This window comes from Crinia signifera, chromosome 3 (assembly GCF_055691185.1).
Source record: "Crinia signifera chromosome 3, ASM5569118v1, whole genome shotgun sequence".
Lineage (NCBI taxonomy): Eukaryota > Metazoa > Chordata > Amphibia > Anura > Myobatrachidae > Crinia > Crinia signifera.
Genome location: NC_139219.1, coordinates 277,620,142 through 277,764,320, shown reverse-complemented (window position 1 = coordinate 277,764,320; position 144,179 = coordinate 277,620,142). Strand labels below are relative to the sequence as shown.

Here is a 144,179-nt window from a genome sequence, read left to right as displayed (position 1 = left end):
CTGCGACTGCCACAGCTCTGCAACTGCCACTGACAAGGAAGTCCAGGAACAGAGCATGTTGTCTCTCCTGGAATGGGACATGTTGGGAGGTATGATCTCTGGGAATCTGCAGGTAAATAAAATATACCATAAGACTGGACTGTAGCATATATGGAAGTGTGACACCCCAATCTTTAATGTTGTTATGTTAATGATTACTTAATAACTTGTATATGTATTTGCGTGCAATACTCAGGCATCATGGAAAGATTAGGGGTTTGGGTACTTGTTTCCTAGCAGGGCGCCCAGTGCACATTTAGCGTACTCGGATATTCTCCATAGTAAAATCTCATCGCATTGCATGCCGCGTTATTTTAGCATGTGATGCGTGCGATGCGATGTCCATATAAAGTGCACAGGAGTCTCAGTGCACCAAATGCGATGCGATATTTCATTGTACAAGCACCCATGCCATGAGATGTGATGGGTGCTTACAATGATATGTGATGTGTGCATAGTATGAGATGTGATTGGTGCTTACAATTGTAATCACCTATGCCATCGTTTAGCGTCACCCCCAGTATCAACGCAGCGAGCCACCGAGCTCGAAGTGTGGCGAGAACAATACATGTAAAGTATTCCATGTCCGCTCGCCATGCTTCAGGCTTGGTGGCTCGCTGCGCTCGCCACACTACATAAAATCAACTCCATGCCGACGTGAATAGTGGGGGTATGAAAAGGTCGGAGGATGCGTTCTGCCGCCGCTCGCCACGCTTCCAGCTGGCGTGGATAGTGCTGGTGTTTTAGGAACACATTCACACCTGCAAATTCATACAGCTGACACAGTAATGACGACGTGTTAACTTATAACTAATTTACTTAAATAATTTGATTAATGTAGCATAAATAATTAAGAACATTCATTAATAATTAAAATATAACAACTTTAAAATCAGAAACAGTAATGATTAAAGAACAAGAAGAATAAAAAGAACAAGAATAATAAATTCATTCATGATTAATTCATGATTAATCGTCCTTTGGGAGGAGCTTCAGGGCCTCAATTATACAGAGGAAAGGACTCCTGGGCCCACGAATAAATGAACCGCAGCATGGTTACAAACAACAAGCGGCAGCCTGGAAAGCAGTGTGCCGCTCTCAGGCTCACTTTCAGCCGACACACTTTAACATGGCAGTGCCACATCGACTCCTTTAAAGAAAGGCACATGGTGTGCCCATTTGCGCAATTCTGCGCCACCGGAAGCAGATCATGAGCTTGGAAAAAGGCGGCAGCCTCCTCCTCCGTCTGCGGCAGCGAGAACACATTAATAAATCCAGCCATCTCGATAATATCAATGAAACAGCAAATAATCTCCAAAAATCACCACCAGCTCTAAGGTATGCTTCTTCTCATGACAGAATATCACCTCAGAGTGATTTCTGAGAGGATCTGACAGGGAGCGGGAACGGGAAAATCACATTGCATCGCATGCTACTACTATATGTGATGTGATGCGATTTCACGACGTTCGCATACGTAATAAATCTGGGCACCCTGCTAGGAAACAAGTACCGGGTTTTGGATGGGCCCTGGCATTCTAAAACGCATGCATGAAAAGGGGCATGGTCACCACTCACATGGTCGTTGCCTAGCTGCACGCACCCATCTTTATGACTGGTAGCCAAGCAGAGCACTGGAAGGGCTTTATGCCCAGGGCCGTTGCAAGGCACCGGAGCACCCCAGGCGAGTCGGGGTGGGGGCGCCCCGGTGCCGGGGGGAGGAAGGGGGGTGGGGTGGTACCTGTATAAAAAAATTGCTGCCCCGGCGTCCCTGCAGTGCTGGGGCGGTCAGGGATGTCCGTGCCGTAGGGGTACCTGCGGCGCCGTCATGTGTATAAAGCTGGCTGCGGCCGGCGGGGTCCCTGTAGTGAATAGCAAATAACTACCGCTCTGTGCGCGGGAAGCGCTAGTTATTTGCTATTCACTACAGGGACCCCGCCGGCCGCAGCCAGCTTTATACACATGACGGCGCCGCAGGTACCCCTACGGCACGGACACCCCTGACCACCCCAGCACTGCAGGGACGCCAGGGCAGCAATTTTTTTACACAGTTCGCTGGGGGTGAGGGGCGAACTGCCACCCTCCAGGTGCCGGCGCCCTAGGCAAATGCCTAGAGCTGCCTAGTGGTGGCGCCGGCCCTGTTTATGCCAGACCAAAACATCAGGCAATGTGTCCTTCTGACATTTGCCAGAAGTTCCAGATTGCCAGTCCAGCCATGTCAGGCATCATCGAGATCACAGCCCAGTGTTTAGAAGTAGCAATTATTTAACAAGCAAACTAACCTGGTTGTGCCTTTTAAATGATGGTCACTCTACACCATTGGCCATACTCTCCAGGATCTTGCCCATATTTACCACTTGGGGCATATTCAAATATGAGAGAGAATAGCAAAATTATTTCACCTATGGAATTTTGCTATTCATTTGGGTGTGGGCTGTGTGGGGGGGCTAATTCAGACATGGGGGGTATTCAATCTGTCCAGCTATTTCCGCCAGCGGAAATAGCAGCACTTGCCTATTCAATGATGCCATTTCTGACAGCATTGAAGGCTTTCAGATCTGTCTTTTTTTTAAAGTAGAATCTGACTTGTGGAAAAAGGATGCTAATTGTCGAATCCGCAGATGTTTCTGACAAAATGCGGCCATTCTGACACTCGACAGCAGTGCTTAAAGTGGTCCAAGGGAGGTGGTGGAACTCACCCCCTTACACCCACCCTTGGGAGTCACACCCCTAGCACTTCCCACCTTGCAGAATCCACACCCCTAACTCTGCCCTTTTAAGTATTTTAATTGTTTTGCGGTTGCTGTCCCCCGCCGAGCTTATCAAGTTCTGCCGGCTTCGCCTGTGCGGCTCCAGCTCTCCCTCACCACTATTGGGCAGTGCTGCCCAAGCAATGCCACTGCATATGCTCTCTCTCTCTCCCTCCAGCCCCAGCTGACAAGTTGATGTCAGAGTCCAGTTGCTAGGGTCAACTAAATAATATTTATTAAACCCCAAATATATATTATATAATATAAATGAAACCCTATAAAAAGATTACAGTAATAAAAAGAGTACACATGATATACTGTCATAAGTACTGTCATAATATACTGTAGGAAGTATAATTTTATGAAGAGAAGTTTCTGCGAAAATGTGTGGGAATTATAAATAAATTAATAATTAATGGTTAATATAAAAATATATATAAAAAGTAAATGTGTTCAAATGTGTCCATTTGATAGTGGGGCAGCAGGGACATATTAAATGGAAGCGCACTGCCGCCAATGCAGTCAAATCATACAGTGCAGCCAAATTCTTTTTCCAGGTCACAGCACAAAATGTAAACAAATTGCTGTGACCTGGAAAAAGAATTTGGCTGCACTGTATGATTTGACTGCATTGGCGGCAGTGCGCTTCCATTTAATATGTCCCTGCTGCCCCACTATCTTAAGAGCTGGCTGCTGTACACAGAGGCAGCGGAAGGACAGTTAGAAAGGAGAAACAGTGAGGACAGCCCCTTCCATCCTAAGCCCTGCACTGTCTGACCGGATGGAGCGGCACATCCACTGAGAGAACGCACTGCCTGACACATACCAGTGCATGTTGGTGACTCAGTACCCAGAGTGGCTGAACTGCTACTCACCCTTGCTGCCCACCGCGAGAAGGGAGGAGCCACCTGCTGATAAAGCTGCCACTGGCACATATACTGGCGCCACCCAGCCGAAGCTGTCATCCAGCCAGGATCCACAGACTGAGCGAACAGGAAGGCCATGTGTCCAGGGCCGGACTGGGACCAGAAATAGGCCCTGGCATTTTTGAGCACACAGGCCCACCAGCAGTAAGCGGGAACCTTGCGCTGCGAAAAGGGGGGGTGGTGGCACAGAAAGGAGGCGTGGCATCCCAAAAAGTAGCATTGCACATTATGGAGCACACCGTTATGCCCATTACACCTTGTGACACACACCGTTATGCCCATTACACCTTGTGGCACACACCGTTATGCCCATTACACCTTGTGACACACACCGTTATGCCCATTACACCTTGTGGCACACACCGTTATGCCCATTACAGAATGTGACACACACCGTTATGCCTATTACGCCTTGTGGCACACACCGTTATGCCCATTACAGAATGTGACACACACCGTTATGCCCATTACACAATGTGGCACACACCGTTATGCCCATTACACCTTGTGGCACACACCGTAATGCCCATTACACATTGTGGCACACACCGTAATGCCGATTACACAATGTGGCACACACCGTTATGCCCATTACACCTTGTGGCACACACCATAATGCCCATTACACATTGTGGCACATACCGTTATGCTCATTACACAATGTGGCGCACACCGTTATGCCCATTACACATTAAATAACAGCACTAAATAACCTGAATCACAATGCACACAATTATCCTAAATAATTCTGCACACAGGGACTAATTCAGACTTGCCCGCTAATCAACGACTTTGCAATTCAGTCGAATATCAAAGAATGGGCTGCAGTTTTTCCCTCTGTCTACTGCAAAGTCGCTGATTAGTCTGAATTAGCCCAACAGATGCTAAATCACCATGTGTCCTCACAACGAAAAATGCATAGATACCTTAACAAAGGTTCGGCACTCGGTTGTATAAGTAAAGGAAGAGAAAATAGACACTGAGTGCTACGCATGTGCTAAGGTACTATATATATCAGGGCTGGGCAATTGCGGCCCTCCAGATGTTGAGGAACTACACATCCCAGGATGCCTTGCATCAGTTTCAGCATGGCCACATAGCAAAACTAATGCAAAGCATCCTGGGTTGTGTAGTTCCTCAACATCTGGAATGCCGCAATTGCCCAGCCCTGATATAGATAGATAGATAGATAGATAGATAGATAGATAGATAGAGATATATATCTATATGCACATAAAACTAGGAATATACACAAACACACATAAATTAAAATACTGTATAAAATGATCAAGGGCACATTGTGTTTACCTGCTTTTAGATAAATGATGTTGCCCTGCACATGGTCTTTGTCACTGATGGTGGGGTGGCAGAGGCATGCAGAGGAGTTAGCAGAGGCACAAATAGGGAAAGGGCAGAGGCACATTTGGATGAGGGAGGGGGGGGGGGGGGCAAGTGGAGATCATGGCAGGATGACAAAAGGCAATATGAGGGGGGGCAGCTACCAGGGGATGTGGGGGGAAAGCAGTGAGGGATAAGGCACGATCTTTCAGAGACATGGGGGCGTGGCTACATGAGGAGCTACTGTCAGCTGTACTAGTCCAAGAGACTGCAGTTGCTAAGGGAGGGGGGGGGGGGGGTGGTACCGTACACCATCCCCATACCCCTTGGATCTAATGAGGAAAGGCTAGCAAATGCTCCCTCTGATGCTGCTGCCTGCTGACCGAGCCCCGAGCTGCTTCTTGCAGTCACACTGTCACAGGGAAGGAGGCTTCGATCAGCAGCATCAGTCAGTGGACCCCTCGTCAGTGTTACAGCCAGTTACTATTGCTGCCCCTGCTGTAATATGATCTGACTTTTACCTTTTGCAGCTGCTGCCCACCTCGTTATCTGTCAGCATACTGGAGGCTGCCGCTGCAGTAATGACTGTCACTGAGCACTGTGAGGCTGGAGGAGCTCACAGGATCCGACCACTAAAACTTCACAAGCCCGCTCAGCTGCTCCTCCCGCCCACGCAGATTGGTAGGTTGAAGGGAAAAGACGCTGTCACTCCGACCTCACGTAGCTCCCCCCATTCGCGCCGCGTCATGATGTCAATATGTAAATTACATGGGTGCACGGACAGCACAGTGTGGCTGCGGCTATGGACAAAATCGGCCCACATGGCCATCGGCCCTTCTGGCATTTGCCAGAAGTGCCAGATGGCCAGTCCGGCCCTGCATGTGTCGGACGCACAGTACTCTGGGCAGACTGCTGAGGCAGTAGGTTGGCTGCAGCTGCAGTGCTCAATACAGCCTAAAGTGGTGCACCAATGGAGAGATTTTGGCTAATGGACAATTTGACTAAAGGTGGCCATACATCAGAAAGATATTGTACCCAATCATACAATCTCAACTGATTGTAAGATGGATTGTATGCAGATTGTGTGCACATCTTAAGGTGGCCATACATCAGAAAGATATTGTACCCAATCATACAATCTCAATTGATTGTTAAGGTGGCCATACATCAGAAAGATATTGTACCCAATCATACAATCTCAACTGATTGTAAGATGGATTGTATGCAGATTGTGTGCACATCTTATGTACATAATCATACAATCAATCAGCAGATGGATTGTATGACTGATTGTAAGATGGATTGTATGCAGATTGTGTGCACATCTTGTGTACACAATCATGCAGTAGATGGATTGTATGATTGATTGTATGATCGATTGTGTGTAGATTGTGTGTCCAAAAACCACCAAGGACTGCCAGGGATTTCAAGGGAAATTGTACACAATCATGAGCGCAATCGATCTTAAGATCGATCTTTCTGATGTATGGCCAGCTTAAGATGGATTGTATGCAGATTGTGTGCACATCTTGTGTACACAATCATACAATCAATCATAAGATGGATTGTATGACTGATTGTATGATGGATTGTGTGCAGATTGTGTGCACATCTTGTGTACACAATCATGCAGCAGATGGATTGTATGACTGATTGTATGATGGATTGTGTGTAGATTGTGTGTCCAAAAACCACCAAGGACTGCCAGGGATTTCAAGGGAAATTGTACACAATCATGAGCGCAATCGATCTTAAGATCGATCTTTCTGATGTATGGCCAGCTTTATGTACATAATCATACAATCAATCAGCAGATGGATTGTATGACTGATTGTAAGATGGATTGTATGCAGATTGTGTGCACATCTTGTGTACACAATCATGCAGTAGATGGATTGTATGACTGATTGTATGATCGATTGTGTGTAGATTGTGTGTCCAAAAACCACCAAGGACTGCCGGGGATTTCAAGGGAAATTGTACACAATCATGAGCGCAATCGATCTTAAGATCGATCTTTCTGATGTATGGCCAGCTTAAGCAATTTTGCCTAAGCAATTTTGGGAGAGATTTTGGCTAGATGCACTGGAGATTTTGGGCAGTATTCAATGAGGCCAATTCGCCATGTTTCACGGCCAATTTGTGCTATTTTCGTGTTGGAAGGTGATTTTTTGTGTCAGAAAGCAAATCACCCTATTCAACGTGCACTTTTCACCGTCTGCGAACAGTGAATGATGGACAATTCGCTGTCTGATAGTCTCCTCAATTCGCTGTGGTTTTTCAATGGGTTTTTCAATGGGATTCGCCGTGAGTGTATTCAATGAGAAGATGGCGAATTGCTTTCTAAGTGATTTTCGCTGTGTCATCGTGTAGCAATCATCATCTTTTTGTGGTGAACTGGAATGTGAACTTTTAAAATAAAGGTTTTTTTTTTTTTTTTTTAATCGGTGTAAAAAAATCAGGAATTTTATTATTTGAAGGGGCATGCTATTTTTATTCATGTGCTTACAGCACATGAATATATATTTTATTTAAAAAAAAAAAAAAATTTAAATTTTTACTTACAGCACATGAATATATATTTAATTAAAAAAAAAATATATATATATTTTTTCACATAACAGCCAGCAGGGGGCCGGGAGCCGCTCAATAGATATTCATATATTCACTGCTCCCGATCATTACATATGCAAGATCGGGAGCAGTGCATACCCGGTCCCCTTCTAGCTCTCCCGGGGAGCAGCTTGTGCTGCCTGGGTCTTGAGGAGCCCTTCTCCCCCCCCCCACATACATTCTGGGGCAGGCAGGGAGATTTCCATCTCCCTGCCTGCTACCGTCCACGCCGCAGGGGTTAATATTCGCCGTCAGGGGCAGCGAGCCCCTGCGGCATTGAATACTGGGACAGCGAGGGCTGGCAGTGAAGGCTCCCACCCTCCGGAACACGGCGACAGTGCAGCAAATCCCAAACAGGATTCACTGCACATGCCGAATTTTGTTATTGAATACTACCCTTTGACTAAGCGATATTGTCTAAGCAATGATAGTCTATGATCTAGTAAAAATTGCCTTGCCTGCACAGTCAATCTATGCTAAGCAATCTCTGCTAGACAATATTGACTAAAGGTCCATACACACTGGGCGACTATGCCCAGCTTGTATGGACAGCGATGATCACTATCATCGCTGCGGGGAAAGCCACTCAGTACATACACACTGAGCGTCTTTCCCCCTGCCCGGCGCCGACGGAGGGGGGGGGGGGGGGCGACGTTGCATAGCGGAGCGCTTTGCAAAGCCGTCCTGAAAGCCGCTCATCTGCTGGTATAACCAGCAGATGAACGGCTTTCCCGGCGATGTTGTTGGAGCACGCAGCAGCACTTACCGCTCATCGCTCATTAACACACTGGGCGGCTTTCAGCTGAAAGCCGCTCAACCCTGCTGTTTTGAGCAACTTTCAGCTCTAAGTCGCCCAGTGTGTATGGGCCTTAAGGAGAAAAATAGGGAGATTTTGGCTAACCTTCTAGGAGATTTTGACTATCTAGTCAAAATCTCCTGTTAAAATGTTCTCCGTGTGTACACCCCTTAAGACAGCCTGCCTGTGGGGGGAGTGGGAATGTGATTGTGACAGGCCAGCCAGGGGAAATGCGATTGTGAGTGATAGGCATCAGTGCCAGATTAAGGTATAAATGGGCCTGGAGCTGAAAATTATCGAGGGCCTATTATGCGCAATAATAGGGGTTGTGGCCAGCACCTAATAATGTGGGGCCATGACCAGTGTTCTGTTTGGGTGGTCTGCTCCTGGGTGTGTCTCTATTAGTGTAAATACTTTCAATTAATTATATATGTCTGGAAAAGGCAGGGGGCCAGGACTGGCGCCACCACTAGGCAGGTCTAGGCATTTGCCTAGGGCGCCGGCCACTGGAGGGCGGTACTGAGCCGCCCAGGAGGAGAGGTACCATAGAGGTAACCGTACCATAGAAACCAGGATGCGCCGTAGGGACTGGTAGCAGGTGAGAAAGGAAGCGTAGCATCCCTCCCCCCCCCCCCCGGAGGACACAGTGGTTGCGGGCGCACGCTGCAGTGTCGCCCGCACCCCCACCCTGTGGTGCAGTATCGACCGCACCGCCCGCCCACCTTTTATGTGGTCACCTAAATTTACCACACCATATACCCCTTATACAAATTATGCAACACAATAGTAACCCCCTTATACTGTACTTGCCTCTTACACATTATGCCACATGGAGTGACCAAAATTCACACTATGGCACATGGATTGAGTCAAAATTCATGTTATGCCACACAGATTAAGGCAAAATTCACATTTTGCCACATGGATTGAGCCAAAATACACACTATATTAAATGGATTGAGCAATAATGCACAATATGCTTCACAAACAGGGACATTGCGTGCCTAGGGCGCGCATTAAAAATGTACACCCAATGCCCATTACATGTTAAGCCACACACCATAATGTCCATTATGTATTATGCCAAACACCATAATGCCTATTAAAAATTATGCTACATAAGTGCTGCTGACCTACATGCTCATTGCCAGGAGTTCCATGCTCATTGGATTCATGCTCGTTGCCATGTGGGATTACATGCTCATTGCCAAGGGGGAATACATGCTCGTGGTAACTAGGGGACAGCTGCCGGGCAGAAATGACAGCCATTGACAGCCGGCAGAGAGAGGGAGGCTGCCTGGCTGTATTCAGAGCACTGCAGATCCCGGCTATTTGAAATATTACCCCTTTCGCACCAGAAAATGCAGGGACTTACCCGGAAATATGGACCCAGGATCATGCAGGGACATTCCCGGGTTGGCCCCTTTTACACCAGCCTAGTCCCTGCATTTTCTGGTGTGAGGGGAAGAGAAAACCACCCTCCCCCCTCCCTTTAACCAGCCAGCTATATCTTTAGAACCATTGACCCATTTCCACGAGACCAGTATCATATTGAAGAACTTTTGAGTGAGCTTCGAATGATTTTGGACTCATGAAACTGGGCCATTTGGTTCCAGAGAAATCTGCCCTCAAACAACAACATGAACAGCCATGAAATTACATTTCAGAAATGAAAAAATCGGTTTACCCGCAATATCTCTGGAACCAATTAACCCATATGGACCAGCCTAGTATTAGAAGGCCCAGTGACTTTAGTTCGACTGAGATCAACCTCGAGCTTCTGTGATGCCAAGGGGGAACTGCTAGCTGTTGGAACTGGGTGGGGGTTGGAATTAGCGGGACCCATGTTATCCTATGGTGAAAACATTCCAGCTTTGCCTTATGGTATATCCGGTTCCTGGGGGGCTAGTGACGCGGGGCCAGGCTCGTTGGAAAGCCCCAGACCTCAGCTACAAAATGGGCCTATTTGGAGAGTGGGCCTGGAGCTGTAGTTCCATCAGGCCCATTGTTAATCCGGCCCTGATAGGGAGGCATTGTGGGCGGCTGTGAAAGGAGGTGGAACTGAGTTCCGCCTTCAATTACAACTGCTGTAACTCAGTTCCGCCCTTTAACGGCCCACTTTAACCCCTGCTCGACAGTTGGAACATTTGTAATTAGTACCTGAGGGATTCTGATTAAACCATCTGTGCTGAAGCCTGGATATCACTAAAACCTGCACTGTTGGTGTGCCTTGAGGACCTTATGCTTGTGTCAACCTAAAGCCATGTCGACCTAGACCCATGTCGACCTACTGTATCTAAAATATGTGGGACAAAAGATGTAAAGCTCCCCCATTTTTTTAAAACCAGCACCGAGCTCACCAGAAGCCGAGATGGGCAGATATGCCGCCTCTCCCCGACGTTTTGCTGATGGGGACACACAAGCAAGTGAGACTCTCGCACATCCCAGTCAGCCAGTCCGCCGACAGCGGTTCCATTTGTATGGGGGGCACACAATTTCTAGTTACATCACTGTCGAGAGGGTAATGGTACGACCACAGGGACTCATATAAACGTGTCCTCAGTCTGTGGCATTACTTACCTGGCTAGTGGAGCTGGTGTTGCTTTAAAAAATACAGGGGACCCTACATCTTTTCCCACAATATTTTTGGAACCAGGAGCCTGGCGCTGGTTGTTAAAATGCAGGGGGTCCTTAGACATTTTTTCAGGACTGGCTGAAAGTGCCCAGGCTGGCTATGCTTTAGGGGTGAAACCCCATGTAACTTTTTTTAACCTTTTTGTTAACTTGCTGGTTACCGCCGCGTTCCCCCACCTCCCCGCTCCACCCCCTAACCCTGCCCATCTCCCTGAAGTGGAGACGGGCAGGGTTTCCATCCTCCCACCAACGGGAAGCTGGGATGCAAATCCCAGTCAGATGTAGCGCCGCTCGCTAGTGGGAGTGGTCTGGTGAGCCCAGGTGCTGGATGAGCGCCGCTACATCTGTATCATAGTCAGTGAAACTTGCTTGTGTGTGGCTGTTGTGCTCCGCTGAGCGAGTGACAGCTGAGCTCATCTATGGTATAATCAACTCCAGGCCTAATCTTTTTTTATTAAAACATATTTTTAAACAAAAAACCTCCATTTAACGATGCACTGTTACTTATGAGCTATTGCTCTGGACTTGTCCCCCAGGCTAAAAGTTGCCAGCCAGCCCCTTGTTATGCTTGTGTTATGGATGTTAGTTAATATAAATACTAAAGATCTGTTAAAACATGTACTTTACTTGCAAATTTAGGGTTTGAGTGGCCATGTGCTCCGAACAGAAGGTGTACCAATTACCCATGCTTATCCAGGGGTCCCAGGCAGGTCAGTGATATAAAACTTCATAGAAGAAATTAGACTAAACGTTAAATAATTTAATGTACATTAAAATTAAGAGTTTATCTGATTATGTATGTACTGTACAATTAGATTGCTTATTGCAGATACTAAAAAAACATACATTTTACTGAAACACGATGCCTGAGCATTTCTGGATTGCTTTTATTGCTGTACTCTTACTTTCCTGTATGCCATGACTTCTCGTAAGCATATGTGAATAGGGCTTTTCCATAAAAGCGCTGGGTGTACAATGCGTTTGTGACGCACGTGCGGGGGGCGGGCAGCTGACATAACTGGATGTCAGCTGCCCGCCCTATTCCCTGGAATTCTACAAGCATATGTACGAGTGGTCTGGACCACCCTTACATATACATGCGCCTTCACCATCATTCAATGGTTGCAACCATCGAAAGATGGGGGAGGTTCCGACTGGCATGTGAATGGATGTTTACTGAAAACATCCGTTCGCATGCCGTGCGAATGTACCCGGCTTGTGAAGGGGGACGGGCGTACCACCATTCGCAGGGCGGGTTCTGGATGACTCGCAAGGGTGCAAATTTGCGCCCAAGTGAGTCAACCAGAATAAGGGCAATAGTGTGTACACATTAGAAAATATGCACGAAAATTACATATTGACTGGACGTCCTATTTTGCTCTTGAATCTGGAACTTTAACTAAACTTATGGCATACCGCCTGCAGAAATGCCTACCTCAGCTGATCTCACCTGCCCAATTAGGCTTTTTTAAGAGTCCACAATATGTGGTGTGTATTTGTGCAGCTATTGCCACAGTTACATATACTCGCCTACATGACACTCATGACAATATTTTAATTAATTTAAGGACAAGGATCGGCAAGGATGGCAGGTAATGTGAAAGAAGGGTAAGGGCAAGGAAGGGCAAGAATAAGGATGGGTAAGGGCAAGGGCAAGTAAGGGAATGGGCAAGGAAGGACAAGGATGGGTAATGGCAAGGATTGGCAATGGCACTGGTTTTACCATGGCAAGTAAGGGCAATGGAAAGAAAGGCCAGGTAACGGAAAGGTCAAGTAAGGGAAAGGGCAAGGAAGGGCTAGTAAGGGAATGGCAAGTATGGGCAATGGCAAGTAAGGGCAAGGATGGAATGGCAAGTAAGGGCAATGGCAAGTAAGGGCAATGACAGGAAATGGAAAGGATGAGCTAGGGCAAGGAAGGACAATGGCAGGCAATGACAGATAAGCTCAAGGAAGGGGAATGGCAAGGATGGGGAAGGAAGGAAGGGCAAGGGCATGGACAAAAAAGGGCAATGGCAAGGAAAGGCAAGGGCAAATAAGGGATAGGGCAAGAAAGGGCAATGGCAAGAAAGGTAAAGTAACTGAAAGGCCAAGGAAGGACAAGGGCAAGGAAGGGCAATGGCAATGATTTTGCAATGGCATGTAAGGAGAATGGAAAGAAAGGCCAAGTAAGGGAAAGGGCAGGGAAGGGCAAGGAAGAGCAATGACAAGGAAGGGCAAGTGAGAGAAATGGCAAGTAAGGGCAAGAAAGGGAAAGGTCAATGAAGGTAAAGGGCAAGGAAGGACAATGGTAAGGAAGGGCAAGGACAATGAAGGGCAATGGCAAGGAAGGGCATGGACAAGGAAGGGTTATGGCATGTAAGAGCAATGGCAGGCAATGGGCAACTAAGGGCAAGGATGGGACAAGGCAAGGATGGGCCAGGGCAAGTAAGGGCAATGGAAAGTAAGGGAAAAGGCAAGGAAAGGAAAGAGCAAGGAAGGGCAAAGGCAAGGATAAGGAAGGGCAATGGTAAGGAAGGGAAAGGGCAAGGAAGGACTAGGCAAGTAAGAACAAGGATTGGCAATGGCAATGATTTTGCAATGGCAAGTAAGGGCAATGGAAAGAAAGGTCAAATAAGGGGAAGGACAAGCAAGGGCAAGGGAATGGACAAGGAAGGGCAATGACAAGGAAGAGCAATGAAAAGAAAGGGAAAGGGCAAGTGAGGGCAATGGCAAGTGAGGGCAAGGAAGGGAAAGGTCAAGGAAAGACAAGGGCAAGGAAGGACAAGGATGGGCAATGATTTTGCAATGGAAAGTAAGGGCAATGGCAAGAATGGGCAAGTAAGGACAAGGATGGGCAAAGGCAAGGAAGGGCATGGACAAAGAAGGGGAATGGCAAGGGCAAGTCAGGGCAATGTCAAGTAAGGACAATGAAGGGAAAGGTCAAGGAAGGTGAAGGGCAAGGGCAAATACAAGTAAGGACAATGGCAAGAAAGGGCAAGGAAGGGAAAGGGCAAGGAAGGGAAAGGGCAAGGAAGGGAAAAGGGCAAGAAGGGAAAAGGGCAAGGAAGGGAAAAGGGCAAGGAAGGGAAAAGGGCAAGGAAGGGAAAAGGGCAAGGAAGGGAAAAGGGCAAGGAAGGGAAAGGGCAAGGAAGGGAAAGGGCAAGGCCTGGGCCATTAGCATATGTGAATGGGGCGTTCCCATGGAAGAGCTGGGTTTACACATGCTAATGCATTCATGACACACGTGCGGGCGGCGGGCAGCTGACATAACCAGATGTCAGCTGCCCACCCTGTTCCCTGGAATTTTACACCATTCTAAGAGTAGTCTGGACCACCGTTACATATACATGCGCCTTCACCATCATTCGATGGTCGCAACCATCGAAAAATGGGGGAGGTTCCCACTGGCATTTGAATGGACGTTTATGCAAGACATCCATTCGCATGCCGGGCGAACATACACAAGCTAATGCGTTTGTGACACACGTGTGGGGGGCATGCAGCTTACTCATACATATGCGGAATTCTATACGCATATGTACAAGTGGTCTGGACCACCCTTACATATGCATGCGCCTTCACCATCATTCGATGGTTGCAACCATCGAAAGATGGGGGAGGTTCCCACTGGCATGTGAATTCAAAACATCCATTCGCATGCTGGGCGAATGTACCCGGCTTGTGGAGCGGGGCGGGCGTACCACCATTCGCAGGGCGGGTTCTGGATGACTCGCAATGGTGCAAAATTGCGCCCGAGCAAGTCAACCAGAATAAGGTCCATAGTGTGTACATATTAGAAAATATGCCCGATAATGACACGTTAACTGAACATTATCGTAAATATTGTTTAGAACATTGGTCGGATTCTATCTACCTATTTTTCTCTTGAATCAGGAATTTTAAATAAACTTATGGAATACCGCCTGCAGAAATGCCTACCTCAGCTGATCTCACCTGCCCAGTTAGGCTTTGTTAAGAGTCGACAACCTGTGGTGGGTATTTGTGCACCTGTTGCCGCAGTTACATATACTCGCCTACATGACACTCATGACAATATTTTAATTAATTTAAGGGCAAGGATGGCCAAGGATGGCCAAGGGAAAGGAAGGGCAAGAGCAAGTAAGGGCAATGCATGGGCAGGTAATGTGAAGGAAGGGTAAGGGCAAGGAAGGACAAGGAAGGGCAAGGGCATGGACAAGGAAGGGCAATGGCAAGGAAAGCCAAGAATAAGGATGGGAAAGGGCAAGGGCAAGAAATGGCAAGGAAGGACAAGGATGGGCAATGGCACTGATTTTGCAATGGCAAGTAAGGGCAATGACAGGTAAGGTCAAGGTATGGGAAGGGCAGGGAAGGGCAAAAGCATGGACAAGAAAGGGCAATGGCAAGGATGGGCAAGTAAGGGCAAGAAAGGTAAAGTAACTGAAAGGGCAAGGAAGGACAATGGCAATGATTTTGCAATGGCATGTAAGAGCAATGGCATGTAAGGGCAATGGAAAGAAAGGCCAAGTGAGGGAAAGGGTAAGGAAGGGCAATAGCAAGTAAGGGCAAGGGAGATAAATGGCAAGTAAGGGCAAGGGCAAGGGCAAGTGAGATAAATGGCAAGTAAGGGCAAGAAAGGGAAAGGTCAAGGAAGGAGATGGGCAAGGATGGGCAATGATAAGGAAGGGAAAGGAATGGCAAGAGCAAGCAAGGGCAAGGAAGTTCAAGGCCAAGGACAATTAAGGGCATGGACAAGGAATGTAAGGAAGGGCAAGGGCATGGACATGGTAATGGTAAGAAAGGGGAATGGCAAGGGCAAGTGTGGGCAATGGCAAGTAAGGGCAAGGAAGGGAAAGGTCAAGGAAGGAAAAGGAAGGACAAGGGTAAGTAAGAAAAAGGGCAATGATGAGCAAGGGCAAGTAAGGGCAATCGCAAGAAAGGGTTATGGCACGTAAGGACAATGAAATGTAAGGGCAATGGCATTTATTGGCAATGGCAACTAAGGGGGGCCAGGACAAGGATGGACAAGGGCAAGTAAGGACAATGGCAAGAAAGGACAAGTAACAGAAAGGGCAAGGAAGGGCAAATAAGGGATAGGGCAAGGAATGGCAAGGGCAAGGAATGGCAAGGGCAAGGAAGAGCAAGCAAGGAAGAGCAAGGAAGGATGGGAAAGGAAGGGCAAGGAATGGCAAGGAAGAAAGGGCAAGAAAAGAAGGGCAATGTTAAGTAAGGGAAATAGCAAGGAAGGACAATGGCAATGGCAAGAAAGAGCAATGGAAGGCAATGGCAAGTAAGGGAAAGGAGGCGCAAGGAGGCGTAAGGAAGGGCAAGGGCATGGAAGAGCAAGGACAATGGCAAGTAAGGGATATGGCAGGAAATATCACGTAGGCCAAGGATGGGCAAGAAAGGGTAAGGGCAAGTAAGGGAAAGGAAGGAAGGGTGATGGCACGTAAGGGAAATTGCAATGATGGGCAAGGAGAAGAAAGGGCAAGTAAGGGCAAGGACAAGGAAGGGCAAGTAAGGGAAAGGGCAAGGATGGGCAATGGCAATGATTTTGCAATGGCAAGTAATGGCAATTGAAAGAAAGGCCAAATAAGGAGAAGGGCAATGGCAAGGAAGGGCAAGGGCATGGACAAGTAAGGGCAATGGCAAGGAAGGTTAAGGGCGGAATTGCTAGGAAGGAACGGCAAGGAAAGGCAATGGCAAGGAAGGGCAATGCAAGGAAGGGCAAAGCATGGAAAGGCAAGGGCAAGGATGGGTATGGGTGGTCAATGGCAAGTAAAGTTAATGGCAGGCAATGGCAAGTAAGGTCGTGGATGGGCAAGTAAGGGCAAGTAAGAGTAAAGGTGGACAATGGCAAGATATGGCAAGGACAAGGAAGGGCAATGGCAAGTAAGGTCAAGGAAGGGCAAGGAAGGGCAAGGGAAAGGAAGGACAAGGAAGGGTTAGTAGAGGCAATGGCAAGTACGGTCAAGGAAGGGTAAGGGCAAGGAAGGTTAAGGATGAGCAAGGGCAAGAAGGGTAAATAAGGGCAAGGAAGGGAAAGGGCAAGGGTAGGAAAGGAAGGACAAGGGCAAGGATGGGCAATGGCAAGTATGGGCAATGGCAAGTATGGGCAATGGCAGGCAATGGCAAGTTAAGTCAAGGAAGGGTAAGGGCAAGGGTAGGGCAAGGAAGAGAAAGGGCAAGGAAGGGCACAGGCAAGAGCAAGGAAGGGCAAGGGAGGGCAATGGCAAGGGTGGGCAGTGGCAAGTAAGGGCAATGGCAGGCAATTGCAAGTAAGGTCAAGGAAGGGCAAGGAAGGCCTAATCATAGGCTAATCATACTTAGCGATCTTAAAGATAGAGTAGCTGCAATTGCAAATAAGATAGAGGACCAACCACCAGGAAGTGGTACCCCCCTGTTTTAATATACTAAAATTCATTCTGCCCACACTCAACACTGCACTATGCAGCAATACCCGATACCTTATTCTGACAGGTGGGCGGGATGATGGATGCCAAGATGGAGCTCATTGGGGGATTTGAAAAATCATCAGCCATTTAAACCTACCCAGAACATCAGCTCCGGTTGCCCTGAGGAAGATCTGCAAAGCATACGCCGGTATCACTAGCCGTGTGTTGCCTCACCTATTTAATATCTGTGTTGATATACTAGTCCTTTTAAGGACTCTAATGTTTAATTGTACTTAAGTCTTTCCTTCTGAAGAAACCGTTGCTACTAATAAAGGAGAAACGCGTTAAGGGTGGGGGAATACTGAGTCCCTGTATCCACTCCGACTAAGATCTGCTGCCACCTGCTAGCTTCTTGCACGGAGCATCCATTACTAATTCATCTGACACAGCGGCACCTGTAACTACCTGCTAATACCGGCTTCCATCTGGCTGAGGGTAATACACAGCGGCACCTGTAATTACCAGCTTCCATCCGGCTGAGGGTAATACACAGCGGCACCTGTAACTACCTGTAATTACCGGCTTCCATCCGGCTGAGGGTAATACACAGCGGCACCTGTAACTACCTGTAATTACCGGCTTCCATCCGGCTGAGGGTAATACACAGCGGCACTTGTAACTACTGGATGTCACACACAGCCGCGGCGGTGCGCGGCGGGCTTACTACTCACCCGTTCGCGCCCGCCGTCGGCTAGCGTGTAGTGGTCTCCAGGTCAGCGGCAGCAGGCAGCGGCAGTCTGGTGGGCAGCAGGCAGCGTGGGACGCCAGCAAGTGTAGCGGTATGTGCTGTAGGGGCGCCGGGAGGCCGGCGCCGCCATCTTGATTAAGGGCAAATAGCAGATTGGTCCTTGTCTGAGGTTTCCGCCCATACTGACCTGACAGCCAATGGCAGCCGCCCTCTAGGGATATAGGGGATCTGCCTAGGCCTGTTCAGTGTCAGTACAAAGAGTCTCCAGAGGCGTTCACAGCTCCCAGCTGACTCCGGCTCTCTGACTCACCTCTCCTGACTTGGTGCCTTGCTTCAGTGCTCTGTGTTGGTCTCGATTCAGCTTAACCCCATCGCTGCCAGATCTCTCCACAGTCTGGTCTCTGCCTGCATCCCTGAGCTTCCTGGCCTAAGTTCTTCAAGTCGTCTGCTTCCAAGCAACTTCCCATTCTTCTGTCATCATCCATCTTCTTTCAGTCTTCAAGGATCCCTCATTACCATCAAGTACATTCTCTTTCCGGATTTCTTCATTTCCCAAGACCCCAGCCTGCAGTCCGCAGTGCTTGAACTGTCATTGTTTAAATGAACTTTTTCTTCTTTACAAAGTGCCGTGCCGGCTCAATTCTTATTACTGCTAAACTGCCACTTAAAGTATTCAAGCGTGTATTGTTCTATTTATGAATTCTATTATTAAACCTGCACGATTTAATCCTTCCTCCTCTGGTCCGTCTCCGGTTGCTACACACCACACGACTTCATCCAGCCCTTCAGTTGTGACACTGGACCTGCAAATACCGGCTTCCACCTGGCTGAGGGTAACACAAATAATGCCTGCTTTTTGATCATACGGCTTGATCCCCCTCACAAACTCTGATAGCTGTCTGCCATCAGACAACAGCACAGGACGGGTAAAGCGACAGCCGACGGAGCACCCCACACCTGCAATTTAGTGGGCACGCAAATTCACCCTGCATCTAAACCAGCTCTCTCCCTGCCGAGTTCTACTAAAAGTCGCCTGTCAAACAGCAGCGGGTGAGATTGAGCGGTGGGAGCGCTACCTGTTTCTGCAATTACCGGACCGCTGCCGGGGACACCTCTAACTTAAAGGTCGTATAAATTATTACCTTCAACACAGGGCTCTGTGCATTGCATAACTGCTGCCTGAATGACTGCAGCTAAAATATTTACTGTACAATCTAGTCCGTTTATACGTTCGGACATTGAATTTCAGCAAATAATCTTGACATAAAAAATTTAAAGTGGCAGTGTAATATACACTACTATTTGGAGTTGGATATCATTGCACAATTTTATGCAATAATCTGTTGATTAGAATGTACTTTTTATCTTAAAAATATGTATGTAATTGTGTATTTTTTATTGAATGTTTTTTATTTTTTCTTATCATTAAAAATCAATAATTGGTAGTTCTAATTGTGTGGCGCTCTCTTAATATACCTTTTACTCGTTATATTTGAAGTGTATAGTTAGACCTTCCATTTAGTCACCTGGCAATCTCCATATTGCAGATGGGAGCAGCCTTAAGCTTAATAGTGCACTGATATAATTATCAGTTAAAACAAGCCTATTTGACTTAATCAGTAAATTTGGTGGAATAGTGTTAATTGTTTGTTTTTTAAAAATCCCTGCGCCTGATTGTGTTTCTATATACTTAAGTCTGTGCCTGCTTAGCCACCCACATGGGTTACTAATATTCAAAGCTGTTTAAGTCTGTGTCTGCTTAGCCTCCCGCACGGCTCACCATAGCCCTGAGACCCGCAGCAGTCCACGGCAGCAGGGTTCAAATGGGGTTAGAAAGTCTGTGTCTGCCTAGCCGCCCGCACGGCACACCACAACTCTGAAACCCGCAGCAATCTACGGCAGTGGGTCATCCATCTTCTTTCAGTCTTCAAGGATCCCTCATTACCATCAAGTACATTCTCTTTCCGGATTTCTTCATTTCCCAAGACCCCAGCCTGCAGTCCGCAGTGCTTGAACTGTCATTGTTTAAATGAACTTTTTCTTCTTTACAAAGTGCCGTGCCGGCTCAATTCTTATTACTGCTAAACTGCCACTTAACAAAGTATTCAAGCGTGTATTGTTCTATTTATGAATTCTATTATTAAACCTGCACGATTTAATCCTTCCTCCTCTGGTCCGTCTCCGGTTGCTACACACCACACGACTTCATCCAGCCCTTCAGTTGTGACAGTTTGTACTGACCCGATGGAGTCGGGTGAAGAACAGGCTTCCATGGCGGACGCACTTCACAGCATCATGGCTCGTCTGGAGCAAGTGGAGGCTACCCAACGTCAAGTGGCTCAATTCCTTCAGGTCTTGGCTCCGCCCCAGGCGGCTCCCTCAGTTTCTGTGGCTCCAGCTCCAGAGGTTCCAGTCCCTGTTCCTACACCTGGACCAATAGTTCCTCATCACATGCAATTACCAACCCCCAGCAAATATGATGGTTCTCCGAAAGGATGCCGTGGGTTTCTGAACCAATGCAATGTGCATTTCACCTTACAGTCTTCTCACTTTCCTACTTCCAAGGCAAAGGTGGCTTATATTGTGTCTCTCCTAGCAGGGTCAGCTTTGGACTGGGTGTCCCCTCTCTGGGAACGTGCTGATCCCCTGCTCAATGACTATGAAGCTTTTATTACCTCTTTCCGTCACATCTTCGACGAACCTGGCAGAGTGTCGTCTGCCGCTACTGAGATCCTGAGAATTCGCCAGGGTAGTCGCTCAGTGGGACAATATGCTGTGCAGTTCCAGACTCTGGCTTCGGAACTAAAGTGGAACGAAGAGGCGCTCGTCTCCGCCTTCTGGAATGGGCTGGCAGGTCGTATCAAGGACGAATTAACTACCCATGACTCTCCTGCTACTTTGGCTGAACTCATCTCCTTGTGCAACAAAGTAGATCTACGGATGCAGGAGCGTCAACTAGAGAGAAATCGCTCCGACCGTCTCCGCCCTCGTCTCACCACCAACGCTGTTCCTGTTCCTAGACCTGGGTCCTCCACAACCACACCACCAGACGAACCCATGCAGATCAACCGCTCTCGGCTTTCCTTTGAAGAAAAATCCCGTAGACGTCGTGAGAATCTTTGCACGTACTGCGGTTCTTCCGCTCATCTGTTGTCTTCCTGCCCACTGCGTCCGGGAAACGACCGCTCCTAACCTCCCCGAGGGAGGCCAGGTTAGGAGTTCTGCTTTCATCTCCCTCTTCAACTGTGCCCACCATTCCTGTTACTCTTGTGTGCCCTAAGGGAAAAATCAAGGTCCAGGCTCTACTAGATTCCGGAGCAGCCAGGAACTTCCTTTCTACCTCTTTCGTTCTTCAACATTCCTTGACGGTGCAACCTTTGGCCCATCCGTTGGCTCTCACTGCAGTAGATGGGAGTCGCATCAGCAGCGGGCAAATCACCCTTCTAACCGATCCAGTGACAGTTCTCGTCGGTGCCTTACATCAAGAGACTCTAGAATTTTTTGTCCTTCCTCAGTCCTTACACCAGGTAGTCCTGGGCCTACCATGGCTTACTAAGCACAACCCTCATATTGATTGGACCAGTATGGAGATCACAGCCTGGGGTACGAACTGCCTAACTACTTGCATGCCTCGTGTCATTCCACTCCATCAAACTAATCCTCAAGAAGTAGGAGGTTCCAGTCTTTCGTCTTCACCAGCTCCACCCTTGTCGTTACCCACACCATATCTTTCTTTTTCTGACGTCTTCAGCAAAGGAGGTGCCGATACCCTGCCGCCTCATCGTTCCTGGGACTGTCCAATAGAGTTGATACCTGGGAAGTTTCCACCGCGGGGCCGCATCTACCCCTTGTCTCTGCCAGAGACCAAAGTCATGTCTGACTACATTCGAGAGAACTTGGATAAGGGGTTCATTCGCCCGTCCACTTCGCCAGCCGGAGCGGGGTTTTTCTTTGTGAAAAAAAAAGATGGAACCCTCCGCCCGTGTATCGACTACAGGGGCCTGAACGATATCACGATCAAGAACCGCTATCCTTTGCCTCTGATCACCGAATTATTCGACAAAATCCGAGTGGCTTCCATCTTTACTAAACTGGATTTAAGAGGGGCGTACAACTTGATCCGTATACGATCTGGAGATGAGTGGAAGACGGCGTTCAACACCCGAGACGGCCACTATGAATACCTGGTGATGCCCTTTGGTCTTTGCAACGCTCCAGCCGTCTTCCAACAATTTGTAAATGACATATTTCGAGATTTATTGTATCATTCCATTGTGGTGTATCTCGATGACATTCTCATCGAACCTCCATCTCCATCGGCAAACAGTAGCTGAGGTCTTGCGGCGCCTTCGCCAAAATAAATTATTCTGCAAGCTAGACAAGTGCGTCTTTGAGGTTACCTCCATTCCATTCCTTGGCCACATCCTCTCCAGCACTGGGATAGAGATGGATCCAGAGAAAGTAAGAGCCATCTTAGACTGGACAGCGCCCACCACGCTCAAAGGCATCCAGAGGTTCCTGGGCTTTTCAAATTACTATCGTCGTTTCATCCGGAACTTCTCCACCCTTGCTGCACCTCTTACTGCTCTAACCCGTAAGGGTTCTGATCCAAGTCAGTGGTCACCTGAAGCCTCTCAAGCCTTCCAACAACTAAAGGATGCTTTTGTCTCCACCCCAATCCTTCTCCAGCCAAACCTCGACAAACCCTTTATTCTTGAGGTGGACGCATCCTCAGAGGGGGTAGGGGCAATCTTGTCGCAGAGAGGGGAGGACCAGGTGCTTTATCCCTGTGCCTTCTTTTCCAAGAAGTTTCTTCCAGCGGAGAAGAATTACCCCATTGGAGAGCAGGAGTTACTGGCAGTCAAATCAGCGTTGGAGGAGTGGCGGTACCTCCTGGAGGGGGCACGACATAAAATTACGGTGTACTCCAACCATAAGAACCTCTCATTCCTCAAGCAGGCCCAATGTCTTACAGCTCGTCAAGCCCGCTGGGCCATGTTCTTCGAACGCTTCGATTTTCAAATCAAATTCAGACCCGGGACGATGAATGCCAAGGCCGATGCCCTTTCACGCTCTTTTGAAACTTCCGCTGATCTTGAGACTCCTCCTCGACCCATCCACCATCCTCTGGTCTAAACAAAGCTGTTTAACTCGGTGTCTGCTTAGCCTCCCGCACGGCTCACCATAGCCCTGAGACCCGCAGCAGTCCACGGCAGCAGGGTTCAAATGGGGTTAAAAAGTCTGTGTCTGCCTAGCCGCCCGCAAGGAACACCACAACTCTGAGACCCGCAGCAATCTACGGCAGTGGGTTATCTGCCCTAAGTCGGCTGCGGCCACCCGCAATATGGATGCGGTGCTTATGAATAGATAAGTGGGAATCCACCATTTACTGCCCCCCCCCCCAAACAGCCACATAGGGTGTTAATAGCAAGGGAGCTCATATGACTACATCATTTTATATGAATCTACTTTATGCATGCTGATTTAAGTATATTACATGGCCGTGCCCACACTTGAATTCAAGGCATAACAGCCAGTACAAACACAGTATCCGATGTAAAAAGTCATATTGGTATAATCAATTATCTATTACTTTGTACACTAACAAATATTGTGGTAATAAACCCTGGATGTTTGCCTAGCAGCATTAATAAAACTCTGAGGATCTGATTGCTGCAGTAACAGTATATTTAGCATACATACAGTAATTACCAACTACAGCACGCCTTACTGAATTGATATGTAAATAATGAGGTATCAGTCTGCTCACTCTGGGCCCTATTTTGGTTCATTCTTTCTGACAAAATCCTTCTTAGATGGGCAAAACCATGTGCACTGCAGGTGGGGCAGATGTAACATGTGCAGAGAGAATTAGCGGACAGAATACATTCTTCCCGGCATACTGTTTCCCAGGTGGCGGGTCCGGCTATGTGGGTGCTGCAGCCGCAAATTAGCAGGTTAATATGACGGCCCAGCAGCGGGACTCAGGCCCGTGGGTGCTCATCAATTTCCGTGGGTGCTCGGGCCCTTGAGCACCCACAGAATCGGCACCTATAGCTCAGTGTATTGGTAATATCTCAGGCCCATACACACTAGAAGATTTTCATTTCAAAAGACTTTACCAAAATCTCTGATGGATATATCTTTCACCAAAGTAGTTTGTACACACTGAGCTATTTTCCCAAAGAGAAAGAGATTTTCAGGATGTGAACGATTTACATAATGGTTTGAATCCCAAGGGTGGGAGCAGGGACCATTTTATTCAGTGCATTTCTGTTCTTGGAGCTTGATTAGAACTGATTGCTAGACTGCGTATAGTTGAAGCCAAGCAATCAGGTAAACGCCCTCCCCACACTGGAAAAATCCCACCCATGTGCACGGCTACAATTTCATTTGCAGACATGCACGTAGGGAGAAATCCATTCACCTTCGCCAGCAATGTATCTGTAACCACCATAAAAAATATACAATGGGGGGCAGTGGCGGAGGTGATAAATACATTGCTTATGTTACTGCTTGTATTGGTGGGCAGTAGTGCTTAAAGTGGTCCTGGATAGGTGGTGGAACTCACTCCCCCCCCCCCCCCCCCCCCCATATGTCACAGCCAGGGTGGGTGTTAGGGTGTTCGGCTCCCCCCTGCAAACTTTTAAATTTATGGCCTTTCCCACACACCTTTGAAAAGAATAATGTGGGCCACATAATGCCACACCTTATTAAAATTATGCCCCAAAGTCCAACACCTAATTAAAATTGAACAGTGCGTGCATGACTTTGTGGAACAGGAGATCATGCACACCGTAATGCCAATTACATATAATGCCACACACCGTATTACCCATTATACATTATGCCAACCACCGTAATGCCCATTACACAATATGCCACATAAGTGCTGCTTACCTACATGCTCATTGCTAGGGTTTTCTTGCTCTTTGCAAGGGGCTACATGCAGGGTGCCAGGGGTTACATGCACAGTGTGTGGAGCGGCTATTTCAAATGACGCACCACGTCGTAAGCTCCTGATTGGCTGCCAGGCCGCAAGCTCCGATTGGCTGCCAAGTCGCAAATCGGCGAATCATTTGAAATATCCGTGCCGCTGCTCTGAGACATCCGGGTTTCACACCGCTCTGCCTCCTTTAGGGGTGCAGGCAGGGAAAGACAGCAGGGCAAGGGGAGTGGAACAGAGGTGGAACTGTTCTGCCTCCAAAATGAAACTGACAGAAGGCAGTTCCACCCCGTTCAGACTCACTTTAACCCCTGGTGGCCAGTGGTGCCAATAATATATACATTGCTGGCCCATGCCAGCAATAATAAACAAGCAATATATTGCTCAGTGTACCGTTTTTATCAGCAACCAGCGATTTTGGCTGAAAATTGCAAGCTATTCTGTCTCATTCTGTCTCTACCTCATTTTGACAAAAAAAAAATCACTGGTTGCTGGTGTACAGTGCATTGTGCACCAGTGACCAGCGATTTTTAGCCATAATCGGAGGAGCATACTCCTGCAACCAGCGACCATGAAGGGCTGGCAGCGGGAGTGTGCTCCTGGAGATGTATCTCCCACAGCACATAAAATCACTGCCAATAAATAAAATAATGTGAAAAGGAATTTTTTACATTATTTTAGTAAAAATAAATAACGTGAGATTTAATAGGATGAGAGATTCAGAAAGTGAGAGATTTGGTAAGAAATCTCCAGTTTTTTAATCATTTACACTTCAAAATCGAACTGGTTTTGCAGTGTAAATAACTTCCTCCGGTGGCTTCCACAGCTTGGATTGGTGGATACATGGAGAGAGAGGAAGCAGGCAAACAGGGGTGGAAGCGTAGAGAATGGGGGAGAGCCTCCATGTGCTGGAAAAAGGAGGCAGCCAGCGTGAAGGAGTGCGGCAGGGAGAGATCTGGAGTGGACGGAGACCGTGACCGGGGGAGCACACAAGACGTCGCGTGCAGGAGTCGGGGAGCGCAGACACAGCGTGCTGGGAAGTGTGAGCTGAGCGCCTGGAACAGCAGGGCCCGCGACGGGGGGCAGGGGGCGGAATCCAGCTGATGGCACATGGCGCGGCACCCCTGTGGACTGACCTACCGTGATATCACTAAAGGTACTAAAAGTGCACTATAAAAACATTAATTATTGCGAAATAATAATAATTACTGGGTTATCTATGTAATAGTAATATTTGTCGGTTTACTGTGGTTTATGCAATAGTAATACTTATTTGTTTATCTTGATTTATGCAATAATCCCTAGACATGTCATTCTGATTCATGCAAATGTGAAGTTTAGACAGACTTGTAGTATAAGAAACAGGAGGTGAAGTGTATTTTCCAATTGATTGAAGTTGACAGTGAGAACCATAGAGTTTAGAGGCGCCTTGCAGTCGTAGCCAGTCAGGCACATAGTAAAATTATTCAACTGTTATTGTGCATTACTTGCTGTTTGATTTAAGGCGCAGGTTGTCAAATACTGCGCAAATAAAGGGTTAACCCTTTTAAACAATACCTGGTTTCCCGCCTTCAATTCTTCCCGAAGACTCAGCACCATCCAAGCGGCAACACCGGTAAGAGAACACAACCAATCTACACCTGTGGTTATCACAATCCTATTAAATCTCACCCCTAATGTTAATAGGCCCTATGTTTAATATCAATGTTAGTGTTGTAGCAGATGGTTCTGGGGTATTCCAAGCTAGGATGATCAGTATCTGCTGCAGTTACTGCTTTTTCCCACGGTATTTGCTTGCAGTACCACATTTCACTAGAGGTGCCGCTCTCTCAGCAGTCAAGACTTATGTCTTCTGTAACAGCAGCACCTGATGCTCATTGGTAAATACTGCACCTGCTTCACAAAACAGCTGAAAATCGTTAAGGCTTGCCTTGGTATAAGCCACAGGTTCTAGTATCTTGTTCCTGCTCAGCTGGACTGCATTTTACTTGCCTGTGCACCTGGATAATTGCAGGTACTCACTGTATAGTTTGCTTCTGTAAATCCTCAGACTGTTCCTTTTATTGTGTGCATCAGTTTCCCACAATTCTGCTATATCTTTATTATACTGCAAATGCAGAGATTATATTACTACATAAGGTACTTGTATAGTTTCATGGCGCTGTGCGTCTGATTCCCCTTGCGGGGCTCGCTTCACTCGCCCACGCTGCGGGCTCGGTGGCTCGCTACGCTCGCCACGCTATTTAAAATCAACTCCATGCCAACATGGATAGTGGAGGTATGAACTATCCATGTTGGCATGGAGTTAAGTTACTTTTTTGGACATATTTCGTGGCGAGCGTACACCCGGAAGTAGCACGGCGCCATGAAACTACACAGGTACCCTACATAATATTGCAGTTTTTTGGTTCCCTAGGAAAGTATTCATCAGGGTTGCCTACCTGACTCTCTCCTTCAGGGAGAAAATGCTCTGTTCCTGGACTTCCCTGGTAATGTATGATTGCAGGCACCTGTGGTGAAACGCCTTTCTTATCAATTACCTAGCTCTCCACAGGTGGTGGTAATCATACATTACCAGAGAAGGCCAGGAACACAACATTTTCTCCCTGAAGGAGAGGGTCAGGTAGGCAACCCTGTTGCTAATGCTTTAAATCTTGTTCTAAAAACAGTTTCTGTATAGTTAATTTTTATTGTATGCGTGACAGAGGAAATCTTTCAGATTACTACTACACCAAGTATTTGGGACTACATTGTTGCAGTTCTGCTAATTCCAACCTTTGTTCCACCGTACTGAACGGGCAGGCCCCTCTCCCACTTGGGATATTTCTTCCCTCGCTTACACCATACCATCACTGGCACCAAACATTTGGGTTCTCCTGACCCACTGCTAATTTGGGTACTGTGACTGCTGATGCAGCAACGTTGATAAACTGTATTCTTGTTTTGTAATGTAAAGGAGCCCATAGACCAGGGCTGGGCAATTGCGGCCCTCCAGATGTTGAGGAACTACACATCTCAGCATGCCTTGCATCAGTTTCAACATGGCCACATAGCAAAACTAATGCAAAGCATCCTGGGATGTGTAGTTCCTTCAACATCTGGAAGGCCGCAATTGCCCAGCCCTGCCATAGACGCTCTGTTTTTGCCGGCTCCGTTCTGTACTATGCGATGCGCGCTCCCGAGCATCACATAGTACGGTACAAAAAGTATGTGCTGCACATACTTTTTGTACTAGGTACACATCGGATCGCAGTGCATGCACAAGGGATGCGATCCGATACGTGTACTTTAAAAGTACAGAACGGACCGCAAAAACGGACTGTGTATGGGGGGCATAAGGCTGGGTACACACTATACAATATTTTGGATGATGTTGCGATCTGTCACAGCTATCCTATATTGTACTGTCAAGTCCAGTGAATGTGGTTGCATTGTCCCATCTGATGTGCCACAACTCCATGGTGATGATGCAGTGGAAAACACTTTGTAGATACATTATGCATGTAATTATACAGCAGATCGCGTAGTGTGCATGGCAATGCGATAATTATGTTACAGCTCTGGGTTACACCAGAGTGTACTCAGCTTTTCACTTTCTTGGGGGGTTTATGTTTTGTTTGTGTTCATGCTGTTCCTGTACTGTACATTGTAAAGGCTGCAGGTCACTTGTGGCACTATATAAAGGATAATAATGATAGTATGCTAGTGTATAGATTATGTATTGGAACACACACGGGATAGGTTGTGATCTGAATGCTCCTGTTGTTGGGTCTTGTGATGTGATGTTCTGTTCAGACAGATAAATATGAGGTTCAATTTACCCTTCGCATGCACTAGGTCACGGGTGGCCAAACCGGTCCTTGAGATCTACCAACGGTCTACACTTTCCAAATCACCCAATGTAGTCATTACAAACTGTCACATTGTCAAAGATGCTGCATCATTCCTTCTTTAGATTCACAGGTTCCTGAAAAGCATGAACTGTCGGTAGATCTTGAGGACCGGTTTGGCCACCCCTGCCTTAAGCTGTGTACACACGGTGCAATATATAGCTGAGCAATATATCGTTCAGTGTCTCCTTTTCATCAGTGACCAGCGATGGTCACTAATGAACAGGAGACTCTGCCAGGGGAGCTGCAGAGGAGAACCAGTGACCATTAGGAGCGTGCACCTGATGATTTATCACTGCAGCACAAACAAATTGCTTGTATTTTGGTCGCTCAGCGACCATATTGCCAGCGATATTACACCATGTGTACACAGCTTTAGGTGATAGTGTGTCATTTTTTTGGAATGCACATTCATTATGGTTCTGTGAGCAGGATATTGTAGTCCAGGTAGAAGAGTTAAATATACAGCCATTTCCTATTCCTGGCCATACAACAGGGGTGTGGGTTGTTAGGACTACACCAACTAGGTTGATATGGGTCTAGGTCGACATGGGCAATGTCAACAGTCAAAAGATCGACATGGGGTTTTTCACTTTTTTTTTTTTTTACCCGAATGTCGACAGTTTGAAGTGCACCGCATCGCTCGCTTAATTCACAATGTTTCGGGCACGGTGCCTTGCTACGCCTGGCACACTATCTTATTCTCCCACCATGTTCTAGTGGATGGTAGGGCATGACATACCACCTGTCAGCACATGTTGGCTCAAAAAACAGTGAAAAACCCCATGTCGGCCTTTTGACTGTCGACGTAGCCCATGTCAACCTAATGCTTGTGTCGACCTTGACCCATGTCGATCTAATGACCGCATCCCTACAACAGAAAGATACCATTCCAACTGTCTGTTTTTTTGGAGGATGTTCCCGCATCCCTCCCTGGGCCGGCAGGATACAGTCATTTGGTCGACATGGGGTTTTTTTGGACCCAAAAAGTGGTATTTCATGCCCTACCATCCACTAGGCTGTGGTGGAAGAATAAAATTAGTGTGCTGAGCGTAGCGAGCCACCGTGGCCGAAGCATGGCGAGCGAAGTGGTGCTATGTTTTGGTGTCCATGTCGACAGGCAGTATTTCATGCCCTACTATCCACTAGGGTGTGATGGGAGAATAAAATTGTGTGCCTAGCGCAGCGAGCCATGCAAGGGGACGCGGTGCACTTTAACCAGTGTCCATGTCAACTGTCAACATTTGGGTAAAAAAAACTGTGAAAACCCCATTTTGACCATTGACCTAGACCATGTCGACCTTCAGCCATATTGACCTAATGGTGTTGACCTTATGACTGTAGACCAAATGATCACGTTCCGGGCTGGCATTGTCCCAGTGTCATCCATGAATAGACGCTGTGCACAGCGTCTATTCCTACAGCCAGAGGGGCTGGGGGTTGGCCAGCACTGGGGCACACTGTCCCTTCTGGCAAGCTTCAAATGTTGGGAGGTATGAGAATGTTGTTCCAAGTCTCTGATAATGAGTCTTAAGCCCATACACACTAGTTGATTTAAAATGAGCAGTATCGCTCATTTTATCCCTTCTGAGCAATATCGGCCAGTGTGTATGCACCCACCAATAAGCCACAGGTAGTTGAAGACCCACTCCTCCATCTGTACCATAACTAGATGAACGCAAGCATCGGCAAGTGTGTATACATTTGCCAGTTTCAGTGGCCGTGGGGATCGCTAGGTGTGTATGCACCATTCAGTGGCGGGCTGGGCAGGGTGCCAGTTGCCCCCCAGGCCAGTACACTGTTACTGTTTGGGGCCGCAGGTGCGTGCTGTGATTGCACATTCCTGTGGCCGGGAGGCCTTGCAGCGTGTGCTCCTCGCTGCACTCTGACCTGATATCTCTGACAGCAGCCGTTCAGGGCTGGCTGGTGCAGTGTCTGTTCAGTTAAGGGACACTCACACAGCGCAGCCAGGACGGAGCCTTCACAGCTGCAAAACTTGATTACTGGGGCCAGCCCCTCTCCTAGGACCAGCCACCAATGAGCTGAGCTCCCATACGGCTGGCCCCTCCCCTCCTGTGTCCCGACCTCCTACTCTTCTCTCCTCCCGGGCAGCATGAAATGAATCCTGCTCCCTCCCTTCTCCACACCCTGTACAGAAGCAGCCCTCCTTGGTGAGTTTTTTGGTGGATAGAGTCATGTGTAGGGATAATGTGGGTGGGAGCTGTTGTTTTCTTTGTTAAATGTGTGTGTCTGACTCTGTGTGGAAAAAATTGTCTCATTGTTTCATACATGGGGGGGATGTTATCTTGTTTGGTGTGTGTGTGTGTGTGTGTGTACTATGTGTCTGCATGTGAGTGTAAAAATATATGTGTAACTTTCATACATAATGTGTGTGTGTGGGAGTTATCTTGTTTAGTGTGTGTGTGTGTGTGTGTGTGTGTAGTATGTGTCTGCATGTGAGTGTAAAAAATATATGTGCATACCCTCCAACTGTACCGAATTTGCCGGTACAGTACCGTTTTGTAACAGTCTGTACCGGCAAATTGCAATTGTAACGAATGTACCGCATTTTTAGCGGTCAGAGTCAGGCTCACATGAAGTTACATATACGCGGCGCCGCATATGTAACTTCAAGCCCTGGCTCTGTGTGCTGCCTGAGTTCTCCCCCCTCCTCCCCGTCACCCGTTCCCAAGAGTGCAATGCGCGGGCCGGTGCCGTGCGTCATGACGTCACGTGCCGGCACCACGCACCATTCATGGGAGGAGTAGAACTCCTCCAGCCTTACTCTCCCTTTCGGCACCAATCTCTGCCAGTGGCCAGCCGGGACTCGCATCGGAGGAGCCTGCCACCCGCACACACTGTAAGTGCACTGCAGAAACTTAGGTGGCTCAGGCCTGGCTGTACTGGTACTTTAAATATTAAATCTCCACACTTCTCTTGACTCTTATCCATCGTGACGCACCTGCTGCACAGCCTGCAGCCGGTGTGTCACGATGGATAAGAGTCAAGAGAAGTGTGGAGATGTAATATTTATATTATAAGCGCTCAATTTTTATTTTTAATGCCTGGAAAGTTGGTGGCCACGCCCACTTTACATATGCCCATGCCCACTTTGCTTATGACCATGCCCACTTTGCTTATGGCCACACCCACTTTCTTTGTGTACCGATTTTGGCCCTTCAGATGCTGGAGGGTATGTATGTGTAACTTGCATAAATAATGTGTGTCGGGGGGGGGGGGGGGTGGAGTTATCTTGTTTAGTGTATGTGTGTGTGTGTGTACTATGTGTTTGCATGTGAGTGTAAAAATGTATGTGTGACTTGCATATGTAATTTGTGTGGGGGGAGGGGGAGTTTGCTGGTATTTTCTTTATTATATATGTGTGTGGAAAAATACATGTGTTGTTGGTGGAAGGGGGGCTTGTTTTTTTCTGTGTTTGTAACTAATTTTGCATGTATTTAAGGGGTGGGCGGGCAGACGGGCAGGGCCGTAGCCCAGACCGCCAAACCACGGATGGTGCCATAATCCCCATATCCTTCTGTAACATGGTATTAACAGCGACCCGCTAGCCTAGCCCCAACCTCTGTTCCTCATCTCACACTGCTGCTCTGTCCCCTGCCATCCTGGGAATCCATGCTGTGGTGCAAAAATATAATTTTTGGGTCCCCCTCCTCCACTCCAACCCAGGCTCACAGTATGCCACACAGCAGTGGGTGGCAGCAGTGGCCCATTTAGTTTTCAGGGGCCCCAGTGCATTGCACCTCCTGCATCAATGGTAGTTCTGCCTCTGTACAGATGGGTATGTATGTGAGTTTAGATGGGTCAGTTGTGTACAAGGGTGTACACAGTTAATTAGTGTAGCTTATAGAGGGGGTCAGTAATGTATTAGGTATAGAGGGTTCGGTGATGTAGTGTAGGGTATAGAGGGGTCAGTAATGTAGTGTAGGGTATAGAGGAGTCAGTAATATAGTGTAGGTTATAGAGGAGTCAGTAATATAGTGTAGGGCAGTGGTTCCCAAACTGTGTGCCGTGGCTCCCTGGGGTGCCTCGGGACACTTGCAGGGGTGCCGTGGGTTGGTGGTCCAGGACCAATTCAAATTATTTATGATCAATTATTTATGGCCAAAACAGAGGGTTTAGAGGGGTCAGTACTGTAGGGTATAGAGGGGTCAGTGATATAGCGGAGGGTATAGAGGGGTCAGTACTGTAGGGTATAGAGGGGTCAGTTATATTTGAGACTTATGAATAGGACTCCTCTATTGATTCAGGTTGTTACTATAAGAGTAACAAGTGACTTTGAAAATTATTTTTAATTTATTTTGTAATACATTGTTTCCTACAGTAGATGGGTTCTGTACACTCACTGGGGCAGGGTGCACCAAAGGTAAAAATGTGGCCAAATCTCTGAAAATCCGTATTCAGCGGTCCGACCACATTTCTCGTATACACCAAGCTCCTGAATGGGATACATTCTAGAGCATAGACTTGGTGGGCATCAGGGCCGGTGCTAGGGTGTCTGGCGCCTCCCTGCAACCTAAAATTTTGCGCCTTCCATAGCCCATAAAAAAAAATGCTAATTCTGCCGCTGTCCTGACACCCGCTAGTGCTACTTCACAGCGCTACGCTACTCTGCCAGCAAACCTTTTTTTTTTTTTTTTTTAAGCATAAGCTGTCCCAGTGCCGGTGACACATTGCGTGTCAGGGAAACCGGCGCATGGGCAGAACACACAGCCGGAGAAAAGCGCACATCCGTTATGGGAGACAGCGTATCCTGGTTGAGTGGGGATAACGAAAACGTAAGGTATGATACATTCGGGCGAACTGGGGTCTGCTTCACCACCATAGGCGTGCGCACGGGGGGTGCCAGGGGTGCACAGGCACCTCCTAATGACTGGGCACCCCCCGCACGATTGCAGCCAGGCAGACCCCGCCAGCGGGGTCTGCGGTGGGTGCCGAACGCCTGCCAGGGAATAGTAGTGTGTTTAGTTAAGTTATCGCAGCATCGCGCTGCGCTGCGCTGTGCTCCGGGTCCCGGGACCTAGTTGCAGGCACATGATTGACAGCACCATATAGGGTGCCGGCGCCGTATAGGACAGGACAGCTGAGCGATGGCTCAGCTGTCCAATCATACAGTATCTGACACAGCAGCCTGCGTCTCAGTGACTGGCTGAGCACGCAGGCTGCAGAAAGAAGAAAGGAGGTGTGGAGGACCTGTCCTGCAGTGCTGTAGAAGTCACGTTGTGCACAGCCTGTCTGCTCCACCAGGCATCCACATAAGTGAAAGTAAGGCAGCACTTCCACATTTACAAGGACATTATGAGTTTGTGTGTATATATATATATATATATATATATATATATATATATATATATATATATACATATATATATATATACACGCACACACTATATATATATATATATATATATATATATATATATATATATATATATATATATATATATATATATATATATATATATATATATATATATATATATATATATATATATATATATACACACACATACTGTACTTACATATATATAATCCTCCCCTTGCTCTTCCCAGCCTTTCTTTCCTTACACTCCCCTCTCCCCCGCCCACCCCTGTCATGTCCATCCCCCCGTAATGTGTAATGGGCATCACTTGTGTCAAATAATGTGTAATAATGTGTAATGGGCAACATGATGTGTGGCTTAATGTGTAATGGGCATGACGGTCTGAGATGTAATGGGCATCACGGTGTGAGGCACAACGTTAATGGGTATCATGGTGTGAGGCGCACTTGTAATGGGTATCACGGTGTGAGGCGCACTTGTAATGGGTATCACGGTGTGAGGCGCAACATGTAATGGGCCTTATGGTGTGTGGCATAATGTGTAATGGGCATCACTTGTGTCAAATAATGTGTAATGGGCATCACTTGTGTCAAATAATGTGTAATAATGTGTAATGGGCATCACGGTGTGTGGCATAATGTTTAATGGGCATCATGGTGTGTGGCATAATGTGTAATGGGCATCATAGTCTGAGACGTAATGGGCATAACCATGTGAGGCACAACATGTAATGGGCATTATGGCATGTGTTATACTATGTAATGTCTGTGTGACGTGTAATAGGCATTACGGTGTCAATTTTAGGTGCGCACACTGTCTCTATGGTCCCTATTTTACAAAAATTTGTCAAGCCCTGGCATGTGGAATGGGCATTATGATGTGTGGCAATATGTGGAATGGGCATTACTGTGTGATGAGCATTATGGTGTGTGGCATTATGTGGAATGAGCATTATGTTGGATGGCATGTGGAATGGGCATTACTGTGCAATGCATTATATGTAATGGGCATTATGTGTAATGGGCATTACAGTGTAAATTTTTGCAGCGCACCTTCGGCGCGCACTGTCCCTGTTTTTAGTATTCTGAAGTGCATATACATAACTAAGTCACCTATTTAGTTTGTATTGATACTCATAGGCGGTGATAGACACGCCCCCCCCCCCCATGGTGCACCCCCTAAGAAAATGGTCTGCGCACGCCTATGTTCACCACGAAAAAGTGGTGAAGCGAGGCTAGCAGCATAATGAACATTAGGGACATGATAATAAATCTACCCCAGAGAGAGGGAGCGAGAGAGTCAATCAGAGACAGGTATAGACAGAGGGAAAGAGAGAGAGCGAGGCAGGAAGGCAGAGATAGATATAGACAGAGAGAAATAGAGAGGGGGAGAGAGAGTCACACAGAGACAGGTATAGACAGAGGGAGGGAGAGAGAGAGTCACACAGACAGGTATAGACAGAAAGAGAGAGAGAGAGTCAGAGACAGGTATAGACAGAAAGAGAGAGAGTCACACAGAGACAGGTATAGACAGAGAGAGAGACAGAGAGTCACACAGAGACAGGTATAGACAGAGAGAGAGACAGAGAGTCACACAGAGACAGGTATAGACAGAGAGAGAGAGACAGAGAGAGGGAGAGAGAGAGTTACACAGAGACAGGTATAGACAGAGAGAGAGAGAGTCACACAGAGACAGGTATAGACACAGAGAGAGAGAGAGAGGTATAGACAGAGAGGGAGAGAGAGAGTCACACAGAGACAGGTATAGACAGAGAGAGAGAGAGAGTCACACAGAGACAGGTATAGACAGAGAGAGAGATAGAGAGTTACACAGAGACAGGTATAGACAGAGAGAGACAGAGAGAGGGAGAGAGAGAGTTACACAGAGACAGGTATAGACAGAGAGAGAGAGTCACACAGAGACAGGTATAGACAGAGAGAGAGAGAGAGTCACACAGACAGGTATAGACAGAGAGAGAGAGACAGAGAGAGAGAGGTATAGACAGAGAGGGAGGGAGAGAGAGAGAGAGAGTCACACAGAGACAGGTATAGACAGAGAGACAGTCACACAGAGACAGGTATAGACAGAGAGAGAGAGACAGAGAGAGAGAGGTATAGACAGAGAGGGAGAGAGAGAGTCACACAGAGACAGGTATAGACAGAGAGAGAGAGAGTCACACAGAGACAGGTATAGACAGAGAGAGAGAGAGTCACACAGAGACAGGTATAGACAGAGAGAGAGACAGAGAGTCACACAGAGACAGGTATAGACAGAGAGAGGGAGAGAGAGAGTTACACACAGACAGGTATAGACAGAGAGAGAGAGTCACACAGAGACAGGTATAGACAGAGAGAGAGAGAGAGAGAGTCACACAGACAGGTATAGACAGAGAGAGAGAGAGAGAGAGAGGTATAGACAGAGAGGGAGAGAGAGAGAGTCACACAGAGACAGGTATAGACAGAGAGACAGTCACACAGAGACAGGTATAGACAGAGAGAGACAGGTATAGACAGACAGAGAGAGAGAGAGAGAGACAGAGGGAGAGAGTCACACAGAGACAGGTATAGACAGAGAGGGAGAGAGTCACACAGAGACAGGTATAGACAGAGAGAGAGTCACACAGAGACAGGTATAGACAGAGAGACAGTCACACAGAGACAGGTATAGGGAGAGAGAGTGTCACACAGAGACAGGTATAGACAGAGGGAGAGAGAGGGGGAGAGAGATTGATAGCTATAGACATACAGACATAAAAACAAACTCACTCAGTCAGTCAGTCAGGCAGGCCGCTCCTCTTCTGTAGGGTCCCGGACAGCCTCTCTCTCTCACCACTGATAAGGCCCCAGTTCCACACAGTGGGATCACATGGGGGCATCTAGTGGCTCCTAGAAGTACTGCAGAGCCTTCCTCTGCAGATCACATTCCTCTGCTCTGCCTCCCCTGAACCTCGTGCAGGACATCATCGACGCGGCTGAGAGCATAATGTTATCGGCGCCTCTGTCTGTCATGGCGTGTGACAGGCAGTGGCAGCCGGCAGGAGCAGCAGGGTGCAGAGCAGGAAAAGCGCCTCTACTGGTCGGCGCCTACCTGCTTTGCATCCCTCGCTGAGTGGGTTGCGCCGGCCCTGGTGGGCATTACCATCTGTAAATGGCATTGCCTTATAGAAGCCTATGGGCTTCTTTTTGCAATATGTACTGAATGGGATTTAATCTGTCTCCTCCCAGTGCCCCAGCAGTGCGTTTATCTGACGCATGCGCAGAAAGATGCAGTGTTTTGTGTTCTACTTGCTGGTTTCTGACAGGCGGCATTCTAATCCCATTCCTGCTGATTAAGCAAATAAGGCCTCCAACACTGTGAATCCCATTTCATGCGCTGGTAGAAAAAGCAGGGCCACTGTCTTGTGTTTGCCCCCCAGGCTGAAAGTTGCCTGCCAGCCCCTGGCACCATTACCCCAAGGTAGTACAGGCAGTTGCAGGCTACCATTCCCAAGTGAGTAGAGGTGACAGACAGATGTGCAGGGGCTGTAAGTAGGGGTGTGCGAGCGTTCCTCTACACTGAGCGTAGGGCAAGCCTGTATGGCTTTTTCACAGTTTTTAGCTTTTGTGCTATTCAATTACAGACCCTTTTTTTTTTTTCACCCATTAAATCAGGTGTTAACACACAGAGGGGGTTATTCTGGTTGTGAGTCCACCAAACCCCTCCCTGCGAATGGGCGAACACAGTGCGGCACCACCCGCACTGCGAATGGATGTTGAGCATAAACATCCATTCATATGCCTCTGGTAAACTCCCACATCTTTCGATGGTCGGCGACCATCGAAAGATGTGGAAGGTACACATATGGTTACATATGCGTGTACGCTGGCACAGACATCTGATGTCAGCTGCCAGCCCCCCGCACCTGCGTCACCACCTCATTACCTTGAGAACGCCCAGCGTTCTCATAGGAACGATGGGCATTCCCATATGGTAATGGGGCAGCCCGGCGCCCCCCCGCCCTTCTCCGCACGCCGTCTTTGGTGCGTGCACCCGGCGAACAGAAAGTTCGCTGTGGGTGCACGCACCTTACATCTGCACATGCACAGAGGACCGAATGGACTAGAATAACCCCCAGAATCTGAGATACCTTTGCAGATCTATATAATAACAATGCCTCTGCTCGCAAAAACAGGCTGTTTAACAAGGTTGTATTTTCCCAAGCCTACTCTGGTCTCAAAACAAAATCCCCATAAAGTGCAGCCTATGATCTGACTTCAGGGACAATTGAATAGCCTGATGGGTTCAGTTAGCCTGTAGTAAATGACAGAAGCTAATTGATTTCATTCTTTATTGTTTTTATTTGGTTTCATCTCTTGAATCGTCAACTTTGAAATACTGGATTATTTAAATGAAAACAAAAAGAGACTAGTGTCATCGCTACTTAGCCTCTGCCGCCATGATCGCTACACAGCCTCTGCCGCAGTTTCTCTGTTTATCTGCTCCTGTTTATACAGCCTGTGTATATTGTTTGTTATCCTGTTCCATGTTTACCTACCTGATTTTCTCTGCAGTTAATGGTTCGCTGCTGCTCTATTTGATCTTTGAGTCACTATCACAATAGAAATGGTCTCTTGAAATCTACTTGTAACGTTTCTTGATTATACCAGTAACGCGCATAAGTGGCAAAAGCATGTTCGGATTAAATTGGACCCGGACAGTAGGTAAAAGTGTTCAAAAGGTTGACCCAAGCAAAATGTCAACATAGTTATTGTAGACACAGGCAAAAGGTTGACATTTTGTGTTTTTGTTTAAAAAATGTTTTACTTTTTCATACTAATCATCCATGCGGACTCCAATTGGTAGCGGTAAAGTGTGCCAAGCACAGTGAGGCTCCTGGCCCAAATCATATCAAGCCATGTACAGTAGCACTAATTGGGGGTCCACATTCTTAAATTTTTGGCACATACACAAAAAATGTAAAAACTAATGTCTGCATTTTCTGTGTTGATCTCGACGTTGTGGACCTAATATACTACATGAGGCCCATTTATATTTGTGGCTAATACTAAAGTATCCCTAGAATGTATGTACTGTAGGAGTAGGTTCTCTGCTACCTGGTGTCATCCCTCCAATCCTCCCATATGGGAGATGCAATGCTGCCTGATGTCTCAATATGATATTGGCCCCCATAACTATGGCTACACTTTGCATTTATAGCCGACAGAGGATTCTGCTCCGGCACCGAACCGATACATTGCAAGATCGGGCTTGGTCCCTACCAATGCTGGATGATACATCTAGCTGATGTGATCACATTCTGCAATGCAATCCTGGCCACAAATATAATGCCCAGATCGCATTGCAATCCATGATTAACGAGCTTTTCAATGATTTATATATGTGGTGTGTGAGCCGGCGTCTGGCCTTTAGTAGTCCATGATAAGTGCTGGCTTGCTGTCTATATATTCAGCACTCTAATGTAGCTCACACAGCATTATACTGTGTCTTTGTGAAATAACAAATTTGGTCGTTATGAACTGGCTAAAGAAAATATTGGTGGCCGCCCTGTCATAACTTTAGTTTGCTCAGGTTATGTTATTAGTTTGTGCTCTATAAACAAAGATCTACATCAGGGTTGCCGACTTTTAGAATCTACTCTCTAGGAGAAGCCGGGAGAGGAGACTTTCAGCAGCAGCTCAGGGGGGCGGGACTTGAGTGTGGCGTCATTAAGCCCCGCCCCAGGTTGCAAAATACCCAAATTCACAGATCTTTGTGGGGAAGGTGGGGCTAAAATTAAGCGATTGTGACATTTAAGCTCCGCCCCCTCCTCTGAGACCAGCGGATTGCGGCATTTAAATGTCGGGGGAAGATGGCCACGATAGGGGGGCGCAATGGGGTCCCCCTGAATCTGGGAGGGTTGCCCACCTTTCCTGATTTTGAGACTCCTGGCATCTCTGGCTCTGATCTACTTCAGCATTTTGTCAACGGACCTTGTACCCTTTTTTTTTTTTGGGGGGGGGGTGGGGGGGGGGGTGAAATTTGTACTGTGTATTGAACTGTGGCGCTCTTTATTTGTACTCTATTTTTGTTATTTATTCAATGTTATGCCAAGTTTTGTCTTCCTGTATTGTTCCTTTTGTACGGCGCCTTATAAATAAAATTATAATAATACTGTGGTCAGATCTGAATAAGGGCCAATGACAGAGGAGTAGATGTGTAATCCTCTGTTATATGGGGGTGGAAGAGTGGCATCAGTTATGTGTCTCGTCTCAGTCTTTTGGCTAAGATCAAGTGTAGTATCTGTTCTCATGAGAACAACCCCACCCAGCCTTCTGGCTGGGGGTCTCTTTAACCCCTTACCGACGCAGCCTGTTTTTGCCTTCCTGACAGGCCTTTTTTTCAAATCTGACATGTATCACTTAAGTGGGGATAACTTTTTTTTGCTTTTACTTATCCCAGTGATTTTGAGATTGTTTTCTCGTGACACATTGTACTTTAAGTTAGTGGTAAATTTTGGTCGATACAGTCTGTTTTTTTTTTTTTGTGAAAAATACCAAAATGTCGTAAAAAAATTGAACATTTTGCAAAATGTTAAATTTTCTGCTTTTGAGACAAATAATCATACCACTCAAAATAGTTAATAACTAACATAGACCATATGTATACTTTATTATTACATCATTATTTCAACCTGCTTTTAATTTTTTTGGACACTAGGGGGCAGCAGAGTCAAAATTATACACATAACACAGTAAACGCTGCTTTTGGCTGTTCACGTTTGAACAGCCAATCGCAGCGATCGCTGAGGGGGGGGCATCGGTGCCCCCCCTGGGCAATGAGGGAAGATGTCTGCTGTCAGGGACAGCAGACATCGTCCCTCTGTCACCGCGTCTATAGATGCGGTGACAGTTTAAAGTCATGACGTACATTTACGTCATGTGTCGGGAAGTACATCCCGACCATGACGTAAATGTACGTCAAATGTCGAGAAGGGGTTAATTATTTATTTATTTCCCTTCTCACGTTTGTCACTTATTCACGTTTTCCATTTTTCGTTCGTTTTGTCACTTTTTTTTTTTGCTGTGTTAGCTACCCACTCCCCACGTACCAAAGCTCTCTCCTTCGGGGAAGAGCTGCAGTCCCTGAGGGTGACCCCCGAGCTGCAAAGTGGAGGGAAGCCTACTGAGTGTCTCTCCAAGCTTTGTCATGGAGGACCCACCCGCCTTAACCCTTACGAGGCTTGAGGGAAGAGAGTCTCCCTAAGCTTCAGCAAGGAGGACCCACCGATCCCTATTTTCCCTTCTTGGGCCTTTTGGCTGAGAGGGGTTAGGGGAGTAACGGGGCCCTCTCCAGGACCATAATTGTAGAGGCAGTAGTCAGTGAATTGTCACTTGAGTGGTCGGCATAAATAGTAGAGGGTATGTAGTCGTATAGTTGGCATTACCAGTGTTGGCACGGTTATGCTGAAATAGTCTTATATAATGACATTCTGAAGGCTGCTATTAGGGGTAGTCCGTACTGTTGACATTCCCACTATCAACATACTTTGTATGCCTACATATTGAACAAGCCAACATCAGTGTACGAAGTGTGACAAAGTAAATGTCAACATTGACACCCTGTTGACATTCTGACCATGTTGACATAATTGTATCAATATGGTGAATGCCAGCATGATGACTGTTGTATACCACACCTCTCTCTTTCTATAGAGGAAAGAGCTGTGAAATGTAATAAGCCAGATGACCACAAGATGGAGTACATACACTCAAAGAGCTGTACTGAAAAGGAAGAGGCAACACAGGAAAAATGGGTCTATTTAACGGTATGCAGTCATTAGATCTACAGTGTCTAGGTCCACAGTCCAAAGGTTGACCACTATTGGTCGACGTGTTTTTTTTTTTTTTTTTTTTTTTTTTTTTTTTAATTGAGCGGACATGCGTTGACAGGTGCTTTTTTTTTTTATACCCTACCATCCACTAAGGCATGGTGGGTGAATATAATAGTGTGCAAAGCGAGGTGCGCAGCCAGGCACCATGCCCGACACATGGCGAGCAGAGTGGTACACTTAGACTGTCCATACTGACCTATCTCGATATCCCAAGACACCCAATAAATAAAAAAAGCATGTTGACCTTTTGACCCTGTTGACCATTACTGGTCAACCTTTTGACTGTAGACCTAGACATTGTTAAATAGGGTTATGGATTATTAGATCTACAAGCAGTGATAACCTCCTGTTTCCAGAGGCGTAGTGTGGAATGTGCCGGACTTCCCATTAAGCAGGTTCCTAGGGGGCAGCACTTGGATGCTTGTGATAGTGCTGTTTGCCTGAAATGTACCAGTACCAGCAAAATATCCACTGTACTGTACCATATTCCATCTTGAATAGAATGTAAATAGATAGGATATGCAAATACTGCCCCTATAAACTGTTTTACAGTACTTATTATGGGATGCGGTCATTTGGTCTACTGCATTATGGTCGACAGTCATTAGGTCGAATCCATTAGGTCGACATGCTAAAAGGTCGACATGACTCTAGGTCGACATGGGAAAAGGTCGACATGATTCTAGTTCGACAGGTCATTAGTTCGACAGGTCATTAGTTCGACAGGTCATTAGTTCGACAAGGTCATTAGTTCGACATTGTCTATGTCGACATTCACAAGGTCGACATGAAGTTTTTCACTGTTTTTTGAGCCAACATGTGCCGACAGGCGGTATTTCATGCCCTACCATCCACTAGGGCGTGGTGGGAGAATAAAATAGTGTGCCGAGCGTAGCGAGGCACCGTGCCCGACGCATAGCGAGCGATGCGAGGGGATGCAGTGCACTTTAAACTGTGTCCATGTCAACTGTGTTGACATTCAGGTAAAAAACCAGTGAAAAACCCCATGTCGACCTTGTGAATGTCGACATAGACAATGTCGAACTAATGACCTTGTCGAACTAATGACCTGTCGAACTAATGACCTTTCGACCTAGAATCATGTCGACCTTTTCCCATGTCGACCTAGAGTCATGTCGACCTTTTAGCATGTCGACCTAATGGATTCGACCTAATGACTTTCGACCATAATGCAATAGACCAAATGATCCCAACCCCTTATTATGTGTATGTATATATGAGAGAAGGTAGCAGATGAATCGGCACTCAATATTTCCCAATTAAAGATGCCTGGGTGCCCTCAGTGAGGCAAAGGTACGTGCTGCAAAGGACTGAGTCACTTCGGGACTGCTTAAATGGTTTTAATGATGCAGAAAGTGAAACGTCGGCCATTGCCGCACATGTATGTAAATGTCACTTAGGACATTTTTCTCAAGGCTCCTAACACATGGGGCAAAAAAAGAAAATCATTTAAGCAGTCCCGAAGTGAAAATATATATATATATATCTTTTCCTTGTTCCCACGCTGTACGCCGAGCAGATGGGGCGCCACCTGATGACATCACCACCGCCGGTCAGTGGAGAGACTGGGAATTGGGGGCGGGTACACACAGTTCTGGATATAATGGAAATATAAAGACATGTATTAAAACCCTTACATACTTAATATTAGATTGTGTAGTCAACATTAATTATATACAAACGTGATAGTGCAAAAAAAACTTTGAGGGGCACATATGAACCATGTGCCGTGTGTGAACGCTGGTGAAAATAAACCAATTAATGTTACAAAAATTCATCTTATTAAAACTAATGTGAAATAAACTTAAATGCTTAGTGCATGAGCCTAAACTAAAACTAACAAGTAACCACTTGTACCATATAGCAACATTGTTGGACATATTCATTACTGATTCTATCTATGATACATGTGTATCAATAGAGACAAGGCACTTTTCCTATCTAGGGGTCCTTTACGTCAAACGATCAGCTATTCTAGCTGTCTCTTAATGTACATCAGTGCCCACAAGATAAGGCTTCAGCCGCCGATAATTGTTGCAGATGTCACAGAATATACCTGACATAACTTGTCTTGACACATTTGATAATTTAACCCGACTACCGTCGGTTATCTAACTCATTGTAAAACACTGTCATATTCCATACATGTTTAATAACACAAAAAAATGCTATACACACTATAAAAAGTAAGAATACCCCGCATGTTCGTTTAATCCCTTTGGGGATAGGGTCTCAAGTCTGTATATCCACCGGCTCTCTGCTCTGCATAATTGTAAATCCTGTCGCCTCCTCGTTTGGATTCTCCGATCTGTTCTATAATTCTATACCTAAGGGAAGCCAGTGGGTGCCTGGCTTCAGAAAAGTGGCAAGCCACCGGCTGGTCACTGGCCCCTGATGTAATGGCTCCCTTAATGGCAGATCGGTGTGCCGCAGCACGTTCCTTGAACGCCCGTACGGTCTTGCCGACATAGTGTCGACCGCACGGGCAGCGAATCAGGTAGACCACGAATTTAGAAGTGCAGGATACCCTCTGTCTGATTTTGATAGGCTTCCCTGAATAGGGATGGTAGAATGTGTCTCCCGGGGGTCATGAAATTGCAGTACACCCACTGCATTTAAAACAGCCTGGCTTAGGTACCCCTAAAAAGGTTGCTGAAACCACATAATTTTTAACCATGTAATTTTTAAGATTTTTACCCCTGGTGTAAGCACACATTATTCTTTTATGATGTAGGGCCCGTAACAAGGGGTCTGTTTTAATAATTGGCCAGTGGGTTTTGGCAATGCTATTGATGGCTTGGCTGTGAGGGTGGTATGAAATAACCCAAATAAATTTGTCCTCTCCCTGGGGTTTTGGGGGACGGTTAATTGCCTGTTCCCTGGGTAATTTTAATACCTTCTCTTTAGATTTTTCTAACTCATCCCTATTGTAACCTCTGGCAGCAAACTTGTTGACCATGGCTACTAGGAAGGTTTCTAGTTCTGCCGGCTCACTGACAATCCTGCGTACCCAGCATTTGTGAGAACAGCAGGCCTCTTTTCAGAGGGATGGGGTAGTGGCTTGAGGCTAAAAGTAAATTATTCCTGTCTGTAGCCTTGCAGAATAAAGATGTAGAAATTAAACCATCGGTGAACTTGATGCTTACATCCAAAAAATTGACATTTGTGTTACTGACAACTTAAGTCAACTTAACAGGTGACTCTGACTGATTATGCATTTTGATCAGCTCTTCCAACATCTCTTGAGGACCGTTCCAGATGATCAGCAGGTCATCTATGTACCTGGTGTATAGCACCAGATGCCTGCTGACCACTGGATCGTCCAAAAAAAGCTTGTGCTCCACCTGGAACATATAGCTTTTGCCCAGCGATGGGGCCACTGAGGACCCCATCGCACAGCCGCATTGCTGTAGGTAATATTTGTTATCTGACATGAAAAAATTCTGCTTCAATGTTCGCTCCAATAACTGAAGAAAAAACTCAACCTGGGGGCCCTTGTATAACAGGTTGTAGACTATTAGTGCCGTACTGCCGCAAGTCCCCCCCCATGTGGTATACACGTGTAGAGACTTGCGACATCCACGGTGCACAGCAAACACCCTGGTGGTAACTGGCCCAACTCCAACAATTTTGTTAGCAAGGTGTTGGTGTCCTTTAAGTAGGAGCCTTGCCCTTGTACACAGGGCTGAAGGAAATGGTCCAAGTAAATGGATATGACCTGGTACAGGGACCCCCTGGCAGAAATTATAGGTCTACCCGGTGGGTCCCTGCTGTCCTTGTGGACCTTAGGGATGGTATGTAAAAGTGGTGTAATGGGAAATGCGGTGGCTAAAGCTTCCTTGTGTGGGTATCAATGACTGCTTCACAGACTGCTGTCTATAGACAGATCTTTGGCAAGTGGACAATAGGTTGAAACGTCCGACAGCTGACGAGCAATTTCTAGGAGGTAGTCAGTGGCATCTTGTACCACTAACCCCCCTCTGCCGGGTGGAAAGTAATTGAAGTGTCCTCGCTGAGTGATTTAAGGGCCTTCCATTCAGCACTTGAAAAGTTTGAATGGTGCATCTCTTTAGTGGATAAGACTTTTGATGTCTCTTGTTGTATCCGCCGGCTGAATATTTTGATGGAGGCGTTATTGGTAGATGGATGGAATTTTGATTTCTTCCAAATCTTCGATGGTATATTGTGGGAGGGATCCGTGACGTTCTCTTTGTCTTGAAAGAATTCTGTCAGTTTGAGCTGCCGGTTCAATTTATATTGCTCAATTTTTATTTGAAAGGGATCAGCTTCGTTTGTAGGTATAAAATTTAGTCCTTTGGTTAACACCTCGATCTCAATAGGTGTCAACACTCTTGATGACAGATTAAAGATGGATTCTTTAATTTTTTCTTTGTCACCATCTTGGATCGTTTTTTTCCTCCTTTTGTTTTGCCCCCCCGCGGCGGGTGTAAGTGCATCTCCTTGGGCCAGTTGGCGACGGGTGCGTACCCCTAAAGGGGCCCGACCATGGACTTTGGGGACGCCTTCCAAATCACTTGCAGAGGACCCATCTTCCTTAGAAGATTCAGTCTCGCGAATGTTGCGATTGAATCTGCGGAAGGTCCTTTGCTTAAATGGACAAAATGAACTGTCACCCCCAGTTAACCATGGGTATACTAAATGCTTCTCGTAGTCCGTATTTACCCTATCTTTCTTATTTTTCTTATACGCAACCAGTTCTTTTTATACTTGTCAATTTGAGTTGCTAGTTTGTCCATCCATTCCACACTGGTATCTGCCCTTAATATAGGGACATGTGTTCCTTCCAATGTTGCAATCTTTGACCTAATAATGGAGAGCTCCTTGGTGACCTCCTCCACTACTGCTAGCATAAGGTCAAAGGAACACTTATTCAGGATGGATGTCCACGTTTTGCAGAAGGGTATACTGTACCTGCCCAGGGTAGGTACATTTTTAATACGGAACCCATGGGGGATTTTTTTATCTCTTATGTAATCCGATAGGGTCAGTCCATGGTAAAAATAGTCTGTTTCTTTCCGCTTAGGGTTTAGCAGCTCGTGGTATAGGTGTATGCTATCCACCTCCGCATTGCTGGAGGATACACCTCTCTGGAGGGTGGATGCCAGGTTGCTCGTCTGCTAACTGTTGTTTGTAATGCTGCACCTTATCCTGAGGATGGTCTATCTAAGACCGAAACGTAACGTCATGTCGATACGTCTGGTTGTCAGATGCCGATAAATCATTTTTGATGGTTTACTAACTTGGTGAGTGCCCTTTCTATTTTCTATATGTGTGTACCAACACACTCGCCATTCCTAAGAATAGGGTGCAAACAGCACCCACTTCCCAGGATGGGGTGCATTGGCCTGTGACCACACACTCTAGTAAATACAAACACAGGGGGCTATATATGTATGTATGTATGTGTGTGTGTAGTAGGTGGTACTAGCGCTAAGAATCAATCCCCTTTTTAGTCAAAGGGTTAGTTCTATATTAATATAGTCAGTACGTGTAATTTTCACACGAATGCACAGTTCCTCCTCTCTCCAGGAGTGGCAGCTCCTCTCCTATTGGTTCCTGTCCAAAGGAACTGTTTGGTAGAGATCTGGAAAAGAAGATGAGATGGGCGCCCCCTAGTGCAATATGTTTATGCGTCACCTTGATACCCTTCACCGTTTGTGAGATAGACACCCCATACAATGTACTGTCCTGTATATAGTTAGGGTATATATACAGGACAGAGGGCCTGTGGGGAGTCACACTCCTGAGGAAGTCCTGCCTAGGGGCCACGGACGAAACGCGTTGAGGGGACTCTATGCTTTTCCAAGGTGTTTGATGACGGACTGCATCGTGGTTACACCAGATAAGCAAATACCTTTTTTATACATTGTACGGGCAAATATATTTGTCATGTTTATTGAAGAAATAAATGTTTTAACAATACTTCACTAGTATATTTCCTGTATCTCCTTTATGTGTGGGGATTTGTTTGAGAAACGGTCTTGGATAACCGAAGAGGAGAATAAAAACTCCCTGACATCTGAAATTTATTACAAACGCTTGTCAGAGTGGTTGGAGACCACTACTAACGGTACACCTGAATTTTGTTGGGGTGTCTATCTCACAAACGGTGAAGGGTATCACTGTGACGCATAAACGTATTGCACTATGGGGCGCCCATCTCCTCTTCTTTTCTATCTATATATATATATATATATATATATATATATATATATATATATATATATATATATATATATATATATATATATATATATATATATATATATATATATATATATATATATATATTCTCTCTCTCTCTCTCTCTCTCTCTCTCTCTCTCTCTCTCTCTCTCTCTCTCTCTCTCTCTCTCTCTCTCTCTCTCTCTCTCTCTCTCTCTCTCTCTCTCTCTCTCTCTCTCTCTCTCTCTCTCTCTCTCTCTCTCTCTCTCTCTCTCTCTCTCTCTCTCTCTCTCTCTCTCTCTCTCTCTCTCTCTCTCTCTCTCGCCTCAACTTTGAAAAAGACTCACATACTCAATGTGTGCAGTTGTGCAACGTTTCGGACCAGTTTAATTCAGTCCGTCGTCCGGCAGCATAGTATCCATTTGTGACGTCCAGCATAGTGACGTCCATTTGTTGAAGTCAGGGGCTTTATTGGACATCCATGTTCTACCAATTATTACTTTCGCCAAGGAGCAAAGATTATTTATGTACGATCTTTCATTACCCAGAATTCTATCTCCACCTATGCCTAATATGCAACACTTTTTACAGTAAAAATTTCCCGTATCGGCAATAGTTTGTATGACTCTACCCAGGAATTCCGCAACTACCCAACATTTCCATTGTAGGTGTAATAGGGTACCCGGGAGGAGACCGCACTTCAAGCAAGTACTGTAGCGGATGATCTGCCAGCAAAGTTGGACCGTGTCGTAGCAGATATGTATGCTCTGTGGAGTATGTATTTGTTGTGTACGAAGTGCATTTGTGGCTTTTGCCACCGAAGACATTGCAACTATCCATTCCTCATCCCTCATTGTCCCGACATCTACAGCCCATTTCTCCCTCAACGTTCTTAACCCATCCTCCTATTTATTTTTGACAAGATACTATATAGCCTAGAGACTAGTTTATTCTTATTACTTAATTTCAGTAACAATTTAATCAGGGATTCGCCAAATGATGGATTATGACCAGGGAGGTGCTCTTCTTAGATGCTTTTTAACTGTAAGAAGCGAAAGAAGTATGTTTGCGGTAACCCAAACTCCACCTTTAGCTGTAGAAAATATTTAAGACCCATTGAGTTATACAGCTGAGAGAGGGTGGTCACCGCATAGGGGTGCCATACCTCTTTTAATCTGAAGATCTTTTTAAGTTCCTTATCTAAAAGTAGGGCGTCTATTGAATATTCCCGATCTATAAAATCAGTTTCCATCATTTGGTTTACTTCACACCATATTCTAATAGCTTGGGCCTGTAAAATCCTATGTATCAGGGTTTTGCCTGGAGAAGAGGAAGTCACTAAAGCCTTGACAATATCTCTGCCATATTCCTCATGGCGGAACCATGAGTTTAGTTGTGTTAAGTGAGTGGCTATATAGTACCTTTTTATATCTGGTAAACCCAGACCACCCTCACCTCTTGCCCTCATTAGATTGTTTAGCTGAATTTTGGGTCGCGCACTGTTCCAAATGAATGAAGAGATTATGCTGTTCAGTTTTCTAAATATTGATTTAGGGAGGTAGATTGGTGAATGATGAATCGCCTATAGAAAGTTAGGAATCTTAACCAGATGTATCCTGCCGGATACTATCAATGGTAGTCTCTTCCAAGATTTTTTTTTTTTCCCCAACCAATCAAGCAATCGTACAAAATCTTTTGGATCCCAGGACACCACTATTCCTAGGTACAGTATTTAAAGGAGATGGCCCATTGTAATGGATGAACAAGAGCTGTTAAATAGTTCGTCGGGGGACCTGCAGGGAATATAATAGATTTTGCCAAATTAATTCTGAATCTGGTGAAATCTCCGCATTCATCAATCAACTTTAGAACCAACGGCAGAAATGTCATATGGTCCGACAAATATATTAAAAGGTAATCCGCATACAATGAGACTGTATCCCTCTGTTTGCCGTAGGCGAATCCAATATCCTCTGGATGCTGCCATAGTAAACAGGTGAGGGGCTCGATCGCCAGGGAGAGCGGGCACCCCTGGTGAGTCTAAATGCGGGGGATATCCAACCATTTAACACTACTCGGGCAGACGGGTTAAAGTATAACATTGGGGCCCAACCCGAAATTGTGGAGGACTGCCCATAAGTAGGGCCATTCAACAGTGTCTAACGCTTTGATGGCATTGAGGGAGGCGATTGCTGGTTCGTTCTCGCCAGCCTTTAACAGCTGGAGATGGCTGTACAGCATGCGCAAATTTATAGATATGGACTTTCCGGGCATAAAGCCTGACTGGTCAGGGTGGGCCAATTTCATTATATGTCAGTTCAATCTTTTAGCCAAGATTTTAGCTAAAATCTTGGCTTACGCAGAAATGAGCGATATGGGGCGGTAAGAGTCCAACTCCTTTTGGATTTTTATTCTTCTTTAAAATTACAACAATTTTTTTTGCCTCAGTCATTACTTCTGGAACGGCTCCCTCCGCAAAACAGCTACCCAGTGTCTCATGAAAAAGAGGGGCGATGGTTTCTATATATTTTTTTTTATAGACTTCTGCCGGAATCCCGTCTAATCTGGGAGCTTTCCCTACTAGGCAGCTCATTAATAGCATTTTTTACCTCATCAATACTTATAGGGGCCTCCAATTCAGTCATGGCTTCATGGTTTAATATAGGCCGGTTAATACTTTCTAATATACTCCAAAATTTCCCAGGGATTGTGTTTTTAATTGGGTAGAGTAGAGGCTGGTAAAATAGGGTTTAAATGCACCCCCTATCAAAGGGGTGCTATTCACTAACCTCCCGGTCTCGTCCTTAATCATACTGATAGTGTTAGGGACTGCTCAGCCTGAGCCAAAAGTGCTAGGTATTTACCTGATTTATCCAAATTATGATTTTATACTTGCGACCTATGGGACATGATCTTGGTATTCTCTTTTTAACTGCGTCCAACCAGACATTCTGAGCGGTCTGCCACGCTTGGTAAAAGGAGGGGGTGTTGTTTGTAATATATTCTGCTTCCCTAGCTAGGGACGTGATCTCCTTCTCCTGTAGTTCTTCTCTACTCGCTCTTTTGTTCGGCAATGCCTCTTCTGAATGTGCCCCGCATGTATGCCTTAAAGGCGTCCCATAATATGGGCGCGCTAGCCGAGCCTTGGTTCAACTCCCAGTACTCTTGTCATTGGACCCCTAGGTCAGTTTTAAATTCTAAGCTTCTTAACCAATTAGAATTGAGTCTCCAGAAGCTACAGCCCCGGTCATTCTCAACCGATATTTCCAAGTACACTGGTGAATGATTCGAAATGCCACTAGGTTTATATAAAATTTTCTGAACTTGGGGGCTGAAATTCCTGGAGACCAATATGAGTTCCAGCCTAGAGAATGTAAGATAAGAGGTGGAAAAACACAAAAACTGAAGGGTTGTTGGATTACGCTCTCTCCAGGGGTCGATCCAGCCAATATCTTGTATGAAATTGGCGAAACCCATGTTATTACCCGTTTTCTGTGAAATGGTACTCTTCCACTGGTCCAACTGGGGGTCTAAGATGTTGTTGAAGTCCCCCATGCATATATTGGGGGATAGAGCAGCAAACTCTGTAGCTTTTATCAAGACCTTATAAGAAAAGGGGGGCAGAATATAAACTGACATTACTATGAACTGTCGGGCTTCGTTAGTTCAATCTAAGAATACATAGCACCCCCCCCCCACACACACACACACACACACACACACACACACACACACACACACACGTTTTAACGGGTCCAAGTGACGTCACTGAATGATATAATTTCTTCCTTTTTTTTTTTTTTTTTTTTTTTTTAACGTTCTGTTTGTGCCCACAATATCAGCCACCTCGGCTGATATTGTTAACTATATCTACTGTGGCCAGTGTCGCCAAGTGTGTAAAGGGCTTTTATACATAGCAGACCGCATGGTTAGGTTCATTACAGTATGTGTTCAGTCTCTCACTAAGCATCTTGGCAAATTCGAAACCTACAGCATAACCCTCCTTTACTTTTCAATAATCGATCTTGATATACGATGTCTGAAGAACGGTATTTATTATCCAGTAAAGGGATCATGTATATATATGCGATGATTGATTAGATGGTGTATATACAAGTGATTTGGGTAAAACTGTAAATAAAACATAAACATGCAATTACAATCTGCACATAGAAAAATGCAAGGTAAACATGCAGTACACATAACATTGTGCATACAACCTGACATTATGGGTAAAAGGTATATGCTAGAGTGTAACTGGTATTGCTAACATACATAACTGCCTAAATGAGTTAGGGGTGACATAGTTTTGAGTGATAAACTCACCATCGAATGCTGTATCAGGCTGGACCATGTGAGCTGTGTCTGCCTGCATCCATGTGAAACTTAATATGGCCCCAGATGATCATCTTTGTCCCAGAATGCATTGCTAGCTAGCTAGCTACAGAAAGCTAAGGGGGACAAACTACCTAGCATACAGTAGCTCTGTACTGACCACAGGAAGGAGTGGATTATGCAAAACAGAGAAACAATAGAACACAACAGAAACTTATGCTGAAGGCATGACACTCCCCGTCTGGTATCACTGATACCATATATTAAACTCTAAGATGATAACAGTAAGAACAGTTCGGATACTGGTCTGAGATAGAACTTAGTCTCTCCTTGTTTACAGACCTTGACCTCCACCTTACGGACTTTCCCATCCTTACTTGGGAATGTTTTGGTGACAAGACTTAAAGGCCACTCGTTACGTTGTGCCTGACAGTCTCTGATGAGCACAATGTCACCTGGTTTTAAGTTGGGTTTGGCAACTTGCCATTTGCTTTTTGGTTGTAAGGTAGATAAGTACTGACTTTTCCACCTGTCCCAAAAGGTGTTTGCAAGGCTTTGAACTTGTCTCCATTGACGTTTAAATAAGTCTTTGGTGTTGAAATCTCCTGAAAGAGCATAAGCAGTCCCAGTCTTCTGAGTAAGAAGAGTGACAGGGATAAGTAGAAATGGGTCTCTGAGGATTGATCAAATCTGTCTTGTACAAGAATTCAGGTCCTGTGAGCCATGTGGTGTCTTTGAGGAGACTGGCTGGAACGGCTCTTGTGGCGTGATCTGCGGGGTTATGAGCAGTAGATACATAGTTCCACTGTTTTCGATTGGTAGATCTCCTGATCCTTAGCACACGGTTGCTGACATAAACATGGAAACGTCTGGTCTCGTTGTAAATGTACCCTAATACTACTTTGCTGTCAGTGTAGAATTCTGTTTATGAGAGTTCGATAGGCAACTCTGATGAGATTAATTCAGCTACTTCTACGGCTAGTACTGCAGCACAAAGTTCTAGCCTGGGTACTGTGTGTTCTGAAAGAGGTGCTAGCCTTGCTTTGCCCATGACGAATCCAATGTTACATTGACTTTTATTGTCCATGGTTTTGAGATATGCAACAGCAGCAATTGCTTGAACTGAAGCATCTGAGAATACACACAGTCTCTGCTTTTGCACTTCTGTGGAAGGTACAGGTGCATATGGGCGTCTAATATAAAGGTTGGTTAAGGTGGACAGAGAACTTTTCCACTCTTCCCACAATTTCCTTTTTCCTTGAGGCAGAGGGGCATCCCAGTCGGATGATTCACAGGTTAGGTCTCTGAGCAAGGCTTTACCTTGAATGGTGACAGGAGCTGCAAATCCTAAGGGGTCGTACAAGCTATTGACAGTAGATAAGACACCTCTGCGAGTGAAGGGCCTTTCTTCACTACTTACTTGGAAGGTAAAGGAGTCAGATTTCAAGTCCCATAAGAGTCCAAGGCTACGTTGGGCTGGTGGCGAATCAGTTCCTAAATCCAAATCCCTTAAGTCAGTGGTATGATCTTGTGTAGGGAAGGCTTCCATGACTTTTTTTTGCTGTTGGAGGCTATTTTGTGAAGCCTGAGATTGGAACATGCAAGCATTTCCTGAGCTCTCTTGAGAATGCTGATTGCGGTCTCTTCTGTTGGCATAGATTTCAAACAGTCATCCACATAGAAATCTTTTTCTACGAGCTGTCTAACATCGGAACCGTACTCTAGTTCACCCTCTTGAGCTGAACGTCTGAGTCCGTAAATGGCAACTGCGGGTGAAGGGCTGTTACCAAAGATGTGTACCCTCATGCGGTATTCTACAACGTCCTTAGAGGGGTCGTTGTCCCTGAACCAAAGGAATCTTAGGAAATTCCTATCCTGTTCTCTCACAAGGAAACAATGAAACCTTTGCTGAATGTCAGCTGTGAAGGCAATAGAGTCTTTTCGGAATCGTATGAGTACTGCAAGGAGTTTGTTTGTTAAGGTCTGGTCCTGTCAGGAGCACATCATTTAAGGAGATACTTTCAAATTTAGCACTGGAGTCAAATACGACTCTGATCTGACCTGGTTTCTTTGGATGGTATACTCCAAACATTTGCAGGTACCAGCATTCATCTTTCTCTTTAAGAATGGGAGCTATCTCAGCGTGACAGTTTTCAAATATTTTGCTCATGAAAGAAAAGAAGTGATCTTTCATCTCTGGTTTTCTGTGAAGATTGTGTTTAAGTGAGGAGAAACGTTTGAGAGCTTGTTCTCTGTTGTTAGGTAGACGTTGTCTGGGTGTTCTAAACGGTAGAGGGGCAACCCAGCTGTTGGTATTGTCTTTAACTAGGCCTTCCTCCATTATTTCCAAGAATAGTTTGTCTTCTATGGACATTGCTACTTGGTCATCCCTTTTTGTTCTTTGGAAGACCGTGAATCCCAGATGATCTTGGTAGTTTCAGATCTGGTCGTCACTAAGAGAATCTATGGGAGTACAGTGTGGTAGTTCCTTAATGAGGAAGTGGTTGTGACATGGTTGAAACAGAGAAGGGCGTCCATTTTCTAAAGTGCAAGTAAGCATGGTATTGATAGAAGCTGGTTTGTGCACACTCCCAAGGCATACCTCTCCTATTATGACCCATCCTAGGTCTAAACGTTGAGCATAAGGTGCATTGTGTGGACCATTAATCTGACTTTGTGGACTCGTAGGAGATCTCTCCCGATGAGTAGAGATACCTGGGCTTGTGAGTCCAGTTGTGGTATCAGATGTGCTATACGTTTTAAATGTGAATGATGAAAGGCTGCATCTGGTGTAGGAATTTCAGACCTTTTCTCTGGGATATCATCGCACTCGGTGATTGGTGGTAAGGGAAGACTTATCTTACCATCTATGGATTCCACTATATAGCCAGTGGCTTTCCTTCCTGCTGTCTCAAAACTCCCTGCACAGGTTTTTAAGGAGTAAGGGGTGCTGGGGCCTCTGATGTTAAAGGTCTCAGAAGTTTGATCTGGCTAGAGAACCATTACTTTGGTCATCTAGGATTGCATAAAGTTTGACAGCTTTATCTGGTTGGCCTTTGGGGTAGACTCTGACTAAACAGATTTTGGAGCAAGATCTGTTGCTAATGGCATCTTTGCAGACTTCGGTACATTGCACAGTCATCTCTGGTGTTGCTGCATTAGTGTCTTTTTGCTCTGCATTGTGCTCCCCGCCATGCTCTGTGTCACTGTGGCTGTTTTGTAAAGCCCATGGGGGAGGCCCAGGGTGTAAAGCTGTGTTGTGACTTGTGCTGTGACATTCTGTGCAGTTAAGACTAACCTTGCAATCTTTGGCGAGGTGAGATGAGGAAGAGCAGCATTTGTAGCAGATACCATTTTCTCTTAAGAAGGCCTTACGGTTCTCCAGGGACTTTTCTCTGAAGGCTCTGCATTTCAGGAGAGGGTGTGGTTTGTGATGCAGAGGGCACTGCTTGGCGGGATCTTTCTCCCTGGTCTCTTGGTGAGCAGAGCTGATCAACCTGTGGGAAGAATCTGAATTATGAACGTTAGTCTTGTGAACTGTGACTGCAGTTTTGCGAGGGTTAGGTAGCGCAGGGGTAGTGCCTGTTAGGGTAAAGGCAAAACTAGGGTCATTCCTGGTCTTGGCTTGCTGACTTACAAAGTCCACAAAAACAGAGAATGGTGGAAATGGTACCTTGTTACGCTGTCTGAACTTTGAACCGTGGGTAATCCATTGTTCCTGTAGATTATAAGGTAGTTTTTGCACTATAGGGTTAATGCCTCTGGCGGTGTCTAGGAAGGCAAGTCCTGGCAAGTCTCCCTCACATTTGGCTACTTGGAGCTCCATTAGTAAGTCGCTTAACTCTCTAAGTCTCTGATAGCCTCTGTTAGGTAACCTAGGAAAATCATCAATCCTTTTGAACAATGCGTTTTCTATTACCTCTGGTGAGCCATAGCACTCATTAAGTCGGTCCCAGATCATTTTAAGGCCATTCTCAGGATGGTTAATATTAATCACTCTTATCCTTCTAGCATGTTCAACTGATTCATTCCCAAGCCATTTAATTAAGAGGTCTATCTCTTCACTATATGAAAGGCCTAAATCTTTGATTGCGTTTTGGAAAGAGGATCGCCATGCTCTGAAACTCTCAGGGTGATCATTGAACTTTGAGAGTCCTTTTGTGACCAGGTCACGGCGTGCAAGAAATCTGGCAAAGTCTAATGTATCTTGATTGGCTCTAGGTGCATTAGCATGGTGGGTAAGTGGTGTGTTATCATACCTGGTAGGAATGACTGGTTCCTGCTGGCTTGTATTTCCCCACCTTTGTGTGTAGGAGGTAGTGCCATGGTTGTAGTTTGCAGATACTGGCTCTTGGCGTGAGGGAGAGTTGTCTCTCATGGATCCACTGTGATTGGAGTCCTCTTGCTTGCAGGTTTGCAGTCTGCTACTAACTTGTGGTGGCACTGCATAGTGTACTTGGCTTGTTTCATTTATGAAATCTGATTGCATATCTTGTACTGGTGGAGCGTTGCTGCTATTTGCGGACACTTGGCGCACGTATTCTGCTGCACGTTGCATTGAATTCTGTGATCCAAGTTCTGCATCAAGTATATTAATGGTTTCTTTTATGTTGACGGGTTCTGCAGACTCTAAAAACTCTGCTTCGGCCATAGCGGCAGCAGCTTCCCTCTCAGCAGCAAGCTTCTCACTAATTGCTTCTAAGCGTTTTTTCTCCATATCCTTTTCTGCCTCCATGTGAAATTTCTCTATTTCTTTCTCTGCTTCCAAACGTGATTTCTCTACTTTCAACTGCATTTCTTGCTCAGCAAAGTTTGCCCGTACCTTTGCAGCTTCTGCTTTTGCACGTGCAAGGATGGCTGCATTGCTAACTGATGTTGATTTGGAGGAACCAGAGATGTAGGACCTTGTTTTTTGCATGAAGATTTTGTTTTATGAGACATAATGATGAGGTGTAAATGCTTGACTGCGTAGAGACTGCTGTATTGCTGTGTGCAGGTATGTGTTCTGACAGTGTAGCAGAGCTCTGTGAAGTCAGGTTCTTGGAACTGTTAAGCTACTTGACTGTGCAGGGACTGTTGTATTGCCATGTGCAGGTAGCTGTGCTGACAGTGTGAGGCTTCTGTGTAGTCGAATGGCGGTACTCCTATTGCTGAGTTGCCACTGTTAGTAGACTGTATAGAAACTTGTGCTGTCATATGCAGATAGCTGTGGCTGGCAGTGTAACAGATCTGTAAGTCAGTACATGTGATCCACTTGCTGACAGACAATGCTGCTGACAAATTCAGGATGTATGTTTTAAGTTGCTGACAGCCTGATATTTTGCTGACAAATCAGTGTTCATGTGTCCAACTCGATGGTAGCATCGATGGCATAGATGGTTTGCTGATGAAGTCAGTGTGCATGTGTCCAAATGCTGATAGCATCAATGTTTTACTGTTCAGTCTCTCACTAAGCAGCTTGGCAAATTCGAAACCTACAGCATAACCCTCCTTTACTTTTCAATAATCGATCTTGATATACGATGTCTGAAGAACGGTATTTATTATCCAGTAAAGGGATCATGTGTATATATATGCGATGATTGATTAGATGGTGTATATACAAGTGAATTGGGTAAAACTGTAAATAAAACATAAACATGCAATTACAATCTACACATAGAAAAATGCAAGGTAAACATGCAGTACACATAACATTGTGCATACTACCTGACATTATGGGTAAAAGGTATATGCTAGAGTGTAACTGGTATTGCTAACATACATAACTGCCTAAATGAGTTAGGGGTGACATAGTTTTGAGTGATAAACTCACCATCGAATGCTGTATCAGGCTGGACCATGTGAGCTGTGTCTGCCTGCATCCATGTGAAACTTAATATGGCCCCAGATGATCATCTTTGTCCCAGAATGCATTGCTAGCTAGCTACAGAAAGCTAAGGGGGACAAACTACCTAGCATACAGTAGCTCTGTACTGACCACAGGAAGGAGTGGATTATGCAAAACAGAGAAACAATAGAACACAACAGAAAGTTATGCTGAAGGCATGACAGTATGAGTAATGTAGTATCCTTCAGACTGCATAGAGAGGTTCATTAAACTATCAAATGAACTGGTGGGAATATGGTAGATTTCCTACTGGGCAGGCTTACAAGCTCTGCACTGGCCCAGATGTATCAAGCTTCAAAAAGTGATAAAAAAGAGTGATAAACAAACAGCCAGCCAACCAGCTCCTAACTGTCATGCTACAGCCTGGGCTTGAAAAATTACAAGTAGGAGCTGGTTATTTATCGCTCTCCACTTAATCTCTTTTTGAAGCTTGATCTGGCTTACTGTGTGAGAAAGCAGCTAGACGACATAGTTGATCATCTGCCATTTAGATATTTTCCTGGAGTGGTGTAGGTTATATTACGTTGCCAACCTCTTTGTTTGACAGCTTAGTCTCTGGCTCCCTCAGAATGAGCGTGAGGGACTTTTACCTCTTGCGTCTGTTTTTCCCACATTACCCCAGTTGCTGTCGAACTGAATTACTTATGTCTTTGGAATAACTACCAAATCATTGTGATGTATTTGCTATCTGTTATGTTATCCAAATGAGAAAATATTAAAACAAGCATTCTTAAAAATATATATTTAAATTTTTATAAATACAACACACAGTATAGATCCAGAAGCTCTGGCGACAGCATCAGCTGTGCAATTACGTTCCTGCCTTACATTTCTGTCTTGCTCAGATTCTGCAGCACTGACAACAGCATGAGCTGTGCAAGTTCGAGCCTAGCAAATCTTTCTTCCCAAGATTCCTAAGCTCTGGCATAAGCTGTGCGATGATGTTTCAACCTTGCATTTCTCTCTTCCTCAGATTCTGCAGCACTGGCAACAACATGAGCTGTGCAATCACATTCCAGTCTTCTAAATCATTTTATTACTTGTGAAATTGTTTTTATTTCCACCATATCTAGATCCTTTTTATTTTTTGGTGGCATTTTATTTCAACTTCATGCGTACCAGAAAAGAACAATTAATATATTAAGGAAGATAATTTGTGGAATGAAATCTAAAATTGCACAACTGCTAACAAAACAAAACAAAAACCAATGCATGCTCGTATGTAAAGTTTCACAATATTTGCCTCTGATCATGAAGCGTAATTTAGTATAGTCGAGGAGCTGAGTATGTATTTATTTTTATTTATTTATTTTTTTAAATTGCCTCGGCCGTGTTTGAATATGCTCGTATTTAAAATTTCACGATTTTGGTTTGTAAACTGGATTTCTATAGAAAGACATTTTTTTTTTTCTTTATGTATTCATTTTGAGTACCGTGTATGACCTTTTTAGTTTTTTTATGAAGAACCAAGTTGGTGTAAAAGTATAAACTCACCATTGGTATCCTTATGCTTAAAAACCTTTTAACACTTTAACTTATCTTAACTAAAATAACGTCACGGACAAAGAATGGAATCCTCCTGGACCAAAGCGTGCACCCTCACCGTTGGAAGGCTCCACCAGCTCCCTGATCCTAAAGGCCCGGTGTGGCGCATTACTAAATTGCTCAAAATAAGTGCAGGAAATCGTACAGCCATGGGCAGGCACCTATCCACGTGGTATCCCGTGGGTAGCCAAAAGCCCATGAACTGGAACGAGTCCAGGTTTAGAGGCAGACTCCACATCAATCTTCGCTAGCAAAGCCCCAGGGCCAAAACCACGCACGATCGCCAAAGCCTCCTCCAAAGACTGATTATGGACTCTACACAATTCCTCAGGAATTGCATCGTTCACCGAGGAGCCCGGAGGGTGGGACAAATGCTGGATAAGGTGAAACTTACCACCCCCACCGGGGAGAGCACAAGCTCCCGGACTGGGGGAACACTTTATCGAGCACTATGTGGGGCATGTCCATTGCCGACTTGAGGTTCCTGGGGGACGCAGTGGTGACCACGCCTCGATGGGAAGGCGTAAGCCAAACCGAAAGCTGTCCTCCAGGAAAGCACTGCTGACCCTGTCCGGGTAATCGCGTAACCAGCTGGCCATGCGATCCACCCGAACCGGGGAAGGAGCCTTCCTGAGGAGCAACCCCAACCCACGGCCTTGGGGGAGCACCCCCTTGCCTACTGCGGGGGCAATCCTTGAAGGAATGGGGACCCCAGCAACGGGAGAAGGCATGCTTGAAGTGGCATCACTTCCCCCCCCCCCCCCCCAACGCACAACCCTCCCCGCCCCGAAAGGGGGCCGGGGCCCGGTGGGCAGCTGGGCTGTTGGCTGGGGAAGGGGCCACGGAAGACAAGGGCGGCTTCTGCCCCATCCAAATTTCCACATACATGCAACCGAAATCCATGATGGCAGACCCGACTGTTTATGTCGGAAGTCTTCATCATAGGACTTCCAGGACGTACCACCATCTGAAAGGAACATGGCATGGATCATGTGCATGTAACTAGGGATGTCAATCCCGGGATTCAGGGCATTTTTGGACAGGATTTGAATCAAATGCGCATGTGTACCGCTGATCGGGCCGGGGAGGAGGCGGTTAACTTGAAAGCCGAGAAGACACAGCGGCGTTTTAACACTGTGTGGTTGTGCAGCGTGACCTCTAACCTCACACTGCGCTGCCTGGCAACAAGGTTGTTTGGCTGCGCAGTGTGACACCAAGTTACCCACCTCCTCCTCGGCCCGCCGAGTGACAGTCACCTCGCCTCCTCCGCCACATTTCCTCTATGCATAGAGGTCATTTATAAATGATTGGGTATATCAGGAGGCGAATCCTGGGATTGACCGTTTTTCAATCCCAAATCCCGGGATTGAAAAAATGGCCCGGGATTGGCCTCCCTACATGTAACGCACCATGTTTCATGTGTTCCTGCAGCCTGGTTTCCAGGTAACAGGCAGCAAACATGAAGACCCGCCTGCCACCTGTGGTTCGTACAATAGGCCTCCTCACCAATGCCCGCTTTACTGCACCTGTGGTACGTACAATAGGCCTCCTCACCGATGCTGCACAATATTCCTACTCGGCTTGCGCTGTCATGGTTATGAAATTAACATATTTCCTCTCCAGCACGCTGCGCTGCAAGCCCCTGAGCACCGCTGTATATTTAAAGTGCACTACCTCCCCCTATAGGGACCGCGGGGAGCCAGAGCTCCCACTAGTAGACCGCGAATGCCTGTGTCTAGAATGCCGATGCCGGCGATGCTACCTACACCCCCCTTCCTCCTCCGACATCACAGAATTGAACCCGGAGGAGGAGGACATGCGAGACCTGCGCCACTTAGCTTTTTGCGCATACCCACCTGATGGTCCTTCCGCGACAGTCTGCGTCACTGGGCTGGAAGTGCCCCCTGAACCGACCACTGGACCAGACATCATGACACCCTCCACCGGCGTTGCCTCCCGGACTGACGGCATCGGAGTGGGAACCGTGCTCTGCGTAGGCGGCAAACTGGGGAGCAGCGAAGGGGAACTAAGCGCTTGAGAGCAACTGCTGCGGGATCTGGCTTAATAGAGGGGTCAATAGTGCGACCAGCTGCTGGACAGCCTGAACTGCCTCCGCCGGCCACTGTGCCGGGTAGTCAGAAGCCCCTGATGCGGGCACACTCGCAGCTCCACCCCCCTTTCGCGCTGACGCAGCAGCCGGGATCGCTGCAGCCACTGCCTCCTAGCCCTGCGCAGAGGCGACATCCGCAGAACTGAAGGGGTGGGAGCGGGGGTCACTGCCATCCCAACCGCCCTGGTCGCCATTGGTAACTGACTAATCCCTGCCCTGCCACCTGTCAATCTACTGGTCTGCCTGGGAAAACCAGAGGGGGCGACTAGAAGGACATGCAGTGCCCCCCGTCCCCTGCCAACCTACTGGCCAGACAGGGAATACTAGAGGGGCGACTAGCAGGGCCCCAAACTAAATCTCTATACAGGGGAGCCCACCCCCTTGTGGTGCCTGGTGGCGCACTGCGGATGCAGCTGCGGGCACCGCTATAGCCCCCGCGTGTCCTGCGCAAGCGCCGACAGTCCAGGCCTAGCCCTTGTCCCGCCACCTCTCACAGCATCTCGCCGCCTGGGACCTGATCTCACAGCTTCGCCACGAGCCCTCCCTCTGCTTCCTCCCTGCCCAACAGACCTGGCTCCCATGCGCCACAACGCGCTCCGGGACTCCCGGCCGCGTCATAAACGAGGGATGCCCACGCCGAACCCGCTCCGGAGCCCTGCACAGGAAGGTCCCAGCCCCTGTAAGTTCAGAGTCTCGCAGGTGGGGGGGGACTCATGTTATTTCCTACATGTTGAGGACAGGAAGTAAGGGGTCAAAGGACAAAGGGCAGGGTATTTGGTCAGTATTTGCTAAAGAAAGATGGAAGTCACGGGCTGGTGTCAGCGGAGAGAGCCTGTGCTGGGACCTGCGGAACAGGCCAAATTGTTTTCCATGGTCCCTGGCATTATGGAGAGGAGAGCAGTGTGTGGGAGCTGCCAGCAGCTATGGGGTGGGATGTACTAAGCCAAAAATGCGGTACAACCCCTTTTTTACTGCATTTTCAAATTTACCAAAGCCTGTCCGCACCATCTTCGGTGGGCAGGGTATTGCCACTTTTTGGATGGCGATACCCTATAGAAGCCTATGGGCTTCTATCACTGCCTGGCGTCCGCACCCCCCTCCTCGTGCTCCTTGCTGCTCCTCCTCCCCCAGCAGCATGTCACAGGATGTCCTTCCGGCTGCAGGGTGGAGTAGGGGACGCTGCTTAGCCCAGGAGGTGATGGAGACCCCCCTCAAACCACATCACAGGTATCGCGGAGGCCTCTGTCACCGCACCGCAATGTCAGCCACATATGTTAGTACATATGCGCTGGTATCACGTTGATGTATGTTAATCAGAGAGAGAGAGAGTAACCCCAGTGAGAGAGAACAGCAGTGTGCAGAGGTCAGTGGAAGGAACAAGGGGGTACCCCAGAACAATGACGAGAGGTGCGAGTCTTGGGAGCGGATGGTTCTGGGAGAGAGTGTAAGCCACACAGCATGCGAAAGGCCCGTCATTGACTAGAGTACATGTAGTATCCTGTTTAGATAGACTGAGAGAATCCCCAGCGAATAGGGGGAGAATACATCAAAGAGCCCCAGTTTGCTGCTGTGGCACTACTGGTCCCAAGATACACTGGTATGTAATGTACTGCTCTCCCATCATTGTTTATGCTGCTGCAGGAAAGTGCTGGACTGATGTAACAATTACAAGTGTGTACTGGAAGAAAAGGAGGGATTAAGCAAATGTTGTTTTCATGATAACCCTATTTTAACTTTAAATAAACTGATTGCTATTTGTGATGAGATGGCCTAGCGCCCAATTCTTTCTGCACTGGCACTTGCAGCCCACTACCACAACACTTCTGTAATTAAACTCTTAAGTAAAGTATTTGAACTATGACAATGCAGGGGTGTTCTTCCATACCCAATACCAGGCGGGTGTTACAGATGGGCACCTTAACTGGTGTTCTATGTAGGTCATCACAGAAGCGGTTATAATCGGTTAGAATATAGAGTGTGAGTTATCGGTGGCCAGTCTCCTCCAACCACAAGCAATAAATCCTATTGTAGTTGGAAAACCTAAAGGTATCTTGCCTAGGGCCCCATGAGGACTATGGAGGTTATTCTGATCGGAGCGGCCAAACGTGCGTACGTTCACTATTAACGTACGCTATCCGTACGCGGCCGTTGGGGTTAAGTCCACCCACAAATCAGCCGCATACGTACGGCCAGAAACAACGTCGAAGGGGAGTGGCGTACAATTGAGCGTACGCCAACGTACACGGACGGATCAGCCCCTAGACTCCGACAACTGGCGTACAACAGAGCGTACGCCACCGTTTACGGACGTCTCTCGTCCGTCTTCCCGCCGACTTCTTGCGCAAATCTGAGCGTACGCCAGCTTGCACGGACGGGTCGCTATTGTTTTCAATGGAAAACTCAGCTTATGTCACCGCTCGTGAGAGTGAGCGTACGTCCGTGTACGCTGGCATACCCTTCACATATATGGACATGCAAATCTTGCCTTTCAACTATAATTCTGACAATTAATTAATTATTGTAATTGTTATTCAATTATTGTTTTCTATTAACTCAATTGAAGATTGTGTGCAAAATAGTGGGCATGGGCTTAAAACATTGCTGAAACATCCTTTGTAGGTGTTAGATGTGGTTTATGTTATTGTATCATAAATACAAAACCTATGTTTGTATTAGAGTGAACACGTTGACACATGTCGACTTGTGTAGATTGAGTGTGCTACTGTGTAAAGTCTATGAAAGCACGTAGTGAATGTGTATAACTTTAACAAATACCTACCTTATCATATATAAGCAGGTCTTACAAAGATTCTTACCTTAAATTAAACAAACCTTTAAATGTCGAGAAGTATAGAAAGATAAGCTTCCAATGTGTTTGAGTGCTGTGTGTGGCTTGCAGGTAGTGAAATCATGGTTTGGACTTAATAGACTGCAGCATTGCTTATTACATTCAGGTGTATGTGTTTGAGTAGTAATCTGCGTAAATTAGCAAACCCAGGCGCACGCTGGCATGCGGTATCTGTAGGGGTGGTCTGAGCTGGCGGTTGGCGGCCGCCTGTTTTGTGTCCAAAATGAACGGTGCTTTAGCCGATCGTGCGGTAGTAGCACCGTTCATTTTTGGTGCACACCCCCGTGTACTCCCATATTTACGCCCATTTTCCCTCATTATTTCGGCCGCTCCCCTCAACACGCCCCTATGCCGCCCCCAATGCCCGTACTCTCGCGTACAGGTTTTTTCGCACGGAGAGACCCGTCCGTAAGCGTTGTGGAGTGTTCGCGCCTGCGCATTGGCGATTGTACGCATGCGCAGATCATGAAAAACCCCGGAACGTACGCGTACGGCCCGGCCGCACCAACCAGAATAAGGCCCTATATCTGGCCATGTTTGGTTCCAAGACCTCTACAGTATGTTGATTGGAATAGGGATGAAATTAGGAATGAAGTAAATTCTAACAGTAATTTTATTTTTATTTTTGTGATACTGGTCACTCCTACTTCCTTTGGTGGCCTGCTTTTGGTCTTGGGTGTTTCTATGCGAACAAAAATGTTCCAATATGATTATTGCCCCCAAAAAAATATTCTCTTTGAAATTTGGTTTAGTTCCTCATAAACTTTATCCTTCAGTGATCCTTTCACTGTTTTCAGACTTGCACTGTGTATTCAGTTATAACAATACCAAGTACATGTGCTGTTTAGCATTCACATGCTAACATGGGAACCGTACAGCAGGATGTTTTTAGAATCACCTGGCTATACAGTTGTCTATCAATTGATCATGAGACCGATCTGGTCTTTAATTACCCCTTGCTGCTTTATTGTTGACCCTAGGCATTTTTGCCAATGCACAATGCACACTTTTAGGTTTTTCTAATGTGCCTGAATTATAGTTTAGGTTCATATTATTTATATAGCTTACTACTGTATATTACATTAATATGACACATTTGTATTGTGTGTGTTTTTTTTTTTTTTTTTTTATATAGGTGTCACAATGAGCAAAGAGAAGGGATCAGAAGATGATGGCTGCCTTCTTGATAATATAAGAGATGCTGGGGTAAGTAACCACATAATGAATGGGATGGTTTTCAGGTTAGTTGTATCCCTCTGTCTATACAAAGTCAAGTAGTCTAGTGTGGTAAACTAATCTGTCTCGTCATCACCGTGTACATAACACCTTAAATTTACATTGTGCTGTGGGAGAAATGTTTTGTCTGTGTTAACTGCTGTTCTGTAGGCACACAACCACTCTCTGTTTAGAACCTGGGAAGTGATGTGACTGCCCCCCGTTTGACGAACAATAAGGAAGTGACACAGCTTACGCTCCCATACAACAAGGCCATGGCCCATACAGCAAGGACATTCCACCATTTCCTATTAGTATATATAATTGACTTTTGAGCGTGCAGTTATTAATAGTTGCAGTCTGGTGCACAAAAAAACCCTTCTGTGATGTTTGCGCATGTGGGTAAGATAAGCCTAGCTATGTTTGTACTGCACTTGGATGATAGCATTTGCTTGGAGGGCTGGGCATGTTGACATCATCTAAAATTTACCTTTTTGAATTTAGATCCACTTATTGGATGTGACATTCCAATTTTGATTGTCATCAACCGTTTTATACCAGGGGTAGCCAACTCCAGTCCTCGAGAGCTACCAACAGTTTGCGTTTTCCAGCTCACCTCGCAGGCACACGCATTACTGACTGACACATTTTAAAAGATCCACAGGTGGAGCTAAATACTTCACTTGTGATTCTGGAAAACATGAACTGTTGGTAGCTCTCAAGGACTGGAATTGGCTACCCCTGGTTTATACCATTTTAAGTTTATTGCTATAAATGACCTATGGAAGACTCTTAGTACGTACATCTGATAAGCAATTTTGTTCTATTTTTGATTCCATCTATGGACAATACTCGTAGGGTTTCTGGTGCTGTGCTTATACACTACGTGGGAGGATCCGGTTAACTGAGCTCACACCCCTAAGGGTGTTGGCATGAGTATACACTCAACTTAACTGTATAGTGATTGTGGACACTCTGCCAACTTCTTTATTGTTTTAAGCAACTTTATTTAAGTTATTCACTTTTTTTACCTAAACTAAAAACTTTGGCAATGCTTTATTGATTGGCCTTTTCTTTATAATTGATCTTTGGGAGTTTAAAAACAAACAAACAAAAAATAAACTTCCCAGACCTATTCGTTTCCACAATTTAAATATCCTGGGAGATTTAAGTGTAAATTACTAATGAGACACCATAAAGATGACTCATTGGGCAGTATTCAATGACTAAATTCGGCTTGTACAGCTAATCTTGTTTAGGATTTGCTGCACTGTCGCCATGTTCCGGAGGGCTGGAGCTTTCACTGCCAGCCCTCCCTGTCCCAGTATTCAATGCCGCAGGGGCTTGCTGCCCCTGACGGCGAATCTTAACCCCTGCTGCAGTGAGCCAGGGGACAGCAGCAGGCAGGGAGATGGAAGTAGTCTCCCTGCCTGCCCCAGAATGTATGTTGGGGGGGGGGGGGGAGAGGAAAGGGCTCCCTGAGACCCAGGCAGCACAAGCTGCCCCCGGTAGAGCCAGCAGGGGACCTGGTAGGGAGCCGCTAGCACTGCTCCCGATCGTGGATATGTAATGTTCGGGAGCAGTGACAATATGAATATCTAATGAGCAGCTCCCGGCCCCCTGCTGGCTGTTATGTGTAAAAAAATAAATAAATAAAAAATAAAAAATTATATATATATTCATGTGCTGTAAGCATATGAATAAAAATAGCATGTCCCTTCACATAATAAAATTCCTTTTTTTTTTTTTTTTTTACACCAAATTTAAAAAAAAACCCTTTATTTTTAAAGTTCACATTACACTTCACCATAAAAAGATGGCGATTGCTACACAGTGACACATTACGAAAATCACTTAGAAAGCAATTCGCCATCTTCTCATTGAATACACTCACGGCGAATCCCATTGAAAAACCACAGCGAATTGCGGAGACTGTCAGACGGCGAATTGTCCGTCATTCACTGTTCGCAGATGGTGAAAAGTGCACGTTGAATAGGGTGATTCACTTTCTGACACAAAAAATCACCTTCCAAAGTGAAAATAGCACAAATTCAACATGAAACATGGTGAATTGGCCTCATTGAATACTGCCCATTGATTCCAACATTGGATTTTATTATTTTTATACATAAGCATTTCATGTCTATCATACTTACTTTTTTTTTTTTTTTTTATTAAATTTTTTCATGAATCAATGTTTGGGGAAGGGGGGGGGAGAGGGAAGAGACAAATTTCCACATATTGCAGACATAGGAAATTAAGTCCCAATAATACAGCCTAGCATAGTAGGGTATAGAGGGAAATGTAGGTAATCGCTAACCACCAATCTGTTTTAGCAAGAACCACGTAGTGGATTTGAAGATCCATTGTATCTGGACTTGGGTGGATTGGTCTAAACTCAAAATGTAGAGTTCCCATTTTTTATAAAATCGAGGAGCACCTTTCAGTTCGGCTATAGTAGGTGTACTTCTCGCTATTCAGTGGGTAAGGATTTTTTTTTTTTTTTGTTAGCAGCAGTTGGGAAAACCGTTAACACTGGGATGATCTGTGACTTTTTCGGGCCCAGGTCCCAAACATTAAAGAGTAGAAATAAACATGCAGCAGGGTTCTTTTGTAATAGAAACATAGAATTTGACGGCAGATAAGAACCACTTGGCCCATCTAGTCTGCCCCTTTTTTAAACATGTTACCTCAAACCATATTTGATCCTTATTTTTTTGTAAGGATATCAATATGCCTATCCCAAGCATGTTTAAATTGTACTACTGTATTTGCCTCTACCACCTCTGATGGGAGGCTATTCCACTTATCTACTACTCTTTCTGTGAAGTAATTCTTCCTCAAATTTCCCCTGAATCTTCCTCTCTCTAGTTTCAGTGCATGTCCTCGTGTTCTGCTGCTCCTCTTCCTGTGAAGAATGTCTCCCACCTGTACCTTGTTAAAACCCTTGATATATTTGAAAGTTTCTATCATGTCCCCCCTTTCCCTTCTCTGCTCTAAAGTATACATATTAAGATCTTTTAGTCTTTCCTGGTACATTTTGTGATGTAGGCCATGCACCATTTTAGTTGCCCTTCTTTGTACAGTCTCTAATGTATTTATATCCTTCTGGAGATATGGCCTCCAGAACTGAACACAATACTCTAGATGAGGTCGTACCAATGACCTATACAGTGGCATTATTACTTCTTTCTTCCTACTGCTGATACCTCTCCCTATGCAACCAAGCATCTGACTTGCCTTCTTCATTGCTTTGTTACATTGCCTACCTGCCTTAAGTCCCCTGAAATAGTGACACCTAGATCCCTCTCTTCCTCAGTAGTTTCCATTATAGTGCCATTTATACTATATTTAGTCTATTTACCAATGATGTCCTAATCGTAGTGTACTGTATAAACAGTGCTCACATTTTGAACCAGCTTGTTCCAGAACAATCCAATCCTCCCGCACTCCCAAAAGTTGTGAAAGTAGGAGGCATTTATAGCAGCAGCCTGTGTCACTAGGGACAAAATGGGCCCGCTGCACAGGAGCAATGTATGCTATGTTGAGGAATTTGAGTCTCCTGCAGTGCTGCAGTCTTTTGCCTGCAGTGACTTGCATGGAAAACCAGACAACTAGCCCAGGCCTACCCTACGGTAACCTAATAAAGCATGCCAGAATGAAGTGCTAAAGTAGCATTAGTTTTAATAAATGTAACTTATGCAAACCCGCTAAAGAGGATAATTTTTTTTCCCCACCGGAACACAACTGGTGTAGCATCACTTACGTGTCACCTAAGTTGGATTAGAGCAATGGCCCCACCAATGAAGGTCGAGGGTGGTGATCAGTTTGGTGAGCAAATGGTGAAGTTTATGATTGCATATTAGCAAAGAGGGAGGAAGTCTTAGTTTGCGGGGTCCTGTGTGAACAAAGATGGGAAGGAACATGTGGCATCCTCTTCCGTCAAGAATGCTTCAGCATTGGAGACTGTTGAAAAGTCTTTGAAGGAGGATCCTGAGAAAAGACTAAGGCGGGCCGGGTAAAGTAGGGCAATTTTTTTTTGTTGCATTTCGCCAGATGGGAACAAAGGGGGGTAAATTCTTTACATGCTATAGCCACCTCTGCAGAGTAATCTTATAAGCTAAATAGTCTGGAGTCATTTCAGGTGATGTTACATAGTTGCATAGTAGGTAAGGCTATAAAAAAGACTTGCATCCATCTAGTTCACCCTAGGTTGTTATAATCGATTATCCACTGTTGTATAGTGTGTTCATATCCCTTCATGCTCAGTCGTGCGACTCATTACACCATGTGTCTGTGATACCAATGATGTCGTAATCGTTCCTACTGACCACAGTTTCTAGCTCCCCGATTTTACCCGCTAAGCTTCTTGCATTAGCCAATAAGCATTTTAATTTATGTTTATTTTTAGTTACGTCCCTAACATTATGTTTAATTTCTCCCCTAGACTCATTTGTATTCTTTACTAACTTCCTTGTTCCCGCCTCCCCCTCAATAGACTCTCTACTGCCCTCCCCACCATGCCCACTGCCTGACCTATTTACATTTTTGGAAATTCTTCCTCTGTCCTTCACTCCTTCCTGTATACTAAGGTCATTTGTACCTAAGAACTGTAATGGAGTAACATGACTGTTAATACATGACATTCCTGATGCACCCTGGGAGTTACCCCCCCATTTTACCCATGTTCTTTGCCAGGACAACACCCGTGTCTCTGTCCCCCCCCCCCCCCCCCCCCCACCCATTCTCCTTCCCCCAGATGATTCTTGGACCTAATCCGACTTCTCTCACTGCCGGTCCTATGTCTTGCTACCCCCAACCCTCCCCCCCCCCCCCCCCCCCGTCGCCTAGTTTAAAATCTCCTCCAACCATCCTTCACCCCCCCCCCCCCCAGCACAGCGGGCCCCTCCTCGTTCAGGTGCAATTCATCACAGCAAAAAATATGGCGCCTGACCGAGAAGTCTGCCCAGTGTTCCATGTCGGTGGGATGCTGACCAAAGGTCCTTATGGATGTAATTGAGGCATTGAAAAATGTCCTATCCTGTGTGCCCGTTCGACTACCATGCTGGTAAAGTCCGTGGTGACCCCAACTAAATTGGGATGTGTCATCTGGATAAAGGTGAAAAGGGCAGGACCTTTTTTAAGTGATTCTGGCAATCCCACAATCCTGAGATTGTACATGCGGGAATGATTTTCAAGGTCGTCTAATTTGGATTGCATTTGATTATTGGGGTTTTTGAAGGCATGCAGACTGTGCCTTTAAATCAGTGACATCTAGGAACATGTCTCCCACATGCTGTTCGGTGGTCTGGACTCACATGGACCGCTGTTTGATCTGAGATTTAATATCATGGACGGCCTGAGTGACCTTATTTGCATGAGCCTCCATGATGGGGCTTAGTGCAAGTCACACAGGCTTCAATATCTCAGAATATGTAATAGGGCCCTCATGGACATGTGTGGAGGCCAGTGGGGGTGTTACTGTTGGAGTGAGTGAGGGAGGAGGGTGTCCCATATGTATGGGGTGGTATATTTTGTGTGGCTATTGTCTGGCCTTTCATTATTAGGCTGCTGCTGGGGAAGGCAGGGCTGTATGTTCAGGGCCTCTACACCTTTCTGTTTTGTCCTCCTGCTGCGGCTGTGAGTGTGAAGCTGAAGCTCCTGCGGCCCCCATCTTGGATTTTGGCCGGGAGGATGAGCAGTGCATTGGGAGCTCGTCTGCGGTGGGTGCGCCAGATTTCTCTCCATATGGAGGGGGTATGTGCCCGTGGTGAGTAGCTGACGGCTGGGGTGGCCACGTAGCTCTGGCTGCTGCTGCTTTCTCCAGCGCCAGAGCCAGAAGTCTACCATGATCAATTTAAGAAAATATTAGGCTAAATAGTAGGAGATTAGCAACCAAGCACTTTAAAAAAAAAAAAAAATCTGATTAATTTTGTTGGGAATGTAGGGCTTATACTTTTCCACAGTACACCTAACCTTTTCCCCTAACTGCAAACATAATTGTAGGTGGAGTTTGTGGAGATGAATCCAAAGACTGGAATGTGCAGTATGAATGCCTCTCAAGTGTGCTGTAAGGTAAAAAAAGGTGCAGTAGTACAAGACCTAAGCATTTTTGGATGCTCATCTAGTGCATGTTTTAATGATTGCAGTGAAAAAAAAATGAAGCTGTCCTTTCAGTTGAAAACATTTCTACTTTAACCCCTTCCCGACATTTGACGTACATTTACGTCATGGCCGGGAGGTACTTCCCGACACATGGCATAAATGTACGTCATGAGTTTAAACTGTCACTGCGTCTCGAGACGCAGTGACAGAGGGACGATGTCTGCTGTCCCTGACAGCAGACATGTCCCTGCATGCCCAGGGGGGGCTGCGATGCCGCCCCCCCGTCGGCGATCGCTGTGATTGGCTGTTCAGTGTGAACAGCCATTCACAGCGTTTTCCTGTGTTACCAGCGAATCAGACGCTCGGTAACACAGGTGTCAATCACCGCCGGGCGTCAGGGGGCATGAGGGGGTCATCGGTGACGATGACACCTCACCCCACCCTCACCCCACCTGCCCCCAAGGCTGTGATTGGTCCGTGGGACCCACGGACCAATCACAGCCAAGGCGTGACATTTAAACTGACGGTGACTGCGCTGCAGACGCCATTCCGGTCTGGAATAGCGTGCAGAACGGTCACCGTGCCTGCCTGCCGTGAATACCGACCTGATCCTTGCTCATACTTACCTGATCCTTGCAAATACCTTACCTGATCACCTTATCACTGCTTGTAGCGTGCTGGACGCTTCCTGGATCTGACTTCCTGAGACTTCCTGCTGCTGCTGCAGTGTGATAGAGAGAGAGATAGAGAGAGATAGAGAGAGATAGAGAGAGATAGAGAGATAGTGACAGAGAGAGCTATATTTTGTGTCTGCTACCCCCCCTTTTTGGGGGTGCAGGGGTTTTCTATATATAAATAACTGTCAGTGCTGCTGCTGCAGTGTCATACAGTGATAGATAGTGATAGATAGTGATAGATAGTGAGAGGTAGAGAGATAGAGAGATTTGTGTCTGCTACCCCCCCTTTTTGGGGGTGCAGGGGTTTTATTTTATATATATATATATAACTGTCAGTGCTGCTGCTGCAGTGTCATAGAGTGATAGATAGTGATAGATAGTGATAGATAGTGATAGATAGTGAGAGATAGAGAGATAGAGAGATATAGTGACAGAGAGTGATAGAGAGTGTATATTTTGTGTCTGCTACCCCCCCTTTTTGGGGGTGCAGTTTTTTTTTATACATATAACTGTCAGTGCTGCTGCTGCTGCAGTGTCCTAGAGTGATAGATAGTGAGAGATAGTGAGAGATAGAGAGATAGTGACAGAGAGTGATAGAGAGTGTATATTTTGTGTCTGCTACCCCCCCTTTTGTGCTGATCAGTATATCTGTGCTGATCAGCAACTTTTTGGGGGCGCAGAGTTTTTTTTTTTATATATATACCTGTCAGTTGCTGCCAGTTGCACTGTCAGTTGCACCAAAGGTTGTGCACCTGCTGTCCCTCACTGGTAATCAGTGTCGCATCACTGATCACCTTTTTTTTTTTTTTGTGAGTGCTGTGGGGTCTTTTTTTAATTTTTTTTTTACACACACTGATTTTGTGGGTGTCCTGTGGCCACTGTGCGCCGATCAGTGACGTACATCACTGATCAGCTTTTTCGGCACAGGGTTGATCTATGTTTTTTTTTTTTTTGATCAGATTCCTGTTGCCTTTGAGCGCTGTTCAGTGACAGACGTTACTGACCAACATCTGTGCTCAATTTTTGGCGCAGGACCTTTTTTTTTTTTTAACCCCTTCAATTTTTTATTTTTAACCCCTTCATTTTTTTTTTTTTTTATTGGTATAAAGTATTTTTTTTTTCTGCACTACATACACACTACATACCCCCCGGGTTGAAATAAAGTTTGTACCCCCCCTACACTATACACGTGTTGAAACATTTCACTACCAGTAACACAAAAATAAAAATGGCATCCCAAATGTCCTCCCAAATGTCCTCCCAGTCATCCAGGAGAATGTATTCAGTGGAGGAGGCATATGCCATGCTTGCCTCTGACTCTGACACAGGCAGTGATGCAAGCGGGGAATTTGAAGGATTCGTCTTAAGCTCCTCTTCCTCCTCTGGTGATGAGGGACCCCCTCAAAGACGCCCCCGTAGATCAGCTGAGATTCCCCCCCCAATAATTGATCTAGTATGGACCCCACCACCAGACAATTTTGAGCCCCAGGTTCCTGAGTTTTTGGCCATGCCAGGAATCCAATTTGATTCCACAGGTCTCAGAGAAATTGACTTTTTCAAATTATTTTTCTCTGATGATTTTATAAATTTAATGGTGGACCAAACTAATTTATATGCCCAGCAGTTTATTGCTCAAAACCCCACGTCATCATTTGCTAGGTGGACCCCTGTAGATGCAGTAGAGATGATGACGTTTTGGGGTCTGGTGTTTCATATGGGCATAGTAAAAAAGCCAGAAATTAGGCAATGAGTACAGATGTTCTGTACAGTACTCCATTTTACCGTATGGCCATGCCCCGGACTCGATTTGAGACAATTCTTAAATTTATACATTACACCGATAATGCACAGTGCCCACCCAGAGATGATCCCACCTTTGACCGGCTATTCAAAGTCAGGCCGGTCATTGATCATTTCAGTGCCAAATTTGAAGAGGTGTACAGATAGCGCCGGGCTTGTCGTTGCTGGGGATGGCGGAGGACTCGCCACCCGCCATCCCCCGCCCCTCGCCATCTGTATGTCGGAAGGGGACGCGCGTGCACGAGGTGCACGCGCGTCCCGTTCCGACGGTGCCTTTCCCCGGGTCCCCGCCGGCTTCCCCGGGTCCCCGCCGGTCCACACCGCCCCCCCGCAGCCCCCCGCAGCCCTGCCCGTCTCCCTGAAGCTGGAGACGGGCAGGACTGCACCCGCCGCGCCGCCTCGCCGCCCGGCTATTGAGACGCTCGTGCGTGGGAGACGCACGAGCGTCTCATTCAGCCAGAGCGCCAGATTGCTGGCGGATCGCCAGGGACACGGTCCTGGCGCTCCGCCAGCAATAATAAGGCCAGCTCCATCTGTACATCCCTGAAAAATTTATTTGTATCGACGAGTCCCTTATACATTTTAAAGGAAGGGTTAAATTCCGCCAGTACCTTCCCAGTAAGAGGGCAAGGTATGGCATAAAAATGTATAAACTGTGTGAAAGCACCTCAGGGTACACCCACAGGTTTAGGGTTTATGAAGGGAAGGATTCAAGAATTCAACCGCCAGAATGCCCCCCCTCCCTCGTAGGTGTTAGTGGGAAAATTGTCTGGGATTTAGTGCACCCCTTCCTGGATAAAGGTTATCACCTCTATGTGGATAACTTTTACACCAGCATCCCCCTGTTTAAGGCCCTTGGTTCAAGAGGTACAGCAGCTTGCGGTACTGTGCGCAAGAACCAAAGAGGCCTCCCAAAAACGCACATTGCCCAAGTAATGAGAAGGGGTGAAAGCAGGGGAATATGCAACGAAAATATGTTGTTGGTCAAATATAAGGACAAGAGGGATGTCCTTATACTGACAACAATTCACGGAGACAGTACCACCTCCGTCCCTGTACGAGGTACCAGTACCCACACCTCAAAACCTAATTGTATCCTGGATTACAATAGGTACATGGGCGGAGTGGATCTTTCAGATCAGGTACTGAAGCCGTACAGTGCCCTGCGGAAAACAAAAATCTGGTACAAGAAGGTGGCCGTGTATATCATCCAGATGGCACTGTATAACGCTTACGTGCTATTCCGTTCTACCGGCCAGAGGGGGACATTTATGCACTTTCAAGAGGAAGTCATAAAGGGCCTAATATTTGGGAACCAGCAGGCAGAGGGCCCCAGTACTTCTAGTACTGGCCCCCGTATTGTACCAGGGCAGCATTTTCCTGATGAAATCCCCTCCACTGGAAAAAAGGGCAGGACACAAAAAAGGTGCAAAGTTTGCTATAAAAAGGGAATAAGAAAGCAAACTATTTTCCAGTGTGACACTTGCCCCGACAAACCCGGCCTATGTATAAAGGAGTGTTTTAAAATATACCACACATCTATGGAATATTAGGTTCATAATTTCACCGTGCTTCGGGGGTCTTGCTAATGCCACATAGCACCCACCATTCATTCCACCAGAATCTGAGCCGCAAAATCCAAAAATCACTCCTTCCCTTCTGAGTCCTGCCATGCACCCAACTGGTATTTTTTGGTCACATGTGAGGCATTGCCGTACTCGGGAGAAATTGGGGCACAGATTTTGGGGTGCTTTGTCTCCTTCATTCCTTGTGAAAATGAAAAATTTTGAGCCAGAACTGCATTTTTGTGTAAAAAAATGTAATTTTTCATGTTCACTGCCCAGTTTTATCAAAATTGGTGAAACCCCTGGGGGTTTGAAATGTACACTATACCCCTAGATGAATTCCCTGAGGGGTGTAGTTTGCAAAATGGGGTCACTTGTGGGGGGGTTCCACTGTATTGGTGCTTTGGGGGTCTTGCTAATGCGACATAGCACCCACCATCATTCCACCAGAATTTGTGCTGCAAAATCCAAATATCACTCCTTCCCTTCTGAGTCCTGCCACTTTTTGGTCACACATGAGGCATTGCCGTACTCGGGAGAAATTGGGGCACAGATTTTGGGGTGCTTTGTCTCCTTCATTCCTTCTGAAAATGAAAAATTTTGAGCCAGAACTGCATTTTTGTGTAAAAAAATGTAATTTTTCATTTTCACTGCCCACTTGTATCAAAATTGGTGAAACCCCTGGGGGTTTGAAATGTACACTATACCCCTAGATGAATTCCCTGAGGGGTGTAGTTTGCAAAATGGGGTGACTTGTGGGGGGGTTCCACTGTATTGGTGCAACATAGCACCCACCATTCATTCCACCAGAATCTGTGCTGCAAAATCCAAAAATCACTCCTTCCCTTCTGAGTCCTGCCATGCACCCAACTGGTATTTTTTGGTCACATGTGAGGCATTGCCGTACTCGGGAGAAATTGGGGCACAGATTTTGGGGTGCTTTTTCTCCTTCATACCTTCTGAAAATGAAAAATTTTGAGCCAGAACTGCATTTTTGTGTAAAAAATGTAATTTTTCATTTTCACTGCCCACTTGTATCAAAATTGGTGAAACCCCTGGGGGTTTTAAATGTACACTATACCCCTAGATGAATTCCCTGAGGGGTGTAGTTTGCAAAATGGGGTCACTTGTGGGGGGGTTCCACTGTATTGGTGCTTGGGGGGTCTTGCTAATGCGACATAGCACCCACCAAAATTCCACCAGAATCTGAGCTGCAAAATCCAAAAATCACTCCTTCCCTTTTGAGTCCTGCCATGCACCCAACTGGTATTTTTTGGTCACATGTGAGGCATTGCCGTACTCGGGAGAAATTGGGGCACAGATTTTGGGGTGCTTTTTCTCCTTCATACCTTCTGAAAATGAAAAATTTTGAGCCAGAACTGCATTTTTGTGTAAAAAATGTAATTTTTCATGTTCACTGCCCACTTGTATCAAAATTGGTGAAACCCCTGGGGGTTTGAAATGTACACTATACCCCTAGATGAATTCCCTGAGGGGTGTAGTTTGCAAAATGGGGTCACTTGTGGGGGGGTTCCACTGTATTGGTGCTTGGGGGGTCTTGCTAATGCGACATAGCACCCACCAAAATTCCACCAGAATCTGAGCTGCAAAATCCAAAAATCACTCCTTCCCTTCTGAGTCCTGCCATGCACCCAAATGGTATTTTTTGGTCACATGTGAGGCATTGCCGTACTCGGGAGAAATTGGGGCACAGATTTTGGGGTGCTTTGTCTCCTTCATACCTTCTGAAAATGAAAAATTTTGAGCCAGAACTGCATTTTTGTGTAAAAAAATGTAATTTTTCATTTTCACTGCCCACTTGTATCAAAATTGGTGAAACCCCTGGGGGTTTGAAATGTACACTATACCCCTAGATGAATTCCCTGAGGGGTGTACTTTGCAAAATGGGGTGACTTGTGGGGGGGTTCCACTGTATTGGTGCAACATAGCACCCACCATTCATTCCACCAAAATCTGTGCTGCAAAATCCAAAAATCACTCCTTCCGTTCTGAGTCCTGCCATGCACCCAACTGGTATTTTTTGGTCACATGTGAGGCATTTCCGTACTCGGGAGAAATTGGGGCACAGATTTTGGGGTGCTTTTTCTCCTTCATACCTTCTGAAAATGAAAAATTTTGAGCCAGAACTGCATTTTTGTGTAAAAAAATGTAATTTTTCATTTTCACTGCCCACTTGTATCAAAATTGGTGAAACCCCTGGGGGTTTGAAATGTACACTATACCCCTAGATGAATTCCCTGAGGGGTGTAGTTTTCAAAATGGGGTGACTTGTGGGGGGGTTCCACTGTATTGGTGCTTGGGGGGTCTTGCTAATGCGACATAGCACCCACCAAAATTCCACCAGAATCTGAGCCGCAAAATCCAAAAATCACTCCTTCCGTTCTGAGTCCTGCCATGCACCCAACTGGTATTTTCTGGTCACATGTGAGGCATTGCCGTACTCGGGAGAAATTGGGGCACAGATTTTGGGGTGCTTTGTCTCCTTCATACCTTCTGAAAATGACAAATTTGGAGCCAGAACTGTATTTTTGTGTAAAAAAAATAATTTTTCATTTTCACTGCCCAGTTGTACCACAATTGGTGAAACCCCTGGGGGTTTGAAATGTACACTATACCCCTAGATGAATTCCCTGAGGGGTGTAGTTTGCAAAATGGGGTCACTTGTGGGGGGGTTCCTAACTTTTAGCATCTTATGGTGCCTAGAAACCTACATGGTGCCTAAAAAATAATCTCATAAAAAGGAGGCTCCAAAATCAAGTAGGTGCTCCTTCTATTATGAAGCCTGTGGTTTGGTCACCGTGCACACTAGGGCCACATATAGGATATTTATGAAAACAAAAGAATTGGGGGAATCAATTTTCAGTCACATTTCTCTAGTAAAATGTACTGTGTTCCTTAGAAAAATGTATTAAAATTGCAAATCTGCAAAAAAAAAGAAATTTTGAAATTTCACCTACACTTTGTTTTAATTCCTGTGAAACACCTAAAGGGTTAACAAACTTCCAAAATGCTGTTTTGAATACTGTGAGGGGTGCAGTTTTTGAAATGGCATCATTTATGGGGGTGTCTCACATACAAGTCCCTCAAAGTCACATCAGAACTGAACTGGTCCCTAAAAAAATCAGTGTTTGAAATTTTCTTGAAAATTTGAGAATTTGCTATTCATATTGTAAGCCTCCTAGTGTCCCAAAAAATTAAAAGGAAGTTGAAATAATGATGTCAACATAAAGTAGACATATGGTCTATGTTAGTTATTCACTATTTTGAGTGGTAAGATTATTTGTCTCACAAGCAGAAAATTTAACATTTTGCAAATCGCTAAATTTTCCATTTTTTCACGATATTTTGGTATTTTTCACAAAAAAACACAGACTGTATCGACCCAAATTTACCACTAATTTGAAGTACAATGTGTCACGAAAAAACAATCTCAAAATCACTGGGATAAGTAAAAGCAAAAAAAAGTTATCCCCACTTAAGTGAGACATGTCAGATTTGAAAAAAAGGGCTCTGTCAGGAACGCAAAAACTGGCTCTGTCAGGAAGGGGTTAAGATCAACATCTCACCATGATTCTAATTGGCCACGTCTCAAGTTGATATGAGCCCTGTAGTTCATGCCTTTTTGGGTGTGTTGTATACTACTGGTATTCCTTCAACATTTTCTATGTCTGTGGTGTGGCGTTTGAGCGTATTACGTGATGACACACTTCTGCGGGTAATTTGTATTAATGTCTGTGTGGCCCACTCATGGTTTGATTCTGCAGGGCCAGAATACAATGCCTTGGAATCCCTGGTGTGTTTCTATTGTGTGAACAATGCTTGTATTTTTACTGGGAGGCTGAACTGAAGTAGCCCTGGTGTTCAGTTTATGGGTGACATGCTATTTTGGGGTTTGGCCTCTGATGCTATCGGGCGTATGTATAGGTTCAGATAGTTACATAGTTGATGAAGTTGAAAAAAAGCCACCAGTCCATCAAGGTAAACCCATATTGGATATCCTGTGTTCCTCATATTTGTAAATGACCGAGATGAAGCCACCACCATTTTGTTGTAATCCAGAAATTCCTCAATATGGCCATCCTATTTCTCTTTAGGTCCACTACTATACATTTTAATTTAAAGGTTGTAACCCTGGATACAGCTTTTTGCAAAAAAACAACAACAACAACTTCGCCCTTGCTCTGGCCCATCCTTGACCTTGTACTCTGTCATACCCCTCCCCATCTACTAATCTGACTCTAAACCCCCCCCCCCCCCCCCCCCCCACGCTCATTCTTGCAGGATACCATTGCACTTTTGCGTACTATTCCCAGTCGGAGTCCCCCTGGATGGTAAACATTAAAAAAAGACCCAATCATGGTGACCTATTGGTGTTGATCTATTGACTGTGTACCTAATATAATCTGTGAAAAGTGCCTATACTATGCATGCAATAAATTAATTTGATGAATAACATATGGTGTTTGTGTTTTTTGGAAAATGATAATTTGTTTACATGTGGTTTTTCACTGTCTTTTGAGCCAACATGTGCCCACAGGCGGGATTTCAAGCCCTACCATCCACTAGGACGTGGAGGGAGAATAAAATAAGTGTGCTGAGCGTAGCAAGGCACCATGCGCGAAGCATGGCGAGTGCAGCGGTGCTACGTTTTAGTGTCCATGTCTGCTCAAATAAACAGTGAAAAACCCCATTTCAACCTTTTGACTGTCGCCCCTGCTTGTGTCGACCTAATGGTGTTGACCAACTTGCCGTAGACCAAATGATCCACACCCGTTTGGTTTACGGCAAGTTGGGGGGGGGGGGGGGGGATTGTTTGTGTGTGTGTCTTATTTTCTTAGAATAGTTAAGTGTGTGTGTGTGTGTGTGTGTGTGTGTGTGTGTGCTCACCTTATGTAGAGGACGCCCATGGTGCATTCGCCGCTCACCCGCCTCCAATCACCGGGATCGCAAACACCTGTCTATGACTCACAATGATGACAACAACAGCATCCCTGTCATGATTGGCGCTGAGAGCGCACGCTGGCAATCCATTGAGCACTGCTACATAGGCGCACAGAAACAATTTAAAAAATGACACAGATTACATCTATATACATAATTAAAATAACATTAAATCAACAGTCAAGAAAATACACATATTACATTACAGGCTACAGATAGTACACCTCAAAATACTGCACTTCTACATTAACGAATTCCAAGCTATGTGCTCATTTAATCCCTTTGGAGCCACAGTGTCTAATCTGTGGATCCAAGCAGCCTCTAAGCGCAACAGTTTCTTATTGCGATCACCTCCCCTGATATTTTCAGGTACACGAGCAATAATTTGTTATTTTAATGAACATAATTGGTGGCCATACATCTTAAAATGAACTGCGACAGGCTGATCGCATTGTTTCCCCAGCAATGCTGCCTTAATGGCAGAAATATGCATGGCCATCCTTTCCTTGAATTTGCGGGATGTTTTACCTACATAATAATAGCCACATGGGCATATTATATAGACTACAAAACATGAATCACATGATAAAACATGTTTAATTTTATATTTAGATGAATTATGAGGATGCTTAAAGGTGCTACCAGCGATCAAATACCCACAGATCACACACTTTGGGCACCGATAGCAACCAGGTTTTTTCACAAAAACATTCGAGGAAACTTTATGATCACTAATGTCAGAATGTGCCAAGAAGTCTCGCAAATTTCTCCCACGCCTATAACAGAACAATGGACGAGTATTGCGGAAACAAGGAAGATCCTTATCAGAGGCTAAAATCAGCCAGAGAGTTCTAGTGGCTACGGGCAATACTGGGCTTGATGTGCCCAACGTAGTCACCAGGGGGAATATAGCTTTCTTTTTTACGACCAGTTAAAGGGCTAGATTCTCTAAGCTTCAAAAGTGATAAAATGGAGAGTGATAAACAGCCAGCCAATCAGCTCCTACCTGCCATGTCACAGACTGTGTTTGAAAAATGTCTGACAAGAGCTGATTGGCTGGCTGTTTATCACTCTCCATTTTATCACTTTTTAAGCTTAGAGAATCTGGCCCAAAGTAAGTTATTCCTCTGTAAACCCAGAACTTTAGATTGTTCAAGAGATTTTAAAGCATACCCACGTTCATGAAACTTGTTGATAACTTTGTCTAACTCAATGGGAAGAGTGGACCAGTCACTACAGATTCTGGCCACGCTTACAATCTGAGAAAAAAGGAGATCCTTTTTGAGAGGAGGGTGGGTGGTGGCTGTTAGCCACTAACAAGGTATTTCTGTATGTGCTTTTAGAAAACACAGTTCTCTATCTATCTATCTATCTATCTAATCAGGGTTCCACTTCTCCATAGATCACTGGAACAAACACGTCACTGCAGCTTTTCAGATAGATCAGTAGCTTTATTAGACCTCGACGGGCCGTTTCGGGGTAACACCCTGTTTTCAAGAGGATACAAACACATACAAACACTTACCATTTAAATAGGACATCTTGGCGCCATTCTCCACAACTCGCCGCCCAGACGCTCCCCCGTCACGCCCCGTGCCCTGTTCAGCGGCTCACACCCGTCGCTGTCATCACCATGACAACCTGAATGCACGTCGGGCAGTCCGGAGACAGCGTCATACCTCCCCGTCCACAACAACCAACCAGCACCAGTCGCACAGGGAACGTGTCAGCGGCTCTCACCTGCTTACATGCATTCCCATAAAAACCGGACTGTCCGGCTGCAGGACTGGAGAGTGGCAGCCAGTGTGAAGGCTGCACCAAGAATACCTGTACATTGCAGCATTATATAATACATTTAAAACAATACATATATTAAGACAGAGCACATGCTAAAAATTGGTATCAAGAATAACCATTACCGTTACCCTCCTATAGTGTCAATAGATAATCAAAGGCTTAAGCACATATTAGAAATACTGAAAACATCTATAGACGTGTTGATTGATTTACTAAAGATAGAAAACGTAACACATTTTGTAACCACATAGTCTACGTAAACATGCTCCACACGATCCTCTCATTTAATCCATGTGGCGAGACCGTATTTAATCTATAAATCCAATTAGCCTCCAGACGTAACAATTTCTTGACTCTATCATATATTATATTTTTTTTTTTCTTGGCCATAACTGACATTCCATCTGTCCAGCAGGTTTGGTCTACTAGTCGTGGACCCCAGGAAGAGGAAGACCGAGTCAATTTTTTTAGCGATGGCAAAACCCAGATAGGTAAATAATTGAAACCTAGAATTGATATAAATATCCAGTATTTCTACACGGTTCTTCATGATTTATGTATATAATCCTATTATTTACCACACACTGGGGTAAATTTACTAAGATGCAAGGTAAATTGAATGTGGGATTTTGCCCATACCAACCAATTAGATCCTATCTATTGTCTTCTGGAAGGCGCTAAATAAGTACAATTGGGTTGCTGTGTGCAATAGAAATTCCATCTTCGTAAATTTGCTCCACATTCTTGTCCTATAGGGAAGAACCTGAAACCTACAGTAAATCACAATTGTCCTCTGAGGGCAAGGAGTGTACCTTGGCGTGCCCAGAGAGGAATTGGAGACACAAGGGGTATCTTTACTATAGTGTGTGTTTATTGATGTAGAGAATTTACCCATAGCAACCAATCCAATTCTACTTTGTAGAACATAATAGCTAGAATCTGGTTGCTTTGGGCAACATCTTCACTTCTATAAATGTGCATGGTAATAAATCTAGGCATGATTCAACGGTGTAACACCACCACCACTGGCATCATTCATCTACCGCTTGCACACAATGGTGCATCACACCTATAAATCGCACCTTCAGAAATGGAGAGTGAAAAACTGCCATGTCACAGGCGGTGCTTGAGAAATGGCAAGTAAGAGCTGATAGGTAAAAGCCGGTTGATAAACTACTAACCAGTAATTCAAACACAGCCTGGGACATGGCAGTTAGGAGCTAATTGACTGTTGGTTTATCACTCTCAATTTTACCACTTTTTAAGCTTAGCACTGTTCTGAGTCTACTGCCATTTTCCCAGCAATTTCCCCTATTGCCAATGTTCAAACCTCCAGAAAAATGTCCACCACACCATTTTTCCAGTGATTTTTTTTTTTTTTTTGCTTGGTTAATGCAGCGGATGCTAGAGTCTGCATAGGTGAGTACTTTGGAATGGGTGAAGCTTGTGTTGTCCGGACCCAATTGTCCCATCTACACCTCACACACTATAGATGCACCACTGCTAGTTATCACCTTCATATTGTAGCTATAGTTAATGAAACTTTATAGGTCCCAATCACTACATTGAGTGCTCACTTTATTTTTCATGCTACCGCAGATTTTGTGTTGGTTTGGGAGACAAACAGCCACACACAAGATGAACATAAAAATGAAATGAGGCTAAAATACTTTGAAAATCTGAAGATAAGTGAGCTTCTCATGGAGGAGGTGAGTTTTATATTGGGGTAAATGTATTAATCCCTGCAAGTTCTCATCTATTAAGCCTCTAGATTTTAACAGTAATCAGTTAAAAGTGAAAACCAGGTCTAACGGCTACATCACAGAAAAAGATATGAATGCTGCAGCTCACACGCTATTACATTTACCCCTTACAGATCACACGCTATTACATTTACCCCTTACAGATCACACGCTATTACATTTACCCCTTACTGATCACACGCTGTTACATTTACCCCTTACAGATCACACGCTGTTACGTTTACCCCTTACAGATCACACGCTGTTACATTTACCCCTTACAGATCACACCATGTTACATTTACCCCTTACAGATCACACGCTATTACATTTTACCCCTTACAGATCACACGCTATTACATTTACCCCTTACAGATCACACAATGTTACATTTGCCCCTTACAGATCACACAATGTTACATTTACCCCTTACAGAACACACAATGTTACATTTACCCCTTACAGAACACACAATGTAAAGCGATGTACATGTACACTGTACACACACTTCGTTTTGTTTTAAATTCGGTGTTAGATTCGATTTTCTATTAGATCTGGCATTGGATCTGTACTTTTGCATTAGATATCGATTTTCAATATCTAATTCGATTTACATTCATGGTACATTGTACACATTCGATTTACTGGATTGAATTCGATATTTCCTTGGGAGCGCGCATTGAATCGAATGCAGATCGAAAGTGTCCTAAAACCCATTTGATGTGGATTCAATTTTGCTTCTATAAGGATACACGCTGTTTCATTTACCCCTTACTGATCACACAGTGGGCCAAATGTAATAGGGTGAGAGTTTCAGAAAGTGAGAGATTTTGGAAGAGTTTTCCCATGTTTTTTTAAAGCAGCAATCAATTACATGGCAATTGATTGCCGCTTTAAAAAAAGGGGAAAACTCTCCCAAAAACTCTCACTTTCTGAAACTCTCACCCTATTACATTTGACCCGCTGTTACATTTACCCCTTACGGATCACACGCTGTAACATTTACCCCTTACGGATCACACGCTGTTACATTTTCCCCTTACAGATCACAAGCTGTTACATTTACCCCTTACAGATCACAAGCTGTTACATTTACCCCTTACAGATCACAAGCTGTTACATTTACATGGGTCCTCTTCAATTCACATTGCAATATTTTTACCTAGCCTTCAATATAGTTTTGTGATGTCAGAGGTTTGTCTTTAGGGAATAACCTAATTTAGACAGTTTGTGCTTCCTCCCATCGGATGTCTCCAGGTTTTTTTTTTTTTAAATAAGAGCAAGTTCTCAATTGGGTTCTTTGCTGCCTCCGCCACTGCTGTACACACTTGACCAGGCATGGCTAAACTATGGCCCTCTAGCTGTTGGGAAACTACAAGTGCCATCATGCCTTACCACAGATTTGCTATTAGGGAATGCTAAAACTATGGCAGGGCATACTGGGATGTATAGTTTCAGAACAGCTGGAGGGCCACAGTTTGGCCAGGTCTGCCCTAGATGCATACATTGTATGCACGATAATGACAATGATTATGATTAACTATATTTTCATGCATATGATCTAATGTGTACGTACTGTGTGTACGACTAGACCAGGCTGAAAACATTCCTTTTATGTAGTCAGAAAAAGAGCAGGAGTCATAGTTATTCCGCCCATCTTCTGGCAAATTGGTCCGTTTTCAACAAGAGGCGTGTCTAATTTGGTAATGATTGAATAGCCAGAAATTCTGACCAGCAGAAGCCGTTACAAAATTTGAGCTGATCAGAAATTGCAAACTGTCGAATGTTGTGTCATTTCTGACTGGGATTGAATACCTTTATATACTGTTAACGATGCAAACTGCCATGGGTAGTCAGCGACCCAATCTGTTGTCTGTACCTGCAGCTCAATCCTGACCTATAAAGTCAGTCTGCTTGCTTCTGGATGTGGCCACTAAATGATATCGTTTTGTAACATCGTTTAGTGTGTATGCATGGGTGCCGGATGGGATCCCGACAGGCATTCATCCGACATCAGGATCCCGACTGTCAAAACACCGACAGCCGGCTTCCTGACAGCCACCTGCTATTTTCCCTCATGGGGGTCCACGACCCCCTTAGAGGGAGGATAGAATAGGTGGCTCGCGTAGCGAGCCACCGTGCCCGCAGCGTGGCAGACTGCACCACGCCCGCGGCGAGCATAGCGAGCCCGCAAGGGGCTTAGTTGCACTCACCATGCTGTCTGGGTCCGGACAGTTGGGATAATGACTGTCGGGATCCCGACACCACACCCTGTATGCACTATACCCAGGGGCGTAACAAGACCTTTGTGAGCCCCATAGAAAGATTTTTAAAGGCCCCCCTGCGCTCTGAGAGAGACGAGTGGGTGAGGAGGGTTTGTTTTTGAGCTGTCCAAACAGCAGAGAAGGGGTGGACTGACTGGATGGTGGTGTAAATCGGACCAGCAATCACTACGGGCAGAATACGGGAGCGCGCAATATGGTCGCTCAGCGGCATATTTCCAGCGATATTTGCTATAATCGCCCCTGTGTGTACGCACCATTAAACCACATTATGCCCACAAAGTAATGCTCATTGAGTCTCATTATGCGCTACACTGTAACCCCCCCGCTATGCCACACAGTAATGCCCGCTGCACCAAATTACACCCTGCACAGTAATACCCACTTTGCCACAATACCCGCCCCGTGTCAAATTATGCACTACCTAGTAACACCCACTGTGCCACGTTACACCTAAACAGTAGTGCCCTCTGCACCACATTGTGCCCTACAGTAATGCCCACTGCACCACCTTTCTCTTTTTCCCTTTCAGTTTCCCTTTCCCAGAATCTAGGACATGCCCCTCACAAATGTAAATCTCCTCTGCATTTTACATCTACCCCACCTGCAGCATACCCTGGTTTTGCCAAAGTACAGTAACATGATTTATTGCTTTCCTACCAACTAAAAATAATAGTTTGATCCCCTAAACCTTTACTTCAGTTGCAAATTGCATTCGCTGTGCAACATAGCCAAAGGCCGATCTATCAAACGATATATTGGCACATCATGCTGTGTGCACAAGTGATCTGACGACTGTTTGTCCACGCACACCTGGAATTGACATGATTTACATTTTTGGGTTTGAAAGTAGATTAGATGACTTGTTAGGTAGATCAAGTTTGGTTGCAGTGCAGGTTTTCTGGTAGAAAGGGGTAAAAGGGGAGTACGTTTAGGAAGGAGTCCCTATATAAGCTGCATTTGCATACTTCCTCTTTCAGATTTCACAGCTCTACCCACCCTCCCTGGCCTTTCAGATTTCAATTCGGTCCATTACAAAATCCCTCTCAAATTGGGCGAGATGTACTAAACCTTGAGTGATAAAGTGATAAAATGGAGAGTGGAGAGTGATAAGCCACCAGCCAATCACCTTTTACCTCTTATTTTTCAAACACAGCCTGCGACATGACAAATAGAAGCTGATTTGGCTGGTGGTTAATCCCTCTCCATTTTATCACTTCTCAAGCTTAGTGCATCTGGCCCTCTAGGCCAGGGCTGGGCAACACCGGCACTGCAGATGTTGATGAACTACACATCCCAGCATGCCCTGCATCAGTTTCAGCATGGCCACATAGCAAAACTAATGCAAAGCATCCTGGGATGTGTAGTTCACTAACATCTGGAGGGCCGGTGTTGCCCAGCCCTGCTGTAGGCGGTACGGCATCACTCTCCAGCCGTCACTTGTGGCATAAATGCGTTGGGAAGTACAGACGGCAGGTGTCCTGCCTTGGCGGGGACACGCGATAATTGGGCCCTGCTCCATGGGAGTGCCCCCCCCCGGCCAGTTAAAGGGTGGTGGTGATACTGTCCCAACATAGGCATTTATGTCGCCACCATTTTATAGTTGTGGCTAGAGCTGGACATTACATGACTCCTTATTGCCAGTCCTTTATGAAGCAGGGTCATTCCAAGTGATAAATAATTCTGTCCTTTGAAATCTAATGCTATGGTGTTCGTGTCTTTTTGTGTCAGTGTGTTTTATTTTAGATAGCGCTAGCTTAAGTGTTTTGTAAAGGTACAGTACAAACACCGTAAATGTATAGACCCCTCAAAGCACATGAGGAAAGAGGACCCTGCCCTGAGACATGTACATGTGATAATCTATTTATTGGTTGTTACTTAAGGAATGCTTTAACTTTTTTTTTTTTTTGCTGCAGCACTCACTCCAAGTTCTGGACCGGACTGTGAATTTCATGCTGCTCAATGCTCCATTTAACATATTGTCTTACTTTGCTGAAGATATATACATGAGAGCGCCCCTGTACAAGGTTTGTGTGTGAGGAATTCCACAACTGCTGATTAACGCAGACATTACAATAATGGCAAAGTACTATATTTAAAAGTTTAAAGGTGCGTTTTAGACTAGATCGCATTGCATCTAGTTCATAATGCATGCTAAAGCAGCATGCGTTTTGAACTAGATGGTATCTAGTCCATAAAGTACGGGCTGCACATAATATTTGTACCTTATGATATGATGTACGCAGGGGCGTGCATCGCAAGGTAAAATAGCACCGTGTGTGTTCAACTCTAAGCCTGGGCAAGAGCGGTGAGACTGGTGGGGGCATTATGTATATGGGGCATTGGCACTTATGCACATAAAGGAACCCACTTTATATAATAATATATGTTGCTGTTTTTTATTAGGTCCAGTCTGGTGAATCCAGTCATCAGCGTTTCCCTGCAGTTAAATGCTCTTTCAAAGAAAATGTACCAAGACCACCTCCTGAGCTGTTTACCTGTCCATTTAGAACTTGTGCATTTACGAAGTAAGGTCACAATAAAAGTGAATATGTACTATATACATGTAAATGTCTGCATAAGCATTAAAAGCATGTCCATTAAAGAAATGAAGCTTTAAACACCAATAATAGGAGCATAAAGGATGCTGATCCTGGACTGGTTTACAAATTTGTTCTTGTTTTTATGCTGCTACTGATTATTTAGTGGCACAGCAAGGATTATGTGGGGCACATGATGTGGCAATGAATTGCATTATCGAGCCCCCACTTTTCTGGGTGGTGGCTGTTTGTTAGACTTGAATGCTCTACTGAGGATCACCCTACATTTGGAAGCCCCGTAGCCATTCCAGGGTAGTAGAGCTAGTCTAGTCTTCCCTCTCCATGGATCTGCATTAAGGGACATGCTTAGTACAGTATAATCATTTGTAATACAGTTTTGAAAAATATTTTGACAATTCGAAAAGTGGAAAGGAATTTTTTTTTTTTTTTGCGTAACCGGTTTCTTTCCAATAACCGATTTTTCCCTGGCATAGAGCTGGAAGAGATGTCATGGTAATCACACTGCTTCCAGGTTCTGGTCCCTGGTGCATGCACAGCTGGTTCTTTCAGTAAAAATTAGTAGCCCATAGGCTTCTATAGAATAGTGAAGTTTGACGTAAAAGGAAAAGCATTCTGGAGCTTGATGGAAGTTGACCGATTCGCAGCCCATATAGAAACATGTTTTTTGCTGATTGATGCAGCCATTTTGGGGTAAGGAGTGGTGCATGTTGCCTCCATCTTGGAGTAGTACAAAGGTCAGTATGTTCCTGTAACTTAAAAGGAGCTTCACATTCCAGAGCTTAGTAAATCTGACAGCAATGCATCCCCACAGAAACATACCATAGCAGATATCAGGATCACCCCAATGTATGATTCAGATATGCAAAAATGTAATGACAAATAGGATCCTTGTACCCATAGGTGTGCGCACATTGAGTGTTAGGGGTGCACAGGCACCCCCAATTGCTGTGCCCATTCTTATGAACAACTCCCTAGCTAGCAACATCTTTTACCAAAGACTTTTGCTTTTTAGACCTGTATTCAATTAAAAGAATTGCCCATCAATCAATTGTGTGTTTTGCATTGTTTATCGTACTAACTAGACCATTGTCATATCACTGCATACCAACACCATCCATACAGGGGCGAATTTAGGGGCCAGGCCGCCCCTAGGCACAACATTTTTGTGCCCCCCCTCCCCCTATTTTAATGTAATCATATATGTATATACATTGTTATTTATATATTTCATAAAAATGTAACTGTAGCCCACCTTAATATTTTTTTTAGCACTCTGGACTGCTCACTGTACAGAGGACCCGGAGGGAGGCACTTATTAGTACAGTGATTAGCACAGTGTCTCCGTCAGTCTCCGGCTCACACACTGTGACTGACTGAGCGCAGGGAGGATCTGCTTGCCGCTCAGCTGCTGGATACACAGCAGCCAATAGACTGTGTGTGTGTATAGTAGCCAATGGGCGGGAGCCGGCAGCAGTGAGCCATAGCCATTTCCGGATGCACAGGGGGACCGTCGGACCCAGCCACTAAGCGGTGATGTAATGTGCATGGCAGAGTGGGTGGGCAGTGGCAGGTGATGAGCGGCGCTGCCGCCGACAAATGATAATTCATGACTGCGGCGGTGGCGCTCGTCACTCGCCGCTGCCCACCCGCTGTGCCATTTAACAGAATGTCAGCTTGCCTGCCGCCCTTAATTGGTGCCACCCTGAGGCCGGTGCCTCACGGGCCTAGGCACAAATCCGGCCCTGCATCCATATATGTTTGTGACTTTATGTGCATGTACTGTTACACACAGTAATAAAAAGATTAAAACTGAAATAGGCATCTATTGGCACTCGCTACGTTTTATATTGTAGCGAGTGCCAATAGATGATGGTAGACAAACATGATTGGCGGTGTTAGACACACCCAATGGGCAATGCTAGACACGCCCAATAGGTGGTGCTAGACACACCCCTTTGACAGTGCACCCCCTAATGAAATGGGCTGCGCACGCCTATGCTTGTACCAGTAGATGTAAATTGGGTTATTTCATATCTAGGTGTGCGGCTACAGAGGGGTGGGAGAGGTTTGGCATTTTAGAAGTGGTGATAAAAAAAACTCTTACACCTCTGCAGCAATGTGATGCAAGCTGGCAAAACATTTTATTCCATATGTGTATTCTTTCCAGGTACCTGGGAAGTGGGAACAAAGAGACATTTTTCATAAATACCCAGCGTCACCAGATGGTGCGTATATATTTGAAATAAACGTATCCATGCACTTCAAATGCCTTACTGTTACTGTAGAACCGTTTTGGTTGAACTCCAATCTTTGTAAATTAACAACCCCCTCCCCCCCCAAATGAAGTTTAATGGTGGTTTCAGTAATGATTTACTTGTATTGGGGGTGCTGTGGGTACAGCTGCCCACAGTGGCACCCACCCTCGCACACCGCCTCCCCTACCTGGTGGCCCCCCAGCCAGGCACGCACAATACACAGTGCAGCCTGCAGAGCACCGAGCCTAGAACACAGAGGGGCTCGGAACTCTGCAGGCTGCACTGTGCAGTGTGAGCTCCCCAGGAGATGCACTCAGAGAGTGGAGGCATGCAGGAACAAGGGCGATGCCGCACCGCCGCAGCTATGTAAGTAATGGTAGGAGAGGGGGGGGGGGGGGAATTGAAGGTCCGTCCCAGGCCCCAAGATTCCTAGTGGCGGCCCTGATTGTGTTCTACTTGGAGATGAAAAACCTTTTAAAGGCTTTCATTGCTTTGGATGTAATTCTTCATTATATTTACCATATTTGTGACCTAATTGGCATTACTGGTCTGTTCTCTCACCTTTTGTACGTCAATAGTTTATATTGTTAGATTTTAATACTAAATAAATAAAAATGTGTTTTTTTTCCTGAGGGTTTTTATTTATCTTTCTCCAGCTCTACGAAATTCTGGCTCGCACTCCATATGGCAGCACCTGTAAGGGTGAGATTGGAGTGGAGAGATTACTGCGTGAAAATGTGCTAACTGATGCATACCCTCTGCATGATGTGAGTACCTGTGTATAGTGCAAAAGTTACCATGCAAATATATTATGATGACCTATATTAGTGCTGTTTTGGGATTTTAATAGCATGCCAGGTATTCGTAACGGATGGCAATTTACATTTTTACAAGGTTTTTCTGCAACATAAAAGGACTTTAAACATTTCCCATAAGTGCTTCTTGAAATTTTTGCCTGGGATTGACCTGTACAGCAAGTATTCACACCAAGATAGAGGTCTGCCGTCCTATGAGATTCTGTGCCTTCTTGGAAGAATGGCAATCAAGTCCCATCCAGGGGTTAGTGACATATAACTAAACAAATGTTCTCAGAAGTAATTGAATCCTTTCAACCAGATGAATTAATGGACATGTCCAGTAGAATAAATCTGCCTCCGATTGACCCAGTATTGTATTGTTGAAAGACAAATCCTGTGAGAATAGGTAGGATCTTTGCAATATATAGAGGAACCTTTCTGTATACATGGTAGAGGAAAGCCTATGACCTGACCTACAGTAGGCTATCTGCAGTCCCAGAAGCTGTGAAATCCATGTCTGAGGTCCCCCTTGGTAAACAATATTCCAAAATAGGTTATAAATTTCCATAAACCACTAAATAACCGTGTCCAGACATTTTGATGATGCTGGACATACTCTGCAGGACTTGGGAGAACCTATGGATCAGATTTAACCAGTGAAAAGGGATGGTGATCGACACAAAAACTTCTTCAGTGGAAATGTGACGTTCGCTACAAATTTATTATGGTTTCTCCTTTTGGTCTCAATGAAGAGCTTCTTTTTTTTTTTAACTGGTATTTGATTCTGGGATCTTTGAAACTTTTATAGGGCTGTTTGTTCTTGATGTCACTTGATGTCACTTTTTGACCTTTTTTATTTGTTTGTATATTATGTGGTGTATTTTTGAATTTGTGTGTATGTGCAATATATATAAATTGTGTGGGGTTTTTGTTTTTTTCATAGATTATTTCATGTTGGCACCTTGTAGGCTCGGATGGGCTGATCACCTGGGAATAGATTTTTTTTTTTTTATACACATTTTCATTATGCCTCTTCCTTTATTGGAATACGAACGTTGTAATTTAATTGACTTCTCACTAGTTGAGAATATACTATAAGTCCAAGACGACATGCACAAGGTCGCCACTAGTAAAAAGCCGACCATGAAGTGGTTGACACGTGAAAAGTTTGACATGAGGTTTTCATCTTGGTTTTGGTGTCCAATATTGACAACTGAGCACTTGGACCCCAATTAGTGTACCGCATTCGCTAGCCATGTTTGAGCCTGGTGCCTGATTCCTCTACTGCTGCAGTCAACAAATTTTCCCAATCGGTGTCCACACAGATGGTCAAGTATGAAAAAGTCCAAAAAGTTTATATATTCAGCCCGGCACTCTCCCTGGTTATGGTCAGTTGCCGCTGGTGTCTATATAGATAGATAGATATTTATAGATATTACGCTAGAAATAAACAGCTGCACTTGGTGGTCTTGGTGAAAAAAATAATTAGTAACTGGTGTCGGGACACTAAAGTTACTAAAAGTTTTTTTTGTTTTTTTTTACCAAGACCACAAAGTGCCACTGTTTGTTTCTATCGTAAAAAATATATATACATTATCTATCTATCTATCTATCTATCTATCTATCTATCTATCTCACACTCACACACACGCGCGTCTGGTCAATATACGCAAATAATCCCTTATAATGGAGAACTGTCCATACGTTGCTAGATCATGCAGTGCAGCTGTATTCTGGTGAGAGGTAACACCAAAACCTCAAGAAGGAGTACATGCAGTAGAAAAAAAACAGAAAGCGCACGATGTGATTATAAATGTAAAGAGTACTTTTACTCTAATAATATAGGGCCTTATTTTGGTTCATTCTTTCTGACAAAATACTTCTTAGATGGGCAAAACCATGTGCACTGCAGGTGGGGCAGATGTAACATGTGCAGAGAGAATTAGATTTGGGTGGGGTTTTACTTCAAAGTGAGATCTATATTGCAGTGTAAAAATAAAGCAGTCAGTATTTTCCCTGCACAGAAACAAAATTACTCACCCAAATCTAATTCTCTCTGCACATGTTACATCTGCCCCACCTGCAGTGCACATGGTTTTGTCCATCTAAGAAGGATTTTGTCAGAAAGAATGAACCAAAATAAGGCCCATAGTCACATACATGTAAGGTTTAAAATGGCAGGTATGCAGAGGTACAGTATATTAATATAAATATATATATATATATATGTATGTATGTATGTGTGTATGTATATGTATATATATGTATATGTGGCGATTTCCAAATTAATGAAAACAGGAGGCGGCACTCAAAAGAACGTGGAAAACTTGTATTAAAACATAAAGGTGCAAAAGTTGTCAGTATACTTTTTAATCTTGGTGTAGTGCTGGTCTCTTGGTTGATTAACTCTGCCGGAATCGGGCTGTTGTCTGTTCATTATGGATTTGCAGCACTTTACATTATGGAGGAGTATCAATCATCGTCATTCCTATCCATGCACAAACATTGCAAAAAGTTTTAAAAGAAACAAATAAAATAAGTGTTCTAGATATTCATGTTGTAGTGATGTAACAATAGACCAGACCCGATCATGTACTCCAGAGCACATTTTCAGCTGCATGTCCATGTACGGTTTTCCTTGTGACTTGCTAACCTTTACTTTTAAGCCACAATCTTGGCGATTACCGTGCATGACCAGTGTTTTACTTCTGTCAGGGCGAATATACCCACATACCAGGGACGGACCCCAACCTTATGACGTACAGACAAATACTGTTTGCATACTGGGCTTCTTGGCGTAAGTTTCACAAGTACCAGCCGCTGGATCACATCAGGAAGTACTATGGAGAGAAGATAGCGCTGTACTTTGCATGGCTGGGTAAGGTAACGCAGTAGAGTTGAGAAAAGAGCGGTGTTACCACATTTATCATGACAAGCAGCGATATCCGTTCAGTCTTGTGAAATATAGGCAAGTATTCTACTGTAGGCTTCTAATCTGAATGATCCTCGCCACAACTTGTATGATTCATGGGGCAAACTTATGTACTGAAACCATGCGCCATGCAGTATATTTCAGTTAATTCCTGTTACCACTATTTGCCTCCTAAAGAAGGCTCATTGGGATATTCAGTACTTGTGTAGTATCACGGCGCCCGTCGCATCGCATACCACTAATTAAGGTATGCAATGACACGCGCATTATTTCACAAGTATTACGTGTCCCCTCGTAATATAAAACCACTCCACGCCGACGTGTATAGTGGGGGTATGAAAAGGTCGGAGGACGCGGACCGCCGCCCCTCACGGGCTCGCTGCGCTCGCCACGCTTCGGGTTGGCGTTGATAGTGGGGTGGCGTTAACAATGGGGGGGCATTTTACATTGTCATTACCCATCATGGTGGGTGTACAATGTAAAATCGGGTCTGGGTGCCTGTACAATTTAAAATCGGGAATAATCATATGCGATCATATGGCATGGCATGCGATGCGACACGATTTTGTGGTTGTACAATGCCCTGCGATGGAAATCGGGGGTGTCGTGATAATACACAAGTACCGGATATTCTATAATGTTCTCACCCTGCAACATAATGAATATATACTAACACGATTGCTTTGAGACTATTTTTGTCTGTGCATAATCTACAAATACATACTAACCTATAGACTGAGATGTTCAACACCGGTCCAAGTGCCGGTCCAAGTGAGGCTAATATTTATGCTGCTAACGTGGATGATTTTATACTTCTCTATTTTATGTGTAACAGCAGCCATGTGGATATTTTATAATGATCTAATGAGAAGTGCTCCTCTGTGCACTGTTCTTTTGCTGCCCTGGTTATACACATCTGTAACCAGTGAGGTAGAGGGGTATGGGTCATTCTGTTGAACCTACTGTATATTAGGTTCAACATGGCTTGAAACGACACATGAAATAGGTCAATATGGTTGGAAAGTCGACGTTATTTTTTTTTTTTTTCCACATAGTCCCCTTCAATGTGTACCGCATGGCTCACTGCGCTTGCCATGCTTCAGACATGGTGCCTCTCTACTCTCGGCACACTATTCTATTCTCCTTCCATGCCCAAGTGGATGGTAGGGCATGAAATACTGCCTGCCGGCTCCAAAAAAGTGAAAAACTCATGTCCACATTAGCCATGTAATCTATTTCTTGTGTCAACCTAAGCCATGTCATCCTTCAGTGGTCGACGTAATATGGGTCGACCTAATGACCGTATACCAGGTAGAGTATGCAAGATTATTGGGTGTGTGGACCATAGGCGGTTAGAATGATGGTGAAATCAAATTTTTATTCCTAAAGAAGTATAAAATGTGCACTAAACCATGAACGTGCAAGTAACATGTATAAAGAGTAATGACCATATGGCAATAGTACCATAAATGCATTGAAGAGCCCGGGGAGGGTTGAAACGCGTTTGTTTCAGTGACTTGGACAACCAAGGGACATGAACCACATGACAGCAGGAAAAATCACCCTGCCCATAAAATACAGCTGGCTCCAAAATCAGGATCTGGGTAAGAATGTCCCTAAAGTGTAAAGTTCTCTTGCTATAATTTATTGTACCACTGCCATATGATCATTACTCTTCTACCTTCTTTTTTTTATTTTATTTTTTAAATACATTTTATTTGCCTGTTCATGGTTTATTGTACTTTTTTATTTTATTTTTTTCTTCTTTAGTAATACAAATTCTATTTCAGGATCATACGGAGCGCCTATGGCGTATGGTCCACACACCTCGTCACCTTTTATCTGGATATTTTACATTTTGTTAGTAATTTTGAGTCTTTGTTTGATGCACTACTATTCATTGCACTATTTTTGTGATGTATGTATTCCATTTGTAGAGGATTCCCGACATTACAAGAAACAGTTAGCACTGATTACAGATTAATTCCAGGTTTACTTTGTGGGTTGGCTCTGGACCTTATTTGTATATATTGTGTTATTCGCTTAAAAGATTAGCCTTGTGCGGCATATATAAGCCATAGAAGCTGTAGTTACAGTGTAATAACAGTGTGCAAGCTGTACATAGGGTGTGTAGACGACTACAGATTAGTTAGTTGTAACAATAGTCTAATGTTGGTGACCATACATGATTTTCCCTCTAACATTGCAGGTCTGTATACTACATGTCTTCTCCCTGCTTCTATAGTCGGACTCATTGTTTTTATAGCGGGTATTTACTTAATGACCACGGATATACCTGCGTAAGTATAGAACTTTCCCCAAATTATAGTAGCTGTAAAATATTAATAATATAATTACCTTCAGTATTCAGATGTAAAGATAGATGTACTGCTTACATGAACCCAGAACATCCAGCTCCATAGTAATATACAATACAGTAAGCATCCTAGTGATCACCATACAATACATATAGCTTACACCAATGGCTGCCATAATATACTTGATGCCATACAATACACAGAGCTTCTCCTAATGACTGCCACATAGTGCACATTGTATCTATCCCTTCCCACAGTGACTGCCATACAATAAAGAGTTTATCTCCCAGTGGAAACCAGCAATACACAGAGCAAGTCTGAGTGATTGCTATACAATAAACAGCATCTCCGACTGCCATACAATACACAGCATCTCCCACTGACTGCCATAGAATGCACTGTGCATCCTCCAATGACACAGTAGGGTGTAAACACCCTGGAATGATGATGTAATAGTTACAGTATTAATCTTCCCAACCTGGGAGAAAACCCTGGGAAAGCTCTCCTTTCAGTTACTAGAAATTGACTCACTAGTATCATGAAAATGAATATTAATCCATGCTTATGCATCATTTCTCTATTTTGTCAGGAAAGAAGCCTGTGAGAGTAATGGCATGTTCCACATGTGTCCTGTTTGTGCAGCTTGTCCATATTGGAACCTTTCAAGCACCTGTGAGCAATACAAGGTGAGCACAGTTCCAGCTTATTCATGTCACAAATGAGGGAAATGCATAGCTAGGGTTCCTAGTGTTCAGTGCTAAACTTTAAACTAAACCTCCTCTGTCTGGTATATTATGCAGCCTCCATTAGAGACATTATCCAGGACACAGAACCACGCTATTTGGGAGGCCATTCATGATTTCTCAGTTTCTGGCCAGCTCCCAGTCCATTTAGACCATTCCCATGGGTACCGCTTGCTCCAGTCCATCTGCCATGGTCATTTTCACACTGAAATCTTTCAATACTGCAGCAGGATCAATATGATGGGGGCTCACTAAAGTCATTGACACATCAGAGTCCACTTGGACCTTCTACAGTTCTCTTCACATGTTTTGGGATAGCTCTTTGGTCGTGCATAGGGATCGGCAGGATCCTGGGATTTAGGGCATTTTGTCTGGGATTTCAATCCCGGGATTGGCGTGTCTAATCCTTGGATTTCGGGATTGAAATGTGCATGCGCATTTTATCCCTTTCACCGCACCAGCGCTGCCCAGCAACAAGTTGTGTGGCTGCGCAGCGTGATGTTAGAGGTCAAGCTGCGCAGCCATGCACTGTCCTGACCCCACCAGGTCTGTCAGAAGTCACATGGCTTCCCCCCCCCCCTCCTGCATTTTGGAGTCCACATCGTGCGTCCTCTCCCGCCTGCTGCTGTGTATGTCACCTCATCTTCAACCCTGCTGAAACGTCTGACCGGATTCTCTGCCCCTCCTTCCCCAATTACTGCTGTGTACAGGGCCCAGCTGCCCAGTCTTCCTGCTCATCCCAAACAGGTAATGAGCTGCAGTTGGCACCACAGCCCTTTAAACACAGATCCCGGGATTGAAAAAAAATGGCCCTGGATTGGGTCTCTAGTCGTGCAGGTTACTCTCTCCTTTTTATTTGCCACACTTATTTGGAATGACTGGAGTAGGAACATTCTCTTCAGGCTCACCTACAGATCGTAAACCAGCATGCTGGACTCCAGAACTAAGTTTTGGCACATTAGTCTGAGGTGCTTGGTGTTCAGGACAGTTCATCCTTTTGTATCCAGCTTCCCTACAACCATAATACTACTTGTTCATTTGGAACTCTGGGGTTTTCTGATTTAATCACAGGAACAGATCATTGCTGACCAAAAGCATCTGAGTGGGTGGAACATTTGTATAGTCGTTAGCCATCACTGGTCTATGGTTAGTAACATGCAATGTCACCTCAATTAACTCAATAATTGACCATGAACAGTGATTAGAAAGTCTTAATCCCCACCTCACCCAAGATGCAACAATCACACCACAACAGATACATTTGATCACCAGCATCATAGATTTCATGTTAAAACACAATTACATCTGGTTCGAAAACCAGTACAAACCATCGGTACCGCCATGGGCAGAAGATTCGCCCCCCCCCCCAGCAATGCCAAGCTCTGATTGGTGGGAAGATCATTACATCTGGCAAGGTGATAGACTGGGAATAGTTCTTGTGCTCTTTACACCATACAATACATATGGAGAGGAGATGAAGAATCACTACAAAAATTCCTGACACAATAACAATTACAATAACCTGATATTCACCACCACCTACAGTAGGACAGAAGTAAACTTTCTAGATCTGTATATCAGGATCCCGAAATACATCGTAATTTACAGTTTATTGTAATAATTTAACATGTACTGTAATAATTTGTGTATGTCATCAGTTTTGAAGTACATACAATGCTTATGACATACCTGCTCACATCATTTATTGGTACCAATAAGTCACAAATGGTACAGACAGACTCCATTTCATAGGGGGTAAAGCGCAGCACAATTCCCATATCACATATACTCTATACAGAAATGGTCAAACTGTCCCAGAGCAGCAGCTAACCCCAACCAATCACTCGGTGCACAGCTACACAACCACTCTATTCAGTTAACATTTGAACTATGTGGATCTTTTAACCACATAGACTTTTCATTTTTCAACACTGTGTCTCGTCAAATGTTGGTTGCTGATATTTTAACCATGTCAGCCTGATGTTCTACATTGTGCCAACTTTTTGATTGTTTTATTGTTGACATGATGACTACATCTTTTTGCAACAGTCGCATATTAACATGTATGGTATTTCTTAAATGTACTTAGATTTTTTGTGTGTTCCGTGTCCACAATGGGGATCATTATAAAAGTGGATGTATATGCACTTTTGGCAAATGTAGGATAGAACCATATAAAAAGTTGAATGCAGAAGTAACACAAACACCAGGCATTCTAGTGATTAATGTGTATGATGTAGGTGCTACAGGATGTTGGACGAGGGAGAGGGTTGTTAACGTCAGGGAGCGTACACACTAAGCGTTATATATATCGCTCCGAAAGCAATATTGTGAACGATATGGCCTAGTGTGTATGGGGAGTAGGGATTAAGCTGTATGAGGGGATAGTTAACTTTTTAGGTTAAGGGGATTGGGGAGGATAGGGTTAGGCTATGGAAGGGGATGGTTTAGAGTAGGCTGCAGAGTTAGGCTGCTGGAGGGGCGCAGTTAGGTTTTGGTAACAGGAGGGGGGTTAGGGTTAAGCTGTGGAATGGGGAGGTTAAGGTTAGGCTTTTGGGTGGTAGTGGGGAGTTTGGGATTAGACTGCAAGAGAGGTGGGCTCAAATTTAATACAGTATATTATTATGCTTTGTACAAATAGTTCAGATGCAAAAGAACAAAAATGTCTTAATAAAATTACAATATTGCAAAAGACTGAATACAGTTCGAAGCAAATATTCCTTTAAAAAGGAATGAACAATGTAACAGTCAATATGGCAGTGACAAGTCCCTCATGTTTTCAGTCTGTTAGCTCAAAACAGTAGCAGCATTTTAAATGGAGAGTAGACCTTAGAGAGTTCCAGCCAATCAGCTGCTAAATGCCATGTTACCGGCTGTGTTAGAAAAATCCCAGAAGCTGTTGAATGGTGCTTTATCTCTTGCTCCAAAACTTAGTGAACAGACCTCTTAGCCTGTTTGTTTCAAAATGTGTGTGCCTTCTCTCCACAGCTCGGAGTCGTGTTTGACAATGCAGGGACACTGTTGTTTAGTTTCTTTATGGCAATCTGGGCAGTGTTCTTCTTAGAGTACTGGAAGAGGCTGAATGCCACTCTGTCCTACCGATGGGGCTGCTTTGAATTCCAGGACATTGAGGTGAATTGAAAATAAATGTTTGATTTGATTTAACGCTCTCCATTAATTGTGCAGCATAACAGGAATGATGAAGCTCCTTCTAGACCAGCTATGGGGAACCTTTGGCCCCCCAGCTGTTTTTGAACTACAGATCCCATGCCTTGCTACAGTTTGGCAATTCTAAAACTGTTGCAGGGCATGTTGGGATGTGTAGTTCAACAACAGCTGGAGGGCCAAAGGTTCCCCATCCCTGCTCTAGACTGTGCGCTCCTTGGAGCAGGGCCCTCTTCCCTCCTGTTCTCCTAGCCCTCTTCTTGCATTTCAATTATAGCTCTTACTCACCTACCATCTATACCCGCATCTCACATTCATTCATCTCTACCAATGACAACCTCCCCCTGGTACCATGCAGACTACTCCTCTGCTACCCTAAATCTCAGCTGTATTGTGTACTAAAACTCGTTTTCGTTTTTCAGTTACTGTTTTGTTTAGTTCTGTGTACCCTGTATTGTTCTAATGTGTGCCCTATGTACGATGATGCAAGCCACTTGTGGCGCCTTATAAAAAGAAGTAATAATAGTGGCCTCACATGGTATGGTTTCCACCATAGATGTGGGATATGCACCTGCCATACAGAGATGTACATTGACTCACCAGGTTATTGCCACAACCCACTGCCAGTTTGAGCATGCCGTGACACCATTTAAAGACACCCACCTCTCTGTACCCGATTCAGCACATACAAACGGCATCATGACATCCTAAGCACTCAGTGATGCTGATTTGTACTTTATTTAGACCCAAAGTGATTGGACACCCCTGTGCAAGTGTGCCAGAGTATACAGTAGATACAGTAAAGTATAGAGGTGGCGTTATGCTGTAGGATGGTTTTACAGACAATTCAGTAACCCAGATGGACTGACCAGCTGATAGTCCAGATCTTCACTTCTTTGAAAACCTCTGGAACAAATTAGACAGGTGTATTCTAGGCGGACTTGACCTCCTTTATTGCCACAGTTGGGCACTGTGTTTATGGCGGAAGGGCGAAACATACCGCCTGCTGTTGTCCAGGAACTTGTGGACAGTTTGGGAAGAAGGATGTCTGCAGTAATCCCTGCACGTGTTGGACCTAGTACTGACATCAATAATATCTTGTTGATCTCTTTGCTTTCAGTGTCCTGTGCAAGTGGAGAGAGCTGGGTGCCTCTAAACATTGTCCCAGCATGCACAGACTGGCAGCGGATCTCGGCAAAATACCGGAGAGCCAGCCCAATACTGCTTTTAAAATGGTCAGCTTCTGTTAGTGGCCAAATCATTGTATATCTGTTATTCTCTATTGTGATTGCCACAACAGCAGGCCTGCTTTACAGGAACAAGTACAGAATATTTGAGGGGATTCAACATGTTTATGGCATACTGTAAATATATAGGAGTTGTCACTGGGAAACATTTTTCAGCTTACCAGATACCCCAGCATTCCTTTCTCAATGCAACATTTTCAATGTCAACTCATAGGATAACATAAATGTATTTACTTCAAGTAAAGCAACTACAATAATAAGATTTGTGAGCCGTCAACCCACCTTGCAATCCACGTCTTTTCATGTATTTTGTATAAACAAGGTTCCAGACTCTTGCCTATGGGTTTAGAACATGTTGCATTAACCCTAGGTAACATTACTTTTGTGATCGGTAGATCTTTATATTTCTTGGGCTCTGTATGAAAGTGAATGTTATCTCCTAGACCAATTGCAGCCTGTGCTTTTGTTGAGTCACCTCAATGTACGAGGATTGTGTGAAGCCATCTGTCGGTGACTAGCTCATCTGTGTGACCTTCTATTTCAGGAAACTCCTCGTCCTGAGTTTGCGGCATTAGCTCCTCTCAGTGCGTGCAATCCAATCACTGGGGTGATGGAACCATATTTTCCAAAAGCTGTACGTCTTCGTAGAGTCCTGACAGGATTCATGGCCATCATATTAATGGTGAGAGGCTCCGACTACACTCACTATGTGTTGCAACACTGTCACGATGAGCATGTTATCTGCAGCATTCCTGGTATCTGGGTATAGTCTCCTGATCCATGGCTGCTGTAATATAGAGAGAATGGGTGCTTCACACTGCTATTCTGTTCTATTCTCCTCAGATACTTTTACGGGGGTGCATTGGATCTGGGACCTCTCCTATTCATTTTGTGTAGAGGGAAAGCTAGATTAGGAAGGGGTTGTTAAAAAAAAATAGAGTCCTTTCACATGCCCAGGTTTTTCTTATATAATATTCTTCTTACCAGATTACGATCGTTATCATGGCTTTAATTTCGGTCATCATATACCGGCTCATCATTTCTGTGCGTGTTGCACAAAGTGACAACAAGGTGCTCATCAAATCTGTAAGTAACAGACTCTTCTTACTGATAGTGTGTTCAGTGCATATTTATAAATATCAGTGTATAGTGTTGGTGTGCCAGCAGTGGGAATAATGCCAGCAGTGGGAATAAAAAGTTTTTATGTTCCCCAGCATCACATTGTATGTATTATCTCATCAGCTATGTATACACATTATTTGTCTTACTATACTGTCATCAGTTATGATATGATTTCATTTGTGGCATTACCAATATATATAACGGAAACTGTGAAAAGATCAATCAAGGGCTTCAATTTGAATGGCAATAGAAACATCTTTTTTAATTTAAGGGCTGCGGCAGCACAGTATGTAAAGACATGTGCTGGTACAGCGTAAGGTCGGTAACATGGGAGGCAGTGCGTTGTAAGAACTAATACTTTTTTTTTATTTTTTTTATTTATACAAGTCATAAAATGTCACTCTTAATTTATCGTCCCATAAAAAATGGGATCAAAGTCCCTTTGACATGACAAAAAAACAACACAAATATTGTTAAAGAGCAACAAAATAGAAAAACAAGACACTATTATATTACACTATTATGCTTCTGTAAATGATCACTAAATCTTACTTACAGTATATATTGAAAATGATAAATGAACACATTTCAGTTTGCGTATACAGTATGTTGGAACTTGTTTCATTTGCATAATTCTTCATATCCCATAGGCAAGGCTCTTTGTCAGCATCACCGGGTCCATACTGAACTTGATCATAATTCTTGTGCTGTCCAAGATCTATTTGTCTCTGGCTCATTTTCTGACACGCTGGGGTGAGTAATATTAAACTGAGTGGACCCATCAAGACTGATTAGTTACTGCTGTCTAAAGTCCCGTGCACACTAGACAGCCCGCGTGACTACCAATACCGTGAACGATCTCTGGTCCCACAGGTGGATAATTAGCAGCGTACACACTGAACAATATACTTACGGATAATGTTCAGTGATGTCACCTGGATCTAGCAGAACATTTTTTTTTAAATGATCTCACTGAAATTTTCTGAGCGTTTTTTTTTTTTTTTATCACTTTGTGTGTATGGGCCTTAAAAGCAACAAGAGACATGTCATCAGCATCCTAAAACACATGTGACTATGAGCTATAAGGTTCTAAGATGTGAATACAAAATAATAGTTATGTAAACCACTAGGCTTAATTTGAGTATATGTGTAAATAAAAGATTATGTTTCTCAGATCTTTCAATAAAGATCATATCAAATAGCTTTGGTGTTTGACCCAGGGATTGTCATCTGTGTGCTCTGCATTAATGGTTACTATAGATTGCAAACCTATGGGTGGTCATCAACAGTCGCAAACTATGCAATGGCAGACCATTAATGGTTTCAACCACCAATGGTCATCTCTGTTAATTCAAAGTCTGGGGAAGGGCTTTGTGGGTGTCGGGTGTTGGACAGTTATCACTCTCTCCATTTTATCATGTTTTGAAGCACCTAGTATCAGCTTGCAGGCAGCTTAAACTAGACCCAAGGTCCCCATAGGGATGATGGGGAAAAAATACAGCAGTTTTAATGATATGGTAGATCGGTGTGTATATGTATCTATTTTGTGCTAGTTAACGTAAAATATAACCTGGTGCCAAAGATCAGACCTGTGTTCTTATCTAAAAGGCATGATATAAAATATCTAAAAGCAAATAGTGTAATGTGTGAAAACAGGTTTATTTAGTCAAATAAAAAATAAAGTGTACAGCAAAAATAAATGAAAAGTTTATCCAATACCGAACAAAGAATATATCAATTTTATCATTGTACATAAGAGCAAACATCAAAAAATTTGTCAAAGTTTGCATACAAATTATACGATTTTTGCTAATGATATGCACAATAACTATATGGTTAATGATTTTATCGTGCAGATCTAATGTATAGTTTGATGTGCACTCCCGCAGGTCATTAATGACCCCCTAACCCCCCCCCCCCCTCTATCGTCTGTGCATGCAGTCAAACGCTGACTATATTTGCAATGGCGCCATGTCAGGATGACTTCTCTGAACGATATCGTCGGACCTTAATCACGGTTGTAAGGGTGCATACACACTGTACAATTTTTTTGACCAATTTGGTTGAAAGACATTTCCATTGAACCCAGTGTCCTGGACTAAAGATATTGACGACAGACGAAAGAAGAAAGATCTAGCTACAGTTTATAGTCTCTTTTTGAAAGATATTCAAATTGAGCTGCATGCACAGTTGACGAACAATCTTGATGAACTGGCGGGTATGCGCATCATCATTCATCGTTTGTTTGTTGACCATATCTTTTCTCAACATCTTTCGTCCAGGACACTGGGTTCAATGGAAATGTCTTTCAACCAAATTGGTCAAAAAATTGTACAGTGTGTATGCACCTTTAAGTCCCCAAAATATGCAGCAGCCAAATTTCCCTGTCCAGAAGCTGTCATAGATACCCATAGATACTAATAATCAATACTATCAGCACCTGAGACCAGAGGTCTTCACTACTACCGGCTAAGTACTATACTATATAAGGAGATTGTATAAGTCAGGTTTGTGCTGAGTTGCTGTCATTTATTGCTTTGTATACCCTAAATCATACAGATAATCGCAAATGCAATAAAATGAAGTAACAACAATACTCTGCTTCTTACTCTTTCAGAAATGCACCGCACACAGACACAATACGAAGATGCATTCACCTTAAAAGTCTTCATCTTCGAGTTTATTAATTATTATTCCACACCAATATACATTGCGTTCTTCAAAGGAAGGTGAGTTGGTAAAACATGTCCTAGTCATTTGAAACCTGTTGTGTAATTTCACCATTTAGTTGTACAGCGAAGCACATTCTGCTTATGAGAACAATGATTTAAAAAGTACATTTATTATATTTTGCTTTAAACATTGTCCTACCTAGAGGTGAATTTTGCAAATTCAAATTTGCTTATTTAAGACCACATTTTAAGCACTAGCAAACTTAGAAAACTAGTTTTGGTCTGCTGCCCCTGTGATCAAGGCTTGTTGGCATGAGATGAGTAATGAGGCACATTACACTTACGTAAGGTGACTTCAATGATACTATTTGCAGCTTACAAGGCAAGCCTCGGTGGCACTTGATCACACTCAGGGCACTGATCATGGAATGTAAGCTTGTCCAGTCAGTGTCCTTTCCGCCAATCACTGTGCTCCTTCAAGCCCTCCCTCAAAACCCACTTCTTCCGACTAGCCTATCCCTCCTCCTCCTAACCTCTTTTGCTCCTCCTATCCTGCCTACCCTACCCCTCCATCCGTTCTCATCCATTCCTACTTATCCTATTGTTTTTTGTTCGTCCACCCACCTCCTTTTTAGTCTGTTAACTCTCATGAGTAGGGTCCTCCTTCCTCACGTACTCACCCTACCTCTTTACCTCACCAGCGCTCCTGCCCTGTTCTTCCCTTCCTCTACTTCATCTTTAGTCTCCTCGACAATTTCGACACCTACTTCAGAACTGATGCTGATTTTAGTTCTACCAGCTATACCCCTATTTATGCTGTATTTTATCAACACCCCCTGTATGTTACCTTGTAATTTGTTTTTTGTTTGCTATGCACGGCGCTGCGGACACTTTGTAGCGCCTTATAAATAAATGAACTACTACTACTATTATTTTACGATTTGACAGATTTATAGGATACCCAGGACATTATAGCACTCTTTTCCAATTCCGCAATGAAGAAGTGAGTATGCGAGCCAATCGTTTTCATAAGCTTTATTGTCTGTTATTTCTGTTATCTCTTATTTAATTTCTTAAATGTATGAACAGTAACAGAGTTTTCAGTTAGTTAATTATTAATAATAACAAGCTATTTGATAGTAAAATGTAAGTGCATGCCTCAACTGTACTGATTGTTTGGGACTGCCCCTCATCCCACCTAGGCCCTGGCAGTGTCCCGTGGAGGGGGGGCAGTTGGGAGACCCCCTGCACACCGCTGCTCTGCTTAGCTGAGACAGAACAGAGTGGGAATATTCACTGAGACAGAAGGGAGAGAAGGCATGGCCAGCAGCTGTCAGAGCTCTGGCCATGCCCCCACAGCGGCGAAATAGAGGAGTGGCTTTGCAATAGCATACATTCCATGAAGCCACGCCCCCTTTAAGCTGAATCCACACCCCCTACGGGCCTCATGGCAGGGCTTCACAGAGTCCCGAGTTGGCCCTCCAGAATATTGGGAGGTATGCAAGTGAATTCTATAAAATGATATGTAACAGCAGGGCAACTTATTCACAGCTTCATAGTCCCCCTAATTCATTAATTTACAGTGAAAGTTGCACCCTGGCTTCTGTAGAACACATTCAGTGGTGCTTTGCTGCATCTTCAATATAAATAAAATAGAAAATTTAAAGAAAAATAAACTATTCTACACTGGTGCGGCTGAGCTGTGCGGGACATTCCATCCTGTATGATGCACTGAGGCTAGGTGTATGAGGAAACTGCAGTATGTTTTTTGTTTTCACAAAATTTGATAAATCTCCCACATATATTCTTCAGCAGAGCTTAGAAATGCATTAAGAAAGTGTGCAGGGTTATTAAGCAATTGGCCTTGCAGAGATACTGTTGGCTCAGACCTGGGATTCTGACTGTTGGGTCCCCCCCCTTTAAAAAATAAAAAAAAGGAACACAAATGTGTGTGTACCGACAGTGAATTGACAGGGCTCCAGGTATGCTTTGTGAGTGGCTGGTGGGTCAGGGCCAGGCTTGCCAGATTTCAGTATCGGCATTCACCAATGGGTTCCATCTCACAGTGCAGCAGTGCAGGAGCCATCCTGGTCCCTATTACCAGTGTTAGCAGATCTCCATTTGAACAGCAGCGGTCACATTTGGATCCTGCTGTGTACCACATAGGTGCTGTTGTACATGAAGATGCTGGCTCTAGGGGCTTGGAGCCTGAAGGCAGGTGACTCCATTTCCTCAAGAAGTTATGCATCTGAAGTTCCGTCTGTGCACTAAGTTTAGGTCTGGATTACAAAATAAACGGCCTGTAGGAATATGCACAGTACAGTATACTGGGGTACGCTCTATTCCTTCCCCAACGCTACAATGTCTAACATAATTTCCAGATTATACTCTAGTCTTCAAGACCTATTGAAACTAGGCAATGAAATTGATAATGAATAATCATTCATTGTACAGATGCAAAGGGATGCGGACAAAATCCTGGCAGTCTGGGTCCCGACAGTCATGAGACTGATGGCAGGATCTTGACTGACAGAATGCAAAAACCTTATAATGCTAAGTACTGGGTTTAGGGTTGGGCACTAGGTGGAAGGTTACGGTTAGGCTGCAGGAAGGGGTGGGTTATGGTCAAAATGCAGCCTGATCCTGGTGAGTATTTTAAACATTGAAAGGCACATGTCTGCATTCCAACTGTCTGATCTCTACCGCCAGCATATCAATACCAACCATTTTTAACAACTCTTAACTTCAGAGGTGGAACTACCATTGGTGCAGTGCACCGGGGCCCCTGAGGACTAAGGGGCCTACTGCTGCCTCTGTCGCCTTCTTCCTGTGATCCACTGTTTTTTTTTTCCTATCACCTTCTGCCTCACCCTGTCACCCACTGCCATGTTGCATATTGAGAACTTGGTTTGGGGTGAAGGAGGGGGGGGCCCAAATGATATTTTTGCACCTGAGCACATCACCCACAAGTTCCACTACTGCTTATCTTAATATATTCTAGCATTGCAAGTTAAAATCTGTGTGTGTGTATATACCAAGGGAGGGCACCTGGTGCCAATACTATTGGACTGAGCCATGGAGTGCCGGCCTTACGTAATATTCTACGGTTTCAGTGCACTTCTGAGGCCTCCAACCACTTGTGCTTTTCACAATTTAATGTAAGCACTAAAAAAGACCTATGTAACCATTATCTTTGCTGTTTTCCAGTGTGGCCCAGAAGGGTGTCTAATTGAGCTGGCTCAGCAGCTGCTGATTATTATGGTGGGGAAACAAGTTTTGAACAACGCAATAGAATTTGTAATTCCGTGAGTATGCTAAATTTAGTTTATAAGCAATAAGCTGGTGATGCCTTGTTCCTTAGACCTGTTTATGGGACTTATTAAGGATTTATTTGCAAAGGGGCTGACAGGATAGGGCCATTTGTGGGAGTTAACAGGGTGTGAGTGGGAAAAACATGCAGGCATTTCATCGTTTTTTGGGATGTGTCCCAGTCTGCACCTACTGTCCCATACGCAGAAAATAGATTCGCCCAGGACTGGCTTCTTTATTCTTACACTGCAATTTAGATTTCAGCTTGGACATACCCCACCCAAAATTTGCTTTGAGATGCAAACTGATGTAGATCAAGTATCTGTATATGGGATATCAGCTACGAATGCATTTGCTTCCGTGCCACATGCGGGCGTACCCAGGCAGACCACAGAGCGGGCACCATATTATTGATTCAAGGGTCAATGGGGAGGGGGCAGGGCCAATATGCATCATTTGGATCGTGCGGGTAGAATGCTGGCCAGAAAGCTGAGAGGCAAGAGAGCCAAGGAGAGGATACATATGATCCACTCGGAACATGGCTCGAAGGTCAATGATCCGGAAGGGATCGCTAATGTTTTCTCACTGTATTATTCTAAGCTCTATAACCTGAAGGAGGATCCCTCTACGCCCCAGCCTAGTGCTGGTGGGATGAGGGATTTCTTTGATAAAATCTCCCTCCCTTCACTTTCTGCAGAGACCTGCCTATCTCTCAACGCTCCTTGGACTCCTGAGGAGATCCAGTGTGCTATTGATTCTCTCCCTCCTGACAAAGCCCCGGGACCTGATGGCTTCCCTTCAAATTTCTACAAGACATTTAAAACCCAGCTGACCCCGATGCTTGTAAAGATTTATAATGAGGCCTCAGACATTAAATTTTTCCCCCCTGAAATGCTTGAGTCCCGCATCGTTACAATACCCAAACCTGGCAAGTCCCCTTCTTCTGTCCAAAATTATAGACCCATAGCGCTACTTAACACTGATTTAAAACTGTATGCTAAATTGGTTGCTAACCGAATAAGCCCTCTACTCCCATCCCTCATTAAAAACGATCAAGTAGGTTTTGTATTAAACAGACAGGCCCCCGACAATACGCGCAGGGTAATTGACGTCATAGAACACTGCTCAGCAAAGAAGGTCCCTCTCCTAGTCCTCTCATTAGACGCCGAGAAGGCCTTCGATAGACTCCATTGGGGCTTTATGAAAATGGCCTTGGAGAGATTCGGCTTTCAGGGTCGGATATTAGACTCTATCTTGGCCCTCTATACTTGCCCCTCCGCTAGGGTGTTCTCTAATGGATGTACTTCAGTGAGTTTCCAAATTACCAATGGCACTCGCCAAGGGTGCCCCCTTTCCCCCTTAATTTTTGCATTGGCCATTGAACCCCTGGCGGAGCGCATAAGATGCGACGATTCAATCCTAGGCCCATCAATTGGCAATCTTTCCCACAAAATCAGCCTCTTTGCCGATGATGTCCTACTATGTATCTTGGACCCCATTCACTCCCTCCCCGCTTTGCATAGAGTTTTGCAAGATTACTCAGAGGCCTCTTATTATAAACTTAATACTAGCAAGACGGAGGCTCTCCCATTGGGCCTTCCTCCCGACGCAGTCACTGAGCTGAGGAAAACATATAACTACTCATGGCAGTCTAGCTCCTTAAAATATTTAGGAATACACTTAGCGTCTGGAAAACACGTTATTGAGTGTAATTATATTCCTTTGTTGAAGGCATTTTCAAATTTAATCGGAGAGTGGATGTTGCAAGAAGTCTCTTGGCTCGGGAGAATCGCCGCGGCCAAAATGGTGTTGTTACCAAAATTAATGTATCTCTTTAGAGCTATCCCTAGGCTCCCCCCCAGGTCTATACTCCAAAAATTCAACAAACTCTTAGCTAAATACATCTGGAGAGGGACCAGACCTAAAATAGCCAAGAAGACGTTAGTAAAGCCTAAGGAGTTTGGGGGAGTGGCCTTTCCGGATTTAGATCTCTATTTAGCTGCCTGTGTACTGAACCATATTAGAGATTACCTTAAGGGCCTTATCACTCAAGGCCCTTAAGGTGCTAATTCCCATCCCCCAGCTAGATAATTACTCTGGGCATATCCTCTATAGGAGATTTATTCGCAGACGAGCAGTTGAGATCTTTCTCCGACCTGCAGAATGTTCAATATTTCAAAGAGAGATTTCTTTATTTATTTACAACTCAGAAGTTGGCTTCAAGCACATTTACACACTCCAAATAAACTCCCCTATTTTCCACCTCGCCTCAAAAATTTAATTAGTGCTCCTTCCCATAAAGGAGGGATCTCTAAGTGGTATTCATATCTTCTCTCCCCCCAGGATAGCAACAAAACCCTTCCCCAGCTGAGCTGGGAAAGGGACTTGAACAAGATTTTCACAGAGGAGGAATGGGATGGGGTATTCAGGTCCTGTTTTAAGATCTCTAGATGTCTACACCACTCAGAAATGTTCTTTAAGCTCATTCATAGGGCTTACTTCACCCCAGAGAGGCTTCACAAGATCTGGCCGACTGTTTCAAATTTATGCTGGAGGAAGTGTGGACATGTAGGAAATATTTTCCACATATTCTGGGAATGCCCTGAGCTGCGGCCTCTCTGGGCGGAAGTGTTTCAGCGGTTGAGCTCCATATTAAAACGTTCCATTTCACCAGACCCTGCCCTGGCACTGCTCCACTTTTTCCCTTCCTCTATGTCTATGGCTGACAAATACGTTGTTGGACATATGTTGATAGCTACAAAAGCTGTTATAGCTAAGCTATGGAAATCTGATGCAACCCCAAATATAGACTCCATCCTCAAGAAAGTTCACAAGCATTACTTATTCGAAACTTCGGGAGCTAGATACACCAGCGCCCCAAATTCAATACACATGAAATGGTTTGGCTGGTCCCTTTACTGTGATGAGGTGGGCCGCTCAAATTTGATTAGTGACACCGTGGACTTGTCTATCCTAGTCTCTTAGATCCACCCCAGGGCCTGGCAGTCATGGCCTGTGTTAACACTTATTATTCTTTATTGCAGCTGTGTTGGACAATACTTACATCGGTTCAGCTACTGGCATGTGTTTTACAGTGTTATTTGCCCATGCTTTTGAGAATGTTCTTCTATTTGTAACTTATTACAATTATGTTGGCAATCTTGTATCCTTTATCCCTCCCCCCCCCCCCCCCCATCCCCTCCTTTTTCTTTTTTCTGTACCCCCCCCCCCCCCCCCCCCCCCTTAAAAAAAATTGTCTGTTTGGACAACATTTCGTTCAATAAAAATTTAATGCTTAAAAAAAAAAAAAATGCATCATTTGGGCTCTGCATCTTTCCGTTTATTTTCTGTAATATATATATATGGTAGAATACATATTAATAAAGCACTTGATCACCAGAGGGGCCCAATGTATGTTTGTACACAATGTCTGTGCATGTTGGCAGACTTCACATGCAGAAGGCACTGGGACCTTCTTACCCCTCTCACCCCTTTCACACCTCATGCATTTCAGGGAGCCGGGCAGTGGGGAGAGAGTTGACAGCACACAGCCTCTCTTCACATGCTGCTCAGTTCCCTGTGCTGAACTGGGGAGAGCGATGGCTGCAGCTGCCGTTGACCACACCACCTCCATTTTACTTGGGCACTGCTGACTTGTGTATGATGCCAAAGCTGAGCCTGGTACTACAATGAAAGGCTTTCTGTATTGTTGCGGTATTGCTTGCAAGGCTGCATGTGCCTTGGCTCAGTGTATGGGGGCCTTAAGAGAGTTGCCATAATCTTATCAAGAGATCTCCCTCATATACATATTACATCACATGTACTTGAGGAATGGCAGAGCTTTATTAGTGCCGTGGATTGTATGGTCGACAGCACTTAGGTCGACAGTCATTAGGTCGACACCGTTGGGTCAACAAGTGTCTGTCGACACAGCTTTAGGTCGACATGGGTTAGGTCGGAAGGTCGACATGTTTTTTACTTTTTTTTTTTTTATTAACCGAATGTTGTTGACATGGACACAGTTGGAAGTAACCGCAGCCCCTCGCATCGCTCGCGATGCTTGGGGCATGGTGCCTCGCTGCACTCGGCACACTATTTTATTCTCCCACCACGCCCTAGTGGATGGTAGGGCATGAAATACCGGCATGTCTGCTCAAAAAACAGTAAAAAAAAAACATGTCGACCTGACGCTGTGTCGACAATACGACCATATCCCCTTTATTAGTTATTGGGGGGAAATATTCTCCAACCACCGACTCCTTTCACCAGTAAGAAATGGTTCTAAGGAAAATATGAACAAGACCCCTGAATTATATTCTTAAGACTTTAGCTAATAATTATATTTAAGCACATAGAGGCAAAATAATTAGCAGTAAAGCGCTGCTTGAGCTACAAAAATGCGGTATGATTGTTGGTTTCTAATCTCTTCTATTAGTGACTATGGTGTAAACTTGCCACCCTCCATTATTATTTGTATGCACTAGTCTTGGAGTGTCACACCAGATTTAAGTCTGATAGTAGCTATAAATTAGATACAATGTTGTATTTTTCGATTCGCTCTTTATTATTTCATTCTCTCACATATAGGAAACTGACTCTCTGGTTGCAAAAAAAAATCTCCACTGCCAAATCTGATGAAAAGAACGAGGACAACACAGAGAAACCATGGGAAAGAGATTATAGATTAATCCGCTATGGAGGACTGTTTGATGAGTACCTAGAGATGGGTGAGAGACTGACCGCTAATCAAGTTGCTAAAAATCAGTATAGGCACTAAGAAGATAGGTATATTATAATGCAGTAAGCTGGTTTAGTTGTATCTGCGAATGTTATGTGCTGTAGATAGCACTTCTCCGAAACACTGCCATCTGTTGGCAGTAAGTGAAACTAAATCTACTAGCTTTCGAAGCATTGACTTCGAGTGGGCTTACTAGTAATTTCTATAATCCCTGCAGTAAATGGGATCGGTCTTCAAGACATCAGAGATATTGTATGTCATTAACATGTGGTGGGAATTTTTTGTGCCTTCCACTTTTTGTGACGCTTAATTGTGGTACTCCCAAGTGATTTAATGCTGGGGCTAGCCTGCTGGGACCTGTGGGCCATCTGTAAAGAATGGAGTAGATGTGTGAAGCAGTTATAAAGTCAGAGAAGTGAGCCAGAGGAGGAGCGGCCCATGGCAGCCACAGTCAGCAGCTTTTTATAATTTTATATTCTACAAATTCTAGATATTAATTCAGTGTTGATTGGTTGCCATGGGCAACTTCTCCACTGGCTCACTTATCCTACCTTATCTCTGCTTCTGCCCCAATTTTGCAGTCCCATGAACCCCACATCCACCACCACCACCACCACCACTAGGTGGCTTGTTGCTCGGGAGAGGGGGATCAATATTTTATTCTGGGGGTCTCTACTTCCTGAGGCATTCCAGCAATGGGGAGCCCAGTTTTGGGGCTGGTTGTGGTGATGGCAGGGGGACTCCACACCGGGAGGTAGATGTATGAAGCAGTGATAAAGGAGGAGAAGTGATAAAGTGCCTGGTACTTTATCACCGGCCAATCAGCTCCTGACTGTTAAGTTACAGGCTGGGTTTAGAAATAGGCAGTCAGGAGCTGATTGGCCGGTGATAAAGTACCAGGCACTTTATCACTTCTCCTCCCTTATCACTGCTTCATACATCTACCCCTGAGTGTGCCCCCTGCTTTGGCATTACACCCATCTGGCTGGTTCTGCCTGGTGCTGTTGTGCATCTCCATGAAGCATGGTTTAAGTAAACGAGTGGTACTTTGGTTTTATTGTTCCATAATGTAAGCAGCTTACAGAATATCTAACCGAAAACACAGAGGGCCAGATTCTCTAAGCTTCAAAAGTGATAAAATGGAGAGTGATAAACAGCCAGCCAATCAGCTCCTACCTGCCATGTCACAGACTGTGTTTGAAAAATGTCAGACAGGAGCTGATTGACTGGCTGTTTATCACTCTCCATTTTATCACTTTTGAATCTTAGAGAATCTGGCCCAAAGACTGAAACTCTACCCACATCTCATAAGAGCCGTCCCAAGTGTCCAGCAACATGTCATTAGCCATGAAAACTAAAAGTAAAGCATGAGGTTTATGCTGTTTGCGTCCGTAAAATGTTATATAAATGAGATGATTAGTTATTGTAACGTGTTATCCTTTTCTCCCTCTACCATTTTATTCAGTCATCCAGTATGGATTTGTCACCATCTTCGTGGCTGCCTGCCCTTTGGCTCCATTTTTTGCTCTTCTTAATAACTGGATTGAGGTCCGCCTAGATGCGCAGAAATTTGTGTGCGAGTACCGCCGCCCCGTGGCTCTGCGTGCGCAAGGCATTGGAATATGGATGTCCATCCTACAAGCCATTACCTGCATTGCTGTCATTGGGAATGTAAGTAATAATGTGAAACATTCCTTTAGGCCCCTAACAAACATGTAACAATTTATCAAAGGTTTTAATTATGACAAAATATTTATACATATTTCAGGGGCAAACGCAGGATTTCTGTATGGGGGGTTTCCAAATATGGGCTGACACAAATTAAATAAATGAATAATAAAATAACCAGATGATCAAATATTTATAGAAAAAAGGGCACTACATGCTGCACTGCACTATACTACATGCTACACAAAGGACTACTGTACACTGCACTTTACACTATATTGCCGCTCCGATCCTGCTGCCCGGACCCCGCTTACCACCCCTTCCCACCCCCTGCCACTGCACATAGGTGTGTGCCAGCGGTGCTTCAAACACATCCAATTTTGGCCCGATTTCTGGGCCCGATCGGGTGACTGATAAGTATGTGGGCACCTTAAGTAAAGTGGAAAGTAGGACTTTCGGTGGGCGGACCTTGCTAATGGCCGCATCTTCGAGAGCTCTCCAGCCCCGGGCCCTAAAAGCACAGGACAAGTGCAGGAAGAGATGACCTTTGTGGCTCAGGACCTAGGGGGATCTTACAGCGGAGACAGCGGTGGGCAAGAGGCACAATCTCGGCTCCCCACCAAGACAAACCCCCCCCCGGAATCTGTGCCCTGCATTCGGCACTACAAAGGAGCGGGCGCCATCTTGGAAATACAAGGCACGCAGTACACGGTGCCGGCGCCGACCTCTCACCGTACGGGCGCCAGTGAGAACATCTTCAGACACCCGCAGTGACCCCAGACACCCGAGGATGGAGCCGCCGTTTAGAAGAACAACAGTGGAGGCGGGGGCAGAAAGCTGAAGATCGGCTGATTCCAGACACCATCTTGGTAGAGGCACACAGCGGCTGTTGCGGAGAGAGGAGCAGGCAAGTGCTAGACAAAGCGGCAGGGAAGTGCGGCAGCACCCAAGAATCATTAGGCTTGAGCCTGCTAATAACCATAGCCTGATTCCTAGCCTCCAGGGCCTGCATAAGGGGGAAAACACAGGCTCATAAAGTGCAGAGGGGACTGTCACAGACGGGCGCCATCTTGACACCCTGCAGTTACCCAGACTACCATTAAAACACATGTTCAGTGCATCCACTGTTCCCTGAGGACATAGAACTCTCCCATTCAGCAGCCCCAGTTTCTTTGTGCACCTCCCGCACTGACCGGCCTTGCAACGCTAGCTAGAAGCTAAGAAGTGCTCCCTGGGGGCCATATTGGAGGAGGAAGACCCTGACAAAGATAGGTGCCATCCTGCAGATACTTTTATACCAGCAAGTTCTGCACATAGCTTTTGGGGGCCATCTTGGTGGAGGCAGGCTTTGATACAGGTTGGGCTATTTCATAAAAAAAAACTTTCTATAGTTCCACAAACTTGTCGAAGCGATACCCCTGGTAAAGGGATGCAGCATCCGAAAGTCTTAACAAGAAACGGGCTGCGGAGCCTCAAAGATCTATATACTATGTGGACAGTGGTTATACACCTCTGCGACAGTGCAAAATAACACGCACTGGCTGGTGCAGTTGTACCGGTCTCTGGAAATCAAATTTCCAGAGTCCGTGAAATACCCCTTAAGAGCTCTGTTGAAAAATAACACTACACCATTGAAGTTTTGCAGGCGGATACGACTTGACCAAAATAGCAAGCCACTGTTGCTCGTCCTGAGCAAACATGGACAAATATGTAGGGAAGTCATCCAAGGGAGGAAGGAGCGGAACTGCAGCTAAAAACAGACACACGAAATCCTCATCCTTGCTCGCGACTAGCCCCCTGGCATCACCAGTTGATAAGAGCACCCCAGGAGATAAGTTCCCCCGCAGAAAGATCTTCATCCATTGCAAGAGCTCAAGAAATTGCCGCTATACTTTCGCCTTTACTTGAGGAAAAGTTGTCCGGTTTAAAAGAAGCAATAGTCAGTGGTCTCTCAATTAGGAGATTACGGCTCACGGTTTGAGGAAGCCGAGCAACGTACTGTATATCAAATTTTGAAGATGATCTCATTGCTGCTAAGAACACAATAGCATCTCAGGAAGCTACCATATTGGCTATCGATGACAAATGAGAAGAAATGGAAAATGGGAATTGTAGAAATAATTTAAGACTTATTGGCTTGCCAGAATCGGTCAAACATTGGGAACTATTGCAAGTGGCTGCCAGAAGAGCTCAAGTGTCTGCCATCTACTGGAATAATGCTAATTGACCGTGCACACCGAATAGGTCCAGATAATCAGGCCAAGCGGCGAAGACCAAGACCAGTCATCTTTAAATTTCTAAATTATTTGGATAAAACAACAGTGATGGAGGCTTATCGCAAGATAGATCTACAATACCAAGGTGAACGACTGCTGTTGTTCCAGGACTTCTCATATCAGGTGGCGATGAAGCAAAGAGAATTCGCTCCCATATGTAAATCACTGTTTGAAGCGGGTATCCGATTCGCACTTCTCTATCCTGCAAAATTGCGCATCCAGCGAGATGGGAAACAACATTTCTTCAACACCGTTGCGTCAGCCCAGAACTACTTGGACTCTACTGCGAATGACCCTCCATCCTTGTCAGATGCTGATTGACTGACTGTGGTTGCCAGAGCTTCGCAAGTATACAACCTCTGCAAATGTGTTAAGATGATAGTACTGTCAGTTTATTGTTTATTTAATTTCATCTTGCTTGTTCATGGTGCCCCAAAGGGTATGGTTCAGTTGGTGCCGAAAGGGCACAAGATTTCCCCCCTCCTAAACCTTTACCTAACCAGTTGCTTTAGTAATAGTTCTAACAGGCACGGTTGGCCTGACATTTGTGTTCAAAAAAATATTAAAAATGATAGAACTGTAAAGATCCTGATAATAATATATAGTTCGTCACATGATAGGATTGGTTACACCAAAATATTTGTGGCTGGGCCTCAGCTTGCTGGGACTGGGGACCCCAAAAAACTGTTGTTTGTTTTGTTTAATATGTTTCCACAATCTGGTATAGGTTGAAATGAGCACACATATGACTGACACACTTATTACACGCTCACATATAAGGTTTTTTTCATGGAACATAGAAGGTTTAAATTCCCCGCTCAAAAGGAGGAAGGTCTTAGAACATCTAAAAAGGTTAAAACCAGATGTAGCAGTGCTACAAGAAACGCATTGGAGAGAAAGCGATCCCAACACTTTAAGGGATAATTGGTTCACAGAATTCTATGCAGCCTCTTACTCAGCTAAGCAACAGGGAGTCCCGATTATCATTAATAAATCCTTGAGGTACGAGATGATAGATAATTTAAAGGATCCTGAAGGACGTTATCGGTTCTTCAAATTAAAACTAGAAGGTGAACTGTTCGCGCTAGCAACACTGTATGCTCCTAATGGCCCTAATACTACATTCTTTACAGATTTGTTTGTGCGACTACAGAGTTGGGCGGAAGGCCATGTAGTTCTAGGTGGAGATTTTAATGCAACCCAAAAACAGTCTCTAGACAGAAGTAATAATGCAGCTAGAGATACGCCACCTCCTGCTCTTGGCTTGTTGACAAGCTCCCTAGGCCTTTCAGATCCCTGGCGTCACATGCATCCGGTTGAGAGAGACTACACCTTTTATTCCCACCCTCATCATACCTCATCGAGGATAGATTATTGGCTTCTCCCCACGCAATTACTAAACAGAGTCAAAAGGTTAAAAATTGAATCCATAATGGTGTCAGACCATGCTCCCACATGGTTCGAACTCACTTCACCCACTCCCCTGACACATTCATATAATTGGAGATTTCCATCATACTTGGCTGACTCCCCTGACTTTCCGCTAGAATTAAAACAGCACTTTCTAAATTATATAGATGATAACTTTCAGCACATGGACAATATTAACTTATTTTGGGCTGCGTCCAAACCGGTTGTGCGTGGACATATAAATGCGTATACCACAACCAAAAAGAAAAAGATGAATGCTCGGTTTTCTAGAACTCTAGTACGTCAGTTTCAGACTTCTATGTGGCCATGCTGAGATGATACCCCAACTTCTAGACAATGCGATCTAGATACTAAAGCATTGTATAATACTATATGCTCAGAAAAAGTGCAGTGTTCCATAGACTTTCAAAAACAAAGATACTTTAGGTGGGGGAACAAATCTGGCAAATTGCTAGCCTCCATCGCCCGGGGACAACGTACACAGCCTCATGTCAACAGGATTATTGTAGACTAGGAACAACGCAGTAGCGCACGCAGGGGGGGGGGGGGGTTCTGAGTACCCAGAAAGCCCCCAGGAGTCTAAGGGCCCTAGTCTGAAAGCTGAGGGTCCCCTCTTTCCATGGGTACAAGAATTTAATCGGACCTTGGGAACCGGAGATATCTGACTTCAAAGCAGTGGTCCCCATCCAAGCCTGTTAATTGCTCTTCCCAGTCAGATATTTCAGGTTCTGTCTGATTTAAGAGCTTTTCTGAGGGTATATTCCAAAAGCTGGGATCCTCCCTCTTTGATGGACACTAGTAGCTTGTCTCTACTGTTGCCAAAACCAGAGATATCAGCCTTCCAGCAGCTGGTTACTGCTCCAGCTCCACACACATGGTATGTAGTTTTATATACTCGTTGGCAGATTGCTCTGCATCCTGAACTCTGATCCCCGAGTCACCAATATCATTTGGTAGGTGGGATTCTCTAGTTTTTAATTCCTGGAAACTGGAGATACCAGAAAATTATGAATAATAAGCCCACTCTATACACCCCTCCTCTGCATATTAAACATCCTCTACCACCCTGGAAGTTATTTATCAGGGCCCCTTCATTCAGCCCAATGCCCCCTTCTCCCACCCCATCTCCCACCATCTGTGCAGTAAAGGTGTAATTAGTGGAAATTACTGATCCAGGCCCTACATGCTGAGCGGTTAATATAATACCCCCTACCACCTGGGGGACATCAAAGCTTCCCCCACCCCTACCGCTGGAGGTTCGGTAGGTGCCCCAATACATTGCTATGCCCAGGGGTCTACACTGCTGTTGACACCCCTGTGTATGTGTGTGTGTGTGTGTGTGTGTATGATATATATATATATATATATATATATATATATATATATATTTATTATTATTATTATTTATATACATTTGGTCTATCTATAATACTTTAACTGACCCGGCATATACTGGGTCACCTAAGTGTCCATCTCCGTGCTTTGCTCCGCCCCTCTGGAAACCCCCTTCTGAAAATCCTGCGTTTGCCACTGCAACGCACTAATACGGCAGATATTGCAGACTCTTTTCTACGTTATTACACTGACCTTTATTCCTCTCCTCCTGTCAATCCAGCATTGGGGATGGAATTCCTCAGACGAGCTACACTAACCACGTTAACCCAATCAGAAAGAGAATCTTTAATCACACCCATCACAGAGACAGAACTCGAGCTAGCTATAAAGGGCCTTCCTAAAGGAAAGTCACCGGGGCCAGATGGATTGGTGGCAGATTATTACAAAATATTATTGCCACACCTTTAACCGCATTTATTGTCTCTATATAACTCCATCCTTTCTGGTAATGTTTCACCTCCCGATTTCAACCATGCCAGGATCATAGTGCTTCCAAAGCCGGGCAAAGACCCAAATTTGGTTAGTTCTGATCGCCCACTTTCCCCATTACTGTTTGATTTGGCCATAGACCCATTAATTAGACTATTCCACTTACAACGCGATTGGCATGGAATACAATATGGAGGAACTGAGCTGAAGGTCTTGGCATATGCCGACGACCTACTACTCTACTTTACTAACCCCCAGGAAGCATTTCCTGGCTTCTTAAGTACGTTAGCGGAATTTGAACAGATATCAGGATTTCTGAGAAATAAATTAAAAATCAAAGCCTTGGCATTGCACAGGGGGGCTGCGTATGGGTGACATATTTGGGCCTTACAATACCAGTAGACCCGGCTCAATTGTACGCAGTTAACTACCCACCATTAATAGCAAAATTATCGGCAGATCTTCGCTCATGGCGATCCTTACCTCTATCATATTTAGTCAGATGTCACATGATCAAAATGATCTCCTTCCCACGGATACTGTATGCCATCCAGATGCTTCCTCTTTTAATAACAGAATCAGATCTACGCATTATGAATGCAGCAATTAGTGGATTTATATGGGATGGGAAAAAAAACAGAATTTCCATGTTTAAATTGACACAACAATCCACACTGGAAGAAGTGGGAAAAGGGGAGGGGGGGGGGGGGGGTATTAGGAAAGAGTGGTCGTCCAAGATTCGGTATCCTTAGTCGTGCTTCAGTAATATATCATCTTTAGGAGTAATATTCATTTACAGCCATCATCAATATCTTAACAACTATTTAGAAAGATTTTTCGTAAGTGACCATGTTGTGTTTTCAAAAACTTATGGAGCTATAAATTTCCTTTGGCAAATATGTTAAATATATTTCCCATTTCTCGTTAAAGGTTTTTACCCCCTTCTCAATATCGTAGCATGCAGTAAGTCTTTCATAGTGAAGGTATACCAGTAACTCAGACTTGAGCATTTCAATAGATGGGTTCGTTTTTTCCAACCAATGTCTTAGCACCAATAGTCTAGCTAATGTAGTCAATGTTGCTAAAAAGGGCAGTGACTTAGTCTGGACCATAACTGGATGCCATGGTGTGAAGTCGGCCAACAAGAATGGTTTCCACGAGAATTGAAGTTTGGTGTTTGTAATTGTTTCAATAAAATTGTGCACTTTAAACCAGAATCTTTTTATCTTAGAGCATTGCCAGATATTATGTATAAATGTAGCCGGAGAGAAAGAACATTTCGGGCATTTAGATGAGGCTGAATTATGGCAATGGCTCCATTGAGCCTGGGAGATATAAGCTCTATTGAGGAACTTTATATGTAATTCTTGTAATTTGGCCGACCTCAACCACTTCAACACATCAGGGAGCTGCCGGATAACATCATCCACTGATGAAACATCTGGGAAATCCTGTGACCATGACCTCCACAGTCTGCCCCAAATTTTTTCTGTGTTTGATGGGAGTAGATCTGAATAGATATATTGAATTTTAAATTTTGTTGTCTCTGCTAGTTGGAATAAGGAATTTAAAGGGGAAGGGGTTGTGCGGTGTAATATGTCCTCATATGCTCCTGGTCTGACCTTACCATGTATATAGTGTCGTATTTGAAGGTAAATAAAGAAATGGGAATTAGGTAAATCATATTTATCTCTTAATTGTTGAAACAAGTACATATTGCCACCGGGATCAAAGACTTGGCGAATCGCTGAAAGTCCTTTTTGTTTCCAGTGTAGATAGAATGAAATGGTTAATGAAGGGGGGAGGTCAGGGTTTCCCCATAATGGAATACATTTAGTCACACTGGGATCAGAACTGAATCGTTTGTGAATGACGGACCATGCTGTATATGTTCCTTGGAAGAATAGACTTCTGGCGATCCCCTCCGGCAGTCGGGAGCGTTTTAAGTGCAAAAGAGCCGCCGGGGCATATGGTGCAAATAGTGCGTCCTCCAGAGTTTTATTAGTAAATTGGGAGTGGCCCAAACACCAGTCTAAAATATATCGGAATGCTGCTGCGCATGAGAAAGTAAAAATATCAGGTAAGCCCACTCCTCCCTTACACTTAGGTTGATGAAGTCTCTGCGTTGCAATTCGGGGTTTCTTGGACCGCCAAATGAATTTACGAAAAAGTGTGGTGCATTTCTCAGAGTCTGATTTATGTAGAAAAAATGGAATCCTTTGTAGCGGATATGCTAATTTTGGGAAAATAATACTTTTGACTACGGCAATTCTGCCAAGAAGTAATAACGGGAGATTCATCCATTGTATAGTTTTTTGCTCAATTTTGGTTATTACAGAGGGGAAGTTTGCTTCATAAATCTTTGAGATTTTTGGGGTAATGTTGATGCCTAGGTATTTAATTTTGGATGAGATGATAGGGAAAGTATCCACCAAGGGTGTGCAGGAGGGGGCAAGATCTAATCTAGTTAAGGGCAGAACCTCAGATTTAGAAGTATTGATTTTATATCCAGCAAATGAGCTGAAGACCGAAATCAGTTGCATGATGTGTGGGACTGAAACATTGGGGTGTGAAACAAATAATAGCAGGTCATCTGCGAATAAAGATAGTTTTAATTCTACGTTGCCTACTTGTACCTATATATGTTTATTATCAACTGAAAAACTATGTAGCTAGTCAGATCAAACCGATCCCGATAACAAATATGTTCACAGGCATGGATGTCATGATCAAACATGCTCAGAACAGACCATGTAATACCTCCCCGCTGTATCTACATATAAAGAGACGTATTGATCTAGACACCTTAGACTCTGGTCTGGCAAGATGGGCCGTTGATCTACCCAATGTACCATTGCCTTTTCTTTTATCAGCATTTGTACGACTGAACAAAACAATCATGTATGCCTCATACATGGAAATGCAGTACAAACTGTTACATCGAGCTTATTACACCCCGAAACAAAGGTTACTCATGGGTACTGCTGAGGACTCTTGTTGTTTTAAATGCAGGGCGCCCCACACCGATATACTGCATTGTATGTGGAGCTGTCTAGAGGTAAAGACCTTCTGGGATACAGTGTGTGCATATATTAAATCGCAATACAACATTACCTTCACTGCTACCCCTGAATGGGCACTATGGGATATATATCCAACTCCCAACACGGTTCGTCAATCAGCAGGGCAAAGAATATTTCTGTAAAAACTAGCCGCTGCGGCACGCAAAACCATTTTATCACAATGGATAAAGTCCAATACATTGTCTATTTCTTTATTAATACCCCGGGTTTCATACCTCTTCCAAATGGACTGGCTAGAGATGTCACTTAATAAAGATACAAGAGAAAGAAGGTATGAACCAGATAGGTGCGCAATTAAAACACAGTGCAGCTATAAGCCAATCAACAGAGTAGAAACACCGGGATGCGGTCATTTGGTCTACTGCATTATGGTAGAAAGTCATTAGGTCGAATCCATTAGGTCGACATGCTAAAAGGTCGACATGACTCTAGGTCGACACGGGAAAAGGTCGACATGATTCTAGTTCGAAAGGTCATTAGTTCGACAGGTCATTAGTTCGACAAGGTCATTAGTTCGACATTGTCTATGTCGACATTCACAAGGTCGACATGGAGTTTTTCACTGTTTTTTGAGCCAACATGTGCCGACAGGCGGTATTTCATGCCCTACCATCCACTAGGGCGTGGTGGGAGAATAAAATAGTGTGCCGAGCGTAGCGAGGCACCGTGCCCGACGCATAGCGAGCGCAGCGAGCGATGCGAGGGGATGCAGTGCACTTTAAACTGTGTCCATGTCGACTGTGTTGACATTCAGGTAAAAAAACAGTGAAAAACCCCATGTCGACCTTGTGAATGTCGACATAGACAATGTCGAACTAATGACCTGTCGAACTAATGACCTTTCGACCTACAATCATGTCGACCTTTTCCCATGTCACCTAGAATCATGTCGACCTTTTAGCATGTCGACCTAATGGATTCGACCTAATGACTTTCTACCATAATGCAATAGACCAAATGATCCCAACCCGAAACACCTGAGACTACTCAAAATAAAGATGCAAAGGCAAAGAAATAAAGATGCAAAGGCAAAGAAATTCTTTGCAATTTGGTTACCCTATGTAAGGCATCTGCCAACGTCCACAAAAACCAGTCTCAGAAAGGCTGTTCAACTAACGTCTTGGTATAATCTAATGATTTTACAGAATAACATACCTCCTTTTGGACAGAACCCCCCTTATTACATGTCAGATTACATGTAATGATTATAATGTTGACTTTCTACAACTATATACTAATGGATATGTCTTATATTTTGTACTGTACAGTTCTTCAATAAAATATTTATTAAAAAAAGTGGAAAGAAATAATGTACCAGACAGTCTGGTCCTGACTACCATTTTGTGGGCTCAATAAAAAAAAAAGACCAGAGCTGGTATTTTGGTCCTTATTCTGATGGTTTGCATACTAATCCAATGTTTGGCAATTTGCACATGTGCAGAACGGGTTCTTTAAGCTTGCAGTTCCTGACGGCTTCTGCCTGATTGGTATGCTGCTGCAGTTTGAAGGCTGGGAAAGGGTTGTGCCATCCAGTGCTTCTGAAAATAGTTTTGCCCCATTTTCCGTGGAGTGCCGAAGGCCAGGTCCGTCTACAGATGCATATTTTCTGTCCTTGTTTACAGTGCAGCCAAAGCTAATCTGCAAAACTTGTTACTCAGTTGGCGGCTGGGCTTGTAAACTGACAGAAGCAGCAGTGGATCACATACATGTAGGAGGCATCTATTTACACCAGTTGCCTCCTGCTGCAGTAACCTACTGTATGTTACTTTTGTTTGCCATGTACGGTGCTGTGGACACTTTTGTGGCGCCTTATAAATTAACAAACTACTACTACTACTACTACTATGTTAGCATCATTGCTGCATTCAAGTACAAAGCAGCAAATCCGGCTCTTTCTCTACATTCTTTCACCCAGGTTTGATAAATCTCCACCTAGGCCTAATGGCCCTCATACACTATTGTGATTTGGTGTGATTTGACTTGAATTCATCAGAATCAGGTTAATAAATCGAAACAAATCGTGTGTGTTTGGCAATGCGCAGTCCCATGCACATCAGATCAGACCCATCGGCAGCACATTGCAGATGCTTTTGTATTTGAGTCTGATTCAATAGATCCCGTGTGCAGGTGCTGAGGTCTGGTGGCAGTGGGTTTGGGAGGCAGCCTGTGAGCGGGCAGCAGAGCAGGCAGCAGCCAGTAAGTGGAGGGGCGTGCAGGAGATTTAAAAAATAAAAACTTGTCAAGAGACTGGCCAGCCGCTGATTGGCTGAGAGTGCAGATTTTGTAATATTTTCCCGGGATTATTTACATGCGATAAATCGAATGTAAAAAAAAAAAGGCACATCAATGCCAAATTGTAAGTGAGCCGGCCCGGGGCACTGCCAGGGGAGCTCAAGGGAACTTAGGTCTGACTTGTCCTCAGGACAAGTCGGCCTAATATATGGGGGGCCGTAAGCCTTGCAGACATTTTCTCAATTTCTGCACAATGCATTGGTTTCCCTCAACAACATCCTAGTCCCTGCTTTTCCCTATTCCAAGCGCAGACACTGCTAAAGACCCTAGCTTTCAAATCAATCATCATCATCATCCGCTCACCAGATCCTCCCATAGTGTTGCCGACTGCCCATCAAGAACTTCATTCTCTCAAAAACGGGCTCGTCTAGTATTCTGTACACTGGATATTGTTACTGATACACGCTATTGCTCATCGTTAATGATTGATGTCTTCCAAACATGCAGGTCAATTTGGCAATATAGCCAAGCGACCTGTATGTTTAGTGGGTCCCGGCGTCATGATAGAACCACATTAGCGGCTGATATCATTCAGAGTGTACAGACAATATAGGGCCCCCGTCATGTAGTGTGTATGGGGCTTTAATGATATATTGGGTCATTTTGTAGTACTGTGTATAATTTATGTTTTTTCCGCCGCTTGCATGTCCTAAAGTTTACAGACTACATCAGGGGGACTTATGACGCAATTCATTGTTTTAAATATTTTTGTTTTAATTTTTAATGGGTTGTATGAGAAAAACAGAATAAGTCTTTAATGGTCTGCTTCTTATATTAATAATGACAACAGCTTTATGTATCACCTACTACAATGGAAAATTCTACAGATTGTCTGTGACTTATTTCAGGCTCTTCTTGTGGCCTTCACGTCAGATGTCATTCCGCGCCTCTATTACCAGCACATAACAGATGGGGATTTACACGGATACATCAACTTCTCCCTTGCAACTGCACCTGAGGACTATGCCACAGAACATGAGCCCTGTAGGTAAGGACACAGCCTCTGGGCAGAGTAGAATCATTCAGAGATGTACGCCAACAGCTAAATGATGATCGCCCAAATGCACTTGCATCTCAGTTGCTTTGCTATGGACGGTTCTGCAGAGTTGCTGCAAGAACGCTGGGGGGTTGTGAGTTTTTCAGGGTATGTTTTAGCCCTGCAAATTAAGGGACATATGGGTAGTATAATAAACCGCATAAAACATACAAGATGGTATTTAGGAGGTGACATACGGGAAGCATGAGAAATAAATGCACAAATGTATGAGGTGAGAACAGGCAAGAACACACATGGAAGGAAAAGTGTGCCCATAAGAGTTTACAATCTAATGTGGAGATTAAGACATTTGGGGGTGACATGGAGTGAGAATGTGGGTGTAGGGGCAGGTTCATTGTGACTGGAGATGGGAGGCATACTGTAGGTTTTGATGGAACAGGTATGTATTCAAATAAATATTTATAATATTAGAGTGGTGAGTAATCAGAGTGTACACGGAAGTGTGTTGTACAGGCATGTATAGGCAAGGATGAGAGGTGACTACTTGTAGGTATGAATGTCAAGTGAATGGTATTGAACATGTGGAATTGTACATCCTAGCTGCCCTACCACAGTTTAACTATTCAGGCATGCTAAAACTGTAGCTTGGAAAGCTGGGATTTGTAGTTATACAGCAGATGTTATATTATTAGTGGAAAGTAGAGATGCATATTGGTAGATTTATAGTTGAAGAGTTTGAGGGTTTGTCAGAATTGGAACTTGGATACTGTGGCGAGAGGAAAATCACTTTTGACATACAGGGGAAACTCAAAAAATTAGAGTATCAATTTCGTTAGACTCATTACATGCAAAGTGCGCTATTTCAAGCCTTTATTTGTTACAATTTAGATGATTATGGTTTAGTTTATGGAAACTCCAAAATCTCAGAAAATTTATAGTTGACTCTGGATTTAATAAAGCACAGTGGACCAACACCAGCAGATGACATGTCTCCAAACATCAACAGACTGTGGAAACTTCACAATGGACTTCAAGCATCTTGGATTGTGCGCCTTTCCATTCTTCCTCCCAGACTCTGGGACCTTGGTTTCCAAATGAGATGGAAAATCTGCTCTCATCAGAAAAGTGGACTTTGGACCACTGAGCAACAGACCAGTCCTTACCTTTTTTTTTTTTTTAAAGCCAAGATAAGACGCTTCTGACATTGTTTGTTCAGGAGAGACTATATCCCTGGCAATGTCCTCCGCCATCTGTATATGCAGCTCAAACTGAGGATATCACCAATGACCACATACTCCTGGATGTGGCCCATATCTGTTATATTTTGCAAGATTGCGCAGCGTGGAAATTTATTGCCACGCACTATATTGTTTGTCCAGGAGTTCAAGGGAAATCGATGATTGCATTGCATTGTTGGCATGTCATCTAATGTGTACCCAGCATAACATTACAATGTCGTTCTACCATGCTTTTACAAATGAATCCCCCCATTTCTGCCGCCAGAAAGGTGGTTTCAGATGCTGCTGACCCGACTTGGGAAGCCTTCAATCCACCTAGCACAAACTACAATTAAATTTTAAGTCAGTCCCAGTTATCATTGCCCAAATAATAACCTATGCAAATGTTATATTAAGTTGTTTATAGGAGAAAATACACACACTGCTTAATGGCTCTACAAAAACAATAAAACATGACCTACTGTATAAAGATGATCTTCACCAATGTTTTCTGATAAAGGAGAAATAAAGTTTTACTTCCATTACTGTTGGGAGAAATTATGGAAAGTTAAGGGGCATACACACGGGGCAATTTCAGCCCCATTTCTAAAGGTACCCATACATAGTTTGAGGGTGCTGTGCAATGCGATGTGCGCTCCCACGGGCATCCCGACGCACAGCACATAGTCTGTGCAGCCTGTGCTTTTTGAACTAGGTCCTGATCGCATCCAACGCACATCGCATGCGTATGGGCACTTTAAGCAATCTGACTACATCACTTAGAAATGGAGCACTGAATGCTCTGTGTGTATGCCCTGCAGCATATGGTGATGCACAGTCTCATGTGTCGCTTGCATGGTCTTTCCTGCTAACTTGGGTGGTTCTGCCAATAAACAATAGGCAAAACCCCACTCGACACGATCACTCAGCACACAGCATTGTGGGATGCCGTGATCTGTGCGTAACACATTGCTCAGCACAGGGTCCAGCATGTGTATGCAGCTGTACTTTCTGTCAGTGATGGGCTTACTGATTAGTGTAGCGGTGTCCTATCCATGTGGAGTTTCACTGAGAGAGAGAGACAAATTGCCTGGGCATTAAAAAAAGAGACTCATCAGTGGAATCGGCCGTACCCAATTTCTTAGCAGGCAATTTCAAGAACGTGGTAGACGGCTATATGACCTGGGCGCCATAGCAATAGCTCCCCTTGCACCTCCTATAATAACACACATGGGCCCCGTATTTTTTTTATCACTCATTTCTAACCTTAAATGGTGCTCCAACCAATCAGCTTCTATCGGTGATAACTGGTAGAATGATAGGAAGACTATAACTCATTATTGAATTTTCCCCTAGGTATTTCACTTTGATTCTAGAGAAATTAAATTTAATGCCAAAGGTTCTATGCACACTGTATACACAAAAAACAACAGAGTGCTTTTTTTTGCGGTGCACCAAGAGAAAAATAAAGAGTAAAATTTAACTTTTAATAAGTATGTAGTAAAAGTATTGCGAAGATAAAATACATATAATACACAAGACACACAGTTGGATAAAAAGGAATCGGACTTCCTATCGTGGCGGGGATGTAAGCTGGGTTCTTTATTATTGGTAGGGAATATGTGGTGCAATAGGCGATCCTAGAAAGCAGTGGGTATTAATATACTCGTCCACTAAAGGGGAAACCGTGTCCCTATATAGCCTTCAGGTCGGTTGGTTACCAAGAGATTGGATTTGCGGCGGCGTCCCGTCCGCTACCAATTTCTGAGTGAAAAAGGTTGATGCAGTCTAAAAGAGTGTGCAGTTCTCTGCTATTTGACAGTTTGCTGCTGTCTAGTAGCTGCAGAGATATCAATGGATTACTGTCACTTTATTTAAGCAGTATGTGCCCAGATGACACTTTGTCTGCACAGTTCTGTATTAAATACGGTTGGATATATGGCATTTGTTATTATGTTGCCAGTATCCACGTGATTCTGCAACAGATACAAATCAATGTAGGCATAAATTATATTGCTAATAATGGCGGTAGATTTTTACTCCCCACTATATGGATCTTAGTGGGAGGTGGTCATGTGTAGCAACATATATAATAACAGTGTATGCCTGAAGGTTATTTGCCAGAGGCCCTGTGTTTATTCACATATGGTCATAAAGTTGCAATCAATCATCTATCGAAGTCAGTGGTATGACTGACCACCAACACAAACAGTGATGCGTGCCTTTAGACTTTAAAGCGCTCGCAGTCCCTGCGTGCCAGGTATCAGGCTAAATGCCAATTAGTTACGCTGTCAACCTTTAGCATCAAGTATTGCAGTGTAGCCGCATGTGCTGGCATACACTGATAGAGTCTGTGCGGCGGACCGCTTCTACAGACTAGCGCACCACAATATTACACTAAACATGTCACATTAATTATTTCATTATTTAACCTGCTTCCCCCGCTCACAGGAAACGCCTGGCGTTTCCTGTGAGCGGGGGAAGCGGGTTAAATAATGAAATAATTAATGTGACATGTTTAGTGTAATATTGTGGTGCGCTAGTCTGTAGAAGCGGTCCGCCGCACAGACTCTATCAGTGTATGCCAGCACATGCGGCTACACTGCAATACTTGATGCTAAAGGTTGACAGCGTAACTAATTGGCATTTAGCCTGATACCTGGCACGCAGGGACTGCGAGCGCTTTAAAGTCTAAAGGCACGCATCACTGTTTGTGTTGGTGGTCAGTCATACCACTGACTTCGATAGATGATTGATTGCAACTTTATGACCATATGTGAATAAACACAGGGCCTCTGGCAAATAACCTTCAGGCATACACTGTTATTATATATGTTGCTACACATGACCACCTCCCACTAAGATCCATATAGTGGGGAGTAAAAATCTACCGCCATTATTAGCAATATAATTTATGCCTACATTGATTTGTATCTGTTGCAGAATCACGTGGATACTGGCAACATAATAACAAATGCCATATATCCAACCGTATTTAATACAGAACTGTGCAGACAAAGTGTCATCTGGGCACATACTGCTTAAATAAAGTGACAGTAATCCATTGATATCTCTGCAGCTACTAGACAGCAGCAAACTGTCAAATAGCAGAGAACTGCACACTCTTTTAGACTGCATCAACCTTTTTCACTCAGAAATTGGTAGCGGACGGGACGCCGCCGCAAATCCAATCTCTTGGTAACCAACCGACCTGAAGGCTATATAGGGACACGGTTTCCCCTTTAGTGGACGAGTATATTAATACCCACTGCTTTCTAGGATCGCCTATTGCACCACATATTCCCTACCAATAATAAAGAACCCAGCTTACATCCCCGCCACGATAGGAAGTCCGATTCCTTTTTATCCAACTGTGTGTCTTGTGTATTATATGTATTTTATCTTCGCAATACTTTTACTACATACTTATTAAAAGTTAAATTTTACTCTTTATTTTTCTCTTGGTGCACCGCAAAAAAAAGCACTCTGTTGTTTTTTGTGTATACCCCCTCTAGTGCTCGGCGGTAGCACACCTTACACCTAATTGTGTCAATTAGACCATATGGTGATTTGAAGGTATCTATATCTATAGTTAAAATTTCCTGTGCGATCGAAACACCCCCCCTTTTTTGTTCTATGCACACTGAATTGAGAGGTTAAACAGTTGCAGCCAGTGTATAGGCATTTGCTCCTTTCAATCACATTTGTATTGATTATTTTACTGACCACCATATTCTCCTGTTCTAGGTATAGAGCATTGAGAGACAGAGAAGGGAAACTGACTCTGGATTTCTGGATCCTTATGGCATCACGACTAGGATTTGTCATTATATTTGAGGTATATACTTTATCTCTTATTTATTTACAGTTTCTTATATAGTGCAGCAGATTCCTCTGTGCTTTACAAATGTAGACAGTGATAGAACAAACTGGGTAATGACACAGACTTGGAGGTTAGAGGGCCCTGCTGCAAGCTTACAATCTATAGGGACATAGGAGGGAAACACAAGGACAGGTACCAGTAGGGTTGGGATCATCTGGTCTACAGCATTATGGTCGACAGTCATTAGGTCGACACCATTAGGTAGAAATGTTAAAAGGTCGACATGTGTCTATGTCGACATGGGAAAAGGTCGACGTGGTTCTAAGTCGAAAGTTCATTAGTTTGACAGGTCATTAGTTTGACATTGTCTAGGTCGGCAGTCAAAAGGTCGACATGGGGTTTTTCACAGTTTTTTACCTGAATGACAACACAGTCGACATGGACACAGTTTAAAGTGTACTGCATCCCCTCGCACCACTCGCTGCGCTCGCAATGCGTCGGGCATGGTGACTCGCTACTCTCGGCACACTATTTTATTCTCCCACCATGCCCAAGTGGATGGTAGGGCATGAAATACCGCCTGTCAGCACATGTCGGCTCAAAAAACAGTGAAAAATCCCATGTCGACCGTTTGACTGTCGACCTAGACAATGTCAAACTAATGACCTGTCGAACTAATGACCTTTCAACCTTTTGCCATGTCGACCTTTTCCCATGTAGATCTAATGGTATTGACCTAATGACTGTCGACCATAATGCTGTAGACCAAATGACCGCATCCCCACCAGTAATAGCATAGCAGTCCCACCAAGTTGTAAGTCCAGAAGATAAGCTATATAATACATAAGTGCCTCAGAGGGTTATACGTGTGGTTATTAAATATGATAGGCTTGCCTGAAGAGGTGAGTTTTCAGGGAACGCTTGAAATTTTGGAGGCTAGTGGAGAGTCTTATTGTGCATGGAAGGGCATTCCATAGGGTGGGTGCAGCCCGATGAAAGTTCTGTAATAGTGAATGGGAGCTGATGATCCGTGCAGAAGAGAGACGCAGATCTTGTGCAGAGCGGAGTGGCCGAGATGGGAGATATTTTGTGATCAGTAAAGAGATATATGCTGGTGCAGTATGGTTAATAGCTTTATATGCGAGTATAAGGGTTTTATATTGAATGCTGTAATATAAAGGCAACCAATGGAGGGACTGGTAGAGCAGATCAGCAGACGATGAGCGTCTTGCAAGGAAGATCATCCTAGCAGCAGCATTTAGAATGGATTGCAGTGGCTAGAGTCTGTTCTTGGGAAGACCAGTCAGGAGACTATTGCAATAATCAATGCGGGATTATTTATCAGCCCATTACAGAAGCTGATTTCTGATCACACCTCTGCCGATTTAGTGGGAGGTAACACAGACCTATACCATGTTGGCAAGTGTGCATAATCGTCTCGGCCCCCTAGACCGCTGAATTGCAGTTTGCTTATGCCACTTTCATTGTGAGAATACAAACTTGAACGATGGGTCATTTTTCTATGTTCCCGCTATTTATGGGAATTTTAATAGCATGTCCTCATGCTTGTTAGGTTTCAAGCTTCCCATTACCTTTTAAATTAGAACTTCTATTTGTATTTTTGTTCTATTTCTTCACTGTAGTTATTATTCGGTCATGCTAATAAAAAGGCCTTATATTTCTACCTTTCCATACATGTCTACCTCATCCTATCTCCAGCATGTGGTTTTCTTCCTTGGTCAGTTAATTGATCATATGGTCCCAGACATTCCTGAGTCTATTGAGGTAAAGTTGAAGAGAGAGCAGTACTTGGCCAAGCAGGCGTTAGCAGAAAATGAGGTAATATAATTATAAAAGACAAAATAAACATGAGTCTTTACAGCACTCTATGGAGTGGTACTGTTATCCATACAGTCTTTCTCCAACAAACAGGTATGGGCTTTTAGCTGTTCGGCTGACGTGGAGACTGAAGCTGCCCCCATCTCTTTACACCATGCCAAGCAGATGTGACATGTACTGTGCGGTGTACATTCATACCTGGAAATACTTGATGTGGAGACTCCACACTGCACCTGCTACTGCCTTATCCACGAGTTGCTGAGCACTGCATCGAGCAACTGGATATATTGCTTGGACGATTGCTGCCTTTACTTCCTGCCATAAGCTTGGTCCACTTCAATATAATTCATGATTAAATAATAATAATTTTATTGTATAAGCAAACAAATGCGGTTAATTCCTGGTTATATAAGAGCTAATTTAGTGTTCTCATTGGCTTATGAAAAAAGCTTTACGTAATCTAGATGGGAAACTAGATTGCTACTATAGATATAGTCTATTCCCATGTTGTTGTATTACTTGGCGAAAAATACATCTGTTCTTATGATATGATTTTAGAATATTGCAATACAGTCTTCCTGATTCTAAATTGAATAAAGCTCATATTTCTAGTGACCTGTTACTGTATGCTACTAAAGATTATTATAGAAGTACGATATATTTGCAAAGATTCACCACAAGGTTGCCAAGCACCAATACATGGGGCATTCCTTCCCCCTCCATGGCTATACACTGGGCCATCTCTAATTAAGGTCGGCGAAGGTATAAACATTCTCAGTTGCCACCGGTGCATGCACAGAAGGACTGCTGGGGGTTCATGGAGAATATCCAGCTTTGGTGCTGGATTAAGCTTCCCTACAAAATCAAATAGAAAGGTAAGGCGCCCATACATTTGTCCGACCTGTCCTAAGGACAATGCAGACCCAATTTCCCCCGGCAGCTCCCTGAGGAGGCTTGCATACAATCTGGCACTTGACGTGGCTTTTTACATGCGATAAATCACATGCAATACTCCTGGGGAGCTGAAGGTGGGCACCTGGAGAATTAAAAAAAAAACATTCAAAAGCATGGATGGCTGAGAGCCGCAGAGCGGAGATGGCACCAACGAACCATTTTAGAAGGAGCTAACCACAGAACCAGAAATTCTATTTACAGTATGAACAGGACTGCTGCCTTTGTGCAGAGAGTTTGCCATTGAACGGAAAATGTATTTCCCGATATATATTAGCAGGTGCCTGGGCATACTTAATGAAATCCCATATTTGACCTTTCTATGCTTTGTCTTGCATGTTTTTATATTTGTCTTTTTTTACATTTGTCTTTATTATATTATTGAAGTGTTTTGAGCATTTTACTACCTTTTAGTATATTTGTATTGCCATTTGGAGACTAGCACCTGTTCCTTATATACTTGGTATATACAGATGTCTCCACATACATCTATCCTCCGTGCGATACATGTCGCATTATACATAACACAAGTGCTCCATGTATCTTTGTTGTGCTAGGTGTCTCTTTTTTTTTTTTTGTGACTTGCAAATAGTATGCACAAGCAGCTTCTGCTCATTTAAAATGATAGTTCTATATTAAGTGGTTGATTCCCTGGTTTCCATTTCTTATGCAGATACAGTTGCAGTCACACACTGACTATCATTTTAATCAGAAGCTTAATGTACAATCTGTTCACTCCATTTTGCAAATACAATACACCCAGAACTACCAAGGTATGCCACAACTAGAATGTCTGTTTAACGTAAAAGGAGGTTAGGTGTACGTGGACACATATGCAAATACACTTTTCTGAAGAGTACTTTTTAACCCCTTTCTATATAGCAGTGATTTTCAACTATTTTACCTTGCGGCACACTAAAAAAGATTTTAAAATTGCCAAGGCACACCATGAGATCCCCGCAGGGCAAAACACATTGGCCCCCACAGGAAAACACCAAACCTATTGCCCCCCATATAAAAAACAATCACACTGGTCCCCACAGGTAACAAAAGAAAATACATTGGCCCTTTAAATGAAAAGAAGAGACTAGTAAATAACAGTAGAACTGGTGGTGGCTGTAAACTGGTTTGGGCATCTCTAGATCTCGGGGCACACTTTAAAACAGCAGAAGGCACACTAGTGTGCCATGGCACAGTGGTTGAAAAACACTGCTATATAGCCTACAGAAGCCTGTACAGAACGTATAATGCTTCTGTTCAGGTGATTTTGCTGTTGGTTTTGAACTGAAAGATCTCCCATTGCCTTCTGTTTTCAATTGACACAACAAACTTTGTTTATTAAAGTCTGTCTTTCAAATACACACAACAACAATATCTGTTCAGATCTGTTGGTGCTGGTTTATAAAAAGGGGCTGGTGCCCATAGCTACCAGATTAGTCAATATCTTCGAGAAGGTTTCTAAATAAAGACTAGTATCTGATATCTCCACTTCTGTAAACCTGCTCTTGAGTAAATATAATCTTAAGTGAATCTAAACCACTGGTGTGCCCTACTAATTTTCTGTGAACTGATTATTCTTTTTATCACAGTTTTCTCACTACACTTCAGGATCAACTCAGATCCTCTTCAGAATATATATATAATAATCACAAAAGTCTTAAAAATCCACCTGGCCACCCTATAGTTGCAAGAATAGATTCCGTGACCGCAAACATCTCCAGACTTTGTGGAGATGTAACTACATAAATATGTCTTGGAACTTGAATAATATGTGGAGGACACAAAAGCAATCCTTCAAGCATAAATGACCTAAATTGGAATGATTATGTTCTTTGGGTTACTATTGATGTACAGTCTTGATATACGTCCATAGTGCATGAAAAGAGGATTGAGTCATGCAGAGAATTACTCAAGAATAACCTAAACCTGGAAGAGAGACAAAAGGAGTTCATATGCTTTCAAATGAAAAGCATTAATCGGCATAATTATTTACATTTTTAGATTATTTTTTATCTTTGGAGTTCGGAGAAGTAAGTAAAGTATGTTGGAATAAATATAATTTAATATTGGAGGTATATCGATGACATACAAACAAACTGGAGAGGAGTAGAGCATTTTCTGGAATTCATGGAAACTATTTCAATCTCACATTCAAAACCCATGTGAAAGAGATTGAGTATCTCAATCTCATACTTATGGCGGATGAAGGGAGAGTCATACTGAAAAACTTTATAAAAACTTCATAAGAAAAGTTATCTCCACTTCAATAGTGGCCACCTCAAGAACTGGAAAACAAATATCACTTATTCACTGTTCTGCAGGTGAAAGAGGAATACAGGGATACTGAGGGGTAGATTTCTCAACAGGTCCATAACGTTCTTTATGGATGCAGGTTCGCCTCACCACTTTATCATGGTGAAGCTCACCTGCAATTCGCCCGAATGTATTATTTTTCTAGTGTACGTTATGGGAGTGCGTTGTCTCCTGCAGATGGGGAAACGGGGGTAGATTTATTACTGGGTGATCAGGGGAATATGCGCTATCCCCGTGCGTTATGGCAGGGGATAGCACTTCCCCTGATCTATGACACCCGCTGAGCGGGTGTCTAACGTGTGGCAGTGGGGCAGGAGGCATAGCGCAGGGATGATATTTTGTATTGCGCGCCTGCCTCCTGCCTAATTTATGAACGGTCAGCATCGCTGACTGTTCCGCCACCTGCAGCTATCAACTTCGACAGCTGCAGGTGGCGATGCCCTATGCCCACAGCAGGGACACGCTGTCCCTGCTGCTGTCTCTGAGCTGCGCTGAGGATCTCGCAAGAGTAGCGAGATCCCGCGCATGCGCAGTGAGCCGGCCTGGGGAAAGGAGACAGCACATCAGTGTTAACTGATGTGCTGTCTCCAGGAGGGGACATTGCCGGCGCTACAGCGGACAAGATGTTAATACATCTTGTCGGTCTCTCCTCCTGCTTTGCCTCGCTTATGAGGTGAAGCAGGAAGTGTTATATAAGAGGCTATAATAAATCTACCCAAAGCTTCCTCCCATAATGGATGGTGCGTTCCCCTCTGGCGGCATCATCTAAGCATGCGCCTCTCCCACGATTCGTACCCGGCGCATGCTCAGTTTTCCATATTCGGCACCGCTTGTTGGTCTCCGGCGGCTTCAAATTAAAACTGTGCATGCTCCAGGTAATGTTCGGAAAAAAGAGGGGGTTGAAACCGCGCTAAAACTAAAACATGCAACAGGTATGGGTAATAATATATAGTAATTTTAATACACAATAAAATATATTATAAAATTAAGGATAGCATATCCTATAAAACATTGATACCACAATGCGTGATGTATGAGAGGTATAATCACCCACAATATGCTGCACAGTCCCGAGTCCGTTCCTAGGATGCCTCTATAGGGATGTCCCAATTGAAAGCCTTTAGGAGAACGTTAATCTCCAATCCAGGGAGCTCCTTGCTGTTGGATAGGTGCTCTACCTGGAATTTTATTGTAGAAAACCGGGGAGCGTCCGCTGTATAGGAGGTGCTCTACCTGGAATATGATTGCTGGGAACCAGGGAGCATCAGATGTTTGGAGGTGCTCTACCTGGTGTACGATGGTGAGATCCCAGAAAGTTGGCTGATGGGAATAATTTTGAAGAGGCTGGTCCGGTCACAGGGATAGATTGTAGCTGCAGGTTCAGTTGTGGGTGTCTTGAGTCCCTTTCACCGACGCGTTTCGCTATAAAAGCTTTATCAAGGTGATGCTTCTAGTATCATGAGGTGGTATTTTTATACCCTCTCTAATGGAGGCAATAATTACCACCTGTTGCATGTTGATTGATGTGAGCTAATCTCATGTGCAAATAAGGCATATACAATAATCATCATGAATAGGAGATTCTCACATGAGATTAGCTCACATCAATCAACATGCAACAGGTGGTAATTACTGCCTCCATTAGAGAGGGTATAAAAATACCACCTCATGATACCAGAAGCATCACCTTGATAAAGCTTTTATAGCGAAACGCGTCGGTGAAAGGGACTCAAGACACCCACAACTGAACCTGCAGCTACAATCTATCCCTGTGACCGGACCAGCCTCTTCAAAATTATTCCCATCAGCCAACTTTCTGGGATCTCACCATCGTACACTAGGTAGAGCACCTCCAAACATCTAATGCTCCCTGGTTCCCAGCAATCATATTCCAGGTAGAGCACCTCCTATACAGCGGACGCTCCCCGGTTTTCTACAATAAAATTCCAGGTAGAGCACCTATCCAACAGCAAGGAGCTCCCTGGATGGGAGATTAACGTTCTCCTAAAGGCTTTCAATTGGGACATCCCTATAGAGGCATCCAGTGGTGCAAGTAGAATTTTTTTTCTTGGTGGTACTGATAGCTTCCACCAAAAATGGGCGTGGCCATGTGTCATGAGGGGGCATGGTCACACAAAGCTAGGGGAGTGACTTATACCCCTTTTAAACCAAAATCCTTGGTTGGACCTGATCTTTGTACACAGGAGTTTCCAGGGTTGAACCCAGCTTTATACCCCATTTACACAGCACTATGTCCCAGGTCGGACCCAGGTCTGCGCCATTTATACTGAACCTGGGTCAGCCCTGCTTTTCCCTTTGGATGACATTAAAAAATGTCCATTTTAGGACTGATAATATTTAGATTATATTTAGACTTACAATAAAAATAGAATTGACAGTGGGTCAGGGAATACAGTAAGTGGTACTGCGTACCTGCAACATATTTCTTACAGGTACTCCGTACCACGCCGTACCCCCTTACTTGCAACACTGGAGGCATCCTAGGAACGGACTCGGGACTGTGCAGCATATTGTGGGTGATTATACCTCTCATACATCACGCATTGTGGTATCAATGTTTTATAGGATATGCTATCCTTAATTTTATAATATATTTTATTGTGTATTAAAATTACTATATATTATTACCCATACCTGTTGCATGTTTTAGTTTTAGCGCGGTTTCAACCCCCTCTATTTTCCTGCCATATTATTTGGGACTGACACCCCAATCTTGAAACCGCTGCTTTGGCTTCTCAACTCCTCCCAGGCGCACTCTAAGGTCACATTTGTGACCAACACTTTTTCTACATCCAGGTAATGTTCGCAGGGGATGCTGGGAGGCTGTGTACCTAGCGCATGTGCAGTTTTAATTTAAAGCCGCCGGAGACCAACAAGCGGCGTCTAACATCACACACAGGAGACCCACAGCCCCATAAAATTCTGGCGACTCCAGGACTACAAAGGAGGAGCGTGTGGTCAGAGGCAAGCTTCATAAATAAGGTATGAGCCTGGAGCTCTGTAACAAATAACGCATAGACCCATACCATCACACGATAAGCACCCGCATTGCGGGTTTCATACATCAGGGGAAGCGCTATCCCCTGCTTTAGCACAGGCGGATAACGCATATGCCCCACTTCGCCATATGATAAATCTACCCTTGATTTCCATAAAAAAATGGAAACCTAATCAACAAGATTCATGGAGAGAGGGTATAGTAACAATCAAATAGAAACCGCCAAAGGAAGAAAAGAAAAACCTACTATAAACACGAATAGAGAGGATTGTTTAACATATAAAGTCAAAGAAATGGAGTAAAATTAGAGCTTAACGTTATCGCCACGTACAAATCTGGAGAGGATCTGTTCCAAAAACATTTTAAATAAGCACTAGAATATCATGCAACTGGACACCACCCTGAAAGGGGTTGGGATTGTTTGGTCTACAGTAAACTAGGTTGACAAGCATTGGGTCGACATGGGTTTAGGTCGTCAGGACATTAGATCAACACAAGCATTAGGTCGACATGGGCAAGGTTGACAGTCAAAAGATTGGGTTTTTCACAGTTTTTTTTTTTTATTACCCGAATGTCAACACTGTCGATATGGACACAGTACTTGTGTAGTACTTGTTAGTTTCATGTTGGCAGTTACGCCATCAGCATAGCGTTCCTGTCAGCATCAGCGTAGTGTTCCCGCAGTTAGCGTAGTCAGTCAGAAGTAGCGTAGTGTTCCCGCGGCCACTTAAGCGTCCCTGTCAGATCCAGCATTATCTGGGTACGTTATCAGCATAGGCTGCCACCGTGAAAGTACACAAGTAACTACAGTGCTGTTGCCGGGAACTGCATCTCTGTCCCTGGCAAGCCTAGTCAGCGCCTCTCTCACACCGCCGGCGCCAGCATGATCCCCTCTCTTTGGCGGAGAGGGGTTCATGCTGGCGCCGGTGGAGAGGCGCTCCATCTGTTTGACATGCAGGAGCATCTCAGATGCTCCAGCAATGAGACGCTCCTGCAGCAGGGTACAGCAACCCTGACGACCCCTGTAGCGCCTTTTCAAACCCCCACTATCCACGGCAGCCCGAAGCGTGGCGAGGTCCGCGTTATGCGTCCTCCCGACCTTTTCATACCCCCCACTATCCACGTCGGTGTGGAGTTGATTTTATATAGGTTAGGTGTATATATATATATATATACTCCTGATGGAGCGCGCCTCCGTCTAGCGCCAGCATGATCCCCTCTCCACCAAAGAGAGGGGATCATGCTGGCGCCGGCGGTGTGAGAGAGGCGCTGAATAGGCTTGCTGGGGACAGAGATGCAGTTTCTGACAACAGTACGGTAGTTACTTGTGTACTTTCACGGCGGCAGCTTACGCTGATAACATAGCTTAGGCTGCAGCTGTAAAAGTACACAAGTAAGGCAGCCGTTGGGCTACGCTGATAACGTAACTTAGGCCAGTGGCGTAACTACTGTAAGGCAGCCGCTTGGGGGAGCAAGCAGCAGCAGGTTCTGTGTGGGTGCCGGCACCCGCATAACGCACTGACATGCTGCTGCCCACTGACTGAGCACTGGACACGAATCAGAAACAGCGTGGGGGGGGGGGGGGGGGCATGGCAGAGATGACAAATTCCCCCACTGATTTAATTGACTGTACACTATTGGCTACTGTGTACAGGATGGGCGTGCTAGGCCTGCCTAGGATGCGTCCGAGCCAAGGGAAGCAGAAGTGTCTGCTGGTCTCTCTTCCTCTATCCTGCTTCAGCTTCTCCATTATGCGTGTGATGTCATCACATCACACGCTGGGGAAACACGCTGGAGAGGAGCCCAGGGGGGCACAAATTTTTTGGCAGGGGGGAGCAAAATTTATAGTTACGCCACTGGCTTAGGCTGCCGCTGTGAAACTACAAAAGTAAGGCAGCCGTTGGGCTACGCTAATAGCGTAGCTTCAAACGTAGCGTAAGCTGCCGCCGTGAAACTACACAAGTACCTTATTTTATTCTCCCACCATGCCCTAGTGGATGGTAGGGCATGAAATACCGCCTGTTGGTACATGTCGGCTAAAAAAACAGTGAAAAAAACCCATGTCGACCTTTTGACTGTCTACCTAATGCTTGTGTAGACCTAATGACCTGTCGACCATGACCCAAGTCGACCTTACTGCCTGTTGACCTAGTGGTGTCGACCCAATGCTTGTCGGCTTAGTTGCTGTAGACCTAATGACTGTACACCCTGAAAGAATGGTAGGGAATTTAAAAGAAAACTTAGCCCAGAGTATGCTAAAACC

The 144,179-nt window shown here is 44.5% G+C and overlaps 1 protein-coding gene and 1 pseudogene across 1 annotated transcript; both read left to right on the top strand.

The window, feature by feature from the left end:
• Positions 1-27,074: 27,074 nt before the first annotated feature.
• ANO7 (anoctamin 7) lies at positions 27,075-136,248 on the top strand. Its single transcript, XM_083178168.1, has 24 exons — positions 27,075-27,157; positions 66,315-66,385; positions 83,716-83,791; positions 84,900-85,009; positions 89,241-89,351; positions 89,731-89,852; positions 92,053-92,110; positions 92,797-92,907; positions 95,653-95,815; positions 98,079-98,169; positions 98,777-98,873; positions 101,919-102,062; positions 103,887-104,024; positions 104,330-104,428; positions 105,115-105,217; positions 107,082-107,193; positions 108,085-108,139; positions 110,344-110,441; positions 115,033-115,172; positions 116,649-116,854; positions 128,606-128,745; positions 133,719-133,809; positions 135,514-135,633; positions 135,727-136,248. Exons 2-24 carry the CDS (start codon positions 66,323-66,325, stop codon positions 135,802-135,804), a joined length of 2,526 nt encoding a protein of 841 aa, XP_083034294.1. The 5' UTR covers positions 27,075-27,157; positions 66,315-66,322; the 3' UTR covers positions 135,805-136,248.
• On the top strand, positions 40,616-40,853 carry LOC146066110 (U2 spliceosomal RNA; annotated as a pseudogene).
• Positions 136,249-144,179: the final 7,931 nt, after the last annotated feature.

What these genes read in the sequence shown, in the direction of transcription:
- ANO7 (XM_083178168.1), top strand. Translation starts at nt 66,323, where the DNA reads ATGAGCAAAGAGAAGGGATCAGAAGATGATGGCTGCCTTCTTGATAAT. An exon ending in TGAGAGCGCCCCTGTACAAG is followed by an intron (nt 89,352 to 89,730) that starts GTTTGTGTGTGA and finishes GTTTTTTATTAG; the next exon opens with GTCCAGTCTGGTGAATCCAG. An exon ending in GATTTGTCATTATATTTGAG is followed by an intron (nt 133,810 to 135,513) that starts GTATATACTTTA and finishes TCCTATCTCCAG; the next exon opens with CATGTGGTTTTCTTCCTTGG.